This window comes from Uloborus diversus, chromosome 5 (genome assembly GCF_026930045.1).
Source record: "Uloborus diversus isolate 005 chromosome 5, Udiv.v.3.1, whole genome shotgun sequence".
NCBI classification, from domain to species: domain Eukaryota; kingdom Metazoa; phylum Arthropoda; class Arachnida; order Araneae; family Uloboridae; genus Uloborus; species Uloborus diversus.
Window position 1 is genome coordinate 101,098,292 of NC_072735.1, and position 120,000 is coordinate 101,218,291.

General features: G+C 32.9%; 1 protein-coding gene and 1 long non-coding RNA gene across 2 annotated transcripts; both read right to left on the reverse strand.

Annotated features, from left to right (window-relative positions):
* Positions 1-7,255: 7,255 nt before the first annotated feature.
* On the reverse strand, positions 7,256-19,132 carry LOC129222350 (uncharacterized). The gene is made up of 4 exons (XR_008580584.1): positions 19,006-19,132; positions 18,679-18,922; positions 15,809-15,880; positions 7,256-7,813 (listed from the first exon to the last, which is right to left on the reverse strand). It is a non-coding gene; the product is annotated as an uncharacterized LOC129222350 (long non-coding RNA).
* A 1,050-nt stretch (positions 19,133-20,182) lies between these two features.
* On the reverse strand, positions 20,183-106,987 carry LOC129223044 (transmembrane channel-like protein). Its single transcript, XM_054857608.1, is given in 26 exon segments — positions 20,183-20,457; positions 21,755-21,900; positions 29,692-29,779; positions 31,868-32,017; positions 32,225-32,264; positions 36,171-36,249; positions 37,194-37,319; positions 39,637-39,876; positions 44,727-44,794; positions 50,810-50,938; positions 51,949-52,358; positions 60,998-61,396; positions 61,967-61,994; positions 62,787-62,856; positions 63,586-63,695; positions 66,644-66,788; positions 68,223-68,266; positions 68,512-68,659; positions 74,127-74,266; positions 76,616-76,714; positions 80,693-80,710; positions 80,712-80,800; positions 87,357-87,438; positions 88,373-88,469; positions 92,414-92,545; positions 106,809-106,987. Coding segments are annotated over 26 exon segments (3,531 nt in total).
* Positions 106,988-120,000: the final 13,013 nt, after the last annotated feature.

Sequence of the window (120,000 nt, forward strand, 5' to 3'; positions counted from 1 at the left end):
CACCATTAGTTTGTTTGCCGTCGTAATTTTCATATTTCGCCCATATTTTTTTCGAATAGAGTTTGACTGAAAAAGAAGAGTAATGAATTTACGAAAACCCCCAATTTAGTGACTCTTTTGTTTTTTCTGGCTGCCGAGAATGTCCCGTGGATGAACGTTTTAGATTTCAAAGAGATTGTTGTTCCAATACTGTAAAAGCATTTATTTTAACGACTAGGGGGCTTTTTCCTCTGCTCGTTGACGCTTACCCCCCCCCCCCCAAGATTGCAACCTTATTTGATTCGCAAAGATTTAAATCGTCAATTAAGTAGAAACAAATTAAGAACGCATTATATGAGCTCCCTTTAGAACAAAAAGCACTTCTTCCCCGGGTTTCAAAATAACTTATACAAACTTGCAGAGCTGTAAATGCTAAGGGGCTCCTGAGCATTGCAAAACTGCAGTTTTGTACGTTTGAATAGTCGCTTTCAAATTCGTGGTCTCTAGGAATATATTTTGCTTTTTAGCTCGGAGCTTGAATTGAGTTGAGCCTAAGATTTTCCTTTAAAAATCGAAACCCTTAAAATTTGTGAATAAGAAAACAGAGACAAACGAATCTAAAAGACGTAACTATGGCAATGCCAAATAAACAATAATTTGAATCGAGTTGAGATTTTTCGAACTTGATTAAAACGGCTTGTAACTTTTTTTTTCCTTTGGAGATAGAAGCTTAGTTTTCCGACCATAGGTCGAGTTAGCTCTGTAGTAAAAAAAAGCCGCGCTTTCAAGTGGCGAGAAAAAGGAAACTCTGGGACAATTCCTTCAATTTTTGCTGATAGATTTAATGAAGAAATAGTGCCTAAATTTAAGCTAAGGCTAAAAAAAATCTAGCTAAAAATTCAAATAACTCCCGCCGTAATTAAGTTAGAGCATTGAAACAAATTGCGTACAAAGCGGAAAATTCCACCCTTTCCAACGATATTATTAATGTTGTATTAATAATGTTATAATGCATTATTTCCAACAATATATATTAATGCGTGCAAGTAATTCCCCCCACCCTTTAATAGGCAATTTGCGACGCGAAATTTGAGCTAAAAAAGTGAATGACAAAAAAACTAATTCAAAATTCAAAAAACAAAACCTCAGGCGCAAACCGCTGGGCCTCGAAGTAATTTTGTATAAAATTTCAAGGCTGTAGGTGTTGTGGGGTCTCCTAAACGCAGACCCACCACAAACTTCCTTTCACAATTTCTTTGACCTTACTTTTTTTAATATAAAAAGAAAATGAAGATATCGATGATTTCGCGAACTAAAAATTTTGTTAATTTTGTATGAACAGACCAAAATTTGAAAAACAAAAATATCTCTTGAGGCTATAATTTTCGTAATTACAACGGGTACGCGAAAATCAGTCTCTTGAAAATAAGTGCATTTACAGTATTTACCAAACATGGAAGCTACTTCAAATGTTGTTGGAAACTACGATATTGCACTGCTCTGACCGGCTTAAAATAAATACAAGCATTAACAGTGTTACATAAATAACAGACATTTTTGAAAAGAACTAATAGATAATTCTTAGCAATATTCCATGTTCAGATGAGCTAACTTATAAATCTAAACCTATTTCCGTTCAATCGCTCTTACGTTGTATGTGTGTATTAGGGTGTCCAAAATAATCGAAAGTTGATTTCTCAAGTCCCTGTTGCATTTTTTCCTTTTACGTCAAAACAATTGTAAAAAAAAGTTTCATATAATTTGAACAACGGCAACCATCTGGAAGTGCGAACCAGCACTTGCATTGCTAGGCCAAAAAAAAAAAAAAATTTAGAATCTCGAAATTTCTGTTGATAAAAATCGCGCCCCTATATCCCACATGCATTACAGAAAATATAAACAATAGAGTCGATAACAAGCGTTAAATAGGAATTTTTGCTGTTTTGCAATATTTAAGTCTCCCACACGGAACTCAAAATGTAGATTTTTTAAATCTTAAGTTATTGTTTTTTCATTTTAAATATATCATTTTTTTATTATTCACTTGCAAAGGCACAATGCTTCATTATTTATTTAAATTGATATGTAATTTAAAAAAAATCAGTTTTTTGAACAAAATTATAAAATTTAGGCGAAGTGCCTTTATTTTACTTGACCACAAATATCTAAATGTTTTTTAATCTGAATAAATGTTTTTGTGGTATATGTGGGGTATACGGGGGCAACGTTTTACCAACAGAAATTTCGAGTTTCTAAATTTTTTTTTTTTTTTTTTTAAATTTGGTTTAGCATACAAGTGCTGGTTTACACTTTCAGATCAATTCGGTACTGGATGCCGTTGTTCAAATTATGAAATGTTTTTGCACAATTGTTTTGACATAAAAGGAAAAATATAAGAGGGTATGCGGCTTGAAAAATCGACTTACGTTTTTTGTGGGGCACCCTAATGTGTATGTATGCTGTTTATTTACTTATTTTTTGAAAAGTAGCGAAGTAGCGACTACATTTCAAAAGTAGTTTGTAGTTGCTACATTTTGAACAAAGTAGTTGTAGTTGTAGTTAACTACATTTGTAACAAAGTAGTTGTAGTTGTAGTTCGCTACGAAAAAAATGTAGTTTTTCCAACCACTGGTGTTTTTCGTTTCTCAATACTCTTGTGGCCTACTCGACGAGCAGAAGATCATACAGTAGAAAAGTAAGTAAGTGCTCTTTAAAACAATTTTATCTTATTTTTTTTCAATTTTGATGGATTTTGAATTCGTTGATAATATGATATTCTGATTTGAGCTTTAGGAATTGGGGGAAAAAATGCTGAAATAAATGGCTGAGAGAAAACGTTGAAAAAAACTACGTAACTGTCTCTTTTATATTTTCATCAAAAGTTTTACTTGATTTTACACAAAGTAAGTGTAGACGGTAATAGATACTCTTTTCCTTTTTGTTTAGACCGTAGGTTTTTGCTTTTGTCCACACTATTTCGGCCTACTCGACGAGCAGGAGATCATACAGTAGAAAAGTAAGTAAGTACTCTTTGCAAAATAATTTTAATTTTTCTTTTGGTGACTTTGTATTTCAAATTTGTTCATTGTATTATATTCGGATCTGAGTTTTAGAAATTTGGAGAGAATGTGCTAAAGAAAATGGCTGAGAGAGAACATTTAAAAAAACAACGTAAGTTTCTCTCTTACATTTTTATCAAAAACTTTACCTGATTTTACACGAAGTAAATGCATACGAATATATTCTTTTCCTTCCGTTTAGACCTGCGTGCGTCTAAAGTGCGTAGTTGCTCTTTGCAAAATAATTTTAGTTTTTCTCTAAGTGGCTTTGAAAAAAATTCTCTCATTTTTTCAATTTTGATGTATTTAAATTTGTTGATTATTTTTTGATTTGTTGATTTGTAGATTTGTTCATTGCATGATATGGTGTTTTGAGTTTTAAAAATTTGAAGAGAAAGTGTTAAAGAAAATTGCCGAGATCGAACATTAAAAAAAAACAAAGTAATTGTCTCTCTTATATTTTCATCAAAAGTTTTACTTGATTTTGCACGAAATAATTGCATACGATTACATTCTTTTCCTTTTGTTTAGACCTTAGGTTTTGCTTTTCATAATATTCTTGCGGTCTTCTCGACGAGCGGGAAATCATACACTAGAAAGGTAAGTAGGTGCTCTTTGTAAAATAAATTTAGTTTTTCTTTGGGTGACTTTTTAAAAACTTAATCTTATTTTCAGTTTTGATGGATTTTGAACTTGTTTATTACATTATATTCTGGTTTGAGTTTTAGAAAGTTAGAGAGAAAGTGCTGAAGAAAATGGCCGAGAAAGAACGTTGAAAAAAAAAAAAAAAAACAACGTAAGTTTCTATCTTATATTTTCATCAAATGTTTTATTTGATTTTACACGAAGTAAATGCATTCGAATATTGATATTCCTTTCCCTTTTGTTTAGGCATTATGTTTTGTTTTTCTCAAATATCCATACGGCCAACTTAACGATTATTATATTATAATGTGGGAAAAGAATTCAATTTTTTTTATTTGTTTCTAATTATTATATTTTTTTCGAATGACGTTTTTAAAGTTGCAACTATGTTGTTCTGTTTTTAGTAATTAAAGCTTCGTTTACATGATTTTCTCTCTTGTTTCTGGAGAAAAGAGAATGGACAGCCTTACAGGAATTTATGTTGAAAAAAGCGACGTTAGAGGTTTTTTTTTATAATTTCAACTATATTGTGACTTGCTGTTTTGAGATTGAATAATATGGTGAGAAAAGGCTGAAGAAAATGGACGATAGAGAACGGTGAAAAAAGCAACGCAAGTATCTCTTACATTTTCATTCATAGTTTTGCTTGATTTTACACGACGTTACTGCAGACTAGTATAAATATTCTTTTCTTTTGTTTAGACCTTTCTCGTTTCTTTCGTGGCCAACTCGACGAGTAGGATATCATAATGTAGAAAAATAAGTAAGTACTATTTGTAAAACCATGTTAATTTTCTCAGAGTAAATATTTAAAAGTTGTAATTCATTTTTTTCACTTTCGATTTATTTTAAATTTGTTGATCACATGGTGTTTTGGTTTGAGTTTTAGGAACATGGTGAGAAGGGACTAAAAAAAATGGCTGATAGAGAACGTTGAAAAAAGTAACGTAAATTTCTTTTCGATACATATTTTTTCTTTGTAATTACACTATATAACACTTGTTTTTACACAAAGCATTTGGGAGAACTTTTTATCATTAATCCCTCTTCTTCAGGCTTTAGCTTTCGCCTTTTTCAATGTTCGAATCTGCAACTGTACGAGAAAGAGAGTTTTTTTTTTTTTTTTTAAGTGTAATTTCGTTTTGTAGGATCGCATCAATCTTTTTCTTAGTAACTTTTCAAAGAATTATAACTCATTTTTCCGATTTTGACGTATTTTAAATTTGTTGGTTACATGATTATTTGGTTTGAATTTCAGAAATTTAGATAGAAGAAAATGGCCAAAAGAGAATGCTGAAAAAAGCAACGTATTTATCTATTTTATATTTTCACCTATAGTTTTACTAGTTTTCACATGAGTTAAATGCAGTCGAGTGCGATGTTTGATCCCTTTTGTGTAAACCTTAGATTTTGTTTTTGTTTTTTCACTATTCTTGTTGCCATCTCGATGAGCAGGAGATCATAGTTTGGGGGGGGAAAAATAAGTTCTTTTTTTTTTTCGTTAGTGACTTTTAAAAATTGTTAGTTTCATCTCACAAATTCTATCATCTTTCTCTTTTTCTTTTTATTTTGCAATGGGTAAATTTTGAAGAAAGAAAATGTTTTTCTAAAAAGGAAGGAGAGAGTTTACTCGGCTTGAAATTTACATAGCACATATGTACTCATAATGTGACCCTCCAGCACACAAAAGACAACAATTTAAGTAGACTATTTACTCATCAGATGCATTTAAAATTTTCAACTAAAATTATCGTTTTGAATTGTTAGAATCAAATGTGTCCATTGTTGTTTTAGAATACATGTACAATTGTGTGCAAATTTTTAAAACTTAATAATTTAATGACGGGCATTATTTAAGTTATCTCAAATAATTTACAAATTTACGAAATGAAGCCAAGACAAGCACTTGAAGAAGAACTCAGTAAAACACATTTGGCTTTATATTTACTGCTATTTTTACTTGTTTTGAGTTAGGGCCTTGCAGCATCTATTTTTAAGGTCCTATCTGTTGTAAACGGAAATTTACAGTATATATTAAAGCAATTTTATTTGAAATATTCAGATATATCATCCAGACACTTCTCTGCATAGACAGCGTTCTAACTGAGAATTTGTCATTGCTGAAAATTTATTTGTTGTTGGCAACAATTTTCCCACCCCTCCTCATAGACGGAAGTCGCCAGGTGTGTGCTTGTCTTTGCCCAGTTTTTGTCTTCCAGGCCAGATTTTCATCTGATCAAATAGTGTGGGAATCGGAAGGACCCGACTTTGGACTGGGAAAGTTAGAACTCATGCATCATGACATCTGTAAGTGTTCACTCTAAAACTCACGATTTCAAAAATGACGGAATACTCAAATTTGAACATATCGCGAATCAAAATGACTCCGATTACGTGGTATTCAAACCTGAAACATTCAAATACTCATCAAATACTCAAATCAACATGTGTGCTCATTTTTTGAGGTATTTGTGCTCATTTTTGAATATGTAATAATTTCATATTTTCATCAAACTGAGTATTATGTACTTATTTTTTGAGTATGAAATGATTCAGCACACTATTTGAAAACATGGGTATTCATATTTGAAACAAAAGGTTTCAAGAAATTTTGAAAGCATGAATGTACTCATTTTTGAAAACTTCATTTTTCTCAATGCTCCTTCAAAGTTTCAACATCATATCCTCACATTTCTGTTAATCATGGAAGTTTTCCCGTACACGTAAGCACTTACTTTTAAATAAATTTCTGTTGAATTGCGCTTTTCAGCATATAAAAATTAAATGAGCGCATACAGTAAGAAATTCGCATTTTAAGTTGGATTTTAGAGTAAAAGATACTTTTACGTACTCACTGCTCGCTGAGATCTGACAACTGCCGTAATAGAATGGTATACTAGAGTCATTGAGGTACTTTGGACCTTTAGATTTTTACGATAGTTTTTATTTCACAACCGTTCAAATTAAGAAAAAAAAAAGCCTCGTAAAACGTCCCTAACTCACTTTAATGTTTTCTCTAACAAGAACATGTATCTGATCCGAAGAGTTTATTTTTGTCTTGAAACATCTTTCTAAATATTTATTCCGCTCACCTTTGCAAACTACTTTTGTAATTTTGTAAATTGATAGTTCCACTAGTTTTTCTTATTTATTTACACCAGTCTGTAAACGAATTTTCAGTCTAATCAATCGTACTAACTCAAAAAATGTCCTTCTCGAGTCAGTTTAAAAAAAAAATATTCTTGATTTCTAAAAAAGAAAGGAACTAATAAAAAAAATGGGCTACCCCTTTTTGTTTAGGAGACAGTATATATGATCTCAAAAAAACCATGCATGTCTACGAAATATCTAGTTCTATTTTTAGACATTTTTCCATATTATTCACTGTGTTGTTATTACTGATGAAAAACATGGAACTTTTATAACGTTAAGCATAAGTTTCTAAAAGTAAAAACAAAAAATCAGAAACACAGTTACTAACACATGGATTTAGAAATGAAATATTTTCATTTATTGAAAAATACAGTTCATGTATAGAGATATAAAGTACAAGAAAAAAGAAATGATTCATTATATGGTGTATGGTAAAAATACATCTAATAAATTGCAGCTTTTGTGCAAAACTTGAAGAGAGCGAGCAGAAAAGCTAAGCTGATAGTTGTTTTAGCCGAGAACTTTAGAATTCTCGTAAATAGTGCTTTGATTTCTTCTAGGTTCATTAAATTTCATCTTACAAGGAAAGAAAAAACAAACACGTGGCTATCCGAAAAATGTTTGTGGGATAAACTACGTTTCATGTGATGGGATGAATTTTGTCCTTTATTATTTATCCGTAAAACTTCAGCTGCATTAGATGAACATATTCTTGAATTTAATATTCAAAACATGCTTTAAATATTAAGATTTAACGACTTTTGTTCTTTGTTATGAACAGGAAAGTTGAAGATATAATTAGTATAAGAATAATGATTCACATATATCCATAAATTTTAAACTACATAATCTTCAACATATTTAAATGCTTTCTTTATCCTTCTCTCTTAAATTGCAACAGTTATGGAACTCTTATTTACTTGTAATGTGTAGCAGCTGAGTACTTTCTGGACTGAATCTTGATAAGTTAAAAAAACCTAAAAAATAGAAATAAAGAACGTAACTATTAGCACGCTAGTAAAATGTAATACATAAATAAATATAAACACTGAAGTGACAAAAGTTATGGAGCACCTCCTAATGTCGGGATAGAACCCTTATTGCTCAGAAAACCTCCACAAATCCACGTCGCAAGTACTCAACAAATGTTCGAAGTTCTCTGCAGAAATAGTGAGCCACATGACTATAATCGTCAAAAATTGTGATGGTGTCGCAGTTGCGGGATTTTTTGCTTTCGATTATATCCCGTTAATCATTGATGGAATTCATGTAGAAGGGTGATTTAGGGCATCATATCCTTTGTTCTAACTTTTCAGGATGCTTTTCTAGCCAATCGGGACTATATATGGTCCGGGGACAGTGTTCATTGCCTTTCCCTGGAAATTCCATCTTTCTTTGGGTAGTTGAAGTCCTATAAATAGATGCTAGTGGTCTTAAATTATCTAAGAAAAGCATTTTCAATCAGTTATAAATTCTGTATGACCCGAGGACCATGTCCACGCCATGTAAAAGCAGGCCACACCTTCTTGGCGTCAACACCAGGTTGTACAGTATCTTGTTGACAACATTTGTTCATGGCTTCGTAGGCTGTGCGACACACTCAAAAACTACCATCAACTCTTTTCAACTGTAATCGTGACTCTACTGGCTAAACTACGGTTTTTCAGTCTTCTAGTCTACATATGATATCTTTACGAGCCCAGGAGAAACGTTAGGGGAGATGTCGTGCTTGTCTTTGAAAGCACTCGAATCCAACTTCTGCTGCCACAGCCCGTTAAAGCCAAATATTGCTACCGTGTTCTCACGGACATCCGCGTTATATGTTTCATTGATTCCGGTGGTTATTTTATGCAGTGGAGCTTATCTGTCAACCCTGACAATTCTACGCACAAGTCTTTAATCTTGATCATTAAGTGCAGGTGGTCAGCCAGTGCCTGAGATCAGAAGCTTTTGGCACTATTTTAACGATCAAAAGCTCAAACTGTTGAATTCCTTAACGAGTTCCAAAACGGAATATCCTACGCTTCTAAATCCTACTACTAATCTTGGTTCGTATTCTGTTAATTCCTATCGAGCAGTTATAATCACATTAGAAAACTTTTCACATGAAATATTTCAGTACAAATGAAACCCTGCAATAAATTACCCACATAAACAGTTTAACGTGACGCTATTAAAAACTGTGTATTTTCATATTGCTATCGCATGACTTTCATCACCTCAGTGTCTATGTTACTGTGAAAGTCCAAAATATGTTTACTGTGAACATTAGCCGGTGAATATTAATATCCACATTCCAAAGACATAGGCGAAAGACCGAATATTAACGGTGAATTACCGATGAAAGTCGATACTTTCCAATTTTGATTGTTCACGGCAACATATAGATATACCCACACTAGTTGTTGGCATCAAGGGGAGCAGCTTAATAACTTTAATAACCTTTTGAACCAATGTCAGTAGTTCGTTGACTTTTACTATATACTTTATGTCAATGTCTGCTTACAGAAACATCTCTTGCTATTCCTACAAAAGAATAATGGTTACGATTAAATGCACGCAAAGCATAATGTTCGCTTCCGGCTTGATTTAGCCACTTCACATTACTCAAAACTGGCAAGAGATTGGTTTTCGAATAGAGTTAAATTGTTTGATATGAAATCTAACCCTCTTTTTATTCTTGATCTACGTATTAATGAACATTACTGAGCTCTTTTTAAACAGATGCATCTTAAAAATAAGAAAATGTGCTTAAAATTTCGCAACTTTGAAAGAATTATGGTTGTAAGAAAGCAAAAAAAGTAGAAAAACTAATTGGGCAAAAATTTATGCCCTGTGTTAAACAAACTGATAATTTTCCTCGAAAATCATTAATGAAATCGTGAGGCTTTACCGCTTATAAAATAGGTATGTAATCTTAAATATTCACACATAAGTTGCCTTATTTTCAACGAATATTTTGTGTTCAAAGTTACCCGAAGCAGTGGTTGGAAGTAGCGCGCTACAAGTAGCGACGCTACTGTAGTAGCTACATTTTTTAGTAGTTTGTAGTGTAGCGCACTACTTTTTAAAAAAAATAGTGTAGCGAGTAGTTCGATACAAAAAAAAGTAGTTTGTAGCGATTTATGGAAACTACTTTTAAATAAACGTTTAAAAAAAAAAGCAAGGTTCAAGAGAATTTTACACAAGTACAATGGATGCAAAGAGAAATAAGACTCATAAGAAACGAGCTCACCTCAAGCATATCATTTTGACGCCATACGTTCTATCTGTTGGCACCATTAGTTTGTTTGCCGTCGTAATTTTCATATTTCGCCCATATTTTTTTCGAATAGAGTTTGACTGAAAAAGAAGAGTAATGAATTTACGAAAACCCCCAATTTAGTGACTCTTTTGTTTTTTCTGGCTGCCGAGAATGTCCCGTGGATGAACGTTTTAGATTTCAAAGAGATTGTTGTTCCAATACTGTAAAAGCATTTATTTTAACGACTAGGGGGCTTTTTCCTCTGCTCGTTGACGCTTACCCCCCCCCCCCCCAAGATTGCAACCTTATTTGATTCGCAAAGATTTAAATCGTCAATTAAGTAGAAACAAATTAAGAACGCATTATATGAGCTCCCTTTAGAACAAAAAGCACTTCTTCCCCGGGTTTCAAAATAACTTATACAAACTTGCAGAGCTGTAAATGCTAAGGGGCTCCTGAGCATTGCAAAACTGCAGTTTTGTACGTTTGAATAGTCGCTTTCAAATTCGTGGTCTCTAGGAATATATTTTGCTTTTTAGCTCGGAGCTTGAATTGAGTTGAGCCTAAGATTTTCCTTTAAAAATCGAAACCCTTAAAATTTGTGAATAAGAAAACAGAGACAAACGAATCTAAAAGACGTAACTATGGCAATGCCAAATAAACAATAATTTGAATCGAGTTGAGATTTTTCGAACTTGATTAAAACGGCTTGTAACTTTTTTTTTCCTTTGGAGATAGAAGCTTAGTTTTCCGACCATAGGTCGAGTTAGCTCTGTAGTAAAAAAAAGCCGCGCTTTCAAGTGGCGAGAAAAAGGAAACTCTGGGACAATTCCTTCAATTTTTGCTGATAGATTTAATGAAGAAATAGTGCCTAAATTTAAGCTAAGGCTAAAAAAAATCTAGCTAAAAATTCAAATAACTCCCGCCGTAATTAAGTTAGAGCATTGAAACAAATTGCGTACAAAGCGGAAAATTCCACCCTTTCCAACGATATTATTAATGTTGTATTAATAATGTTATAATGCATTATTTCCAACAATATATATTAATGCGTGCAAGTAATTCCCCCCACCCTTTAATAGGCAATTTGCGACGCGAAATTTGAGCTAAAAAAGTGAATGACAAAAAAACTAATTCAAAATTCAAAAAACAAAACCTCAGGCGCAAACCGCTGGGCCTCGAAGTAATTTTGTATAAAATTTCAAGGCTGTAGGTGTTGTGGGGTCTCCTAAACGCAGACCCACCACAAACTTCCTTTCACAATTTCTTTGACCTTACTTTTTTTAATATAAAAAGAAAATGAAGATATCGATGATTTCGCGAACTAAAAATTTTGTTAATTTTGTATGAACAGACCAAAATTTGAAAAACAAAAATATCTCTTGAGGCTAAAATTTTCGTAATTACAACGGGTACGCGAAAATCAGTCTCTTGAAAATAAGTGCATTTACAGTATTTACCAAACATGGAAGCTACTTCAAATGTTGTTGGAAACTACGATATTGCACTGCTCTGACCGGCTTAAAATAAATACAAGCATTAACAGTGTTACATAAATAACAGACATTTTTGAAAAGAACTAATAGATAATTCTTAGCAATATTCCATGTTCAGATGAGCTAACTTATAAATCTAAACCTATTTCCGTTCAATCGCTCTTACGTTGTATGTGTGTATTAGGGTGTCCAAAATAATCGAAAGTTGATTTCTCAAGTCCCTGTTGCATTTTTTCCTTTTACGTCAAAACAATTGTAAAAAAAAGTTTCATATAATTTGAACAACGGCAACCATCTGGAAGTGCGAACCAGCACTTGCATTGCTAGGCCAAAAAAAAAAAAAATTTAGAATCTCGAAATTTCTGTTGATAAAAATCGCGCCCCTATATCCCACATGCATTACAGAAAATATAAACAATAGAGTCGATAACAAGCGTTAAATAGGAATTTTTGCTGTTTTGCAATATTTAAGTCTCCCACACGGAACTCAAAATGTAGATTTTTTAAATCTTAAGTTATTGTTTTTTCATTTTAAATATATCATTTTTTTATTATTCACTTGCAAAGGCACAATGCTTCATTATTTATTTAAATTGATATGTAATTTAAAAAAAACCAGTTTTTTGAACAAAATTATAAAATTTAGGCGAAGTGCCTTTATTTTACTTGACCACAAATATCTAAATGTTTTTTAATCTGAATAAATGTTTTTGTGGTATATGTGGGGTATACGGGGGCAACGTTTTACCAACAGAAATTTCGAGTTTCTAAATTTTTTTTTTTTTTTTTTTTAAATTTGGTTTAGCATACAAGTGCTGGTTTACACTTTCAGATCAATTCGGTACTGGATGCCGTTGTTCAAATTATGAAATGTTTTTGCACAATTGTTTTGACATAAAAGGAAAAATATAAGAGGGTATGCGGCTTGAAAAATCGACTTACGTTTTTTGTGGGGCACCCTAATGTGTATGTATGCTGTTTATTTACTTATTTTTTGAAAAGTAGCGAAGTAGCGACTACATTTCAAAAGTAGTTTGTAGTTGCTACATTTTGAACAAAGTAGTTGTAGTTGTAGTTAACTACATTTGTAACAAAGTAGTTGTAGTTGTAGTTCGCTACGAAAAAAATGTAGTTTTTCCAACCACTGACCCGAAGTGACTGCACCATTATGAAACTAAATTAGCGCAACACAAATGTTAGACAAAAGCCCCAATTGAACCACTCAACCAGCACAGATATTAGTATCATATTGCTTCAACTTTTATTTAAGCACTGTACTACTATTTGTATTCTGTCCAAATTAACTTGTGCTTACATTATTTCAACTAAATCTTTTACTGAGTTAATTTCAGTGGATACATTTTTTTAAATTTTAATGTAATTAATCAAACAGTTACCACTTATGGTTTCAATATTTGAATGAATCTACTATCTAAGTTATGTAATGTTTTTTTGTTTACTTCTATACTTTATACAACCCAAATTCAAAATAATAGAATATCAGAACTGTTCGAACAAAACTTGTCCCTGAGTCGGGAAAAATGAACGCATGCAAATTAAAAAGACTAAAACTCGTTAATCATGAATGGGTAAATCAATTTAAACAACTTTTCAGATATTATTTTAACAATTTATGGATCATTAACTCATTGGAAAAATAGATAGATTTTTTATATAGGTCAAAAAATTAGAATAATCTATTCATTCAGTAGCGAAAATAATTGCATACCTGTTACCCTATAGTTTGTCACAAGTATGGAGCTTGGCGCCCAGATAATTTTACGCTCTTTTAAAAGCTTTTTACTGCTCAAAATTTGTAGTCAAGGTAATAAATAGGAAAAAAATAAAGTTACATATTGTATCATTTCTTAAAGTTAGAAAAAAAAACTATCCAACTTAATTCAAATGAACGTTTTACAATCAATGGTATGCAAGATTTTAAAGGAATATAGAAGAAATGACCAACTAAAAAGGAACCGAAGTAAACGAGGTAGAAAAATTGTAACACCTGGCAGACATGAACCAAAATTAAAGTAAATTGTCCAAAATAATCGTTGAAAAATGCTTCTTAAGTTCATAAGTGTTGGACAGAGTGCATAGTTATCTTATCCACGCCAACTACACTTGGACGGTTGCATAAACTGCAGTTTTAATTGCGGATCTATGAAGTAAGATCAAAGATAAACATGAAGCAGAAACGGTACGACTCTCCTGGAGCAAAGAGAAGCTCAAACAGGGGCAACAAGGTTGGAAAAGTATTATATTCAGTGATGAATTTTTTTTTTTTTTTTTTGAAATATGTGAAATCCTTGAACAAAAAAAAGGTGTTCGGGTTTTGACGTTTCTAAAGTAAAGTGTATGAGAAATCTTGTGTAAGACGTTCTTTCCGATTTGACACATTCTTTTTGGTTTGCGGGTGCATGAGTGCTGCTGGAATTGGAAAATTATATGTATCTTAAAATAAAACAATGCGTGATTTCCGTTTTTTATCAATAACACTGCATGATACTTCATCTGAGGCACAGCAGTTACACATTTAGTGACAAATTTTATCTTTCAGCAAGATTCTATTCCGTGTCACATCTCTAAATCAACTCATAGATTTTAAACAGAAAGAGGAATTTCGTTATTAAACTGGTCAAGCAACTCTACCATACCAATCTCAATACGATCAAGAATTTGTGGTATCGTCAAATCTAAAGAAAGCTGTTCAAGACCTGGTGCCCTCCAACAAAATTGAGCTCGTTGCCTCATTCAAGAGGGTGTGGAAACAGTGTCAAAAACGTTTAATGTAAACAGGTGGTAGAATCCATGTGAGAAAGGATTAAAGCATTGAATCCAGCAAAAAATGACGCATTCTAGTATTGCTATTGTTTCTTTTGAAAGTGTTTTTCCCCCTTTAATTTGAATATTCTAATTTTTTGACTCAATGTAAATCTTCATCACTAAAAACTTATGGATTATTCTGTCTAAGATTATTTTTAATTGAGTATATTTGAAATGAAATGCACACTTTAAGGTCCAAGAAAGGTGGCACGTTTATTTTAACACCTAATTTGCACTTATATTTGTTAAGAATAAACTTTTTCCCAAAAAGTGGGAAGTATTCTTTTATTTTGAATTTGGGTTGTAGTACTTTGAATAACAAGTTTCCCTTAATGTTACATATCTTTGCACATATATCCAATTCCATGCAATACTCAGTAACTAGGAATCAACATTTAATAGGATTCTTTTATTTGAACTTCTGAAAAGGTTTACTCATAAGGGCACTAACATGGAGACGAAAACATTCCTGCACATTTTTACCAAATTATTTTCAAGGCGACACCTTGAAAAAATTCATCTACTACTCAGCCCTATATTAAATACCAATATAAATAATTATAAAATCACCCAATAAACTTAACTTTAGGAGGTAAACTGTTGAATAAGTTGATGTTCACAAAGTCATTATATGAAAAATATTTATTTTCTCGAGTTGTTTGTTAACTAAGGTCCTGTTTTTATGTGACCGTTTGACACATCAAGCTTATCACATCAACTGTTTATCAATAAATTAGTTCATTATGCATTTAAAACCAAAAGTAATGTTTTTTATCTTTCATGGTAATATTCTTTTTAATTTAAAATTAAGAAAAAACCTGTATTGTTTACCTGTTGTTAAAATGAAGAAATAGTGCTACGTTCCGCATTTTACTTTACGCAATTTGGTACTTACAATTTTTTCAACTTCGCTTGAAATTTATTTCTATTGCCTTGAGTGTTGTTTTACTGGCATTGATAAGTGTGGGCAATTTTCCGAGAAGTAGAATTTCTCATGTTTTTCTCTCTCCTTTTTTAAATTTATTATTTTATTTTAGCTAACATTTTATCTAATTCATTCTAATCATTCGTTTACTTCATATTATTTATAACTGTATACTTTTTTCAATTTCCTACGGAATTTTCTTCTTCAATTTTATAGCAATTTCTAGCAAATAATATAAAAAAAGCTATAAATGGTTAAACGAGTTCGTTTATTATTAGCATATTTTGATTTCATTTCATTTTCATATGTTGTTCATCTCATGATCGATTTAGGTTTTCAAAAATTAAGAATGTTTTTACTTCATGTAGTTTTGTCTGTCCCTCTCATTTCTATCTTTCCTAGAGCTTTAGAACGTATATTCCTGCACAAAATAAATAAATAATGAAGTACTGATTATGTAAGAATATTGTGTTATACTCACAGAAATAGGTTCCTCCTAGTGAGGTTGGTCCCTTACAAGGAATCAGTATCTAGTCTTTGTATCTTTGCTCTTCTAAAAGGAAGGAATTGAAATTCTCAATATATTTTTATTAAGCATGTAAAAATACAGGTATTATCCTATTTTATGCTCTAATTTACAAATATTTCATTTAATGAGATAGAAAATTTCAAATTTAAGATGTTTAATAATTGTATCAATGTTGATCTGTATTCCAGAGTTATGAACATCAATAAAGCAGTTCACTATCGAAAAATATATTTTCTCTGTCATTTTTCGCGCTCAGTTTTTGTGATGTCATCTTGTGAAAAAGATGGCTAAATGTATTTCTTTTCGAAAAAGTTTTCATCAAAATAATTTTTATCAAAAATAATTTCAAAGAAATGGTAAAAGACCGTGAGAATTCTAGTTGGTGCATCTAAAAATTGAGTAAAAGTTTTTTTTTTTTCGATGAGGCATGGAAAACGTTAAAAATTGGGTAAACTTAAAAGTAATGATATAGAACACTATAATGTTTAAAGTAGAAAACGTTTTACCTTCATTCAAAAATATAAGATCGCTGTTTCAGAGCAAATATCTCAAGACTGCCTTTTATTAGTGAACAATACACCAGTAGTATTATGGTGCCCACAAAAGATTGTTTACTATTGTGGACACTGATTCTGACACGTTTTGAACAAATTTCGATAATAAAATGAAGTAAATAGTTCAACCTTGGGGAAAAAATTAAATTTGAAAGCATTTTAAAGAATAGAACTGACTTACGTTCATGTAACTGTTGCCCGTTTCTAACCATTATGTCATACGAGATGGTACAGAAGGCGCTTATGATATTTTCAAAGTACAGTAAAACCTGTAAAGTTGACCACCTTTTTAAGTTGACCACCTGTCTATGTTGACCGCTTTTGTCAGGAACGGAATTAGTCCTATCTTGTAAAATGAAGGAGAACCTCTGTAACTTGACCACCTTTCCATCATGACCAAATGTCTATCTTGACCACTAATGTACCCCAAATTTGGTTTGGAGTATTGTAAAAAAAACCCTTTGTAAGTTGACCACTTGGTTTATTTTTTAAAACTAAATTTAGCAAATTATTTTATTATTTTTTTATAGCTTTCTAGGAATATCTTTGGTGCCAGACCAGCATTTTACCAACTAAATAAAACAGCAACATAACTAAACCTCCTTATAAGTTTAACCACATTGGAAAACTACTAAGAACCCTTGTATTCTCCAAAATTTTTTCTTTTGTTCTTCGATTTGAGATTACCTTTTGTACTCTCTGTTCGATGAAAACATGTGTCAGTAGAAAAGTACAAAGTATTTATTTCCAGTTGCAATATTTTGTGGCAACACTGGAATTGTGCTAGAGTAAAAGTTACTTGCATTGCAGTATTTCTGGTGCAAGGGATAAAGAAATGGTACATTTTCATTTTCAACTGCCATATTGAACTAGGAGAGTTCATCACCTTGTTGCTCTAAAATTAGCTGACACATATGGAATTTCCAAAACTAGTGTCTTAATAAGTGCGCCAAACTTCAATGAGGAGTTATTTTGTTGAAAAGTAGATCATCATTGTTATAAATGTATGAAATGTATATGAGAAAAAAAAAGCGAAAAATTTGTTGTTTTTGATTAGCTATGAAATTTTAGGAACTATTAATATCAAATAACTTTTTATAAACAATGATTTTTTTTTGATCAATTTACTGAAATTTTAAATTTACATGACACATTATACGTCATTCTGAGAAAATAACCTCTAAAAATATTTGAATAACATTTTAAATTATTGTTTCAAAGTAATGTTAAACAATGAAAGTGAGTTGAAGGGAAAGAGTAAGTGTCAATTAGTCAAAAAATGAATACATGGTGCAAGAAATGACAAAAAAAAAAAATCATTACCCCCTTTATAAGTTGACCACCTGTCTAAGTTGACCACCAAAGTACTGCACCGCAAGTGGTCAACTTACACAGGTTTCACTGTATAATGATTTAAAAGAGGCACAAATTAGAGCTCCTTGAAAAGGACAGGCTGACTTATCCGACATTTTGGTTCCAAGACACAATTGGATCCAATCTCGTTTCTAGTATTTATAAATACGTTCTATTATTCACTGGTGGCTAAGTCGTAAAATAATTGATGGTAAATTGAGTAAAATGTCCCTTAAGGTAAATTTATAAAGATAACTTCGTTCACAAATTCAGCAAAAATGTATCGGGAAATGTTTTCTAGAATAAACCTCATTTTCACACCTTATTGAGCAATCACGAATTGCTAATTGTTCTTACTTGACCGTTTTTCACGTCTTTTGATTTTATTTTCTCCCCGCCTTCCTCTAAAGCACCACCGTCGACCTTCCCCTCCCGATGCTGCTCCTCCAGCGAGCTGCTGGGTAATAGTATTCATGTCCCACACACATCGGCAAGCACACACGCACGCCTACATACACACACACACGTCTACACACACACACACACACATACGCGACGGGATTGTGAAAAGTATAATTTGAATTCAAGATGTAGAAATTCAATTCTTTTTTAAAATTTGTATTTATTAAACGTATTCATCTATAGAATAAAATAATCAAACATCAATCGGGCAACACACCTAAAGTTTGGACACCAGTTTTCTGCAACGAGGCTTTTGTACAAATACTTTTTTTCGCGCGAAAAATTTGGAACCAAAATGTCGGATAAGTCAGCTCCCCTTATATAGGAGCCTTAGTACAAATAAGATTGTAATACTAAAATTTTTAGAAAAAAAATGAGTTTGTTCTTGAAAGCTTCATGTGCATGAGAAGAAACTTTTTATGAACCAATAAAAATAAATAAACAAAGGCCTACTTTTCTGGCTCAGGTGAAGGAGGCCTAAGTGAATTGGAGTCTGTACTGCCAAGGCTATCGCTACCCTTCACAGCCTTTGATCTTTGTAGAGAAGATTGTCTGCTGGAACGGCCAGATGGAAAATCATGTTTACTCAGTTGAACAGTTTTTTCCAAGGGCAAGGTGGCTTTTTTGCAGTAATCATCATTATCGGGTTCTGTTGATGATGTATCTTCCATGTAGCGAAGTCGAAGAGGTGCGCAGCCTGAAAAAATTAACCAGTTCATTGCATAGAAACCCTATAGCCAGATAAATGGCAAATATTTTTAGGCACAAGCATTACGTTACCTGTCAATGATTTGTATTCTGCTCTATCTCTAGTTTCCTGTATTCTTTCTGCTGTCAAGTGAACTTCTTCCTGCAATCCGTTTTTCTCTTCTTCTTCTCCAGTAGGCCCCAATTCAACTTCATCACTAGGTAAAGCTGAAAAATACAATCCTTAACTTATTCTTAAACATATGGGAGCATGCAATTAGTTTATTAATTAAAAAAAACTGACACTTATTTAGGATCCGTGTTTTTACAATTCAATCTAGTGTCAACAGCAGTGGTGTTCAACCTAGGGCCTACGGACCACATCCGGTCCACAAAGCTGATCCGTGTGGCCCATTGTTTTGTTTAATGTTGCAAAACGAAAAGCACGATTAATGGCAATGTTACAAATTTGAGCTAAATATCCAGAAACTGGTTTCTGAAAAACGTGTTCAATTTAGTAAAAGAACCGTAGTAATGATAACTATACAATGATTGGTTTGTAATTTTCCTTACTTTCGCACCTTGCTTACAGAATTTTCAAATATTTTGAAACTTTATGTGTGCTCTGGCCCGCTAGGATCATTTTAATTTTAGGTGCGGCCCACGGGTAGAAAAGGGCTGGGCACTAGTGGTATAAAGCCCGAAAGGGGTCTACATCATTTACGAGTGAAACTGCCCCAGTTCATGTTTGCATCTTGAAATTGTGTATGACGGAGCGAAGGATTTGCATGATATCTCTTCTATTACTTCAGAACATTTAAATCCTTTAGATAATTTATTTTGAGGCAACTACTTACCAGTTACTAAAACAGCGAACTATGATATTAAGCATAAAAATATAAAAAACTACACAAAGCGCAGTTACTTTGCTAAAATTGAACAAAAATTTATATTTATGCAGTGCTTAAATGGAAAAGGCATTTTGAACCACGAAGAGCTTACATTTTATTCCGAATTAATTATTTCTAGTTTTAATTTGTTTTCTTCAGCGAGATAAGAACTAAAAATCATGTTTGGTCTTTAAGAACAGTGCCGATTAAGTTTGCCACTTTTAAAGTCACAATTAAAGTGAATTAAATAAAGAATTAGTGTGTCATCAGCTATAGTCATCACATATTTGAATTATTATATAATATTTGAAATCATTGGTCAGTTAATATGTTTTCGGTTGACTGCATTTTTACTTCCATTCTTAATAAAAACATTTGATTCAGTTTTTCAAATAATATTTACCATCGTGCCTTCCCGCTTGTTCCTCATTGACGATTTGTTGCTGTTGTTCTTCCGGGCCATTACCCTGAGAGGGCTCAAAATGAGTGTGGTCCCGTATTTCGATGGTCAAATCCTCGTCCTCCTCCACGTAATCGTCCTCCTCCTGTTCACTCACAGAAGGAATGAGGCCCGGCCTCCGACGAGACAGGGTACTGGATGGCGGGGTTGGCGCGTCCTCCGACGAATTCAGGCTTGATAGTTGCCCAGGGGAATCTGAGTAACAAGCAAAACATTTCCTATCTTACCCAACATTGAAAATTCTTGTACATTTATCACTCGAAAATTATGCTTAGTTTGGACAATAGGATTTCAAATACGTATGCTGGACTGATTTTGAAAATTCACAATCTACTTAAAATAACATATTAAGGCTAAGAATTGCAATGGAAATTTTACATGCAGTTATCATAAATGTTCTCTATAAATCCAAAATGCATGAGTGGAATTTTCGAAGCAAAAACTGCCCCATGAACAGATCTATCATTTAGAGGATCGGGAAAGGGAATTTTAGATTTTTTTTTTACAATTATGCACTTATGTATGTATTTTGCTGTTTTTAGCTTATAAAATGTATTGAGATATGCCTATTGAGATGTACCCTATGCCCCCTCCCTGCGTAACATTTTGAAATATCAGATCTGGCTGCAACATTTTTTTAATCAGCGATAAAACAATAATTTGGTTCAAGAAATGCAATTTGCATTTATTTTCTGCAGATCATCTCACATAACTATTCTAATGAACTAACGCAACAATGAAAAATATCATGTGACTGCTCTGCTGGCCCCAAAAGAGCATTAGGCGTATACGAAAATCTGTTGGAACTCTAAGTTCGGCTTTTTTGTGTGACCTGTATTTGAATCTCAAACTCCTAGTAGCAGGCACAAGTTCAATTCGCCAAAAACTGATTAATGTTGACTCATTAAGTATACGGAATAAACTCAACAAAGTTAAATAAAATTAAATCTCAAAAAAGGGAGGGGTTTATAATTTTGGTTTATCCCGAGTTTCGTTGACATTTCAAATTTCCTCCCCCTTTAATATATATCAAAAATTATGATTGAGACTGAAAAACGGGTGGAGCGGGAGTTCGTGTTGAAGAAGCTAGGGGGACATCATAAAAATTTGTTGTAGTTAATATCAAAAGTATTGAATTATGAACCTACTTTCAGTGAACACTTTACTTTCGCGCAATTCTCCCCGAGTTTTTCTAGAAAAATAATGAGAAATCAAACGAAATTTGCGCGAAAGGAAAATTTCTATTCATTAAATGCAGTTTGCTTGAAACAATAAATTCCAAGTAAATACCATGGCTTAATAATGAAACTTAATAATGATGCCTATGCAAAAAAGAAGAAAAAGAAAAATACGATTTTAAGTTTTTCTCTCAAGAACTTTTCGACTTTACAAGGAAATGGGAACAAATGGCATTTCAGTATTATTTATTATTTTTTATTAATTATTTTTTGTTATTTACAGACAAAGGACCTTAAAGATGCAAACACCTTACCTCGCCCTTCCGAAGCTTGGCTGATAGTGATGAGCGGTAGGTCTCCATTCCCCGTGATACCACCTCTTCGCATCCACCTTCTATCCTCTCCGTCCGAAGAAGAGCGATGCGATTCCGTGGAAAACGGAGATGGACGTCTACTGAACCTATGAGACATGACATTGAAAATGAGTTCGGTTCTTAGAGCAATGGAGATATACATGAAATACACCGCCAGCTCAGTCAATTCTAGCCGAGGACTGCAGTTTCGTGCTTATTAGCACTCATCAGCTCGGTGTAGGAGTGACTGAGCTGGAGGTGGGAAACCTCTTAAGGAGCCAAACAAACTGGTAGCTAATACAAGAATTAGCACTGACCAGACGAGTGACCGAAACAATGGTTCAGTTCAACTCGAGGATTGAAGGCAAAGCAGGTATATTCAGTAAGTTACCGCCCTATAGCCAGGGCTAAGGCAGAAATACATGAAAATCACTCCTATGCCGGGCTGGTGAGTGGTAATAAGCACGAAACTGCCGTCGTCGGCTGGAATTGACTGATCTGGCGGTGTATTTCATGTAATTCTGCCTTAGCCCTGGATATAGGGCGGTAACTTACTGAATGGAGATATAACTTGTAGTCGGTACTTCTGCCGCCCTATGCGATATTCACAAGTTCCGCCCCTCCCCCTTATTGAATAATTATAATTATTATATAAAATAGTAATATATCAATAAAATAAAAATAATAGTAAAGTGCTTAAAATTAAAATGACTTTTTAGTTAAATTCCAAACTGAGTTTTGCATATCTAAGCACTGGCACTTTGAACTCAAGTATTGCATCTTATGGCACTGAAACAGATATTAATATTTTCGAAAGACTATTAAACCACGCAATCGGACACCTCCAAAACTAAATCGAATTTCTAGTTAAATTCCGAACTTCGTTTTTCATATCTAAGCACTGGTACACACACTCTAATGCAGTAAATCTTATGCTGCTGAAACTGAGATTCATATTTTAAAAAAATGTCTCAATTTCGAAATTTGCCGCCCCTAAAATGTGTCGCCCTAGGCGGCCGTCTAGGTCTCCTACCCCAGGAGCCGGGCCTGCTTGTAGTTAATATTAAACAGATACTAATTGTTTCCATTTCATCGGGTGATTGTCTTTTTTTTTTTTCGGCTATGCTTTTCAAAATTCTAGAAGTTTTGAGTCCACATTTTAAACAACTTCATTTTTGGACAACCTTTTCTACTTTGTAGCAATTGTTTGAAATAAAATAGCTTAATAAGACCTAATAACCTATTAAAATAAACCAAATCGAACTAACCAATTAAATGCATATATTATTTCTCTGAAAATTTAATTCTTAAATCAACTTATGTCCTTCATGTTTATCAATTTTAACTTCTCGTAATTATACTTTTGATGAGTTTTGTTATGACGTCTATGTATGTATCCCGCATAGCTCTTATACGATTCAATGCAGAGGTTGAAATTTTGTAAGTACTCCATCTGAAGTATTTAGTTATACTCCTCTTTTGTGTTGCCGCTGTCAGTTTATAAATACATACTACTGTTATAGAGGCTTTTGTAAAATTATTCAACTTTCGCCATTACAATGAGAAATATTTGATTAATGGAGTATGTTGTCACGAATTCATAAGTACTACGATGGGACAGTCATTTTGAGAAGTTTTGATGTGTATTTGGTACGATTTTTAAGGGTTTCCAAAAGTGATAGTTATTGTTCCGGTTCATTCCCGTCATTTAGTAGGACTCGACCGATGCATCGGCCTGGCCGATGCATCGGCGCCGATGGTTCAACAATTTAGCCATCGGCATCGGCATCGGCGGCCGATGCTAACTTGCAGGAAACATCGGCCCATCGGCCTTAAAAACATCGAAAAGCCGATGGAATTGGCCGATGTTTTTGGGGAAAAAAAGGATCTTTGTTGTTTTACTTTTTAATACAAAGTAAAGTGAGTTATTGTTTTCACATAAAATTGTTTACTTAAATTTCAGTATGAATTTTTATTTCAATCACCCCTGAAAGAGTTTTTAATACTGCATTCAGGTACCAAACAAGTTAATTATTGCGTTGTTTCTTGCGGTTGGATGTATGTAAGTATCTCTCATAAGTCATAACTCAAAACTGGTAGACTGTAGAAGGCTAAATTTTCGCGTGTGGGGTGTGCGTATGTTCCAGTTGTGCAATTCCCTTTTTGTTTTCAATCGGGTGTTCTAAAAAGCCTATTTACTCATTTTTTTGTGGCTGTTAATTACTTATTTCAAGGTAAAAGTAATACAGCGTCTCAGACTGACGATCATTTGGTGATATATTGCCGAATTGGAGACTATGGAAACAAATATGAGATGGCGAAACCGGTTTTGTTTCATTTTGTTAGATTCTCGTTGAACCGAAGGTAATTTTTAATTTTTCAATATTTGTAATATGAATCACAGTAATGCAGTCTTTTTTGTATCGCTTCGGCGGAGCTACAAGTTTGGGGCCCGTCGAAATACATTTTGGAGCCCTATTTCTCAATCATAGAAAATGTAAAACATTTATCATAAGCATTTTCTAACTCGGGCCCCTACGGTTATGGGGCCTCTTGTGCAGTTGCAATATTTTAAATCCGCCACTGTGCGTTAAAAAAAACTCGGGTGCAAGTTTTAAAAGAGTTTTTCTGCTCAATGTTTATGATTACTTTGAACTCTTTTTTTACGACTATTTTTTGTATTTCCGAGAACACTTGCGTGCCCCTCCTCCCACTCCCTCAATTTCTGAAATTAAACTGTAGTTGTACTTTTGAGTTGTTTAAAAGTAACACCATTCATAAAATTGGAGTTTTTTTTTTTTTCAAGCTTTATTTTTTTGTTTAGGAAAAATTTAGAGAATTAATCTAACAAAATTGATTAAAGACGTTTTAAATAGTGACATAAATCGGAAATCAAAGGGACTTTTGAATTTTTTCTTAGTAAGTGCTGAAGTTGATTCAGAAACTCTTCCGAGGCGTTGGCGGTAGCGGTTCTGTACTAAAAAAATGAGGCCGAAGTTTAATGTTGTGAGTTACCCCAAAATCAAAGGGTGACCCTCCTAACCCACCCTCGTCGTGTCAAGCATTTCTTACATATTTAGAGATTATTTATTTTGGTCAAGAAATGTCATTTTGTGTATTTCTTATATTTGTTTCATCTATATTTCGTAATGCGCCATCTTTTTTGCATCATCAATAGCGATCGATTTTTTTTTCTGTTATTGAAAAAAGTTAGTAAGTTTAATAATAGTTACCGCATAAGTAACTATTTTTATGTATTTATATAAAATCAATGAATAAGTTATTTTCGTTTTCATCATATTTTTAATAATATGTTATAGAAAAGTTTAAAGGATTTTCTATTATATATTATTTTCTATAAGTTATTGTTAAATTGAAAAATTAAATTTGAACTTGTTCGTAGTGCTTCATAAAAGATTAAACAATCAAATTATTCAATATTACGTGTGCATCAGATCAAGTAGTATATGTATTCAGTTATTAACTTGGTGTAAATATTGAGTTTGTTTATTGTAGTTGCGTTTTAAGAACCTCGCTCTTTTCATGCTATTTCTTTTTTCAGAAAATTTATGTCACTCTTATAGTTTTTATGAAAAATGCAGACTTTTCTATTCATAAATTTTAAATAAGTATAAAAATATTCCTAATATGATTTAATATTGAAATTTATCTGTTACCTTTTTTGTTTAATTTGATGACTAAAAAATGTCTACGTGCAATTTTCCCACTTTAATTGCGTTATTTGTTAACGGTATCATAGTTTTATTCTTAATTTTAATGATAAAACATAATTTAATGTTTTTTAACTATGTTTAATGTATCTAAATCTATACATTATTACAATATTACTGAAATCTTAGTTATATGTTCAATTTAAAAAAATCAATTGGTTATTAAACAGTCTCTTTGTTTCTCTTCCTTTTTTTTCTTTCTTTCTTTATTTTATTTTATTCTTTTTTTTTTGGTTGTTCTTTGTCTTCCATCATACAGCAGTCAAAAAAGGAAAAACATAACTACACCCTATACAGATTGTACGTACTACGATCCAAAAATTCGGGGGACAAGCTGTATAAAACCTTACCCAAAATAGTTCACATAACCGAAGCACATCCACCTTCAAAAGGCCACCATGAGGGACTATGTCAGTGTTGCCAGATGGTCAAATCTAGATTTCCCCAATTCCCTTCCAACTTTTCCCCCAAAAAGCGATGTTTTCTATCAAAATTCCCCAAATTTAAAAATTATTTTTCCGCTAATATTTTCATAAAAAGAATCGACTTCCTCTGATATTTTTGTCTCTTGAAAAAATTCTCCCCCCCCCCAAATAGTCAGATTTTCTTACAAAATTCCCCAACTTTTTTTTCTTCCCATTTTTGCTTTTTTTTGTCTTTATCTTTTTTTATCTTTACTAATAATAAAGCTGAAAGTCTCTCTCTCCGGATCTCTCCCTCTCTCTCTGTCAGGATCTCTGTGACTCGCATAGCACCTAGACCGTTCGACTGATTTTCATGAAATTTGGCAAAGAATCAGTCAGAAACATTTTCCCGAGCAAAATTATCATAAGATGGAAGACTAAATTACCAAGTTATCATAATATGGAACCGTAACATGGGCAAGCCAATTGGCGAGAAATTCACCATGCATTATTTGTAAATATACAGGGGAACCAAAATACCTTTTAATTTTTCTACTATGGGCAAAGCCGTGCAGGTGCCACTAGTCATAAATACAAGCGCCTGACCGAAAGATAAGAAATAACCAAATATTTTTTTTTACTCTTAATTAATACTCTGCTTCTGTAAATTTTAACTATGATTTTTGTATATATTTATATCCAAGAATATTCTTCATCACACTTATTTTTGCCTGTTTCACGGATCAACTAGAAACCCACGCAGAACTATTAATGCGAATTCCGTACATAATATTCCACATAATACGAAATGCGAATTCCCTAAAGTTGAACAAAACTAAACCAACGCTGTATGATACAAACAATGTAACTACCAGATGTCAAAACGCAAATTTAATTACAAATTTTCCCGATGTTTTTTTCCCCCAAGTTTTCCCCAAGAAAAATTTTTCCCCACAAAGAATTCCCCTCAAAATCCATTTCCTCAAAATTTCCCCAGAGAGCACCAGATTTCCCCAAAATGGGAAAATTTCCCCCAATCTGGCAACACTGGACTATGTACTTCTTCCAGCGTTCATATAACTTTTGGAAACACTCTTGGAAATCATTTTTCGCTACCTTCTGTGATGAAGCTTTATCTTCTCCTGACGGAAGAAAGCGGCGTCCATGCAAATCTTTTTTGCTCGGAACAGGTAAAAGTCATACGGAGCTAAGTCCGACGAAATGTTATGTTACTTGTTTGTCATATTAGAGTATTGACAAACCAAACCGTGCATCCTCAACATGAAAGTCGCCTTCTTCCTCACGATGAAGTTAAAGCCTTACAGGAACTTGCTAAAATGGCTGCCAGTGCTTCTAAAAGCTATACGAACGTTGGCAGAAGTGCATAGTCGTTCAAGGTGACAATTTTGTAGATAGATGTGCTTCGGTAATGTGAACTATTCATGGTAAGGTTTTATACAGCTTGCCTCAAACTTTTAGATCATACTACGTACACTGTAAAAAAATTCCGAAACGTTACTGGTTATTTCCGTGGAACGTTTCGTGATTTCAGAGGTTTTCACCTATTTCCCCAAAAAATCAAGTATCTTCGCAAAAAAGTTTCCTGAATTCCTAAAACATGCACGAATGCAGACCTTGCACTGGTGTGAAAAATATTTTTTGCTATCAGTTTAAATATTGACGGAGCGTGTTTATCAAGTGTATCGGTTTTAGATTGTTTATCGCTCGCCCGGATTGACTAAGCTTCCAATGGGAGCAAATAAGTCACTGGATAGCTACAGCTTTGCGAGGCAGGAATTGCAGGCAAGGAATATGCTTGGTTCTTGCTTGCAATTTTCGCGTAGCTTGGCCGTGGTTGCTCTAATATTTCTGGAGCTTTCTTGGTAAATCAGGAAGGTTCTAATCAAATAAATTAAACATATTTAATTTTTCTAGATAGATCACGACTGGCTTTAATAGGGGAGATTTCTTAATATTTCAGAAAGGTTACTGACTTTTATCAGAAAACGTTCCTGGTTTTTGTAAGATATGTTACTGACTGAAATTGGGCACATCAACTGCCTATTATTTTCCAGGAACGTTTCTGAATCGTTTTTGCAGTGTACGTATGAGTTTCCAACTTACTATTTCATAACATTTTTGAGTGACGCAAGTTTACGCGGATGAAGACATCACAAGTGAGTTTGAGATAATTAACTAAGGAGGAGTTCAAAATGGAAATTTCGGTCATCTATATGTTCTTAGGTACATATGCATGTACAGATGTGCCGAAAAAACTTGTGAAGTTTAAACTGGGTGATCGTAAAATATAAATTTAGGTCGAAATCTTATAAATATATTTTGCGATTACAATTCCTTATTCGTCGAAAGAAAGTAAAGTGAAATGAATCAATGAGCCTTTAAACCTGACAATCTTATCAATTTATTTCTGTTCGATTTTTTTTTTTTGCCATCGGCCAACAACATCGGCCATCGGCCATCGGCAATCGGCCATTTGGAGGAAAACAATCGGCCATCTTTGAACAATCGGCCAACAATCGGCATCGGCCCATCGGCCAAAAAATGCCATCGGTCGAGCCCTATCATTTAGGGATTGAGAGGATTCAATGTCTCCACCTCTCCCCCCTTCCGCCATATTTCTAAAAAGATATATATCTACATATTTTGCTTTGCTTTTTTAATGTAAAATAAACACTTGGTACACGCCTTTTTTTGGAAATGGTTGAAATGACAGGAGTGCAGAAGTTTTCTAAATGGTTTTTTCAAAATTCATAGTCTATAACAATTAGTCTGGAACAAAATGCGCTTTTGTAACTTGTAGACTTTTTGATAATTTATAGAGATTTCAACTTGGCTGCGATAAATTTCTAATCATGGTGTATTAACGGAACACATGTTAATGAATTTATCGTATCTAGAACATAAACGCTGAAAACAGTTAGTGCCAGATTCCTTGTTTCTTTTTTGCTGCAGAAATCTTTGGTGCGGCGACAAACTGACTATTTGTTTTGATGAAAGTCCACTGTTTCAGCAGTTAATTCTAAGTGAATCATTTTTGAGTTTAAGAATTACTTAAAACTTATTAGGTTTCTTCTGTTTGATCTACGAGCTTTAAAACAAATGGTCATCGTGTGCAGCTTTTTAAGGGCTTTAATATACTTTAAGAATTGAAACATTATGGAAGCATTGCTTCGATGTTATTCGTAATTTTACTTAACATTGAAAAAATAAATAAATAATAATAAAAAATTTTAAAAGGAAAATTAATTTGAATTCTGAAATTTGGAATTCAAATTATGTGTTGCACAATCACGAGCTGCGACAGGACCCTACTCATTGGAGTTATTGTATCTGGAAACGGCTCCTGTCTCTCGTGGGTATAGTTGTGTGTGTGTATGTGTATGAGCGTGCATGTGTGTAGGACATGGACGCCACCGACTAGGAGAAGCGGATTCCGGGGACAGTGCTCAGGACCGGAAGAGTTGTGCCTGCAGAGGACGGTGGGGACGAAAAAGGAATCAAACATCAAGGACGGTCAAATGAAAACAATTAGCAATCGTGATTGCTCGAAAACGTATTGTAATTTTTGAATGGCAGTACGTGCGGTAGCTTTCTCGAGGAATGATTGAATTTTGTGCCGACTTTTCATTCCTATTTCCCCTACATCAAGTCGTGCGGCTGTGTATAAAGCGAGCAAACACACGTAGTTTCGCTCAAGCAAGTTGCTCCCTTTACTTATAGAAATAAATTTCATTAAACGTACTTATCTTTGTGACCATCTCTATGTGATTTCCTCTCCTCGTGGCCGTCATATTGATCCTCTGTCTGATCGCTACTTCCAGTATGTTTTCCTGCAGTAAAACAAAAGGAGACAGTCTTGCAAAATCATGCACATAATGTGTATTCGAAGTATACACTAATACGAAATTAATACACGTTAATGTATGTGCATAAAATTCTTTTAGGCGAAGTTATTGTAAGAATAGAACTTAAATACGAAATGAAAATTATTCAAATAGAATAACATAATAAATAAATGCATCGCATATGATTGATAATGCATTATTCTTTGTAATGTTTTTGTTTTTGTTTTGTAATAGAGCTGCATGTTTGTGTACATTCCCCAAGAGCATCTATTCTTTTATGTCGCACCTTTATCGAAGGATAACCATTATCACAGAGTTTTAACTCCCAGTTTTCCTCCAGATGGAGGCACCTGAGCTCTTTTCGATGAGATACTGCACTTGGACTTTAATTTTGACTCGCGTGTTCAAGACCAAACGAATACTCAAACGATGCTCATAATCTAATCACACGATATGAATGCTAAATATTTTTTACATCTTGAAAATCCATTTACTGGACCCGAATTTGAACCCGCGACTTCCCCGCAAAAATAAAAGAAACAAGGAAAAAAATTGTATTTGGAGTTTTCACATCTTGAATTCAAAATATGTTTTCCGCAATCACGAATTGCGATAGTACACTATTCGTTGGGTCTTGTGTGTGCGTGTGCAATGTAGGCATGTGTGTGAGTGTGTGTGTAGTGCATAGACGCCACCGCTCGAATACAGTTTAAATTTTAAATTTATAAAGTTGTATTAAGTGTATGTGTTCTGAAACTGTTGACTGAAACAGTGATTTGTAGTTGCTTTATACTTTTGTTGTAACCGAGAATACCCAGAAAAAATTGAATAAAATGTTTTGTTTCATTGAATTAGAACTTTTAAAGGTTCATGGAAATAGCATTTCCCCGAGGAAAGTGTTAACGCTAGTTGATAAATTGAAAAAAATTTAATACATCAATTAATGCTAAAATGAAATTTTTTTAAGCCCTTGTATCTGAATATAGATTGAGTTATGTCTATTGTATGAGAATACAGGTTTCATTGCGTTGTCTACCCAATGTAGAAAATTATCACATTGCCTATTTTTAGTTCTGAAGTAAACAATTGCTTAGAAATTGTATTACATGTATTATATTTTTTGTATTGTTTCATACACATTTTTGCTTGGGATGTTTTAATTTACAGTACGTATATTCTTTATTTGAAACTTATTACAATGTTTTCATCTATAATAAAAGAGATTTTTTAAATTTTTTTGAAGCAAAATTTTATTCAATGTCTTACGAACACTGTCTGTAGAGTAATAATGTGATTTCCAAGAGATTATAATCTTGAATCTGCAGATAGGTCTCTTAATAAATTCTGTAAAATAAATGTATACTATCCAAATTGAGCGACATTAAATCTGTGTTAAATATTTCGTAAATATTATAACATCTTGATACGTCGTTTTTTGCATAAAAGAAATGAAGATAATTATTCTAAGAAAATTTTAAAAAAAAATTCCAATAGTTTCATAAATACATTAAAACCCAAATTGCTATAGATAATATTTTAAATAGATTTCTAAACCAAACTCACAGGCTTTGTAACTATCAAGAAAATTAAAGGGACCAGTAACAGACGTTTACAGTACCTTACACCTAAGTACTGTGAATCCTGACTGATACATAAGGTGTAACTGAACATAAAAAAGTGGTGATGACCTGCATTAAAAAATTAGTAACTTTCCAATAAAGTACGGTGAAAACTTACACTTAAAGATGAGTAACTTTTCAAGAAAGTACGGTGAAACGTTACTCCTATTAAGGTGTAACATTACAAACATTTTTTTTCGTGTGTGTATAAGCTTACTGACAACTGCGGTGTAACCCACGGTGTACCTTCGACAAGCGTGTAAGTACATTACTCCAGAGCAGTGGAGACAGCTTGGCTGCCACCGAGTAAGGGTACACAAATTTTTTGAAAGTGTAGTGAATTATAATATCTTCCTACCATTCTTTACAGATTCAAATTCTTTTGATAAAGTATGTAATCGGAAACCATACTAATCAGTCATGAAAGTAAAATTAAATATGTGGCTTAAAGAACCTGATTTCTTTTTTGGTGTATCGTTGCTATCGTCCGACTCTTCGCCAAGAAGTTGGCTTGGTGTTCGAAATTTGTTCGGCAAAACTGGAAGGATCTTCTTGGCTGGAGACCATTTACTTAAATGTTCCGGCAATTCCACCGCCTCTAGTGCTGAAATTGAAACAAGTTCAAGTTGTCATTGAAGTAACGCGTAAAAGTTTGAATGAAACATTTCTAATAACAAAACCTTTGATTTCTTTTCAAATATATTTAGCTTAGTAAATAGAAACAGCAATTTCCATATAACTTATAACCATTTTAACAATAAAACAGTTTAATCGAGAAAATAGTGTTTAATTTTGTTAAAACTGTACTTACGCTTTGCTTCATCTTTAGGCTTTTCCCTCTCACTTTTTTCCTAAAACATATTTTTGTGTGAAAATTATTAACAGTACAAACAGACAAATGATAACCGACGAAGAAATAGCATTCTTTACGTACCATTTCCTGTCGGTACAAAAAAGAAAATCCAAAAAAAAAAAAAAAAACAGAAGAAGGAAAAGAAGAGACCAACCTTTTAATTGTTATGTATGTAAGGGGTAAATTAGTACCGGAAGGCAGTTTTGACACTGCTTTTTTTTTTTTTGAACAGTTTCTTCTTTTTATTATTATTTCTTTATTTAACTCGTCCAATAACTTTTATGGAATTGGCTAATAAATCATTATTTTACGAAAGAGATAATCAATTTTTTTCGACCTCTACAGTCGGCTCTCTCCATCCATTTTCTGTGTTTAGAACCTAATTTTGTTGCCTACAGAAGCTAAAACAATTATTTATATTGGCATGAGGTTTTTCATCCGAATGGAATTCGTCACTGTCGACTTCCTTAGCATATACATGTACTACTTCCTCATATTCCTTACATCTATGTATAGGGTGATTATAATTTGAGTTCAAATTTCAAAACTTTCTAATTAAAAAAAATACTGGACAGATTAACTTGATATTTCACCCGAACAGTCATGAGGTCATAGGAATTTGTTTGCCAGAAATACACTGTAAAAAAATTCCGAAACGTTACTGGTTATTTCCGTGGAACGTTTCGTGATTTCAGAGGTTTTCACCTATTTCCCCAAAAAATCAAGTATCTTCGCAAAAAAGTTTCCTGAGTTCCTAAAAGATGCACGAATGCAGACCTTGCACTGGTGTGAAAAATATTTTTTGCTATCAGTTTAAATATTGACGGAGCGTGTTTATCAAGTGTATCGGCTTTAGACTGTTTATGACTCTTCCGGATTGACTAAGATTCCAATGGGAGCAAATAAGTCACTGGATAGCTACAGTTTTGCGAGGCAGGAATTGCAGGCAAGAAATATGCTTGGTTCTTGCTTGCAATTTTCGCGTAGCTTGGCCGTGGTTGCTCTAATATTTCTGGAGCTCTCTTGGTAAATCAGGAAGGTTCTAATCAAATAAATTAAACCTATTTAATTTTTCTAGATAGTTCACGACTGGCTTTAATAGGGGAGATTTCTTAATATTTCAGAAAGGTTACTGACTTTTATCAGAAAACGTTCCTGGTTTTTGTAAGATATGTTACTGACTGAAATTGGGCACATCAGCTGCCTATTATTTTCCAGGAACGTTTCTGAATCGTTTTTACAGTGTAGCAATAATAATAATGAAAAGGTTCAAAATGTGCCAATGGATTGCCAGGGTAATTTAACGGAAAAGCCTGCTGAAGGGATTCGTTATATACAAAAATGTTGTTTGCCAAAAAAATATGATAGATTCCTAGCATTTTCGAACAAACTATTATTAGTATTTTCAGCAAAGACAGTAATATTGACGAGAGAAAACGATGAACTTAATCAAACAATTACATTATAGATCAGTAACTTGTTCCATATTCTCCTCGCCTTGCTACGCTACAACTAGTAACTGGCAACTCAAAGCGACATGTTAAATGCCAGATGAGGTGATCGGTTTGGACTGCATGAACGAGGTGGGCATGTCAGGTCTTTTAGTAACTAGCATTAACTAGCATACCTCCACAATAGCAATTTGATCCCTGACTGTGCCATCTATCAGTATATTTTGAAACATGTTTTTTCCTTCGCTAAAAAAATTCTCATGTCCTTACGAGCTCATTTGGTGAAATACCGGGTCATTTTGATTTGCATTTTTTTTTTAATTGGAGCGTTTTGAAATCAGAACTTTAATTATAATCACGCTGCTTGCATGATAAAGCACTTGGATTGGCTTTGTGGCTTGAAACTAAGGGTTTTGGGGAGTTTAACCCTCCAGCAGGATGTCATATCTTTGAATACCCACACTGTAAAAACGATTCAGAAACGTTCCTGGAAAATAATAGGCAGCTGATGTGCCCAATTTCAGTCAGTAACATATCTTACAAAAACCAGGAACGTTTTCTGATAAAAGTCAGTAACCTTTCTGAAATATTAAGAAATCTCCCCTATTAAAGCCAGTCGTGAACTATCTAGAAAAATTAAATAGGTTTAATTTATTTGATTAGAACCTTCCTGATTTACCAAGAAAGCTCCAGAAATATTAGAGCAACCACGGCCAAGCTACGCGAAAATTGCAAGCAAGAACCAAGCATATTTCTTGCCTGCAATTCCTGCCTCGCAAAACTGTAGCTATCCAGTGACTTATTTGCTCCCATTGGAATCTTAGTCAATCCGGAAGAGCCATAAACAGTCTAAAGCCGATACATTTAATAAACACGCTCCGTCAATATTTAGACTGGTAGCAAAAAATATTTTTCACACCAGTGCAAGGTCTGCATTCGTGCATCTTTTAGGAATTCAGGAAACTTTTTTGCGAAGATACTACTTGATTTTTTGGGGAAATAGGTGAAAACCTCTGAAATCACGAAACGTTCCACGGAAATAACCAGTAACGTTTCGGAATTTTTTTACAATGCAAGATTTATGCAATGGTATACAGATCTAATACAGACAGATTTAGCGTTTTGTGAAACTAAAAATTATTGACGGGAAGCTTGAATGCGTAAGCTTATCTGCTAATTGGCTGACGGATTTAACGTCTCATGAAGAAAAAAAGTATTGAATTTGAACACTCAACAAGCGTTATGTAAGAGTTGGCATACGGATTAAATGTCTAATTAATATAAAATTTGTATATTCTAGCTTTATTTACCTATATTTGACTACATTCAATTTGTTATCAAAACAAAACAAAACTAAGTTCAGTTTGTTATGAAAATAAAACTAATGTATAAACGCAAATAGAGTAAATGTCTATCTATGAGCACTCAACCACTAATGACCAGTTTTTTCTTTTATTGTAAATAACAAGTTTGTAATCAATATTTTAAGAACAGCATTTGTGGATTTTTTAAAAATAGCATCGTTTAAGAACACCCTCATCACATTTTTTTCAAACCTAAGTTTTATCCATGTTTGGAAAAAAAAAATCATAAGTTTTTTTTATTCATTTAAGTTTTTGAAGTTTTTTTTCTTAAGGCTTCATTGCTGTTTCTTATCAGATCTCAGTTTTATTGGTCCTAACTCATTCCTTTGTTTTTTTTCTATCATATAGGTATATTTTTGTCATTAATTAAGATATTTTAGTTCCTATCAAGCTGATATGCCCATAACTAATCAAGTAAAATTAGGTATCCCAGATACCGGCACTTTTGGCCATTATTAATTAGAATTCTTATTTAGCATTGATGTTAAAACAAAGGCCAAATTCAGCAGTAGATAAATTTAAAAAAAGGTAGCAGTATAATAGTTTTTATTTATTTTAATTCATTTATTTATTTTCGCTCTTGTTCAGACGAACCTTTCAAAAGCAATTTGTCAGTTATTCATTTTTTAGTTTTAATGTTTTTCAAATTGATAAGTTAAAATTTGATTACTTCGTAAGAAAAATAAATGTTTTAATATAGTTGAATGCTTCTTTTGTGTATTTTCTGAACATAATTCAATCCAGATATCCAGCTTGCATGATCATTTATTAGTTTTTAGTGTGACCATAACTGGTCAAACCAGCGTGGTCAAGTTTATGTCAAAAATAAATAAATAAATAAATAAATACATAAATTATAATTGAAAGTTAATGAAAATTTCACAGTTATAAAAGTGCAATTTCTGAGTTCTAACACTGTGAGAAATAGTTTTTTCTGTGAACTAGAACACAACTTTACAATTCAACAATTTCCAATTTTTAAAAAAAAAATATTTAACCATGCCCATAAATAGTCATTTACCCTTAGACGTTATTCTTATTTATGAAATATTTTTAATTCAGGGAAAAAAATAATTTTCCAATACTTACTCTTCGTAATTGAAGCTTCAAGTCATTGTTTGCTTCTCTTAACGATCCAGTCAAGGAAACAAGATAGTAAATGATCAACCTAAAACCAAAAAAGTTCTACTCTATATAACGAACGATGTTAATATTCTACAAGTTGATTATACTGTATTTAATGTTGTTTAATTTTCTTTTCAAAGATAAAGGCATTTTATGGCAAAAGCAAGCAATGTTTAAAGATCGCATAAATTTCATTTATTTAGAACGAACTTTCTTTAACAACGCTTTCAATACTGTAGAAAGTATTTCCTTTAATAATACAACTATCGGAAACCCTGCTTTGTGAAATTACTTTTTTTCAAGCACGTTTTCTCTAATAGTTTTATATTAAGGGATATGTGAGTAAATGGAGATTTTTTTCTGTCTTTATTTCATTCTAATACTTGCGTACAAAATATTAGAAAAAAAACGAGCTGATGTGTGCTTCACATGACTTCCTTTTACTCCAATTTAATGTCATTTTTCCATTATTGGTAATTTTAATGTGATTCAATAGTTTACTCTCTAAATATCACCAACGTTTGCCAAATTGAAACCAGATTTAAAAAAAAAAATTGCCAAATTTGTCGCCAAGTAGGCGACAAAACTTGGCGACCAAAAGACTGGTGATATATTGCCAAGTGTCCGCCAAATTGTAACACCACTTGAGTTTACATCGAAATTAACAATGATTTCCCCCCAAAAGGGGCAAAAGACCCCCCTTAGAAACACCCGAATGCAACCAAAAAGAAGAGTGCACAACTAGACCCCGCTAGGAGTCTACGTACCAAATTTCAACTTTCAAGGACATACTGTTCTTGAGTTATGCGACATACATACACACATACATACATACGCACATACATACTTACGTACATACAGACGTCACGAAAAAACTCGTTGTAACTATCAAGTTACGTGCTTTGTTTTCTCGATGTTGCCAATCTGCTAACACGTAAAACATAAATACATGACAATTATAAGTGAAAACTAAGTTTAGACACTTACACCAATAGCAAAAGTAAAGGAATGACAACTCCAGGTGAGGTTAAATATTGAACAACTTCAACCATAAAAGTAGGAAGAGCATTCAGTACGTAACTCGTCAGAACATTGTAAATCCTTCTCTGAGAACTAAACCAAAGAAAAATTACATAACATTAAATGAATGGCTTTCAATAAACTTCCACTACTTCATTCATAAACACCCCGGTTATGAAGGATACAAAATTTACATTATTACAATACATACGTATTACCTTTGAGAACTTTAATAAAGATTTTTTTTTTACATTTCATGATGAGGAAAAATAAAGCAAATGTCAATTTGCATCGTTTTGGAAGTGAGCTACTCTTACATACAAAGGCACAGGTTCAAACCTGACTCCAGTCAGTGGATTTTCAAGATGAAGAAAATCGACAGCGTTCATGTTGAATAACTATGCGGCATGTGAAAGATCCCTCAATTACTGGTTCCACTTGGAGTGTTCTTGGAAAAATTATATTCATGCTGTATTTTCGCATCAAAGAGTGCCAAGGTGTTTTTATCTAGTGGGAAAACTGGGCTTCAAGTTTATCATGGCGATAGCATCTGCTAATAGTGGCACTGCATGAAAGAATGGATGCTATATCGGGGGATCGTCCTAGAAGGTTGTGCCTCTAACGCAGTCCCATCAGAAAGGAAAATTCCAGGAATTCAAATTGGCTTTTAAACAAACCTGATTCCTTGCTAAATCCAATTCAGTGATGTTTCTTAACAATGACTATTTCAATTGTTCAAAATGTAAGCGTTGAAACTTTTAACGCTCATTGAAGTTCAACAACGGCCTGAAAATGTATTGCAAAATATCTATAAACATAACGCCCACACAATGTCACATTCATGGATGTTCAAATTAGATATTAAAGCTATATGACTCTCTGAGCCTTAGTTACGTGACCTCATATTCATGTGCCTCAAAATGTTAAACCAATTCACATAACTTTATCTTTGTTGATTCTTATTTATTTAATCCTTTTCACGGTCTATACGTTTCATATAGTGACCTCTTAGTTAATCATCATATTAAAAAGAAACCAGCTAATGTGTACATCACATGACTTCTTTTTACGCCAATTTAACGATAATAGCTCCTCGGAGTAAGCAAGGAAACACTAAATATTTTCACCCCTAGTTTCTTTCTTATGAACCGAAGCAAAAAAACGTATTACACAGATTTATTTCCCCATTATTGGCAAATTTAATGTGATTCAGCGGTTGACTCTTTAAATATCAACAACATTGGCCGAGTTAAAACCAGAGTCAAAAAGTAAAAAAAAAAAAAAAAAATCCGCCAAATTTTCGTCAAGTTGGTGACAAAACTTGGCGGCCAAAAGCTTGGCGATATATTGCCAAGTGTTTGACAAATTATAATACACCTTGAGTTATCATTGAAATTAACAATGGTTTCCCCCCAATAAAGTGTAAAAGACCCCGTTAGAAAGAAACATCCGAATGCAACCAAAGGAGAAGGTGCACAACTAGACTCCACTAGGAGTCTACGTACTAAATTTCACCTTTCTAGGACATACCGTTTTTGAGTTATGCGAGATACATACGTACATGCACACATACGCACATACATACGTACATACGGACGTCACGAGAAAACTCGTTGTAATTAACTCGAGGATCGTCAAAATTTATGTTTCGGGTGTCTGTATGTTCCTAGGCATATATCCACGTGTGGTCGGGTCGGAAAAAAAACTCAACATTCATTCGGGGGTGAGCAAAATGGAAATTAAGGCCGATTTTGGAGTGAAATTTTTTTCGCGAATACAATACTTCCTTCTTTTGTCAAAGGATGTAAAACAGCATAGTGTCAGCTTGTCAGAAAAACATGTCACACACTTAATAACATTTCCTTATCTCTTTGACTGGTACGTTGTTTAATTGTATTTCAAACGACCAATTATCTTGTGTACGTTTTTTTTTTTTTTTTTTTGCTGAACAAATTGAGTACAAAGCGTCAATGCGGTGTCTGGGTTGTTAAGAGTTAATGCATGTAGTTGCGTTAATAACACGTGTTGCAAAAAAAGCGCAGCAATCGATGAAAACTAATAAAAATGACTCTTTATTGCGACAGTGAGTGCTTTGTCAATTGCGACGCATGTATTACAACTGCAGCCACTCAAATTTCCTCAACTGCTTTAAACCTTTTTTAACTAAAATAATGTTTAAAATCGTCTCTGTGTAATCAATTTGCGACCTGTTTTGCATCCATCAATTTTTGGCTTTGTGTACAAGTCGCGCGTCAGAGTTGCGCTTGCGACCATATGTTTCTTACGATTCTTACTTCTCATCCTCAGCTCTAACACAACTTAAGTTTTGCCCAAGGGTTTCGGATCATCCTGTATGCTACAAAGAAGGGTTGTGGTTAAAACGATATTAATAAAGGTAAAAACAACTTACCTGAATGGTCCACAGTGCCAAGATGGTTGAAGCCAAACACACGCAAATCCAACTGGAAGAGTGCAAAGGAACAGCATGATCAATAGCAAAGCGTAATAAAAATTGTTTGACCCGGAAGCTCTGAACACAGTCTCGTGAGGAATGTTGGCCGTTAGAACGGCCCAACTACGAACGTATACCAGAATACATAACTTGACTGAATTGATGGCTGGCAATCCGGGTGAGAAAAACATTCCCATCCTAAGGAAACAAAAAAGAGATGTGATGATAATTGAGATTTTTATACTTATTCTTACCAGGAAGCATCACGATGAAGGAAATTCAAAAAAATTCCAAATTGGTGGCATTCGAAAGAGCATTGGAAAACATGTTTATGGCACTGAAACTACGTGCCCTCGTGACCACGTTATCGAAATATGAGGTCTTAAAAATTGCCGAAATTTTTAGTAAAGTCGCCGAATTTAGCGAGTTTTGTTCAGAAATGGAAGGTACGGCGCGAATTTAACATCTGCATCTGACAAGACATTTCACTTCCATATTTGGTCACCACCAAAGCGCTTGAGAAATATCGCATTAATTCTTTACTCGGGGTGACTACCATGGCGCGGGGTGTCGTGGTACAGTCTGCGGCATTGAAATTTTTAGGGGCTTGTGTTCCGGGATATTAACGTGCAACTGTATAGGGGAAAACGCCACCGCCCGAAATATTTGTTTTATTTTATTGTATAAACAATGGAAATATAATGTATATTGACTTCAAATCATATTTTCTTTTGGCGAATCCCCTAGACCCCAAGGGGAGTTCCTTCAAACATTTGTTTCCAACTACAGAAATGTGAGTGTGGGTGTGTCTTTTGTTGCTTTTCGAATAACTAAAAGTAATTTTCTCAAATAATTTAATTTGAACCTCCCCTCTGTAAAATGTTATGGAGAAGGTCAAGATAAAAATGTCTTTTAGCATTTTAGGTAGTAGTAGTAGATGTAAGTAGATTTTACTTCACTAGTTTGCAGATGTAATAGAGGTGGAGTGTTATAGTTGCCCCGCAAAATGGCAAGGAAATCCATTGGAAAATTTTAATAAACAAAAAATAAATAAAGTTTGGCATCAGTGCAAATTTTTTGAGTCAAAAAAGAAAGTTCTTTCCAGATGAAATGTTGGAAACTGTCAGTCTCTCAATAAATAATGTATCGAGAAGTGTGTTTTGCAGAAACAAAGTATCGTCGAGGCGCTAGCGATAAGCAACTAATAGGTTTGTCAACACATAGTGTCGGGTTATGTGCTGTATTGTACGTTATGTACACACATATTTGTAACTTTATTTGATCGATTGACATCCTGTTTTTTAAACGGTATTTTTTTTTTTGGTTATTTCCAAAAATTCAAACTACCAATGGTACCAATTAGTTCTGATTTTTGACACTTTACTGTAGTAATAAAGCAAATTAAAACATACAGTGAGAAGTTCCCCGAGCTTGAACTTTTTGGAAACCAAAAATTCTCAATTTACCGAAAGAAAATTCAAATTTTGCCGAGCGATAAAATATGAGTATGCGCAAATAATAATGTATGAAAAGTGACTTTCGGGAGTTAAAAAATTGTAATTATGTCCTCTAATTTGCCGAACTGTCAGACGAACTTTGTCGAATAAGGAAAATTTTTGGGAGGTCACAGTGGCCTCCCACCAGTGCGCTCCTAACTGCAGTCAACAAGAACGACCTCCTATTACTGCGACCGATCTGTCATAGGGTTCGAGCACAAAATCTCGTTTAAAATTCACAGATGTAATAATATTTTAGCATCCAATAGAACGTATTAACTGAATACATTTGAATATACCGTTCAAAGTTTAAACTTTTTTGTTATTCTTAAGACTGTCCGTTAAAAAACTGGTGTTTAAAACTTTTATGCTTCTGCAGGTGAAATATTTCCACTGAAAGAGTTTATTCGATGATAAAACTGTTTTGAAAAAAATATGATAACCGTAGAGAAACGGTAAACACACTTTAAAGTCTTTTTTTTTTAAAGTCGTAAATCTGAAGTCTTCAACAGTATCTAAATACGAAGAAAACGACATTTTTAAAGATTTCAAACCATGTTCTCAAATTAAAAAAAAAACGATTTCTGTCAGTTATTTCCAGTGTGTTTTTCGTTATGTGTATCGTTTTCAAGTTATGTGTAAGCCCTCTAACAAGTCAAATAAAAAAAATAACTGTATTAATTTTTATTTTGCTTCGTATTTGAATTCCCTTTTAACGTGAAACATAATTGGTAAAAGTGACTTCAGTATTTTTAAAAATGACTAAACATGCAATATGATGTGCATTTACGTTATAGCGACTTTCAGTTGCAGTGACAGACTTTTTCGAACTACAGGGGTTGTTGTAATGAAAGTCGACTATAAAATTTTTGATAAGAATCTGTTATGAAGTAATTTCCGACATCGTTAGTTTTGCTGTGCAAATTTTTGACATTTACTATCCGTTGTTTTCTTTTTTTTTAATTATTATTTTTTTATTATTTTAAATTAAAAACTAAACATTTTCGCTAGCAGTGGTCAAACAATAAAAACTTCATGAATGATAATAACTTTTGAAAAAATAAATAAGAGCTGGGATACTACAATCCATGATCATTTTCTTTCAACATCAAAAACTATCAATTTTATTTTCAATATGATATATGTTTTTTTTTTAATTATTCATATTAATTCTCGTACATAATTATTAATTACTTACAAGACATTTTATAACAAGAGTACAAACTTAAATTAGTTAAGTAAAACACACTTGAAATGCACTTAAATTCTGAAATGCATTATTATCACGATTACAAAGTTAAATCCTACGTTCAATTTCGTTATAAAGTTGTAGCTCCTCTGGATAAAGCTCTCTAGTTTCCATTTTTCAGGCTTCATAGTTACTTTTTAATTTTACACACACAAGTAAAGTGTTAATTCAAAACATCGTTTACGCGCTTTGCAAGATGACCAGAAATGGGAATGAGAGTCTTGCTAGACGCAGGCGATGAAATCACGTGGTATTTTCAATTTTTCGCCAAGTCTTTAAATTTGCCGAATTTTCGTAAGATTTCGACAGACTTTTACCCCCCATATCTCAAAAACAAAAGGACGAGGGCACACAATATTTGGGTCAAATTTTTTTCTAAAGATACTCTTCGAATGCGATCTTTTTTAACTTTTTTCATGATTACTGAACTCGTGATGTTTCCTGGTTAGAACCATATGCCCATTTCTTTCTACTTGTAAACCACAAACCGTGGTACATTAGGGTGGTTCAAAAATACATGTAAAAATTAAAAAAAAAAAAGCTTCTCCTAGATAACGGGACACCCTTCAATATTTTTAGACTTGTGGACAAAAATATACTGGAAGAATTTTAGTTTCCCAATTTAACTGAAAGAGGGTGCTCAAACCCCTCCTCCAAACTTCATTAGTATGGGGAGAGGGGTAAAAAAATACATTGAACTGAAAAAACAATGCTACATATTAAAATATGCACTAGTAATATACATATACATTGCAATAAAATAATTATTTACAAAAAAAATAGCTGGGTAAATTAAATGTTTCTAAACTTGTGGCATTTTCTATGCTACGGCTAATGTTAAATTAAAGGGTCATTGAGCACCCTCTTAAAATTTGAGCAAGAAGCTAAAACTTTTACAGCATAATATTATTAGTAAGTTTAAAAAAAGGGGGGGGGGATCCAGGACTCTAGCTGAAAAAAGGGGTTTTTTTGAACAATCTTATTGTATATATTTACCCTATGGGTTTTTTTCTCTCGTAAAATCGGTCTTAAAGCTATAATCTGATTCATAACTACATTTATTTTTGTATTTTCATGCTGAAGAGAATTGTGAAGAGCAAATTCAATTTTATCAAGGTTTAGTTTTTGAAAATACGATTTAACAGCTAAAATAGCTGAATACCTGGTTAAAAGTGCTCAGAACCCAGTTTAACCGCATATAGATATCTACCACGGTTTGTAGTTCCAGGGTTATGACACTTAAAAGGTGCTTGTAATATTAAAATACGAATTTAAATAATAATGATAGCAACAGTAACAATAATGATAAGGTTGCAAAATGTCTCACAAGTTTATAAAAAAGTAATTTGGTTCTAAAAATTTTAAAAAAGTACACAAGCACATATAATTTTTTCTATTTGATAATAACGGCAACAGAACACTAATATAATGATCACAACATTTCATCTGTTGCATGCGTTATGTAGAAAATAAAGATTGAGATTATAATATCGCTGTTAATCTTCGAAGCAGTACCACTAGTGCCCACATAATAACGAATTTTCAAGTTATAAATTTAATTATTCCTTGAGAAAATTCACTTGTCCTATTAGCCCCCTGTCTCCCCTACAAATCAGATGATATTTTTTTAAACTCTTATATTATATTTTGGGTTATTTTTTAATAATATTCCAGAAGTAGTTGAATAAAGGAAAATAAATGTGCAGTATTCTTGAAAATCCTGGAATTTTAAATGCTCAGTTCAGTACTCGCCTTACTATAATTAGTACCAAAACAAAACAAAAACTTAATAAAAAATCGCGACAGTGTATTGTGTTAATGATGGTTTGGAAACAGAGAGAGAGAGAGGAGCAAAAGGTGGGTGGCTCAAATGAACTCTCGGACCAGGGACCTACAAAGGCTTTATCAGAACCTGTTGGCAACTTCTTCTATAGTCGGGACAAACCTAACCTGGCAGCATTGTGAAGACTACGTAAATCCTAACCCTAACCAGGTTTGGTTTACCCCAACTACAGGTGAGCAGGTTTTTTTTTTAACAGTGTAGTTTTGTGTTTAATTTCTCTATGCGCTCTCATATAATTGTTCAGTTAACATAAAACTAGTCTAACTCACTAACAGTTTTGTATTTCAATCATATTTTTGTATATCTGTAAGAAAATTAGTTCCATTTTTAATTCGCAGCTCATCATGCTTGTCATTCAGCTGAACTATATGTGATTCTAAACTAGAAGAATATTTCCCATTAAGGAAAAATCAAAAATTTTCTTCAAAACAACATTAAAAGTCAAATTATAAATACTTACCATACCAAGCCTTGATTATTCACCAAATGCAAAATATTTTCAGCTATTTTAAAATCTCCATAGCCGGGCTGAAATTTTAAAAATATTTATTGTTTACTATTGTTTAAATAGAAATAAATACTCAAATTTTTGTGTGCTATACAGCACTACATTTTTGATTAAATTTCACTTAATAATAGGGTGTCAAAAAAATTCTTGATACATTTGAAAAATTCATAAAAATGCAACAAGTTGTAGTATCAGCATGCGGCCTTGTGCCATAATACTTCACAGGTTCAAAAAAATTTAATGAAATCGTAATAAAAGGAAAAAAAAACTTTTTAACAAAAAAATTGAACCGCCGAAAAAACTGAAAAGCAAAAAATAATAAACCATTTTAATTAAACCTTAATAACTGAGTTCTTAAACTGATGTAAGTATACCTAAGTATATATTTTTGTAATAATTTAGAGTTTTTAATGAACGTTAATAACTCAGTTCTTAATTTAATGTAAATATACCTAAGTAGTTTTGAGTCGGTGCCAAACAAGCAAATTAATTATTTTTGTAAAGCGTGAGGCGCAGCGGTGGCGTATGGCGACACGCCCCTTCGCCGGAAAATGCCGAGAGTTCACGAAGTTAAACCCGAACGTCGTCGAGTGGTCTCGAAGAAGCACGTGTCGAGTATTTGGCTGCTACTGAGCTTTTGCCTCATATACAACAGTCAAAATGTTTATATCATTGTTCATCATACTGAAGAAGGATTTCTCATCTTGTTAAAAGCTCAAATAAATGGTTTTGTGGGTCATAGTATTATTCAGCGTAAGTATGGCATAACAACTGTAGCCGTTAATTGCATACATGATCCTGAAGATTTTTCTCACTGGTTGTTTGCCTCTCTCGTGCGAGGTCCCAAAGGTTTCAAAGCTCCAACGAGAGGTACTTTTTGTTGTATACGATCTACTAGTATTCATGATTTAATGCTGGCGTGTGGAGGGAGCATTTTTTGAAACATTTATGTTTATCGCCGGACATTTCACATTACATTGCTAATTTTATTTGGTTATTTCTTTAAATTTAGGTAATTTTGGGATCTTTGTTTATTTATTGTTTGGCACCGACTCAAAACTACTTAGGTATACTTACATTAATTTAAGAACTGAGTTATTAAGGTTAATTAAAAACTCTAAATTATTACAAAAATATATACTTAGGTATACTTACATCAGTTTAAGAACTCAGTTATTAAGGTTTAATTAAAATGGTTTATTATTTTTTGCTTTTCAGTTTTTTCGGCGGTTCAATTTTTTTGTTAAAAAGTTTTTATTTTATAATTTTTTGTGGCTATAAGCTACTAATGTGGCTATAAACTGTATGCTTATATTTTTGATTACTTTTAAAATAGCTACCTACCTTACTTTAGCTATTAACACACACACACACATATATATATATATATATATATATATATATATATATATATATATATATATATATATATATATATATATATATATATATATAATCGTATTTTAACAATTATCTGTTGTGTTACATAAATAATTTTAAAAAAGCCGGCTTTATATTCTAACATGGGTAGGCCTACAAAAAACGCTGCTCGGATGAGGAAAAGATGTTTAGAACAATCTATTAATGAGAAAGAAAAAAGGTTGGAAGCAAACAGAAAGAGAATTACATTAACACGTTCACAGGAGAGTTTAGGTCAGCGCGAGGAAAGACTGTCGAGAATGAGAAGCTACAATCAAATTTACATGGGACCAAATTCTAGGTATACTCTTTCCAATAAAAAAACAACTATTGAAATCAGACTATTCTGTAAAAGTTATGCGTCGTCTTACACGAAAAAAAGTAAAAAACCTGTGAGTGAACAATAACTCACCCCTGTTTTCCATCCTTTAGGATAGGAAATTTTTTTCCAAATTTATATGGGAACAACTTCTGGGAAAATTCTTTCCAATGAAAAAAGAACTATCAAAATCGGACGAACCTGTGAAAAGTAATGCCTGGTCATACATGAAAAAAAGAACTTACACATACGGGTCGACTTGAGAACCTCCTCCGTTTTTCCGTCGGTTAAAAAACTAATCCTAATTACAAATACCAGAGATTGAGAGGTCTACACTGCCGTGGGCAGGTCAAAGGCAGTAACTGCATTTTTTTTTTCATTTCTTTTCTTTTTTTTTTTTTTTTTTTTTTTTGCATTTTGTCATCTATTGTACGTTAGCTTTGTTGTACAAACTAACTTATTTGGTTTCCGCTGAAAAAAATATATAACTCCAACATTTTCTTATTGTTAGTACTACTGAATCCAACACACATTTCTTCAAATATCTCGAAAACTCATTTCTGCAGATACTGCCGCTTACCTGCCCACGGCAGTACACACAAGAGACATACAGGTCTGAAGCTCATTCATTGTGAGCTTTTTTTTTTGTAATACCCAACTCAGAATCAAAAAATCTTGGAGTGAACAACTAATCACCCCCTCTGCCCCTCCCTTAGGGTAGGAATTTTTCCCTCAAATTTATAGGGGAATTACTTCAGGCTATACCCTTTCTAATAAAAAAAGAATATTCAAAATCGGACTATTCTGTAAAAAGTTATGTGTGGTCATACATTAAAAATATATATATATACGTGTCGACTTGAGAACCTCCTCCGTTTTTTCGTCGGTTAAAAATAGTATGTCACCATCACTAAACTTCGCCCTATTTTTTCATACAAATCCTGAATATAAAAAATGTTTGACGACTGGCACTGAAAACTAACCCTAATCACAAGTACCAGAGATTGAGAGGTCTACACTGCCGTGTGCAGGTAAAAGGCTATAACTGCAATTTTATCTTTTTTTTTTGCATTTTGTCATCATTGTTTGTACGTTAGCTTTGTTGTACAAACTAACTTATTTGGTTTCCGCTAAAACAAAATATAATTCCAACATTTCCCAGTTGATAGTACGGAATCCAGCGCACAATTCTTCAAATATCTCGAAAACTCATTTCTGCAGATACTGTCGTTTACCTGCTCAAGACAGTACACACGAGAGACATACAAGTCTGCATCTCATTCATCGTGAGGTTTTTTTTTTTTTTTTGTTATACCCAATTCAGCATCAAAAATCTTAGAGTGAACTACTAATCGCCCCCCTTTTCCCACCCTTAGGGTAGGATTTTTTCCCTCAAATTTATATAGGAACAACTTCAGGCTATACCCTTTCCAATAAAAAAAAGAATATTCTCAATCGGACTATTCTGTAAAAAGTTATGTGTGGTCATATATAAAAAAATCTGTGAGTGAACAACAAATCTCTCCCTTTTCCCACCCCTAGGGTAGGAATTTTTTCTCCAAATTTATATGAGACCAATTTCAGGGTATAACCTTTCCAATAAAAAAAGAATTATCAAAATCTGACTGTTTTGTAAAAAGTTATGTGTGGTCATACATTAAAAATCTGTGAGTGAACAACAAATCAACCCCCTTTTCCCACCCTTAGGGTAGGAATTTTTTTTCAAAATTTTTATGGGACCACCTTCGGGGGGGACCCTTTCCAATAAAAAAAGAATTATCAAAATCAGACTGTTCTGTAAAAAGTTATGCGTGGTCATACATTAAAAAAAAAATATACGTGTCGAATTGAGAACCTCCTCCGTTTTTTCGTCGGTTAAAAAACAAAAGAATGAATGCCGCATCGGTCATTCTGACAAGCCTTCACCAATCTCTGTGCTGTCGTTGCGACGTGTGTATAAATAAGAGCTACATGCCTCAATTCGAAACAAACAATTTAAACCTTACTAAAAATTTGAATAAAACCGTCTTAGTTTTTTTAATATGGCCTGCCTGTATCGCCAACCGACCGTTTATGGTTTTGTGTGCAAGTCAAAAAGTGCGTCAGCTTTCCGTTTGTGACCTTACCGTAAATGCGGGCTATTTTGGCCCACATTTTAGAGCTTTTCTCATCTTTTCTCAATAATTTTGTAACTATTCATATTTCCAAGCTGTGGAAACTTTTTATACACATTTAGAGCTCTCTTAATTTAATTTTTTAATACTGATCACTTTGTTTCAAAGTATTATAACTAGTTTTGATTGTTTTATATTTGGGCCAATGTTACCCTTACGTTTTTGTTACTTCGGCCTTAAGTGGTTTTCCCTATTTAAAATGATTGTAGAACTAACTAGAGCAAATAAAGATGTGTGTTTACAGAGAAAACATTTATTTTAAAGAAAACAACATTTTGCAAGATGTTTGAGTCACACACATTTGTTTTAAGGAAAATTAAAAATATTTATGCAATGTGTTTTCATACCTAGTAATTGTCTCAAAAATTACCGACAGTCTTCTTTTCATCAGTTTTGGAGATTGAATAATTTTACTAAGATAACGCAATTCTTAAAACAAAGGGTCCTAAGTTTTTGCTCACTTCCAAAAGTACGATGGATGATCCCCAAATCATCCATCCATCACGTACCAATCCCATGGTACGTTCCATGATCTCAACATTAGCTCCTTGTTCTTCCAGCTATCCTTGAAAACCTGACCTTACTCCATTCCACAATAACAAAATTTCGTAAACTTTCCAACAAATTAAAAAAAATTTGTAAGAAGTAGGTGCCCAGCTGGGTCAACGTTTTCTAAACCTCCCGCAACTTTTTCTCTTCATATCTCATAATAAAAGTCATGTAACTGAGCCCTGGTAATTAGAATCTGTAATCTATCTTTTAATTTGATGCTGGGAATTCCTCATTTTTTCTTATGTTTTCCCACTTTATAGTTTTGCTTTTAGCTTTTCTTTTCTTTTACAAATCTCTCTGACGGATATTTTGAAGTTTTTATGCTGTGCCAAAGTAGGTAGTAATTTTTAGGCTAGGAGATATATTTTTATTGTAAAATTTTTAAAGAAAAACCTGAAGAGAAATGAGAAGTACCACTATGCTGCTACATCGAGTATTAAATAGTGTTCATAAATAAGTTCTTGACAAACTCTTAGCTGATATAGAACTGCTTCTACATGTAAAAGTCTGAGAGGTTTTCAAGACACATGTTAGCACAAGGAACATAAGACCACTGGTGTTGCTTCTTGAGGAGAGCTATGAAACTGTTTGGTTTATATTACTAAGTGCTTGCCCTTTAATGGATTCTGTCAAAATATATTTAAAAATTGCTTTCTGAAGGTTTGCAGAGAACATTGTATCTTTTTCTCCCCTTAGGGCCAACGAAGGGCCCTAGGGCCAAAGTGTAACCCGCATTTACGGTATATTGCTACACACTCTAGCTTATTTGGACATTTTCTATCACCCAGTAAAGGTTTGACTATCTTTTTCATGCTCACTCTGTAAATGAGCTGTGTTCGGTATTGTCATATAATTTAGTAAACTAAAATCAAGAAGACTGATAATATAACTTAGCCAGCAGAGTATAGCTTTGGGCCATCTACAGTTTTTCTTTAAAAGAAATATTCTAAAAAATAGGATGCGCTCAAAAGTTATCCAAATGACCGTACGATTTATATCAAGCTTGCGGGTTTAATTAAACATACACAGCGTTACTGAAATCACATAACTGAAGAAAAGGTTCTTGAAAATAGTAATTAAAACATAAATATTGGGTGTTTATAAAATGCACTAATAAAAAAATCATTAAATAATTACTTCGAATTTAAACATAATTCTTCTTCTTTTTTTTTTTTTTTTTTTTCTATTTTGATTTGTGTCTCAAAAGTTTCCCATTTTCAGTTTTCAATGTTAGAGTCACCTTCATGCATTTAGCTAATATTTCACCAATGAGAAAAAAAATTGATGAGATTTAAAAAAATTATAAGAATTAAAACATAAAAGTTATATATGTATCTTAAATAGTTTTAAAAATAAATTGTCTTTATCAGTGCAAAAATTAATAAACACCTTATACAGTTCAAAAATATTTAAAGTTAAATTAAAAATGTTTACTTGGACTTGACACTAAACTTGCGATGACAGTTATATATATATATATTTTAATTAAACTTCACAGTTGTGCTGAAACAGTTCGGATTCACAAAGGTAAAATAAATTATACTTTACTATGAAAAAATATTTTTACTTACGAATCCTTTTTCAAGATCCCAGCACCAGCAGTTATTTGCATATCGTACAAACACGGCTCTTAAAAAGTCTGTTATTATTGTGGAGATGACTGTCATTACCAAATCCATGATAGTCAACTTCACCAACTCCTAGTAAAAATATAACAATAACTCAATAAACCTGACAAAAACCTATGTTGCATGTGCAGTACAGTCAGTAGCGTATCCAAGGAGAGTTGGAGATGTATTTTCCCCCTCCCTTCCCCCAAAACGAAGAATTTTTCCCTTTTTTGATCAAAGAAAAATTAATAAACGACCTATGTCCTCCCACAAAAATTTAACCATAATCTCTCTTTCTCCTTCTCTATGATTAAAAGCATCTCCAATCGTATTGTTGATTCTTGTCGTGAATCGTATTGTCACAACATATTATGTGAAGAAAAATTTACTCTGCATCTACATCGTGATGGTATAAAATACATACATTTCCACAATCGTTTGTTTGTACCCAGAGTGTAAATAATATATCATAGGTAATCTGATGAATATCACTTTGGCTCTGAAAAAATGCGTTCCGCATCTAAATACTGATAGTAGAAAATATATATATATTTTTTTTACTATTGCTATACATAATAATGAAACAATAAATCAGAGGCAGCCAGATGAATCAATCTCTCTTTCTCCTTCTATCTCATTGAAAATTCACTTTAATCTTATTGCTAATTATGTGACACAAAATTTGTTTTGAAACTAAATACTGATGGTTGAAATTATATACATTTTCCTGACTATAACGTTGTACCCAAAAGTGGAAAAAATAAATAAGAGATAACCTTAATGCATCTCTTTCCCTCTCTATCAATAGAAGTTAGGATACGATCCTGAAATTGTAGACGGAAATATTTTTTGAACTTTATATCGCATTTTATATTGTCTGCCATCGAAGAAACTTGCATCCTGAACTTAAAGTTCTGGGTCAGGCACCGACGACTGGTGTGGCCTGAACGAAAAGTTCAGTGTCAGTAACCGGTGATGGACATGAATGCTAACGTGTATAAAAAATATACCGTGTTCAAAGATCAAACATTACACTTCGTTGCAGCTGTTCAAATTGGAATCACAACTACGCAAATAGCTAATAAAATAAATGTTCTTACTTGCCCAAATGCTGTTTCCCAACACTTCTTCCGCAACAGCTCTTTAGTTGATTCGGGAATTTTGAGTAGATCTTCTTGTGTAGGCATCCTATACTTCTTCTCCGAACCCTGGCATCTGAGAGGACAAGGAGCATCATCATCTAGAATGTCTCTAGAACAAGTGGTGTCAAAGGACGTGGCATTCTCTCCAGCTTCGGTGCCATTACTCGTTAGATCAAAATCGTCCATCCTGTCCAAAGTTGTGCTTTCGAAACCCTCGGTTGTTGAAGGTAGCTCAGACCTTTCGGTGGTGTAACTAGGAACTGCAGAACATATTGGAATGACAACAGTACAGTTTAGCTCTGGTGGCCAGGGAGAACTTTTAGACTGTGCATCGTCATCGGGAGTTGTGTTGTCAAAGGTGGTACTATCTAACACAAGAAGGATAGTTAGAATAAGAGGTGACGTATTTGTTTTGTATATGCAATTTATAGACTGGCTTAAAATAGGAAAAATTTAAATATATGGTCAATTCCAGAAAAACGTACACGCATAACTATAAAAAAAAATGGATTACAAATTTTAGAAAATATTATTTTCTTGCCCAGGAAGCTAGGAAGTTTAATATGTCGCAAGTTTTCCCTTAAGGAATTGAAATTTAATAGCATGGTAGTAAAATATTCAAAAGTTTCTTTTCGACAAATTATCTGTCGTGTTTCAAATAGAGCGTAAAAGAAAAGGATCTTGGTTGCTTGACTTTGAACAGTGTGGGATATTCAGCAGTTAGAGCTCATCGCTTGTGTTTATAACTTTCTCCAAATTAATTTTAAATGAAGTTAATATGAGTACGGAGGAAATGATTTTTTTTACAGAGACGGACAAAAATTGGAAAATCTAATGAACCAGGATCATATTTTACGCGTCAGACAAATTACTTCTCAGAGGTCATAAGAAATTCCGTGTAGCATAATTTCTAAAACCTTCTTGTTCTGTTCGATCGAGTCTCCAAGGTATCTTTTTCAGTCTCCCTGGTGTCCTAATGTCCGGGATATATCAGACCCAGTTTATGGATGTCTATATAGAAGACTGTCATGGTATAAGACTAGCATTTTTCGGGGGCATGACTGAAATCCTTAGTGATGTAAAATGAAAATATACCATACAGAAACAAATGGTTCAAATTTCAAAAAGAAAGGACCAACTTCAAAATTATTAAGGTATGGGTTCAGTATTTAGACTTGTTTGGGTCCATTTGAGTAAATGCTGGTGTACTAAAATTCAGATTTTTCTACTAAGGTAGATAATAGAGTAAGTCGGGGTATCACTTCCCACCAAAGCAGAAACTTTTTTTTAAAAAAATATGCTCACGAGAAATGAAATATAATAACCCCTGCCTTTATTAATGTAGATTCAGATGCTGTGTAAAATCTATCATGACCAAAACTACAAATTACACTTTTTAATTGCAAAAAAAAAAAAAAAAAAAAATGGAGCGTATTACCTTGACAGTGAGGCAATTCGCCTCACTCTACCACGTTAAATGCCTTACTTGAAGTAGCATCACCAATGTGTGTAATAAGCAAAAAGTATCAACACAATTCAACAAATTAATACAAATCAATACAAATAATACGAGCAACGCAATAATTTCAAATCTACGCATCAATAATTTATTTATGCGTAAGAATGTTTGTAACATATTGTAATTGCAATAAGAATTGGAAAATTTTATCCTTTACTGTTTTTTCTGGTTGCGAGGGAACATCTGTTACATTTCAGAGAGGTAAATCAGCAGCAAGGAAATTGCTTTGAAAACCTTTAGACTTGCCTTTCTAGACGCTGTGCAAATATTTCACGTAATTTTTCTCATACACGAATAGCTGAAAATAGCATAAAATGCTTTCAAGTAATTTATGCTACTCCTTGCGAAGAAACTTCATTATAGAACTGTCGATGTCTTCACTTGACTAAACGGTAAGTCAAAGAAGCGATGGATCAACAAGATATCAACATTATCTCTGTTTGCTCTTGTAATGATTGTAGTCAAGAAAACTAGGATTTACTTAAAAGTATTATATTTAACTTAGCGTATGTACAGTAAATTAAATTAAAATAACATTATAAATAAAATTGAAACCGTTCTTGGTTTATGAAAGTACTGCAACATGCAGTGTAATGGACGAGTGTCCAATGTGGTTAAGATACATCAGGTAGGAATTTTTTTTTCTCATGGAGCTTAGCCGTTTTATGTCTACAGTCACCTGTGCTGCCCTCTGCGGACAGCGCATTTGCATATTGGCGCAGACATACTCCCACCCTATCAGGAATTGAGTCCTGATAGGGACTTGAGTCCTGATACATAGGAATAGGAGATAGTTTGCAGATCGGTCTCTGGAAGATCCCTTTAGCTGTCTTTACTGTTGCAACGCGGACCAGGTCGTCCGCTCCCGGGTGAACTTCAAGAACCCTAGCCAAGGGCCACAAACCAGGTGATGAGGCTTCTTTCACTAACACAATATCGTTGACTTGAATGTTGGCATGAGGGGTGGTCCACTTTTGACGACTCTGCAGAGATGAGAGGTACTCCTTTGACCACTGCTTCCAGAAGCCTTTGCGGAGATTCTGGATAAGTTCCCACTTTCCTTTGAAGCTATGCTCGTTCAGGTTTGCTGGATCCGGAATTGAACTTATCACATCACCTGTAAGGAAATGCGAAGGAGTCAAAGCATTTATAGAGTCGGTATCATTGACGTCAACACATGCGATTGGACGTGAATTCAGAAGTGCTTCAATTTGAGTAGTTAATGTAGTTAGCTCTTCGAAGGTTAGAGCTGTTTCTCCTATAACTCGTTTGAGGTGAAACTTTACAGATCGAATTCCTGCTTCCCAAATTCCTCCAAAATGAGGGGCAGAAGGAGGAATGAAATGCCATTCAATTGAGAACTGTGTCAAGTAATCAACGACAGGATCCGAGCTAAGAGCGTTGAGCCAGGATTGTTCTATCTCATTCAATTTTCGATGAGCTCCATGAAAATTAGTGGCGTTGTCGCTGTATATGTGGCGAGGGGTGCCACGGCGAGCACTAAAGCGTCGCAAAGCAGCGATGAAAGCTTCTGTTGTCAGATCGCTTACTACTTCGATGTGTACTGCCTTAGTGGACAGGCAAATGAAAAGTGCAATGTAACTTTTCGTAACTTTAGCACCTCGACCTTTACTAAATTTTATAGAAACAGGTCCGGCGTAATCTATTCCAGAATGAAAGAAAGCTCTTTCTAAAGTCACTCGTGGTTTAGGCAGATTGCCCATGAGTTGTGAACTGTTACTAGTTTTGAATCTATGACATTTTATGCATTGATTAACACATTTGTTGATCAATCTTTTTCCTCCTATTATCCAATATGATTGCCTTAATATATGAGATAATAAGGTAGGACCAGCATGCAAATAAGCTACGTGTTTTTCGCGAATTAACAGTTCACAAAATCTGTGTTGTGATGGGATAATGATAGGATGTTTCCTGTTCATGGGTAAGTCGGCGTTCTGTAACCGACCTCCCACCCGTAAGAGACCGTTTCCGTCTATGAATGGGAAAAGTGACCGCAAAGGACTGCGTCTTTTCAGTGGCTTTTGAAGCCGAATGCATTTTTTCTCTTCAGAAAAATGTGTGTCTTGAACCCAGTGAATGAGTTTTTCTTCTGCAGCCCTTGTTTCTGCAGAAGTGAGTGAACCGAGGGTATTGCAAGAAGCAATATTGAATCCGATTCTTTTTTTACAAAGATTAATAAATCTGTAGCAATATGCCAAGATGCGAATAATTTTCGATAATGATGAATATTTTTCGACTAGACGAACGAATAGGTCATTTGTTGAACTAGCATGAAAGTTAAACATTGGATTTGATTTTTCCTCAGCTTTAACTGCGCTAACAACGTCTGTAGAATGTAATTCAGCCGTAGGCCAATGCATTTGATTTGAATGTAGCCACTGCGGGCCATGCCACCACAGATCGCAATTTGGTAGACATTTAGGGTCGATACCACGTGAAGCGATGTCTGAAGGGTTCTCTCTGGAGGATACGAAATTCCAGTGAGCTGGGGGTAAAACTTCTATTGTTTCAGAAATTCTATTTGCGACAAAAGTCTTCCACTTACGTGGATGAGAAGATAGCCATGAAAGAACTACCTTTGAATCTGTCCATGCGAAAACGCGAAGATTGAAATTCTTCAACGAGTTGAGAACAGTGAGAAATAATTTTGATAACAAGTGCGCGGCACATAATTCCAGTCTAGGAATGGAGATTTGCTTGAGTGGAGCAACCTTAGTTTTAGCAACCAACAGTGAAACTGTTGTGGACCCGTCGACAGTTTGACGACAGTAAATCACAGCCGCGTATGCTAGTGATGACGCGTCTGCAAAACCATGTAATTCAATTTCGCATTCTGAATCAATGGTGACACTTCTAGGAATAGTGATATCATTTATTTCGTTGAATGATGCCTGAAACTTTAACCATTCGGTTTCCATTAACTTCGGAATGGGTGAATCCCAATCCCCCTTGATAAGCCACAACTTTTGATAGAATATTTTGATTGTAACTACACAAGGTGCAAGTAATCCCAAAGGATCGGAAATACGTGCAGACTCCGATAGAATCCGTCTTTTAGTGTAGGGTGGTGAAAGTGATAAATTAACCTTGAATGCAAATGTATCATTTGTTGAATTCCAAAATAAACCTAACACTTTAGAACTAACGTGTGCATCACGATTGATTTCAAAGCTTGTTTCCGAGGAACATTGCTCGGGAAATTCTTCAAGGAATTTGGAAGAATTTGAATTCCATTTTCTCAAGTTAAATCCGTAGGATTGTAAAATTGACGCAATATTTTTGCAAATTGAAATTGCGTCTGAAAATTTACTCGAACCTGACAAAAGATCATCCATATATACGTCTTCTTGTAAAATGCGTGATATTTTAGGATTAGGTGTATCAAGAGCAATTTGTTTGATACATCTCGTAGCTAGGAATGAGGCGGAAGCTAAACCGTACGTTACAGTTTTTAACCTGTACGTTTGTATTTTATCTTCGGCATTGTATCGCCAAACAGTTTGTTGATAAGGTTGATCTTCGTCCGATACCAAAATTTGACGGTACATTTTCTCAATGTCCGCAGTGAAAACTATTTTTGGAAATCTGAAGTTTAGCAATATTTCAAAAATATCTCGTTGTAATTTGGGACCCACTCCTAAAATTGAATTTAGCGAAGTTCCGTTTGAAGTTTTACAAGATGCGTCAAAAACTACGCGTAATTTTGTAGTGGTACTAGATGGCTTGAAAACAGCGTAATGAGGCAAAAAACACTGTTCATTTTTTAGAAGAATATCTGAATTCTTTGTTAAAGGCGACATGTGACCTAAACCTTCGTAGTTGAGCATAAATTCTTTATAATGTTTTTCGAATTCCGGATTGAATTTGAATTTTCGTTCCATGGCAAAAAGTCGTGAAATAGCCGCGGGTTTTGAATCACCTAACTCGGCTTTCGACTTCAAAAACGGTAACTTCACAACAAAACGTCCATCGAAATTTGTTGAATAATTTTTTTTAAAGTGTGTTTCTACGAATTCTTCTTCCGGTGAAAGAATTTTACTTTTCGCTACTGATACTTCTTCCATTTCCCAAAATTTTCTAAGCTCACTATCAACATTTAATTCGTAAATGTGTAAGCTAGTTGATGAATTTGAATTCGACTGATTTTCTGGCAGTCTTCCCGAAACTAAAAAACCAAAAATTGAGTTTTGAGCGATTAAATTACTTTCCGAACAATTTATCTGACCCGGAAGGAAAATAGAGAATAGGTAATCAGCACCAAGAATCATATCCACTTTACTTGGAAGGTAAAAGTTTTCATCGGCTAAATTAATGTTACTTAAATGTGCGAAATGTTCCTTTTGAATTGCTTCAGTTGGAAGTGGGGCCGTCAATTTATCTAGAATTAACGCATTTACGGGCAGTGTAATATCAGGGTTGAATCTGGAACTTAAATTGACTTCAACACAGCCTTTAGTTAAACCAATTTTAGAACCTGCAAGACCAGTGATAGGGAAACGTGCATTTTTTCTTTTTAATCCCAAAGAATTTAAACAGGAGTTGGATAGGAGCGTAGTCATACTTCCTGAGTCACACAAAATTCTTAAGGTTCTCGATTCCCCGCTAGCATCTTTGACAAAAACACAAGCTGTAGGTAATAACGCAAATGCAGCTCTAACGGCATTCACAGATACGCTTTTTTCGTTTCGTGTTGGGACATCAGTTTGTTGTACACTAGAGTTTATTTGCGGAAAGTTTTGACTTGAACCTTTCGAATGAAATGCATTCGAGAAAACATTCTTTTGCTCATAACTTTCATGCAGAAGTGAATGATGTTTGCGTTTGCAAAAATGACATGAATAAGAAGAATTGCATGATTGAATATCCGAATGCTTGTTAGATAAACAATTAAAGCACAATTTGAATTTATTCACGAATTGCTTGCGTTCTTTTACATTCATTTCTTTAAATTTCGGACATTTTGACAAATAATGAGAAGTGTCCTTACATTTTATACATCTATTAGATGCACTATTTTTATTACTTCTGGATGAATTTCTAATTTCATTGCATTCGGTTGAATTGCATAATTCTAAAGATACACATTTATTATTTAGAAACTCCAGAAACATTTCAAATGTAGGAAATTCTTCCTTAGTTGTATGTTTCGCCCATTCTTCCCGTGTCTTGCTATCCAATTTTTGTAATAAAATATAAATTAGCCAAATATCTCTAGAATCTGCTTTAGAATCTATAGATTTTAGACCTCTGATAACTTCGTCAGAAGTATCAGTGAGATTGCGCAAATTAGCACAGTTAGCGTTAACAATATCTGGTTGATCCATGAAGGTTTTAATTAAAGAAGAAATTATTTGTTTCTTATTATCATAGCGAGCTAACAGTTTATCCCAAGCTTCAGTATAACCAGTTTCCGATATAGGAATATGCTTGATTATACTTGCTGGTTCAAAACACAAAAGCCCTTTAAGATATTGAAATTTTTGAATGTTTGAAAGCCTATTATTTTTATGCACTAATGAAAGATACAAATCTTTGAATGAAGGCCAGTCTTGATATTGACCAGTAAAAGATTCAATGTTTAACTTGGGTAGCTTAAAATTATTACTTATTGAATTACCTATAGGCATACAATCATTATTTTGAATTTGCACTTGATTTAAATTCACAGACAAATTTTCAAGAGCTTTTAGTAGCTTGACTTTGGTTGCATAATATGTTTCTTCGAACTGTTCTATTTCCGAAAGTTCTTCCGGCAATTCAATATCAGCTTTGTTAAATTCAATAAATATAGTTTCTAATCTTTCTAGTTTGCTTCTTAAATCAAATTTATCAAATATTTGTCCTTCGATATTAATGAAGTTAGTTATTCTAGTTAGAGCCGCTTTGGCCCGTCCACGAAGCATTTTAACGGCTTTTTCATCAGTGCCGTGTTGCATTTGTGAAGTTTTATCTTCAGCACTATTGCCGGTCATTTTGAATGACGAATGGTAACCAAAGTCAAACTATTTGATTGAAAAGATATACTTATCTTTGAATTCTTTAAATGTTGAATCCTCGAGTAGAATCCATATGATCTCGCCTGGTGCCTCCAAATGTTTGCTCTTGTAATGATTGTAGTCAAGAAAACTAGGATTTACTTAAAAGTATTATATTTAACTTAGCGTATGTACAGTAAATTAAATTAAAATAACATTATAAATAAAATTGAAACCGTTCTTGGTTTATGAAAGTACTGCAACATGCAGTGTAATGGACGAGTGTCCAATGTGGTTAAGATACATCAGGTAGGAATTTTTTTTTCTCATGGAGCTTAGCCGTTTTATGTCTACAGTCACCTGTGCTGCCCTCTGCGGACAGCGCATTTGCATATTGGCGCAGACAATCTCTATGATTAGCAACAAATATATAAAAGGACTTATTTACATTAGAGCTGACGTGGATGATGATGGTTTATTTTCCTTTTGTAGTTTAAAATTTAAACACTACTAAAGTAATTTTGAATAAGCTGTGTAACGTGCTATTTTTGTAAATTCATTCTTTCATATTGCGAAATTTAAATATTATTCTTGTTTTCAATAACAGTTCATGTTTCAAATGAAATAAGCGTTTCCTAATCCGTTTAAAAAGTTATTATTTTTATCGAATGATTCTTAAAACTCTTAAGATTATTTGTTATACGAATTTTTGTCATAGTTTTATTCAATTCGGCGTGAACAAATAAACTTAAAAATGTACCCCACTTACCTATACTTCAGTTTAAAGTCTCCTTTCGCCTTCCCAAAAAGAAAAGGGAAGCATAGAGTTTAAAATTATCATCTAAAAACTCATAACAAACTTTTGTGAGAAGAAAAATTTAAACGATAAATTTTTTCAAGAAAAATTTTGAAGTTACAATAAAAAAATGTTTCTTAATGTTTTAAAATTGGTTTTTTTATGCAATATTTTAAATACTTGTAATACCGATTTGATTATGGTTTATTTGATTTGGAGCAACAAAATACACATTGAAACAATGCTGAACTTGCCTAGATATCTAGATTAAAATTCTCTATTTCTTCCAGAAAAAAGTGGAGAGCATACGGCGAAAGGCAGGGGACTTTTCAGATGTCGTTAAGAAAATAAAAATCCAAGGAAAATGCTAATTTTTCATTTCTAAAGTTTCAAGCCGAAGCTCTATAATTCTACGCTTGCATAGGTTCAGCGTTGGAGGAAAAACAATTAAAATTATTAAGTAGTCAAAGAATACGTAGAATATAAATAAAAACACTTAACTTCAAAAAAAAAAAAAAAGACATAAATTCCAACGCATGTCATTACACTTTCCCATTTTATCGAGGCAAAAATTGAGTCATTCATATCTTCATCGATTTTTAAGATAACGAGACAAAATAATAACATTTTATTACTGTTGAACTAGCAGGTATGAAGTAAATACAATACTTGAATGGTACAATCATCACTTACCATTCATCAAATATGAAGTTGATGACGATGGATCTAACGTACTAATGGAATCGTTTAAATCACCAAATAACGTCCAATTTTCCGGAAGTTCACTAACATAATCCAAAGGAATGTCCCACGTCATCTTCCCATCTTCAAGATCCATGGCTGATGACATATTAAAAAAAACGGGTGGTAATGATATGTGTGGTCCAGCAGGCTTGGATGAACTCACGTTCCAAGTGGCCATGCCGTAGGCAGTCAAATTGGCAATGTTACCCACCAGAGAACCATAGGCAAAATCATCTTCCATTGTAGAATTGTCCAGGAAGTAGTCTCCATCGACGAACGACACATTTGGTGTTCCGGTCGTGGTAGTGAGCAACAAATCAGTGAGGTTGACACCGGCGTACATGGCCGCTAAAGTGCAGTTATGAATGATGATGTAAGTGCAGTTGTATGGCGAAAAAAGAGTCGTGGCTGGATCGGCGTAATCCTCTTCTTGGGAGTTCAAGCTGAAGAGGTTTCTCGAGTGCCAGTTAAGAGATGAATTCTGAGCATCAATATATTCTGTTATGTTCTTTGCTAAACCATCTAACTCTTTATTCTGGTGAGCAGTCGGTATGGAGTCCCATGAAAAAGTAAAGAAAATAACAAAATTATATTGAAGTATTTAAATGCTGTATTAATATATTATTTACTTATAAAGTCCTTTCATTGTAAATCAACTACCCTTATTCATTTATGAAAAACATTTTAGGTCAGAATTGATTTCATATAAAAATTGTGCATGTCTTTTGTTTGTGGTTTATAAACTTAGATTCCATCGCTTGGCCATTGCCAAGACGAAATTTTACATTTATTTCTTCTTAGATTAGAATTTTGTACATTTACTAGCATTTGTTAACTGGGTATGCTCATAACGTCTAATTAGTTTATTTTTCTTGATTATATCTATATGTAATAGTTTTAAAATTATACAGTAAATACAGGGTGGCTCATCGTCAGTGAAAGAAACCTGCAAGAGTTGCTGGGGTCTTAAATATTTTACAATAAATTCACCGTATTTAAAGGCTACACTAGTATAAAATCTAGGATTCTTTCTATTGTTTGACAAATTGAAGTTAAGTGCTCCTTGCAAATAAAAATCTCAACGGTGTCCCCCAGTTTACGCCGACACGAAACTTCCTCCCCTCCCTCCCCCTGTTTTTCAGTTTCAACCTTACATTTTGATACATTTAAGGGGGGGGGGGGAGTTGAAGTTTTTAAATGTCGGCGAAAAGTGCGGTAAGCCATCCCAACAATTTCGTTAAAATTATTTTTCATTCGTTCATATTATTAAGCTGTTGTAGTTTCTAGTTATAGAACAGTTTCTAATTTGTAAACGTCATAGCATTTAATATTTTTCATAATAATAACTGACTTTAAATAGAAATAATCTACACTAATATTCAGATATTTTAATAACGTAATAAAACTTTTAAATCTATAAAGCCATTAGTTAACATTTTCAATATCAAAATACCGCGAAAGAATATCATATTTGCTCTCCCCCTCCCCCTTTTCTTTTCCAATTTAAAGTTTGAAGCACTAAAATACAGAGGATACGACTTTATATAACATGCATAGTTGAATCGCACTTATTGCAACTGATTAAATACATATAACTCTTTCACAACTTTAATTGTGCAAAGAAAGATAATGAATATTTTTTGTATTGGTAATTAAGTTTTCAGTTGCTGTTATTTTTGTTAATATTTTGTATATTAAAGGTTTTATTTTTTTCTTTTACTTATGAAAAATAACTTACCGTCTTGTACACTTTGGCAAATAAAGCAAAGATTAGAGTATATAAATTGAGGAGATATAAAAGAAGAATTCTGAAAGTAAAGAAAAATATGTTTGAATAAATAAAGGATAAGATTTTAATATGAATGCTATTTAATGTTCTATATACTACAAGACAATACTAATGATAAGAAAATGATCTGCGAACTATCGTATGTATGAAATTGAGAGCATAGGTACTCATAAAACTGATTTCATGCATCTGAAAAGGAGAATTTGATATTCAATTTAAATGTTTTAAGTTTCATACTTTTCACCTTTTTTGTTTTAACTTCATTCTTCTTTTTTTTTCATTTTTATTTATTTGTAGCTCTATATATTATTTAAAACTAATAAAAAGTCAATGCATTATCCGAAGAAAAAAAAACAATAGTTGCTAACATTATTTTTGTTCAAAACTTCTCTTATAATTCACCGAGGTTTAAAAAACTGACTTTATCAAGGCAGAGTTTCATTTTAAAATTATTTCTTTAAAACAAATAAAAGAAAATCACACGCTATCCATTTTTTCTCACAATACTTCACGGTATTGAATCCAGTATTCCAGGTGAAACTGACTCTCAAAAGAGTATTAGATTCAGTACTATCAGCGTTATTGGAAGAAATAATTCGTTGCTTGCAATTTTTATATCAGTTGTGGTAACATAAATGTAAAATTTTCAGCCGTTTTCAATTTTATTCGTGAAGAGTAATTTTTACAGTAAAGGATGAATGAATGTAACATAAGATAATTGCATAATTCATAGTAAAAATTATCTTACCTAGCTAGTTGCCATCTCAATTGAACACGAGGATGATATTTTTCAGCCATTCCGATCATATCAAAAAGATTAGGAAATAAGATGGATATAAAGGACACCACCAGAGTTACCTAAGTTAGTTTTTTAAGTAAATCATTATTCAAAAATCTAAATATAATTGATAATGAAAAAAAAGCAATAATTAAAAAAAAAGACATTTTTGCTTCTAATCTATTCTAGTACAGCTCGTGGAAGAAAATCGATTTCTGTGAATATTATAGAGCATAATTAGAGTTAATTAACAGACTTTTTACATTTTCAAATCATATTTTACTCAGCGTTGAACTTCACGTGCTTTTAATACTAATTTTACAACATTGAAATGCGTCACGCGTCGTTCACAAAACCACTCTTTTGCTATATACAACAAAAATTCAAAATAATAGAATATCTGAACTGTTTGAACAAAAATTGTTCCCGAGTCAGGAAAAATGAACGTATGAAAATGAAAAAATATTTATATAAAACCCGTTATTCATGAATGGGTAAATCAATTTTAACAACTTAGCAGGTATTATTTTAACAACTTATGGATCATTAACACATAAGAAAATTATATTAATTTCTTATATGGGTCAAAAAATTAGAATAATCTATTCATTCCATGTGAATTTTTAAAAGTAGCGAAAATATTTGCATACCTGTTAACCGATATGGCTTGCCATAAGCATGAAGCTTGGCGCCCGGATAATTTTATGCCCTTTTAAAAGCTTTTTATTGCTCAAAATGGATTGTCAAGGTGATAAATAGGGAAAAAACGAAGTTACGTATTTTATCATTGCTTAACGTTAGAAAAAAACAATGCAACTCAATTCAAATAAACGTTTTACATTCTACGGTATGTAAGATTTTAAAGGAATATATAAGAACTGACCAACTAAAATATAACCCAAGTAAACGAGGTAGAAAATTTGTAGCAAATGGCAGAGATGAACCCAAATTACAGTGAATCGTTCAAAATAATTGTTGAAAAAAAGCTTGTTACGTTCATAACTTTTGGAAAGAATCTATAGTTATCGTGTCCACGCCAACTACACATGGATGGTTGCATAAACGCAGTTGCAATAGCGGATCTACAAAGTAAGACCAAAGATAAACATGAAACAGAAACGTGCACGATACTCCAGGAGTAAAAAGAAGCTCATACAGAGGTAACAAGGTTGGAAAAGTATTATATTTAGTGATGATTTTTTTTTTTTTTTTTTTTGAAAAATGTGTGAACAAAACAGGTGTTCGGGTTTGGTGTTTAAAGAGTAAAACGTATGAGACATCTTGTGTAAGACGTTCTTTCAAATTTGAGGCATCTTTTATGGTACTACGTGGGGTGCATGAGGACTGCTGAGATCGGGCGATTGTATGCATCTTAAAATAAAACAATATGTGAATTCCGCTGTATATCAATAATACTGCATGATATTTCATCCGAGGCACCGCAGTGACACAATTCAGTGACACATTTTATTTTTCAGCAAGATTCTACTCCGTGTCACATCTCTAAATCAACTCGTAGATGTCAAACAGAAAGAAGAATTTAGGTATTAAACTGTTCAAGCCACTTTACCGATCTCAATATGATCAAGAATTTGTGGTACCGTCAAATCTAAAGAATGCGGTTCCAGACCGAGTGCCCTCCAACAAAATTGAGCTCGTTGCTGCATTGAAGAGGGTATGGAAACAATGTCAGAAGCGATGAATGTAAATAGGTGGTAGAATCCGTGTACGAAAGGATTAAAGCACTGAATCCAGCAAAAATGGCGTATTCAAGTATTAATATTGTGCTTTTGAAAATGTTTCCCCCCCCCCTTAATTTGAATATTCTAATTTTTTGACTCAATGTAAACTCTCATCACTATAAACTTTTGGATATCTGTATAACCTTATTTTTAATTAAGTATATTTGAAATTAACTGTACACTTTAAGGTGTAAGAAAGGTGGCACGTTCACTTAAATACCTAATTTGCACTTATGTTTGGTTAGAATAAACTTTTTTCCAAAAAATGAAAAGTATTCTATTATTTTGAATTTGAGTTGTATTTGCGCTTAGTTTGATTTCATAGATTTAGAAGTAGATTATAATATCACTAAAATAATATTGCTTAACGGAAAAAATTTCAGCATTTCATGTCACTCTCTGTGTATTTTTTCTGTCGAAAAACATGTTTTAATATTTCGTTTTTTTATACGATTTTTTTGAAAGTTTTTTTTTTATATACAATTTTCTCATGTGCCTCTTCAAAAAACGAGAGAAAATTACTTTCTTTTAAAATGTTTAAGCTATATATAGTGGCAAGATATTAGAGAAAATTAAAATATAAAAACTGAATGAGGTTTAACTCCAAAATAGTTATTTAAAAGAAATATTACAATGAAGAGTAATAACAAAAGGCAAAGACAGTGAGATTCAACTTTTTTCTAGATTAAATAAAGTCATTAATAGTAATATTTCGGTTTAAATGAAGTTCAATATTGTTTCACTAAAATAATTATGAAACATTTAGCGTACCAGCAAAGAATAATGAAATGCAACAAAAAAAAAGCACTCCCCTAGCTCCCCCAGTGAATGAACAACTAGTATTTCGTGTTTGAAAATAAGGCTGGAAAAGTTTTGTTTTCGAATAATTGGCAAACTTTCTTCTATACATCTAAAACAATCGGAAAATGTGTTTGTCCCATTGGTTAATTGTTTAATTTACTGGGTTCTTGAATTTTTTTTATTTAAATACTCCAAAAATCTGATACAGAAAAAAACCATGAAATTTCTCCCATTATTGAAAAATAAATAAATATAACAATCGAAATGATTTTACTGTCATGGTGCTAAATGGTGCAGTTTCTAAAAATATTATTGATTTTTAAAAATCAAATTGCTCCTTAATGTTCATTCACTGATCGGTCTACACAGCGAAAAATATCGTTTAGAAAAAAGTCAAACAGTTGGACATTGAGACTATGTCAGGCTGAAAGTTTTGGTTTGTGAAACATTCATGAGACGAAGAATTCTTAAAAAGGAATGATTACCTCGTTCTGCCTGTACCAAGTACCATCTTCTTGAGCTTCAGGTTCCTGAGATCGGGTGACAACAAGAACGACTGCATAGGCACTGGAGGCCAGAAGAAGGAAAACGGCGAAGTTGGCCGCCACCCGAATAGTGATTAGTTTCCAGCTTAAGAAAAAATGAAATTATTCAAGTTATTCGCGAACATATGAGGCAGTGAGAAGCAAAGGGATGTAAGTGGCAAATTTAAAAAATTGAAGATCCAGTACACATGGTAGGTGAACCTTTCCTCTGTCTTGGGGCAAGAGCTGGTACTAGTAGCCCTGGTAGTTGCTGCTATACAGCATGACTTAGAAAAAAATTTCAAAGAAAGCCTACCTAAGATGTTATCTTTTACGCATTTTACTCAAAACTTGAAAGTGTCCACTTAAATCCCTTAGCTTCTCACTGCCTCATATCTAGACTGTGTCAACATGAACGCACTGGTAAAAAATGTTCTGCTACATTGCTAAACTTCTTATAAGTACACGCAGACACATTTTCAATGACTTAACAAACGTATTTCGTGCCTTAAAATTCGGAAATGTTCTCCGAAATGTTAGCCAAGCGTATTTTTGCGCTTTGTAATTAGAAACAAAAAACCTTATCATTTTGATAAGGGATGGCGGAGAACAGTTACAGTTTTGAAAACATTAAAATTAAATGTTTTGTAAAAAGTGAATCATTCTGAATGTTAGTAAACAAAATAAAACATTCTTTTTTCTATCATCTTTTAGTTCATCCATAGAAAATTAGTTTAAAAAAAACTAATTAGTCCTTACTATGGTCTTCATTGTTTCCTTATATTTAACTTCTCCAACAAGCGTGAAGGTGTATTTACACGCCTTGAAAAAAATGTCCCACTATATCTCTGAGAATACATTTCAGCTGTTTAAAAACAGGTCTGTTGTTTCAAAGTTTTCCGGGGAGTGGGGCAGAGAATGTCCGATGCATTTACTGATACACCACAAAATACATAATCACAAGCACAAATACACTCTTTCTAAAAGCCCGGGAGGGGGGAGGATTTTTAACCTCCTGGCTCTCCTAAACGACAGGTCAGTTTGTAGGTACACGGAATTTCGTTAGCTATTATTCTGACACCATAGCGAAATGGCATTTTTGATACAGCACTAAAGCGATTAACACTACTTTTTCTCATACACATGTCTTACCATCGCAATTTCAATGACAATTGATTTGGATTTACGTATTTCCGTATTACTTTAATTTATGATAAAAATTAGGCATGATTATGCTCATAGTCATCCGGAGTAAATATTTTGGAATGTAATTTTAGTTAGGAACGTTATTTCACAGCTACCCTATCTCGAATCAGAAGAAGAGAAACTGCTTGCTATTAGAATAATTAATATAATAGTTAACATTATTCAATTATCCAACTTTTTGACCAATAACATGTCTTAAAATATAAGTGACATCATCGTAATATCATTTTATTGACGTAGAGTAACAATTATAGTCGATAAAAAATAATATAAAGTGAAAAATAAAAAAAATATTCAAAAAAAAAAAAAATATATAATGAAAAGTGAAGAAAACCTTTTGACTTCTTTTTTCTTCTCTTTCTCTTCTAAGATAGCTTCCTGTGAAGAGGATAAAATAGTTCAGTATGTGCTGATAAAATATAATTTTAATCCTAAAACATGCTGCTAAATTACACGTAAACATGTTCGAAATTCTAAATAAAAACGTAACTACTCTAAGTACTTAGTATTTTAAAAGCAAGAGTATAAACATTCGAGAACTGTAAAGGCGGAACTTATTTAAAGTATGCCCATTTTTTGAGCTTCATGTATTTTTATATCAAAATCAAAGTTCTACGTTTCACCTTAAATCCCATGACGAGGGAAGCAACTTTGTTGTATGCAGTTTCAGGATTTCCTATCATGTAATCCCAACCCGTGAACAACTTCCAGGCAAAAGTGCACTCGTCATCTTTTTCAGAGAGTTTGCTCATTCGTGAATTTTCAGCCATTCTGGGAAGAAGAGAAGAAAGTAAAAATCAATTAAAAGCAATAATGAAAGCACGATTATTAATTAAATGGTCTTATGGTATGTAACACTTTTTACAAACCTCATTTGCCTTATCTCGCGCAATGCTGATTTTCTAAATTTCCAAATTGAAAGATTTTCGAATTTTGGAATTCTAAATAAATATGGCAGGTAAAAAAATGACTTGTAAAGAATAGAAAATGGCTAATAATCAAAAGGTAGAGCTTCTCTTGAAATGCATCAAATTATCTTCTAGTGAAAATACTGTAATGCTAGAAATAGGCTTTCCAATTGCATAATATAGCTTCTTTTTAGTTTGAATGAAAAATGTATTGTGTAGTTTGAAACATAATAAATGCATATTGAGATTATAGCTTTAAATGCAATTTATTATAATAAGGTATCTTAAGTAATTTAAGTATGATGGATCCGTTTGAGAGTATATACAAATACAAATTTTGATGTAGGATACTGCCAACGTGAATTGATTAATCAAATTATTGTAGATGCGGCACACTATACCATGCTAAGTAATATCTGAGAAATATCAATGGTAAAATGAAATCTCGTAAATGTCTTATGAAAGTAAAGCATGCTATGGGTCTGAATGGGGGATCTTGAAGATACAAATTACTTCCACTAATTCAGTTTCATTAACTACTACAGTCGGTTAGTTTTTATCACTAGTTATGAGGTGATATAAAATAGTTATACAGTTTACCACTGCATCAGTAATATTATTATCATAAAAGCCATAAATCTGTAAAATATATTTCGCTATTTTTCATAACTGATCAAAAGCTAAAATTATAGTTCCAGAAAACTAGTTTTAGATGATGTGAATTTTGTTTAAACATCAATAATACAATATGTTTTCATTTCATTTTAAGGTTTCTTTAAGAGCCGACATATAGTGACTTATAAATGCTATCTGTACAGGGTACAAATGATTTATTCGTTTTCGAAACGCTTATACGAGTGCAAAATTTATGCGCGTACAACGTTGAGGGATATATGAAAATAATCACAGACTCGTTAATCTTTGTAATTATGTTAACAAGGTGGTAATACGAGTACGGTATTTCTAAAATGGTGACAAAAAAAAGTTTTTTTTTGTGTGTGTGTGTGTGTTAAAGTATGCATGATTTCATCTGTTCTTGCAGTTCTTTGGGTTCACATTAATGACCTTGTGTATGAACCCCTAATACCGAAAGTGTTACAACTAGTGATGTTCCGGATATCCGTATCCGTATCCGCGGATATCCGAGGAAAAATAAAGATCTGTGTCCGTATCCGTATTCGTTACTTTTTTTACGGATCTAAACGGATCTTTTCTATTCTAAATTTTTTTAAATATTTGAATAAAAGTCTCTTAAATTCCGTTTAAATTAGGTTTTATTCCCTATTTAAATTATAAGATATCATTTCAGAAGCCAACGGCCCTCTGAGACATGTTTTTTTTTTAATTTGTAGTTTAATATTAGTTTTTATTATTTATATAGGGTTTCTGTTTTTCTTCATTTTAGTTTTTCCCGGCATCCTTCAAAAAAAAAAAAAAAAGAGAGAGAGACAAAAGTCTCTATTAACTGTTTGTAAAGGTGTTCCCGGCTCTGTTATTCCATCGGTCGGAGTAATTGGGTGGAATGGGTCAGCGCTGCATTTATGCTGAAATAAAATGCGAAAAATTATTTCTTGCCTGTCCAGTAGCAGCTTTACATTCTTGCTCTTGTATCCTAGATCTATTGAGCAAGCTAGAAATACTTTTTCACATTCTATTTAAGCATTAATGCTGCGCTGACCCGTTCCTTCCAACTCTCCATCAATTTTAACGGAGATTTCCTCTAAGAGTAAATCAAACTCTTTATTATATTTTCGCCGTAGATGACATTTTTTGAAGAAACAGTGTTATTATAGTGACGGGAATACTTTCCGTAATAAATTTTAAACTTGGATAGTTGAATTGTGCAAAAACATTTTTAGATCCGTATCCGTATCCGCGGATATTGACACTATTGTTCCGGATCCGGATCTACTTTTTTAACGATCCGGCACATCACTAGTTACAACAGCTCAAGGATAGCATACATGCGGCAATGATGACTATCATCATGAGACGCTTTAAGCTACAGGACGGAACACACATGGTCAAAAAAAAAAAAAAAAAAAACATCTTTTCTTGATTTTTCGCCATTTTAAAAATACTGCACTAGTATTACCACCTGGTTAACACAAGTACAAATCTTGGTGAGTTAGTGGTTATTTTCATATATTATTCATAGTTGTATGTGCAATACTATAAAAGCGTCTTCGACGTGTAACAAAAACAGTCATGCATATTTCACTGCTTTGTTGCAACTTTTGGATGATACAATATTTTTTTATATTAACTCTCTCATAATGCACGAGAAATTAATAAGTTCTGAAGGAAATGCAATTTAAAGATTAGTGAATGTTTTATGTCGATGTTACGGCCAAATCCCGAAGTTCGGCCAGTTCGCGAAATCGCTGGCCATTTTGCGAATTGACCAAGAGGTTTGGCCAAAGCCCGAAATTCTTGCAATTAATATTGTATTTTCTACTTTGGCTGGCCATTTCGCGAAGTGGCCGGGAATCCTTGGCCAAAGCCCGAAATGACTATATTAGATTTAAGATTGACACATAACAACATACTGTCGCTTCCAATGTGACGTCGCGGCGTGCAGTTGGTAGAAACTAGAAAGGGAGTGCCCCAGGTCCGCCGAGAGCCAAATTGTGCCCCTTGTCAGTTTCGTCACCAAGCCCGCCTCCCCCAATAAAAGCAGAAAATTTATACTATACTTTGATTCCGAGTCGAGCCCCTGGTTTTCGACTAGTGTGACATGTTGGCATCTCGTCGGGCTTGGAGGGTGCTACCACGTCCCTGCGAACGTCCTGCCAATAGTTATTCAAAGCTTCGACGTCGTTTTTCTAGACTTTAGTTCTTCAACTGAGCTATTAGTATGAATTTCTCGTATTTTCTCTTCTTTATTTTTAGTTGAAATTATATGCGATAGCTAATAAAGGGTCATTCAAGTATTGTGTGAGTATTCTTTGGTCATTTTGTACCCCCCCCCCATCTTGTGAGAAAAAGTAAGCATACATTATACCCCTTTCCCCTTTTGCTTACATAAGATTTTATGACATTTTGTACGTACAGGATGCTCTTTCCCCACGTTTTTTGTTGTTCACTGCAACTGCTTCGTTATTTAATGCTTACCTAAGAATTTCTTTGACCGCTCTCCTCTTGTCAGAGAAAATAAGCAGTCCTTTGGTCTCCCCTTTCATGTTGCATAATACTTGACTAGTCACAGCTGAGGTTAAACCTAAAGCCGTGTTTTTCAATTTTTCAGTGTTTGTGACACAAATTTTAAATATAATTTTCATTCCGAAACCAAAACTAATGACAAGTAAGGAATTTAATGCGTGCTTCCCTCCCCAGAATTCTATTTAAAACCTCTCTATCACCCAAATTTCCACAAAACCACATCTCAGAGAAAATCTCCAAGTCAAAATCAATCATGACTAAAAAATTAGCTGAAAAGTAGATATACAAATCCAAATACAGCAACTTAATCTTTGGCAACGCAAGTTTTGGAAGTGACATATTGCACGAATAATATAGACTTGTTTCTATTTAGAAATTAATTATATAGTCATGTCTGATTTTTTCCCTTGAAATATATTTTGTCGGAAGCAGAAGGTTTGATATTTGAGAAGCTACAAATGTTTCTTTTTTTTTCTACTTTCAGCTGTGAAAAATTGCCAATTTAAAAACGAGATAGCGAAGAGGGGAAATTTAGCATGTTTTGCGCCGAGTCCGTGTGATTAGTCTGTACCCACAAGCTATTCACACCGTTGCTTTGGTGCGATAGCCATTTCGATAATTTTTAGAGTATTTTTATTAATTACGAACTATACCCGCATGACAATGCTCGTTCTAAGAATTTGAAGGAAGTTACTTGAATAAATGAAAATTCTCCCCTTTCCCATCTCTGATACAAAATAATAATTTTCTTATACTAAAATGTGTATTTTCTTTAACCCCCCCCCCCCAAAATGATAATAATAAATAAAAAATCTGCAATTTAAAATATTTTGATAAATGAAAAATACATGAAATTACATAAACAGTTGCTTTAAAATGTAAAATAATGGAAAAAATTATGTAGTTTTTTCATTCAAACTCGTCAAGTATTCACCCTTACCGTAACCCAATCAATTTGAGAACGAAGCGAACTCCGATCGGTTAGTGATACAACCTTTCTGACGAAAGCGGTTTAAACGATAATCACGCTCTCTCGCCTTCCTCGCAGGAAAAAAAAAAGATAGTAATTAAAAACACATTGTATCTAGAATAATAGGAAAATATCGCTCCTCCATCTCCTGTAGAAAAAAAAAGAGTTTGGCTGAAATAAGCTACGCAATTTATATAAATTATCATTCCGCATCCTCAAGAAGAAAAAGTTTTGAATTAAAGCTCGCATTGCAAATACAGCGAGACGAAAAGAAAATCAATTAAAATGCATACAATGAATTTAACCTAAAATAAATGCAGTAAAACATGCGTCAAAACGTTTAAGGAAAAAAAGAAAGAATTAAAACAAATACCGTGGCAATAAGAACAACCTTTCCTAAATGTTAAAAAAAGTAAATAAAATATGCTAAATTTTCTGGTTTCCTTTCTCTTTCAAAATATTGATTCATAAATATTCGAACTAAGGAAAAAACAATGTTAAAAATAAATTAAAATAAATATAATGACATTCATGTATAAAATATTAGTAAGGACATGTTGCGCGGGATTTTCGACAAAAAGCGGCATTAAAGAAATGTCTCTTTAAATAATATTAACAACGAAACTATTTTTTCTTAATATTTTTCTTAATGAACCCTTAATATTGAGGATTTGCAAAATAATAAAATCATTTTTGAAGCGATATTTCTTGGTACAATGTGATCTAGGATCTTTAAAATTAGGTCTATGGAGCAGAAAAAGACTGGCGATCGTCCTTAATTCAATTTGCCTTTGCATTCGCACACTTTACACAACGCATTTATTGAAGATAATTCGCTCATTTGAAGAGCGCAAATGTAATCTTCCTCACGCGCAAATGTAATCTTGATTTTCCTCTTCGTACTTTGGCCGATCGTCCATAGCCACTTCGCGAATTGGCCGGCCAAAGCCCGAAATGCAGAAAATTTCGGGCTTTGGCCGGTAAGCCTTCAGCAGTGTTGGCCAGTTCGCGAATTGACTGGCCAAATCGCGAACTGGCCGATTTCGGGCTTTGGCCGTAACATCTATATTAAATCGAATTCCTTATTCTAAAAGAAAGCATCGGTATGTGTAAAAATGACCTTCAGGCTTTTTAGGAAATCACAAATCAGTTTTAAAATGGAAATAAAAATAAACCTAAATAGTTATAAATAGATTACCTTCTAAGAATGGCAAAAAAGCTAAAACAGTACACAGAAATTGAAGTAAGAAAATAGGCAAGAGGGACTCTGTAACCTTCTTCTGTCTTCTCTCGGTTGCTATAGTATCCGTAAAAAATAGGTGAGTATTTCAAATACCCCTGCAAAAAAAAAAAAAAAAAAATGAATAAATAAATAAATAAATAAAAGCTCCGATGCAAAACATTTTAATACGTCTTAAAGATGTGTGCGTGTGTATTGTATAATTCAAAAATTACATCCAGCGTCAAAATCTTTGGAAACACTTTGTTTTAAAAAAATTTCAATCAAATTTGGAAAAATTAAATCCTTTTCATAAAATATTTCGTAAAAGATTGTTCAAAAGCTGAATATTTTGAAAGATTTCCAAAGAAATAGAGTAATGGTTGTGCTTGAAACACGCCGCCAGCTCAGTCAATTCCAGCCGAGGACTGCAGTTTCGTGCTTATTAGCACTCATCAGCCCGGCATAGGAGTGACTGAGCTGGAGGCGGAAAACCTCTTAAGGAATTCAAGAGTGCGAAACAAACTGGTAGCTAATACAGAATCAGCGCTGACCAGACGAGCGACCGAAGCAATGGTTCGGTTTAACTCGAATATTGAAGGCAAGGCAGGTAGGTATATTCAGTAAGTTACCGCCCTATATGTCTTAGCATTGGCTATAGGGAGGTAACTTACTAAATATACTGAATAATGGTTGTACTCCCTGCGGGTGGGGAAGGGGGGCTGTAAACCCTAAAAGGCACATGTCCAGGTGGCGGATCCGGGAATGCCTGAATTTGTTTATCAAATGGGTGGTAGGAGGGAAATGCAATATCTCCCTCTGAGCAATGGGCAATCTCATTCAGGGCTTTGGCAATCACTCTCCAACAAATAGGGCATAGCATAAACACTTCGGATGTCAGTCCATCATCCAGACATAATTTCGAGTGCTCAGCCGCATATTTTGAAATTTGGAATGATGACACTTCCAAACCATCGAAGAACTAAGAAATAAATAGATACCTTTATGCCGAATAATAACAGGAAACATCCAACGTTGTTTAGCACAAGTAAACAGATTACAGAATGCACGTGTTTCGGGTTTTCCAGGAACCCTTTTTTCAATTCAAAGGTGTGAGCTTTTGGATGTAAAGACACCAAGAAAAAGAAAACTGCTTTTACTAATTTTAAAAATAAGAAGATTAAATAAACTGTACGCAACATGCTTCTTATGGCAATTGTGTAATTTCAGTGACAGTAAATAATCATGTTAGAAATCGCCACGGTCAAGCTATTTGGCTTCCATGAAGGTGTTAGTAATTGATTGGTAAATGTTTTTCACGATGTTTTAATATAAAAACACATCACTAAATTACTAAATTACATATTTCTTAAAGGATATCAAATATATTTTAGTTGTATAAAATTCTATTAAGTTTATTATCTAAATATTACCAACAACTAAATTGAGGACACATTTTAACGCAAAGGTTATATTATCAATCGAATATATTACTTTATGGTGCGCACTTCTGAGCAGTGCTGTGGAGTCGGAGTCGAAGGGCCGGAGTCGGACTGATTTTGAGGTAAAGGAGTCAGAGTCGTTAGAAAACATGCCGACTCAGACTCGAATATATGATTTTCTGGTTACAACACTCAATAATTGCAGTTAAGCTTGAAATCTTCATATTAAAGTTAATTAAAAATCAGCCAATAAATTTAAAATTAAGAACTGAGCCAAGTAATATTAGCATAGTAAAAGCTATTCGTACAAAACTTAATACCGCCGCATTTTATTCAGATGTACATGTACCCGGCCTCTTCCCGCAATATATACTCGTAGTGCACTATTTTCGTTGAAATTTTTGAGATGAGATATAGTTTAAGATTTATAGGAGAAATTTTTCAGAATTAAAGTATTTATATTTTTTATAAACTCTGAAATTAGCTTGGGGTGTCACTCACCAGACGGCTGTCCCCCGGAGGTAACCGCCTCTTTTCACGACAGGTTTTTTTGACTTAGCAAAAAAGTTTTTTTCCTCTCAAGTTACAGCTTTCAAAAATTGATGCATACGATTTGATTAACATCTATTTGTTAAATATTAAAGCGGAGCAAAGTAATACTTTTCAATTTTTTTAAAAACGTAATTTTTAAGTAATCTCACTTTTAAAATCGCAACTCTTGGAAAATTTGATTTTCAACTTGAACTCCTAACGTTGTACGTATCTTAGGTTTGCAATAAAATACAACGAGAATATTTCATAAGAAGAAATTAATATTTCAAACCATTTAGGGATTTCTCCCTCTTATCATGAGAGGGGGGATTGAAAAACATAAAATAAAATTAAAAAAAAGTCTGAGTTGAAGTCGGCCATTTTTCTTCCGACTCCGCAGCCCTGCTTCTGAGTCCTGGATGACAACAAGATTTAGAGTCACATTTAAGTAAAAGTGTTTCCCTCTTTAGTATAATACCATTTTATACTACGTACTTCAAAATCCCAAATATTCTTAAGATTCAGTGCACTTTCGGCTTCGTCACTTTCAATTTCTTTTCTCATGCCAGTGGGATCTTCAGCTCCTCGAAGAACCTAAACGTACAAACAAATATTACAATAGTTAAAAAAAGGTAATCTCGCGGTGTAACTCTAAAAGTAATAACTTTGACAAAATACAGATGATCTAAGGTTGTGATATTTTTTAGAAAATAACGGTGACACTCGGTACATTTTCGATGAACTACCCGGTTTTTATCATTTGACAAATTTAGAAACTGAGGTCAAATCATTAGTATTATTCGGAAAATTAAATTTAAATTAAGTGTAATGAATGTACACTAATATACTCGTATGTGTCGGTCTTTCTAATTTTGTCTGCAGATTTCTATTGTAAGTTCTTTTTCTTGTATTAAAAACTGCATAGAGAAGCAATAAAAGGTTCAACGATAGGTAAACAGTTACTATCAGTGCTTAATCATCTTCATTCTAATTTTTGGCACTAATACCTGTGCGAGGAATGTTTTTTCCTTTGCATGCGTAAAGTAAGAATAGGGAAATATTTACTTGCCCCCCATAGGGTTACCATAAAACAATACGGTTACCAAAATAAAATTACGCAGCGCAAATGTTTAACCACAGTGTCCTTTTCTAATTATTGAATGATCCCCGCAAACGCAAAATTAAAGAGCGAAAATTGAAAATTTCAAAAGCCTTGCATACTTTAATTACAGACATTTTATTTGTTAACAAATAGAAGATGACAACAGATTAAAAAAATTAAGTCATTGATATTTGTCTGATCATTTGACGACAATTGAACCACTGCATAACAGACGATTTTTAATGTTACTTATCGTTCATATTGTTCCATTAATTAAGCTATTTTTATTCGCACAAAAAGGGGCAAAAATCTGATCTGCGTCAAAACTGTATCAGCACCTGTTCCCGTGTAGTTTCACATTCACACCGAATTTCAGTTGAAACGTAACATTACTTCTTGAACATAGCCCTCGCAATGAACAAGAAAGACGTCCGATTGCACCTCCTCCTTTTCAGCTTTTGGTACCAAAACTGTATCAGCACCCGTACTTTCTAGGGTCAATAAATGGACCAATGGCAGCCCCATAGCTCGTCTCCTGGATCCATCGCTGCATTCAAGAGTTGACGCTACTCTAAAATGATGTAACTTTTCTCCAAGTATTTTAATTTTTAAATTATGCAATGATTCCTTTTTTAATGTAGGGACAACGTCGCGACTCCTTAAGAAATGCTTCGTAACTCCCTTGGGTGTCACGACCCACAGTTTGGGAATCCCTGGCTTAGGGAAAAAATGCTATCGGCTGTCGATACTTGAATTATGTGTGGTGAGCAATGAGCATATTGTAGATAGGACAGGGTGTTTTTCCTGTATTAACACTGCGCTAGTAGGAAAACAACTTTTACAGAGTTCTCATTTGATGATTTGCATGCCCGAGTTTGAGTTTTATCCAGCGATCTTAGATTTCTCATAGAGATCTCGGACTCTTTGGATTTTGTTTGAACTTCTTGGGGTTCGGGTTTTATTGCTTAGCAAGACACATTTATAAAATACTATTTTAAAGATTAAACATGATATTTTGCCTAAAATATTTTTTTAGTTAAGCTATCTCGGACGGAGGTTTCTTTTAATGCACTGTCGAGGACAATAATAATAATAATAATAATAATAATAATAATAATAATAATAATAACAATAATAATAATAATAAGTAGGGAGGAAACAAGGAAAAAAATCTTCTCCGTACTAGCCCTAGAGTAAAATCTCTCTTTGTGTTGTAAATTATTCCTGCATATATATCTTGTTCTGTCTGTATAATTGTATCACGATATCAATAAAAACCTTTTTCTCTTTCTTTTCTCTTATTTTCTTTTAGTTATTTATTTATTATGTATTTATTTATTTATTTATGTATTTATTTATTTATTTAGGTATTTATTTATTTATTTATGTATTTATTTATTTATTTATGTATTTATTTATTTTTTTATTTGCAACAGACGATTTTGTCCTAATTTTTTAAGAAAGTTTTCAAAAAAATAAAAATTAGTAAAAGATCAGTTTCAGTATTTACTATCATATGTTTTTTTACTTCATCATTTTTAGTATTAATAATCCACCAACAATGAAAGTAGCAAATACGAAAAGGTTACTAAATTATACGAAAAGGTTACTAAATTATTTACTAACTTTTTAGTCGTTAAATTTAGTAATTAAATAGTTAGTAAAGTAAATCATTAGTCAAATATATGATTATGGGCTTTCTTGCCTAGAGCTTAGGAATTTTATGAGCTCTGTCTTGGGTTTTGCGAAAAACCCCATTCTCTTCTCTTCGAGCAAGTCTTGCTATAAAATTGATCACCTGTCGTGTTGATGAAATTTGGGACAGATTGAGCGACAGATCTTAATATTCCTAAAAACAACAATGGAGTAAACATTTCAGACGTCTATCGCGCTTATTATTTTTACAAAGGTAATTGTCTTAAAATTAACTGCAGTTTCGTCTACATTAGAAAGTATTTCCACATCTTTTTCATTAACTCCCTTCTAAAACTTCTTAATTGGTTCTTGTAACGTTCAGAATTAGGTAGGGTAACGACCCCAGTAATTGGCACTTTAAGGATTCGTCCTTAAACTTACCTCTGTTTTCATTACTTAGAAAAATAAAATTCACTTGCAAATACTTTTGTATCAAAGAATGCACATCTGTGCATCAATTTAGTTCACTGAAAGAAACAATATTTAAATAGTTATTTTTATAAAAAATATATGTATAAAAAGTTACCAAAAGTCACAGTAATTGGCACTTGCTACCCCAGTGTATGACACCTTGTGTTCCAGTAGTTGGCACATGTTAATAGAACTGGGAAATCACTTCATTTTTCACTTTTAGATTACATACAAAGTTCATCATCATAAGAAACATAATTAATGTTAATTTAAAGGAGGTAATTTCACATAAATTAATATTAAATTACACATCTTGACATTAAAAACGAATTTCAGAGAAATAAAAATTTGGAGTGTTACATGGAAAAAATTTCGAGATTATTGCTGTTTCATCAGTCGGCATGCAGTTTTGGTTATACGAATTATAGCTGTTTTCACATAAAAAGGAAAATTAATCCGATGATTCAAAGGGACCATAAAAAATTGAACAGTACTCTACAGTCGCATATATCTGACTGTGATGGTCAAACATACTTGTTTTTTATTGTTTCTTTTAAAAAATTTAACAATAGATTCTGAAGGATTCGAATCAATAGTAGAACCCATATAATATCGTTGCTGCAAAAGTATCAGCAGCCACACTAGTGACACGTGGCACAACACATTAGGGACTATATAAGCATATGTGCCAATTACTGGGGACTAGCAAAACTGAAGCTCCACTAAACGGCATCCATCATTTCTTCAAAAACCCAAAAAGAGACAAAAATTTACTTCTACCCACTCAAAGTAACCATCTTTCAACTAAACAAAACTTTTGTCAACCAAAATTTAAAAGATATTTTAAGTCAGATTTTAATGGATTTATGTGCATGCTTCCTTTAAGCCAGATAAGAAGCTTTTGCAACAAAAATGGCTGATTTGACCCAAGCCACAACTCTTTCTTTTTCCTATGCACTGCTACAATTTAGTAACATGAATTGAAGTTATAATCTTTAAAGTAAATGTACATTCAGTTGGTATACAGCCTTCCTACTTTTAAAAGATTGGGTACAAATCTTATTTTATGTCATTTTTGTCAGAAGTGTCAATCACCGGTGACTTGCCAATTACTGAAGGTGTTTACCCTATTCTTTTTTTTTTTTCTTTGTGAGTGTGTGTTTTTAGAATTTTTATCGTCCGAAGTATACGTTCAATTTTATGATACATCAATTGAGAAAATATGTATCATAAATACTTTATAGTTGAATATAAAAGTTATCTTTGTGAAAATTTATAAAATCGTAAAATTCAAAAACAATTTATATAAAAAAAAGCGGTTAGCATTAATTATTAAACGCCAAAATTATTTCTATTATACTCACTTCAGGTACCATTAGAAAAGCAACAAACAAATGCAGATATGAAACAGTTGATCCAGAATACCCAACGGAGGAACGTAAAATAGGAAGCAACTACAGACCCAAAATGACCTGGAAAAATTACAATTACATAGGCTTTAACCTTGGGAGAAACGTGGACCAGCTTTTTTTCTTAATGTAGTGCTTTCATGCATGGAAGTGTACTTTTTTTTAATAATTAACAAATACTTTTTTCTATGCTGAAAAATTGCCAAGTTTTGAATCGTAATGAATAGAAAGGAACTGTAATCAATAGAAATTTAAGCCTGCAGACAGAAAAAAATAGTCCTTATGTTCGTAGCACTGATAACGTTTTCCATACAAAAATCAAGAAAATTTTTAAGAAACTAAAATTCTAATGGGCATGTTAGGAAAGGAAATAGACGAAATTTTTAGTCAATATTACAGTCACCTTACTCGCTTACACAAAATGAAGATGCACATACTTTTGGATGTGATCTCGGTATTTTTAAATTCCAAGAATTTGGAAAGGGATTTTTTTCTGCAGTAGACAATGTTTTCTCCCTTTTTTTGTTCGTTTTTCTTTTAAATATTTTAATTTTTCTCTGTTTGATGTCACCTTTTTAATTAATTTACTTTTTATCTTAGCAGCCTGTCATGCATTTGGGTTTGTTTTATTAATCTTAACGATAATCCTTTATAGTGTTCTTACCAATGCCTGACTAAAAATTCTAATGGGCATGTAAGGAAAGGAAATAGACGAAATTTTTAGTCAATATTACAGTCACCTTACTCGCTTACACAAAATGAAGATGCACATACTTTTAGATGTGATCTCGGTATTTTTAAATTCCAAGAATTTGGAAAGGGATTTTTTTCTGCAGTAGACATTGTTCTCTCCCTTTTTTTGTTCGTTTTTCTTTTAAATATTTTAATTTTTCTCTGTTTGATGCCACCTTTTTAATTAATTTACTTTTTATCTTAGCAGCCTGTCATGCATTTGGGTTTGTTTTATTAATCTTAACGATAATCCTTTATAGTGTTCTTATCAATGCCTGACGCTTTCCTCTCGCACATTAAACGAGTTGACTGTTTCAAAATTAATACATAGACCGGGGCACTGGCAACGAGATCTGATAAGCAAAAGTTAACGATTCAAAGGCCCGTTTTTTATAATTTAATGAATTATTAATTCATTATAAGATGTTTAGAAAAATAACTTTTGAACTACAAAAGCTGAAACTAGAAAAAAATGTCTAGTACAGAAGTGGACGTATCGCAGACTGGTCTGGAAGTTTGCGTAGCCCTTACCTTTTGGGTTTGACGGTAGAGGTATTTTTTAAATATTGTACATATTGGCAGCATTGCTTGCTATGTTCCACTCATTTCCTATTTGCCATGTTCATTTAATTACCAGCAGCTATGAAACATGCTTTCACTCTTCATGACTCCAGAGGCATTTCCACAAAAATATCTCCGTGAACATGGCACAGATGCCTTACGATATGGATGGAGTTCGTACCGATCTTTATGACTCTTTGGGAGTCCGGGACGCATTTTGAAAAAAATTTAATAAAACAGCTTAGAGTTTTGAAATTTTTTGCACTGATTCACCATCTATTTAATAAGCAAAATTATAACAAAAATATTTTTTAAAAATTTATGAAAATTTAATTTTTTTTTTAAAAAATGGGGTTGCTTTAAATCGCTAAAACTCAAATTATTCTTGGTCAAATTCAAACTTTTTTTTCAAAAAATTATGCACAAATATCTAAGCTTTAATTTTCATTCGGCGATTTAAAAAATATTAATTCAATAAAAAATAGAAAATATTTGAAGAAAAATTTCGAAAATTCAAAGATACTTTTCTTTAATTTTTTTAAGTACTTTTTTTTCAAATTTGCCGCATAAAAATTAAAGTAAACTGTTAGAAAAAGATATGTTCCAAATTTCATTGCTTTATCTTTATCAGTTCTTGACTTATAAGAGTTTGAATCCAAAAAAATGGGAAAAATTGCATCATGAAGAAAAACACGTTTAAAGTTTTAAAGTCAAATACAATGTTAGTTAAATGCTTGCGACAAAAATAATAATATCTTTCGTGCTAATTAAGATAGAAACAAGATTCAAACGTCCTTTTAAGCAGAAAAAACGGATTTTTTTTAAAAATGGTTTTTGAAAATGGTTTTTACTCCCCGATGGTATCCTAAGCTTGAAGCGCTGGGGGAGCTTGCGTGCTCTGACCACCCTGGGAGCTATGCCGGCGGTAGTTTTTCTACCGGTAGGGTCTCCCAAGCCGGACAGGTCCTCGTAGGGTAGGAGCCAGACTAAAAAGGATACCGCTTTTCTGGGCTGAGTCAGACTTCTTCCTTCGGGGCCCAAGACTTTTTAGTCCTTAGAAGCTGCTCCTTTTCTCTTTACTATGAATCCGTCTTTATCTGATGTTAATACTGCATCGCCCGTCGCGCAGGTTATCAAGGGGCGCGACAGAGGTTTAGGCAGAGGGCCTAGGTCGAAAAGTAAATTACAGTCTCCAAAAGGAATCTTGAAGATACTACAGTGTAACATAAATGGACTTTCTACCCCGGCAACGAAGACAAAGTTGGATCAATTGATTGACATTGCAGATAGGAATGGTGTACAGATTATTGCATTACAGGAAACGAAATTAGGCAAGCACACTAATTTAAAACTTAAAATTTTAATATTTACCGAGCGGACAGACCCTATGGCAGGGGAGGAGGACTGGCATTTCTCGTTAGAGACGTTAACTATGAAGGAATCACTTTACCCATTGGTGACTCAGATTTGGAGATGCAGGGAATCTCTGTTTCATGGAAAAGAAGAGTGATTAACATATTTAATCTTTATCATCCCCCTAACCAAGGACATCTTCCGGCAGAAATTTTTAACTGCACTGATAAAAACACCATATTTCTTGGAGATTTGAATGCTAAACATCAGAGCTGGGGATGTTCTACCAGCAATGATCGGGGAAATGAACTGTTAGACGCTGCAGATAATGGAGCACTTATTTTTCTGACTCTGGGTCGCCAACTCATACATCCTTCAGCTACGGCACGACCGAGGCCTTGGACATTTCACTAGTTAGTCCCGAACTCCATCCACATTGTGATTGGGACATACTTGAAAGCATTGGCAGTGATCACCTTCCTATTCTAATTAAAGTACATATTAATAGAAAGACAGTGACTACTCATAAGAAATTTTGGAATTTTAAAAGGGCAAATTGGGATTGCTTTCAGCAGATCTCAGAAGTTTCCTTCAATAGAAGAACTACCATGGACAATCTGGAACAGGAGTGGCACAATTTTAAGCATGTCATTATTCATGCTTCAAAGCAATCCATCCCTAGGGGCAACTTTAAACATCTAAAATCCTACTTCCAACATAAGGATCCTGAGCTAAGAACACTTATTCTTAAGAGGAATGCTTTACATAAGAAACTCACCCTGACAGGGGAAATGGAGGTAAAGATTGAGCTCAGTAGGCTCAATGCTAGCATTAAGCAGCTATATATTAAACTCAAGAGGGAAGCTTGGACTAACATGTGCAGTGGCATCGATGCCAAAACCCCAAACACAAAACTTTGGAAACTTGCTCAATCACTCAGCTATAATCAGCCACAAAATATGCCGTGCAACACTGTGCTGACTTCAGAGGGCAAGACTGCTCCTGATGATAAAACTGCTGCTAACATTTTGGGAGAGTTCTATAAAAGAGTGGGCAATTTGGAGTTTAATCAAAATGATATTGGTATCAAGGCCAGTTCAAAAAGAATGATCCATAATTGCCGGACCTCTAGCACTGGTGACCCTATTTTTATCAACGAGTTTTCCTTGAAAGAACTTAATTTAGCCCTGGGGGCAATGGATCTTCGTAAATCTCCAGGCCCTGATGGCATTCATGGATTCATGATCGGCAATCTGGGACCTCATGGCATGCAGAAACTCCTAGATATCTTTAATTTTTCATGGAAAATTGGTCGTCTTCCACGAGAATGGAAGAGAGCTATTGTTATCCCCATTCTAAAATCAGGAAAAGACACTGGTATCTCTGGGAGCTACAGACCTATCGCGCTAACTTCCTTTGTCTGTAAGCTTATGGAGAGGCTCATTCTTGCCAGACTAAACATTCACTTATACAACAATAACCTGATTCCGAGAGAGCAGTATGGGTACAGAAAAGGCCATGGAGTAATAGATCAGATTTTGTATGTCACCCAGAGAATACGGGACGCGCAGAACAAGAAACCTACTAACCACACTGTTGCCGCACTGTTGGATATGTCTAGTGCATTTGACAGGGTTTGGCGCCAGCTCTTGATCACCAAACTCCACAATCTTTTTAATATTAGAGGAAAAGCCCTTCCCTGGATCTCTGATTTCCTCTGGAACAGATCCATTAGAGTTAAATACAACAATCACCTGTCCGAACCTTTGGGCCTCTGGCAGGGTGTACCTCAGGGATCAGTGTTGAGTCCCGTCCTGTTTTCTCTGTACATTACTGGCATTGAAAAAGAATTAGCTAAACACTGTGAAACCGGAATTTTTGCTGATGATATCATTGTCTGGAGCTCCGGCTCGGATGTCGGAGAGAGTGAGCTCAGAATCAACCGTGCCATGGAAAAAGCCCATGCCTTTGCTGAAAGGCACAAATTAATCTTTAATGCTACAAAATCTTTGACAACTTTTTTCACTACTAATAGACATCTATATGGGTACCAACCTAAGATCTCCATAAACGGAACCCAGTTGAGTTACGTTAAAAATGCTAAGTATCTTGGATACACATTAGATCAAGAGATTACAAGTAATAAACATATTGAAGGCCAAGCAATTAAGGCAAGGAAGAGGCTCAATATTCTCAAATTTATTTCTGGACGAAACTGGGGTGCGGAGGCCAGTACCCTCCGTACTACCTATATTTCTATCATTAGACCAGTACTGGAGTTCGGCTTCCCAGTTTACTCCTGTGCTTCAGAGACCAATCTCAATAAACTTGAAAGAGTACAGCTTAGCGCAGCTAGAATTATTGCCGGACTTAGACATAGTTGTCGAAATGATATAGTGCTCTTTGAGAGCAACTTGCCTGCCCTTGCAAAAAGAAGACAGTGTGGCCTTACAAGGTATTTTAGCAAATTATATAGTTATAGAGAACAACACCGGACTTCAGCCTACCTTCTTGCATGGAATGATAATACTCGTTTGAAGAAACATAGCCCCTTCTCCTATGCAAGGTCATTGAACTTACCTCCCTCCGATGTGGAAACACATTTCCTGGGTTACGCAGGAGCTGGTTTGGAGCTTGAGGGAATTTATTTCCATGACGAGCTCTTGACTAGTGTGATCAAGAGTTCAGATCCACCGGACCTAGTTAAACAAATGGCCCTGGAAACTATACAAAATATACCACATCTCTCCTTGAAAATCTATACAGATGGAAGCAGGGGAGAAGATGGCGTTTCGGGCAGTGGAGTATTCATTCCTACTCCCTCTGGGGCCTTGGAATTTAAAATCAGAAACCCGAATTTCTGTTCAGTATTTAGATCAGAACTGATTGCTATCAGGAAGGGTCTGCAGTGTGCAGTTCAGCGGGAGGAGTGTTTCCGGGAAATCTGGATTTTGACTGACAGTCGTGCCTCAATTCAGCACCTCGCTAATTGGAGTAATGTGGGCGACAAGACCAGCCTGGACATTCTGAGTCTACTACATACTCTTTCATCAGGACATACAATTCACTTTCAATGGATCCCTTCCCACGTTGGAGTTGAGGGTAACGAAAGGGCTGACTTTTTGGCTAGATCTGCTGCTGCGGAGGGTGTGAGCCCTTGTGGAGATCTTACTTTCAGTGAGATCTCCACAATTTCAAAAATGGAGCTCAATCGCCAATTTAAAACACCTCCCAGACACGCCTGGTATTTTGCAAAATGTCCTGGTGAGTCCTTTAGACTCAAGGGTAGACTCCTCCAGACAACATATTCGAGATTCCTGAGTGGCCACACAAAAGCTCTTAGATTCTCTGGGAATATCAAGACTTTTCCGGAGTGTCGTTGGTGCTCTGCTGGAGAGGTTTCACCTGAGCACATTCTATCTTGTTTGGGTTTTACGAAGGATGAAGTCCTTAGTGACCCGTTGCTGTTCTTGGATTTTTTGCAGATATTTGGATTCATGGGGGTTGTTTAGCATTGCTAAACATGCCCGAGATAAGTCAAAAAAAAAAAAAAAAAAATGACAAAATTCGACGGTTTTAGTGTCCCGGACCCCTTTAAGACTTCAAGATAACTCTGTATAACAAGCATAAAACGATGACTAACATAATGGTGAAAATCGAGGGGGGTTACGCCCATTTTCGAATCAATCTGTACCACTACAAATAAATTTAAGGTTAAAAATATCAAATGTTATGAAATTTTTTTTCTTTTAAATTTATGTTCAGGAAATCAACAGGGTCTACTCTGATTGCAACTAAAGATGATTAATTTCAATTGTAAATTCAAAAGAGAAATTGATTTAGTCTTATTAGGTATGAAAGTTTAGTTTTAAAAATGACAACTATTTTAGTTTCCACTACCAGGGAATCAAAACAAGTTCCTTGAGAAACATTCGTATAGAATTATAAACACTTAAATAATAATTTAACTTACTTTCTATTCGTTTTATGCGCATTTCCCATGGAGTCAACATTACCATAAAATTTGCAACTTCTCTCTTGAAACGATTTAAGCCCTAAAGAGAAAACCAATTATTAAAAGCAAAAGATGAACCTAAAAGAGAGTGTAACTGCTGAAAATAAAGAGAAAATAACGATCAAAGTTTTAAAAATAGGTTCATGAAAAATAAAAAGCAATTATCACATATTTTAAAGATTAGAGAGGGGAACAATTTTTAACAAAGTTTCTGGTGAATTAGATTTTATGTTCTGCTTTAGAGTAAAATAGGCATGCTGATTTTAGAACTGTAGTTAGTTATTTTACACCATGACAGGTTTTTCTCTCTCTCTTTATATGCATGTGAACAGTTTCCGCTGGTTTGTGCGCATCGCAGAAAGTCCTATTGCTCTCCTATTGGTTGATACAAATATTTTTATACTGAAATTAAGTTTCTCTCCCAAAATATGATTATTAATATTTGTAATAAATTCTAATTTACTTTATTGTCATGGCAAAGAAAAAAAATCCGTAAAAAATGAAAAATAATTCCATGTTTATCAGAAATGCAAAAATATAATTTTTTATGCAGTATTACTGATAATTTTTTATGCAGTAATTATTGCCTACATAAAAGAACATCTTTTAAAAAATTATTATATCTTTCTTAAATGTCTTGCACTTTGCTATTGGGTTAATTTAAGCCCTATGTAGCGTAAGAGCATGGCATAGTGAACAAAAACTGAGATTACTTTTGGCTGCAAGGACCAAAAGGCAGGTAAAAACAAGGGACAGATCTAAATCAACCAAGTCAGTTTCCCGGTGTTCTCAAAAAATATTTTAAAATCATGACACATAAATAACTGTGAGATAATAATAATAATAATAATAATAATAATAATAATAATAATAATAATAATAATAATAATAATAATAATAATAATAATAATAATAATAATAATAATAATAATAATAATAATAATTTGAAAGCTAATAGATGATTTAATGCTTACTCTACTCCATAGAAGTGTATACTTTGCGAAAACATCTTTTGATCGTTTACTTTGAGCCAATTCTCCTTCATGCTTTCGAACATAGGCTTTGGCTTTTCTGAGTAAAAAAAAAAGGAATGGCATGGGAACATGAGTGTACGCTAAAATACATTTTAAAGCATGTTTAATTGATAGCGTAAGCATAAAATAGAAACTTGTCGCACAAATAATAATGGCCGTAGCCAAAACGTTGATTTGCTAAATAGTAACTGGTAACATCTCTGTTAATATGGTGAGATTGTAACATTTCTGTTAATATGGAGAGATGGTAACATTTCTGGTAATATGGAAAGATTGCTTCTTGACGTCATCATTGGTTGTTACAAATTATCAATAATTGTGCAATCAGAGCAATGATTATTGTTTCGACTTTTTCAGATACAGCTAATAGATAAATCTAATGTTTTCTTTTTCTCTCCTTATACTTTCTTTTATAGACTATCCAGGGACTCACTGAGCTTGAGTTTTTGGCAGGGCTGTAGAGTCGGAAGGAAAATGGTGGTCTCCGAATTCGACTCCTGGGTTTTGAAACGCCTGACTCCGACTCCGACTCCGGATTTTTTTATTTTTATTTTATTGTATTTTTTCAATCCCCCCCTCCTTCAGGGGAAAGGGGAAAAACCTCTAAACAGAGATTGAAATATTAATTCCTTTTATGAAAACTTCGCAATTTGTATTTTATTGTAAACCTAAGATGCATACAACGTTAGAAATTCAATTTAAAAATCAAATTTTCCAATAGTTACGAGTTTAAAAGTAAGATTACTTAAAAATACCATTTTTTTTTTCAAAAATTTAAAAGGATTAATTGTAATTTGCCCCTTTAACGTTTAACAAATAAACATTGATCAAATCGTGTGCTTTCAATTTTTGAAAGTTGCTAAGAAAAAAGCTTTTTTTCTAAGTCTAAGTTCTTGAGAGGGGGTAGTTTGCCCCGGGTGACACTCATCTGGTAGGTGACACCCCAATTTAATTTCAGGGTTTATAAAAAAATATAAATACTTTAATTCTGAAAATTTCCCCGAATATATTTTAAATTATATTTCATCAATAAAATTTCAACGAAAGTTACATTGCGAGGAGATTATGGGTACATATACGTCAGGAGCAAATTTTACACAAAATGCGGTGGTATACAACTTCGTACGAATAGCTTTTACTATACCTATATTTCTTCTTCGCTAAATTTTTAATTTAAATTTTATTGGCTGCTTTAAAATTAACCTTAATATGAAGATTTTAAGACTAACTGCAATTAATAAGTGTTGTAACCAATAAATCATTTACACTTATTTAATTTTGTTCCATGCTTTTTAGTGGGAACCAAGCTTATAGAAATATTTAATTAAAAAAAAAGCATTACATATATTTCACCGGATCTTTTGGATTCGTACTTCCGCGCCAGAACTTATTTGAATGTGTCGAACACTCTCAGAAGTTTTCCCCTGAGCTATGGGCCTTGACTTACTATATTGTTACATTTCTTTTAATACTTTATAGCTGAGATCGAACAAAATACCGTAAACTGGGGCTATTCGGACCCGAAATTTCATATTTTTCGCGAGTTTTACACTGATTTTTAGTTAAACCCGTAACGTGCAGTGATAACCTTGATTTTACCACTTTTCAGACGTTCTGCTACCACCTTAAGCCTTTTTTAAACAACAATTTTAACTCTTTTATATTTTTTTTCTATTTTTAAAAAAATGGGTTCAAGTAGCCCCGCGCTAGGGCTACTTGGTGCCACTCAGCGAAAAGCTGTAAAACAGGTGGTGGTATCAAGGACTGATAACCTTGATTTTACCACTTTTCAGACGTTCTGCTACCACCTTAAGCCGTTTTTAACAACAATTTTAACTCTTTATATATTTTTTTCTACTTTTAAAAAAAATGGGTTCAAGTAGCCCCGCGCTGGGGCTAATTGGTTCCACTCAGCGAAAAGCTGTAAAACAGGTGGTGATATCAAGAAGGACCAATGATTTTGAAGGAAAACTCATAACATACATTCTAGTGAGCAAACTATTTATATAAAATACAAATTATTTACATAAATTAATGTAAAATCAACGTGTATTCATAAAAACATATTTTTAGGCAAACATAATTTCTCAAATAGGAATATCATCTAACTACAGCTAAAGCCAATTGAAATGCTCATTATTTAAACATTAGAAAGAATGAAAACTCCTCTCTTTAATTGCTTGGTTGGATTTATTTTCTCTGATATTATTTAGTGCCTGCTCTTCCTTGTTACAAATACTACAGTATGCCCAGGCTTGTTTTGTGAACGATTTTTTAATTTCCTTTTTGAGTTGATATATTTAAGTCAAAATGAGCTGATGTCATTCTCTAAAACATTTCTCCGGAATTAATTATATCTGGCCACAATTGTAATTTTTCCTCTTAATAATCCGCATATTTCCTACTTTAAAGCGTTCTCTTTTACTTTTGGACCATTTTTATCCCCAGATCTGCATGTTATCGGGTATAAATAGCAGTTAACCTCTTTATGCCAAAAGATTACAAACCTTACTCAACATAATTTAGTGATGAAAAGTAGTTTGGGGCTGTTTAAACGCTGGATTCAAGTATCCCCATTTTAAGGCAACCAATGCACTTTTACTAACTTATATTAGTTACATTGTTTATTATGTAGCTATAAACTTAAAACACTGTTATTTTATTAAGAAATAGAATGCAAACACAAAACTATCTTTACCTTGATGATTATGAACTTACATGTGAAAGTTTGCAGGCGCTAAAAACATTTGTTTAGACTACTTGCAATCGTAACCTCAATCAGAAAAAGGCGGGAGTAGCAGAAACTTTGTTTTATGCTCCAGCCTCTGCCTAGTACTGCTACCTGTCATGGAAAAGGTCTTTTAAATCTATGTTATTGGACCAGGGTGGATTTTAAACACTTTTTTCTCATGGGTTCAAGTAGCCCCAGTTTACGGTACTATATTTCTATTTTTATTTAAAAGTGATTACTTGAAAATATTAGACAACAAAATCATTTGCTGACAGTTGCTATTAGTTAAGTTAAAAAGCTAGCAAACTAGGGGACGGCTACAGAAAGTTCGGTAAACTTTCAAGCCAGCTGATTGCTATAATGGCAGTTATTTTCTCATTAGTAACTTTTTATACATGTAATCGAAACAATTGGTAGTCAGTTTTAAAAAAATGCAAGGACAGTCAGTGAAAATGAAAGAAATAAAGAAATCCGGAGTCGGAGTTGGCATGTTTTCCAACGACTCCACCTCCGATTCCTTTACCCCAAAATCAGCCCGACTCCGACTCTTCAACTCCGACTCCGACTCCACAGTCCTGGTTTTTGTAAGCGAGGAATTTTCAATTAACCGAATAAAACTACAAATTTTTCCAGATGATAAAATACCGTCATGCACAATAATCCGAATTTACTTACATTTAATAAAAACAACAATAAGCATTATTTAAAAAAATTTTAAAAACTCAAAAAAATTTCCGGGAAGTCACAGTAACCTCCCATTGAGGCTACTGAAACTACCTATTGTTTTTTTTTTTTTTTTTTTAAGGCAAATATATGTATCTCACCAAATGATTAAAGCACGTCCATGTAATAGTTGACACCTTTTTGCTCTTTTTAACGCCTTAACATGAAAAGTGAAAATAAACATGTATTGCCCAAACATTAAAATCTTATTGAAAATTGTATTCAAGATTGCTGTTAATTGCAGAGAAGCACACTTGCTATAAGTGTATACTTACTAAAAGCTTGAGTTCAAGGATTATTTTCAACGCATTGAATTATTAGTTTAAAGATCATTCATGAAAACCGTTACTTTTATTTTAAAAAGTTGAATAATATTTGCTTTACTCATTTATTTTATCTCAAAATTTTGTATACAAAAGAAGAAAAAAAAACCAAGAGAGAAGCTAACCTGTAAAGATAAACATAATAAAATACCTATAGCAATAACAACAATAATTATAGTAGTAATAGTTATATCTTCAAATTACCTGAGAATTTTATACTTTTTCTTCATTCGCCATGGCTGCAGTTTAATTGTTTCTATGATTTGTTTATTTAGTCGCATATTTTCTTTTACTTCTTCCGGTGTTTCTTCTTCTTCTATAGAAATGGCAGTGTCACTAAAGTCACAAAATAAAATATGACGGATTAGTAATCACACTTCCACTGCTAAATATACTGATAAGACAAATTTCGGGTGGACGCAAATTATTTATTGTCTTCCTTTCTCCCTCTCTTCTCGAGCAACTAAGAATTGCTTACTGTTTTTACTATACCGTAACTGATGATCACTTCTTTTTTTAAAATCATCCTTTAAAATAGCGAACGTATGTTTGCATACTACCTCTTGAACACCGACGAAGAGATAAAGTTCAAGTCGGGTACAAAAAAGTTCAGAATTTTTCAATGAACTCATTTAGCTCCGTTTCATCATTGTAGAAGTAAAATTAAGAGATATATTAATTAACAGGTGGTTAACATTATTTCGGAAAACTTTCGGGAGAAAACATATTAGCACATTTAAAGTATTCATTACAGTTGAAAGAGCAAATTATTACACTTTTAAGGGAGTTTGCACGATGCTGCTAAAGTAATAAGAACTGGAAATAAAGCTTTGTAGGACAGCACTTGAGACATGCTACTAGAGAAAATTATATTTCTTCACGCTCATTAGCTATTATTTCGTTTCACAGACAGTTAATGCTCAATGGTTTTAATTTCATAGCAGACATTCTATCTAAGTATTAGTAAATAACCCACGAATAATTGTTTTAGTTCACATTCTTAAATTATGCCTTTTTCCGGGATAACAGAACAGATAGATCTCACCAAAGATAGAACTCATTAAGAACGTGTGATCCATTTTTAGTTTATCTACATAAAAATAAATTATTTTTTTAATATTTCAAATTTTTAACAGTATGTTTTATTTATTATTACAACTGAGAGCATTTCTTACTTCATAGATAAATTTTTTTCGATTATTGTTTCATTCAATGCTTTTAAAACATTGCGATTCACTAGTGTTTTATCTTCTTCTTCTTTTTATGATATTTAGTATGGGCAAATAATCTGAAGAGATTGATTGAAATGTATGCAAAATCATAGCTTTTAGAAGCACAGAGTAATTAACTATAAAACATAGAACTTTGAAAAAACTTGCAAAATAATTTTAAGACAACGTTCGAGAACCTGACTGCAACTCTTGATTGCCAAAACATTAATCTGTCAGAAATAACTTTGATGTTTTTTATGTTATTTTATTTAACTTTATTTCATTCATTTATTTAATTTTATTTTATTAATTAATTTATTTATTTTTGACAATGGAAAAATTGAACTAAAAAGCAGAAAAAGAAAAAACACAAATCAATTTTTCTACAAACTCTCTAGAGTCTTTTATATCCATAAGTTACATTTAAATGTACAAAAGCAAAAAAAAAAAAAAAACCTTTATTACTCCTTAAAAACCGGCAGAACCTACCCTAAACTTTTTAAACAGTACTTGAAAATATAAAACCAGATGCTTACGAAGCAGCTAAATCTACGAAAACCAAGGACTAACTACATGACATTTAATTTAGCAAAAGTCTTTCACAATGTACTGCTAATTGTTTTACTTCTAATTCATCACTTAATACCCTTTTATGAATCCACGCCTTTCTCAAATAAAATTAATAACTTGTTTATCTCCGAGACATCAAGATGAATGATGCACGCCCCGGAAAACACTGTTGCCAACTGCGATCTAAAAATATCGTACTGGAGTCGGTTATATAGAATGTTTATTCTTTATGATAGAGCGTCCATCTCTTGAAAAGCCCAAATTATTGTCTAGTTTATTGTTGGGCGTGTATCTTAATATCGCTGCTTATCTGATATCAATGTTCCGAGAGCTGCATTTTTATCGCATTTTTATGCTATGTTTGCTCTACTAGATTGCTATACTTACCTTATTATTGAAACGGAAATTTTGATGTTGTTGGAATTAATGACTCCATGAACGATGACATGTAGTCTATCTTTTTAATATTCACCTAACTAGCGTGAAATAAGTTCTAATAATATAAAATCATATGCATATTTTATGTTAATTGCTTCTTAAAGACTAATTTAGTAAGGTTGTGGCATTATTTTGTCATCCCTTGGTATAGGCAGTAAGACAACAATCTCCCGAGTGAAGTAGGGGAGAGTGTTTTACCTTGGGACACTTTTCATATTTTAATTTTTAACGTGAATTATTTGAATCAAATTTAAAATCTAAAAGTCACATTAAAATACCTCAACATATTTCTATGCAATATAATTTTTAAAATTCAGACAGTTTGAAAATAAAAGATTGCCAGCGATATAAAGTAAGAGTTCCCAGCTGTCCCAAGGTACGACATCCTATTGTACCTTAGAACACAACCTGTTGCACTATGGGAAAGTCTTCATGATTCAGGAAACAGCCATATACTTAAATTAATATTACACTAAAAAACGAAATATATATATATATATATATATATATATATATATGTTGCTTATTATAAATAATGAATTATGAATTACTATCTAAGATGAAATGTGTTTAAAAGATTACATATGATTAGAACATTGTTCCTTGTTCTTAAACATATCTTAATTATTAACAACCATGCACATGTTGTACTTTGGAACGTGTCCTAAGGTGCAATATGTTTGGCTGTCCCAAAGTACAATCATCTCGTGGTTTACAAAAAACCAAAGTGATGGTCAATCTAGATGCATTATCATTATTTTCTCATAATTTATTTAAAGTACTTCTCTTTTATAAAAAAAAATATAATTACGTTCATTAGTTTTACAAATACAAAGACAAAATGAAATAAAAATGAAGAAAATGTTAACTTTTGGAGTCACATGAAATTTTCTTTCTCTCACAAAATCGTCAATTTTACTCATTTGATGCTGACATTTACTATTTCACTATTTAGTGATTTAGGTTACCGTTAGAGATTACAAAAACACGGATGCTACAAATAGATTCTTACAATTTACCAGTGTCCCAAGGTACAACACTCTTCCCTATGGCACTATTTTTAGACGAAGATTCAAAGTAAATCAATTTTAAAGATTTTTTCTTCTTGCACTGGGATACGTTAATGTTTCTCTCTCAATTCAACATGAGTAATGTTAAAAATTGCTCTGAGTATTTCACACTGTTTTAGAAAAACTAAAAAATTACTATTTCTTCTAAAAAGTGAGTATAAAGATATTCTAGTCATAGACTGGTTCTAAAGTTTTATACAAAACACATTTTCACATAAACTAAAAGCACTTTTTCTCACATGCTATTTTTCTTTCATTAAATTTGCATAATGTTGTAGATGTTTTTGTCTTGTCTATGGTAGTGCAAGAAAGTCTAAAGATTAGAGGCAATTATATAAATAACTAATTGGATAGTTAACGCCTTAAAATGATCTTTCATCCAAGATCAACTTTCCTAAATGTAAACACATAAAACTTCCTTTAATATACCGGTAAAAAGATTTACAATGTAACTAATACAAAATGGCTTGGGTGATGGCGATTAACCCCTAGTCCCGTTGACTACTGAATTTTAATATGTAGTGGTGTGAAGTAGTTTTCAATGGTCTGGTACCAACGTACGAGCAATAATTTCGAACGATGATTTAGCATAATTTATGTTTGTTATTTTCCTTTAAATAAAAATTTTGCTGTTACAAAACAAGTAAAGTCAATTACATGGAAACTTAATTTCAGTGTTTCAAATTTCAATCCTTCCTTTCTATTTGGATGAATAGAGAAATAAAGTTCAGTCAGTACATTGTGTCCTATTCACTTTCTGGGGGTAACTTTGCATGAAAAATTTAACTTTATGAAGGTTTGTTAGCGAATTAAAACTTGTTTGCATCTATCCCAGCGAGTTTTCAGTTATCTCAGAGTATAGGGGGGTATAGGGGTGATTAGAAACTGATATATTTCCCATGAGATTGTTGTAGGTAGATAATTTTAATAAACATGATCATTTTAGAAACTTAAGAAATTTTCCATCAGCTTTATTCAATCGGCGGCCAATCAGTCACATGCGATCCAAATGCAATCTGACATTATTTAAAAAAAAAAAAAAAAATCATGTAAAATTAATTTATGCAAAATATGTATACGCAAGAGTGTATTTGACATCAAAATTTAATCTTCCAAAAAATAGGAAGAATAAGAAACTTAGTTGTTTTCATTTATCTCAGAGTACATCACGTGTGGGGTAAAGCCAAACATCTGAATTGCTCAACAAAAATAGCAGGGAAAGCAAAACTTATGAATAAATATTTTTAGTAATCTTTCATATGACAAACAGAACTAGTTGAAACCAGTTACTTCACGCTCGTAGACCAACTAGTGAGGAAAATATAAGGCCACTAAATTTTAAAGAACAGCTTTTTTCAGTGTTACCTTCAAACAGTGATGGCGTCTAAACAACTGTTTGGAAACACTTGGAACACTTAGCATAGCTTTTTTATGTTTCCTATTATTTGCCTGCCATTAGTTTACTTTCAAAAATCACCATAAGTTTGACAATAGAGTTTTTTTGCATTTACGTCCCGTTTGTGTATCTTCCAACTAATCCTAATTCCGCTCGAAAAAATAAATAAATAAACTACATGTATTGTGAACCTCCCTTGGCGGAAACAAAATTGAACCCAGCTAAATTGAAAAAAACATTAGTAAACAATGAAATTCATAAAACTGTGATATTTATTTTAGTCAGGGTTTCTTTTTTTTTTTTTTTTTTTTTTGAACAGTTCAAAAGTAAGTTTGAAACTATTCTGCTATAAAGAGGTTCTCGTGTAAAATGATCAACGTTTTAGATTCACCATATTTTTTTTTCTTTTGGTATACAAAAGAAGAGAAAGAAAACTGTTTCACCCATTGAATTTACATCGAATAAAATTGGCTGTCAGCATTTAAGAAAGTGATAATCATAAGACCGATGTAAAATAAATTAATTCTACAGCACTTTCACATTAACTAATTCCTTGCGCCATTTACTTTCTGGTAAAAGCGTTCATAAACTACAACAAAGTACATGAGTAGAATTGTTTTCATGAATTGCAGCTAGAGAAGAAACAATTTCTAAAAATCTGACAACAATCGTATTCCTGAAAACTGAAGCTAGATTCGAAGAAAGGAAATTTCTAGCCATCAAAAATAAAGAATGCATGATATGCCATGAAAGATAGAGTTTTCTATAACCAGTATCATTACTAGGGTTTGAAAAGTCAAATATTTTGCATCATTCAGCGCTTAGGTATCACTTATTCCCTCCTTTAGCGTTTTGATCGTTGTTGATGGAATAAATAAACGCTACAAAAAACGACATTCAATCCAGCTAAGTGTTTTCAGAAAGCCACACCTTTCTGGAAGTTGACAGGACGCAGAATACGCCCACAAGGAAAGTCATCAACTTTGAAAGCTTTGTATTCAATAAGACAGTTTTTTAGGCGGCGACGTATGCTCCGCTTCAGCCAGTTGACATGTGACTTTCTTTTCATTTATGTAAACTATCTTTAACGTGGAACATTTTTTCCACTTTCTTTACCTTAAGGGGGGGGGGGTTGCAGTTTCAAAAAAGTGAATTTTTATTTTATTTTATTTTTCGTCTTATAGTTAAACATTTCAAAGATATATTCCTGAAATTTCAAGTCGTTTCGAGCAAAATTCTCAAAGTCATCAAGTATCTCTATGTAGTACTCTCTGGAGCTATAATTGATGCTTTTTAGCTTCTAAAATTTTAAACGCGTTTTTCTCAAAACCACGTTTTTAAAGTCTGTGTTCAAAAGCTTTAAAGGCAAGCAAAAACAGATCTGAGAACGTAGGAGGGGGGGGGGGGAGTATTAATTAGTACTTTGACAAAATTAAAATGGAATTTGGTTTCAGATAAATATCTGCTGAGATACAGTGAACCCCGCAAATCAACTTTCTCCAAAGGTGCTCTGTCACCGGCTTGTCTGGATATTTTTGATAAAACATTTTTCTAAAGACAATTCGTTAAAAAAAAAAGGAATTTTTTGACGCTGACCCTTCCTCCCTAAGTTTGAGAAAATTATTTTATAATTATTTTTAATTTTCCTCTATTTATGTATTCCTTTTTTATTTTTTTGCCTTATGCTGGTTAGGTTAGTAGTAAAAATCTGATCGATAAATAATTTATGAAGAACTGAACTTGAATGGCCACCGCTTAGCAGACTCAATAATTTACGAAATTAAATTAGCTACTTTTACCAAAAAGTCGCCTATTTACTATCATTAAATTACTAGTTGTAGAATAGTAAAAATTTTGTTCGACGATTCTAATTGAAGATGTGAAAAGAAACTCTTTTGCCAGATATTGGATCGCCATGTTGAAAGAAGCAACTATAAAAAAGAATTGTTTCTTTAACCGCAAAAACGAATTATATCAAGACACTTAAAGACGTGTTTGAAAGAAATCAAAATTGTTTGTTTTACAGCATTTTGAAAAAAAAAAAATACTATGCAGCTACTGTTTTAAGGTAAAAAGTTTATCAGTTATTAACTAAGCATTAAAGTAGTTAAATTTTAAAGCGCCAAAAAAATTCTTTTCCGCAATATTTGTAAAAATTCTCGGCAATCCTCTCTATTATGTTTCCTAATTGAAAAATACCACATTTATTATAAACTTTTAATCATTAAGTAATAAAACTTTCGAAAAAAAAATGCAATGAACGCAATCATGTACACTCAAACCCTTTTTACTTTCTTCTATATCTAATATATAGAAGAAAGTATTGGATTCGTGCAAATTTTCGAATTTCGAATTTTGACGGATTCGAACGTTTTGAGGTGTGCTGAGTCCATTTCGACTATTTTTGGAAAATGTCTGTCTGTCTGTGTGTGTGTATGTATGTGTGTGTGTATGTATGTGTGTATGTGTGTGTGTCACGTCTGTGTGTGACCAGTTTTTTGTGGCCGCTCTACAGCAAAAACTACCGCATGAAATGGAACGAAATTTGGTACACATATGTGCCCCTATGTGAACTTGTGCCCATTGGTTTTTGGCGCGAATTCCTCCAAGGGGGGTGGAGCAATGGGACATTTTTTGAGTTACGCGTGCTTGCTATTTCTCAAGAAGTAATTGGCGGAATCAAACAAAATTTGGTCCATATGTTGCCATTAACAGGAACAGGTGCTGATTCAATTTTGGTGTCAATAACTCAAACGGGGGTTGAGCTATAGAACGTTTTTTGTCGTCAATTGTGACTGCTGTATCTCAAGAAATAATGAACAGAATGAAAGAAAAATTTATCGGCAAGTAGTCCTTAGTGGGTATAAGAGCTGATTTTATTTTGGTGTCAACAGCTAAAAAGGGGGTAGCGCAATCGCCCGTTCTTTTTTTCCATTGTGAGTGCTCTATCTCAAGAAGTAATGCTACGTTCTGGTTGAAATTTGGAATATATGTGAATCCATATGTAAACAGGCTTTGGTTCAATTTTGACGCCAATCGCTCCAAAAGGTGTTGATTTTTTTTTTTTTTTTTTTTTTTTTTTCGCGAATAAAAATAGTTTTATTAATGCAACAATAAGAAAGATAAATCGTAATAGATTGTCGTCTGCGTATTTCTCGTGATTTTAATTGTATGGAAATGATCGGAAATATTATCTCAATGATTTAAAATTTTTAACTGTTGCCATCTTATGTTTGTTAATAAATAAAATATTTGTAATTAATTGAAGTAAGGCTTTTAAAGTAACTTTCAATTTTCGCTCTTTGTTTTGTTTTTATAATAATTCAGACATTGGGATGGTTGTCAAGTTTTTGCATGTGTAATTTTGTTTTTTTTTTCAGGAATATTGCTTCCTCGTCAAGCATGAGGAGGGATCAGAAAAAGGAAAAATATGGAAGAAAGTTTCGTGATGGCCACAACATACTAGTTTTTTTTGCGGTCTTTTTTTTTGTGCGATTTTTTTTGTGCGATATATGAAAATTTCAATCAGATTGGGACTCAATTGACGAAATTATTTATAAAACGAGTGCGAGGTAGTATCTTCAAGTGACGGCAGGGGCAACCCGATGGGAGGTCACTGTGACCTCCCAAAAATTTCCTATTCGGGAAAATTTTGTTCGACTACTCAGCAAAATTATCATCATTTGGTTCATTTTGATTTCGTTTAAAGAAGCCATTCCTAGTTATTTCGTAAGTTTTTGGGGCTTTTTTTACGTGAGACTTTTTTTTATGCGGTCCTTATCTACCGCATGAAAAATATTTTTAACTGTGTTGCAAAAACAACTTTTTGTAGCTACTTGTTTAGTTTCGAACAATTTTTTGGTGTGGTTTTTTATGCGGTCCATATCCGTCGCATAAAAACAGGTTTGGGTGCAAACTCATGTGCTAATTGAAAATAGCTTTGTACATTAGCGTTTCCTAAAAATAAATTTCTGGAGAAAGAAATGTGTTATAAGCATTCACAAAGCTCGATAAAAAAAACTAAACTCTTATCTAAGAGTTTCGCAAAAAATAATTACCATGTATTTCTCACAAAAAGAAACTTTTTCTCCAGTTTTTGTTCTGGATTTTGCTTTATTATTTTAAATAATAAATATATAAACTGAATATTTGTCTCCCAAGGGAAAAAATCTGATTGGCTTCAAAATTCTTTATTAGACGATAACAGTTTTAAAATTATAATGACAACGACTCGGAATATTACCGTTTTTCTTTTTTTCTCACTCGTTGAAGTCTTCAACTATGTTGACATTGCTGATACAATTTCGTTAAATATTTGTGTGGCACATTACCATTTTGTTTTCACTCGTTGAAGTCTTCAACTGTGTTGACATTGCTGATACAATTTCGTTAACTATTTTTTTGGCATATTACAGGGTTTTTTTTTTCACTCGTTGAAATCTTCGACTGTGTTGACATTGCCGATACAATTTCGTAAACTATTTGTTTGGAATATTACTGTTTTTTCCCCACACGTGGAAGCTTTTAACTGTGTTGATATTGCTGGTACATTTTCGTTAACTCTTTGTTTGTTATAATTTACACCCGATTTTTGTTACAATATCTACAAAAAAATCTTACATAAAATGTTAGGGTAAGATCTTCGCAACTATAGTAAAATATTGTACTTAACTTATGAAAAGAACGCACAGTAAAATAAGCCTTCACTTTAAAGTTCTTAATTTTTATCATTCATACAATCTTGCTTGACTGACAAAATATTTATTAAACTAAAATACCTTATAAATTTATCATTGAAATTTATTCATGCATAGTTAATTCATTTTCTGGGGTTCAAAAATTTTTTGTATTGCAGTCTGTCAATTTGAGTTAAATACAGCATTTACCAGCTAAAACTCTGACTGTAGTTTGTTTTTTCTTAACACATCCTTCAAGCGGATTTTCACAGCAGAATCATTTGCATGAAACAAACGCACTCTCATTACAACCATAACAATTCATTAATCGACCTCAAACAATTCATTAAGTCCCCAGTGTTTGTTCCTTTCGATAACACTTCCTTTAATTAGTGGTTCGTGTTGTTGAGTGGTTTTTCCCTCTACTAATAAAATGAAAGACTCTCATTTCGATCTGAAGATATTTTGAATTCAGTGCGCACAGAAAACGACCTAAAGATGTAGTATTCTGTTTATTATGGCTATAATTTTTTTAACTATTTTCCTTCCAAAAATCATCTGTTTTATTTTGCTTGTGAAAAAGATCAGTAGAATGTACAGTGAAGAAATATCTGTAGTATTTGTCTGCAAATTTTGTTATTGGTAAATCCTGTTGTTTATAACTAGCGGTACCCGCACGGCATTGTCTGTTTTAGAAAATTAAACGAGCTGATGTGTGCATCACATGACTTCCTTTTACTCCAATTTAACGTCATTTCCCCATTATTGGCAATTTTAATGTGATTCAATAGTTTACTCTGTAAATATGATCAACAGTGGCCAATTAAAACCAAATTTAAAAAAAAAAATTGCCAAATTTGTCGCCAAGTTAGCGAGAAAACTTGGCTACCAAAAGACTGGCGATATATCGCCAAGTGTCTGATAGCACCACTTGAGTTTACATCGAAATTAACAATGATTTCCCCCCAAAAAGGGGCAAAAGACCCCTTTAGAAACACCCGAATGCAACCAAAGGGAGAAGTTTACAACTAGACACCACTAGGAGTCTACGTACCAAATTTCAACTTTCTTAGATATACCGTTCTTGAGTTATGCGACATAAATGCGCACATCAGCACATACGCACATACATACATACGTACATACAGACGTAACGAAAAAACTCGTTGTAATTAACTCGGGAATCGTCAAAATGGATATTTCGCGTGTCTATACGTATTTAAGCACTTATCCACGTGTGGTCGAGTCGAAAAAAAACTCAATATTCATTCTTGGGGTGAGTAAAATGGAAATTAAGGTCGATTTCTGAGTGAAAATTTTTTCGCGAATACAATACTTCTTTTTTGTAAAAGGAAGTAAAATCCTTTGGTGCAGTTGTATATTTACAGGTACCTTCTGTTATGTGTTCAGTAACATTATTTTTTAAGATCTCTACATATATTCGGCAGATTTGAAGATTTGCCACTTATGACTACCAGTTGATTAGCCTCAATTTCGTCAACAACTCTATTTTTGCGAGAAAAATGCAAAAGAAAACAAAATCATGATTTCATATAATCCTATACGTTTGTCATTGAGTTTTCGGCATCATTTTCAGCTTCAAATATTTCGAGACATCTTTAAGTTGTCGTTAAATGCTCACCACTTATGATGTCACTTCCGCGATTTTACTACCAATTAAAGTAGAAATTTTACCTTCATCGGGTCAAAATTAGCAAAACTATTAGTTTTGTGATTTTCAAAATTGCTTGTTTTGCGTATTGAAACTAAATTTATTACAACAGCTCGGTTATAAGGAAACATAATATTTAATCTTAATTAATAATAAATCAAGCACCAAACCGTAAACTATATAAACTTTAAACGAAAGAAAAGGTGGACACTACCACTACATTTGTACAAGGAAATAATTTAAAGGTGTACAAAATTTAATTAAATGTAGAGACTATTTGAAAAAATATAACTTAAACGTTTATCTTTAATCTCTTCACGGGTACGACATTTCAGTTATTTTCAATAATTTTTTGATGAAATGGAAATGAAGATCTAAAGTTTGGAGAAAAAAATAATGTTCACATAATTTACCGCTCTCTAAAAAGTTTGCTAAAGAATTTCAACAATCTGATAGCGAAAAAATGTTTAGAAGAGCGATAAATACTACTATGTTTGTTTTGCCTGCTTCAGTATAAAGTTGTAGGTGAAAGCCTATTTACAGAATTTGCTTTTTACGCGGTATCCGAGGAAAAGCGAGTAATAGTGTAAAAAGCATTGCATCAATTGTGAAATAAAACACTATTTCAAGTCATTGTTTCTAATTTAAGCTGAAATGTGTGTTACATAAGGTATGAGCGTAGTATCCTTGCAATGTGACGTATATTATTTAGTAAAATAAATTTCTGAGTATTAAATTTGACTTTGAAGTGAAATATTCAGTTTATAATGTTCTTTACATTTTTTTAATTTTTAGAAAGTTATTTCAACTATCCAGGTGTGTTTTCTTATCACGCCTAGACCATGAAATTCCTTTGTGTCACCTTTTATAATACTCGTTTAAAGTCACTAATACTTAACCTACCACGCTGTTTAAATAAGCAAGTAAATTCTTGCTAATTTGATAAAAATGCAAATACTCACTGATTTGTACGTTACCGACCTCTATAGAAACCTGCAAATTAATATATTGTGCCAACTGCTCCAGCTTTTTGATAACGTAGCAGTTACTGCCCATTCTATTGTTCATATTGTTCAACTTTTCATATTTACATGGTTTTCAGTTTACATTGTTAATATGTTCATTTTCTTTTGTGTTTCTTGTTGTTGTTTAGTACACTTGCCATTGTGCTACCTATGAGTGAGATTATATATGTATATATATATATATATATATATATATATATATATATATATATATATATATAGTCTTCCTAGTTTAAGCGTCGTTTGTGAACGAAAGACAACTGGTGCTTCATTTCATTTCACCCAAAAGTTTTACCCTTTCTCTAAAAATGTATTTCAAATCAATGACTGAAATCAACTTGGTTCTTCGATTGCATAAATTACATTGCTTTAACATTCCCAGTTTTATGGAAATACAGTTAAACCCTGTTACAAACGGATCGCAAAATTTGTTTGTTATAACGGGAATTTCGTTGTAATGGAAACCAAGCAATGTAATAGCAATTAAAACGGGACTGGATTTATTTCACGGAAACGAATATTTCGTTGTTCATGATATTCGCTGTAATGAGATTTTACTGCATTAAAAATATTGATTTCCAATGGGGCTGTTTCCTTCACTCAAAAGTACTACTTTTAGCCATTGAAATTGATAGAATAAGTAAAAAAAATACATTGAACTAAAAAAAAATTTATTTCCCCAACAGTTATTTTTCATTTAATTTTTTTAAATGTCCAATTTTGGAAATAACGCATGATCTTTATGACGTCACAAGTGATGTACTTTGGCGCGCTGCCCGATTGCTGTGCTAAATGTTTACGCTTTGCTGTCAACTGCGTTGCCAGGATATGATAATTTGCGCTGTTTGTTAATGTCATCAGTGAATGGCATTTCATCACTTGTGATGTTGTGCGCAGAAGCATAAAAAATGAATTTCAATCTGCGCATCGATTAACTGTTTAAAAATATTAAACTTTGTCAAATTATTTAAAAAATGGTTAACTCCTATATTTTTAAGCATGCTCTTTCAGAAAAAAGTATTTTTAAAATTTCGGAAACAACCTCATTGAAAAATTTGTATCAGCAATCAAGAAATTTCATCCAAAAAAATGACAGCCTTGAGTCGCCACAAAAATATACTGCGGCCAGCTTCCATGATGCAGGAGGAGCAAATACTAAAAGAGATGAAAATTTTCGTTTGGTTGGAGCGCTCTTCAAGGGTGTGGTCCTCTTCGGAATGAGGGTGTGTCGTCAGCTCCCGCCAAACCACGAAAACGACTGACCCCATCAACAATAATTCATAGCGCGAGGCCTTGAGATCTTGCCCACTTTTTGAAAGGATATCACACTTTTTTTTAACTCGCCTTATCTCGTTTTTGAGAATAATGTGAAATTTCGATACACCAATTAGGATTAGAAATTTCGCACTGCGTTTCTGTGAGGAGGAATTTTTAATGATAATCCAGCTGAAATATTTTTCTTAAACTAGTACACTTATCGATGATTTTTGGTGCATTAAATAAATATGTTATTTGACTTCATTAATTTGAAAAGTTTAAAGAAAACTTCACTACTTATGGAGATCTTACTTATCTTATGGAGATGGTACACTTAGATTTTGTGCAGAACAATACAATAAAATTACGAACAAGAAGCCGCTAAAACTGCGCAAATTATAATAAAAATTATTGACACGTATTTCCGGGTTCGCTTTATCAATACGAAAAATAATGTTGGTGGCGAAAGGACAAGCAAAAGTAAACACTTTAAATAATAAAAAATGGGGAATTTATCAAACAACTGAATAAAAAATAGAAACCTAAATTTGACACAGGCTAGGTTACGAACATAGAGTTATTTATTTTTACTATTTAAACTATTTGCAGTTCTGTTTCAATGCTTTTGTCAGATGTCTTTTAACTAACAAGTTCACTTTCTGCCGTAATGAAAAGGGTTTTTTAGCATCGAAACACGAGATTGCAATTTCAATTTCTATTTATGCAATTTTAACGTTATTATTTGTAACTGTCAAATATTTTGAGTTAAATTTATTTTTGTTTGTTTTTTTTGATCACTCTGACAAAAAAAAAAAAAAACCCTGAAAATGCAGGGTAAAAACTACTGGGAACCATGTTGGAAGTATTTTTCACAGTTAAAGTCTATTTTCGTGTAAAATTGGAGGTTGCAGCAGCCATCTTTCGCCGCCATTATTTACTTTTCCTGTATAATTTGCTGTTAAATTGTCTCCGTACTGTGTTAGCATTGTATTTTACAGTAATACTTAATCTTAAAATTTTTCTGAATTTGTAAGTGAAACGAAGTTTTCATATTGTGGTACTCATTCTCCAGAAGAGGTGGTGAAGCAAGATTCAGATTATGATACTCACTTTTTAAAAGATGTGAAGAAGGAAGATTCGATACTCACTCTCCAAAAGATGTGGAGAAGGAAAACTCGGATTGGGATACTCACTCTCCAAAACATGTGGAGAATGAAGATTCAGACTGATACTCATTCTCCAAACGATGTGGAGAAGCAAGATTCGGATTGTTCGGATACTCACTCTCCGGAAGATGTGGTCATAGAAGAAAGCCTTCTTCCGTGTTTTCCAGCCATGGCTTCTGTTAGAAAAGGTGACGATCCCCGCCGCAAAGATTGTCGTCCCCATCGGCTTCGGCGTCGATCGCTCAGACTACTCCTTAGGTACGATTCCAGTTCGTCGTCGTCTGGTTCGTCCGCCATTTTATCTAGTAAAAATAATTTTCATAATTAAATATTTTTTTTTATAAAAAATTTACATCCTTATTCTAGACCCAATCGGTACATATAAGAGCCTTTAGAATTAATCCAGGACAACCTGTTTCAAAATACAGTCAAACCTGTGTAAGTTGACCACTCGCGGTGCAGTACTTTGGCGGTCAACTTATAAAGGGCGGTAATAATTTTTTTTAATTTTTTTGTCATTTCTTGCACCATGTATTCATTTTTTGAGGAATTCACCCTTACTCTTTCTGTTCAACTCACTTTCATTGTTTAACATTATTGAAAGTGAAACAATAATTATAAATACTATTCAAATATTTTTGTTAGTTTTTCCTTGTTTTTAACTATATTAGACACTTAAGTTTTAGAAATTCCATATATGCCAGCTAATATTCTCTGTTTTTTTCCAGTTAATTTTAATCTATCATACTTTTTATTAAAGTCAAGTTCAGCTAACTTTCTTTTTGAAGCCTTTTTATTCAAAACTTATAGCACAAAGAGCAACAAGCTCGACTCTCCCAGTTCATAAAGGCAAAATCAAAATGTCCTATCTCTTAATCCCTTGCACCAGAAACATGTAACTTTACTCATTAGCAAGCCCAGATCTGCGTACCCGCAGTGCGAGAGGCCTGCGTCCTTAAAGGGGCTAACGGCCCTATAAATTGAAGAAAAAATAGAAAAAACAACTAGCACTAAGACTTATTCACTTTACTAATAGACACTGCTGGCCACTAGGGAGGGGCCCTACATATTTTGTTGCAGGGGAATCAAAATGCATAGATCCTGGCCTGCTCGTTTTTGCACAATTCCTGTGTTGTCACAATATATTGCAACTGAAATGAAAGACTTTGAACTTTTATACTGACACCTATTTTCATTGAACAGAGTACAAAAAGCTATCTCAAATAGAACAACAAATGAAAAACAAGTTTGGAGAATAAAGAGCAGCATTAAGCTTTATGCTGCTGTTTAGTTAGTAAAATGCTGTTCTGTCATCAAAGTATTAAAACCATTCTTGGAAAGCTATGAAATAATAATAATAATAATAATAATAATAATAAATAAATAAATAATAAAATGAAACAATTTGCTGAAGAAAGTTATAAAAAAAAAAAAACCAAGTGGTCAACTTACAAAGGGTTTTTTACAATACTCCAAACCAAATTTGGCGAACACTAGTGGTCAAGATAGACAGGTGGTCAAGATAGAGAGGTGGTCAAGTTACAGAGGTTTTCCTTCATTATATGAGATAGGACTAATTCCGTTCCTGACAAAAGCGGTCAACATAGACAGGTGGTGAACTTACAAGGGTGGTCAACTTTACAGGTTTTACTGTACTCGTATCTTAGATTCAATAAACTTTTATTAATCAATTGGTTTGCGTTTTAAATGCTATCAAACCAAACATGATAGCTAAAAATAATAGATTTTGTTTTATTCCGCTTTCATTTTTTTTTTCTCCTTGTAAGTATCTTCCATAATGATTTCATAGTTTTTTTCTACATGAGAAAATGTAATGAAATATTTCTTGGGGGAGGGGGGATGCCTCCCTTTTTTGGTCCATGTTTGAAAGATTCAAAAAGAAATAATTGTCTTCAATAAAACATCGACATACTGACATTTGCAGTAGCACAAAATTTAAGTTAACTTTGAGCCACACTCTTATTGACGAACCCAAGAAAACAAAAAGGATAGTAAGTAAATTCACTTTTACGTACTTGCGTCTAGTACACCTCATAGATGTTGACAAGACATTCAATACATATTTTTGCTACGCATTTTTTAAAATATTTTTTACAAGTTCCTCTGAACTATGCAACTATGCTTTTTTGTCTGAGAGGATTTTAAAAAATGTTCGAAATCAAGACTGATAGACTTGGTTCAATCTGGATTGTAAACTGTGGTCAACTGCATAGTTGCATATTCATTGTACTCCTGTCACTAGGGTTGGAGAGTCAAATAAAAAACATTTCTTGTAAAATGTGATTAAATTTCATACTCGTACAGTTGAAATAACGATTTTTACTCTGATTCTCTTCATTAAATGCGTTACTTTACACTCATATATCTATTATCATCGGTGTTCAATTTTCTTAAGCTTCTAGATCCATTTTTCTTAAACCTTCGCATTTCAATTGCGGTATAAGGATCTAATGGTAAAAAAGGATAAGTTGTCCAAAAGCAAAGTAACACGTCATTTTTCGTCTTTTTCAATTCCTCAGGCTTTTGCATAAACTGGTCTCAACCGCCGAGGTTAGAAATGAAAGAATACTAACATCCATGCAAAATGAAGGGTAGAAGTTTGTAACGAAACTTATTGTTTAACACTAACTTTGGTTGGTTTACTTTGTTTATGACTTTTTTATGTACAAATTTTAGAAAAAAGCATTGTATTCGGGCATTCTATTTCCGTACTTTGACAAATTTACACACCTTAATGTATTCAAAACCTTTTCTGATAGTTTTTAGGAAAAGGATGTGTCTCTATGTATGCAATTTTTTTTTTGTCACTTTTGTTCAAAGGTAATGCATGGAATCCGACGAAACGTGATATTATACATGTATGCCCCCACATGTATTGTGAATTGGTGCATAATATTTTTTTTTTTTTGGCTCCAGTCAGTTAATGAGGGGATTGCAATTGAAAGTTTTTCACGGTTAGAGGAACTGAATTAATGGAAGGAGTCAAACGAAATTTTGTATTCCGATGCTGACTTTATTTTTCTGTACGAATTAATGTACAGAGATACCGTAGTTGCACGTTTTCTCTCGTTAAACGTGGCACTTATATCTCAAAAACACTAAAAAACACTGTGTAACCTTACTGCGTAAAAGCGGTGGCAGCTTAGCTGCCTCCATAGCAATGGAGTAACATAACTGATAAAACTGGTGTAACGCTCATACGTTACACCAGTTTTATCAGTTAAGTTGCTCCATTGCTATGGAGGAAGCTAGCTGCCGGAATAAGGTTACACAAAGTGAAAAATGCTACCACCGTATTTATGGAGTAAGATTACACATTTCTTTTTACAGTGAATTAGGGTCTCCACGAACTTAAACTAGGAGAGGAGAAGAACTTTGAATTATCCCAATAAATTCACGAGTTTTACCGAATGATTAAAAAATATTCATGCATTCACATTTAATAAAAAAAAGCAGTAGGTATCATTAAAAAAGATGCAAAATAATTGCATTACAATGCTGTCGTGAAATTTTACAAATTGGCAATCAAAACTGATGAATAAGAACATTTTTGGGAACTCACGATGATTTCCCGTGAGAATCTCCCATCGGGGCATCCCTGTCAATAAGAATATGTACTGATTCGTTTGCTCCAAAGCAGTGGCACAATCGAAAGTTTTTCTCTTTAAGCATAACTGAGATACTGTCTAACCACGGATTGTATGAAAAGGTAAACATCCGATTTACACGCTGAAATGGAATCATCTATTAGTTTTCAGGGATGTCAGATTTTGCAGATGTATGTTAGCCTCTCAATTAAGCAGAGTCTCATTCAAATGAGCGGAATACGCGCATAAAATTTTTATTTTTCCCCTCATTCAGATGGAGTCGCCTTAACTGGATGTTTGCCAATTCCATACAATCCGTGGTCAAACAGTATGGATGCCTCAGTTGCCAAATCGATTAATTCCACTTTCAAAGAAAATCCTCATTTCTGCTTTAATAGTGCTTAATCAATGCTCAGAATGTTAATTTATGTTAAACTTTTCGTTCAGTACATTTCTGATCCAGCGATGGCGGAAAATGTAACACGAGGGCCCATTCACTCCTATGGATAACACTATCTTCTTCATCACATTTCTAGGCTTTTTGTTTTATGGAGGCAAGTGAAGCATCCAACGTAACTTACAAAATTTCGTAATCTAGATATTTTGGTAAAGTTTTGGCGATAGTTTCCATTCTGCAAACATCGCTGCATTTATTTTGTTGAAGAGTTGGTCGCTCTAAACTTTGAAACAAAGTGTTTGAATAACTTTAATTTAGTCTCTTTAATAGATATGTATCTTTCATCTATACTTACAATTAAAAAAATTAAGAATAACTTAAAACATTCGTGATTGCTTACTCAAAGGAAAATTTTAGCAGCTAAATTTTTATGCACCGATTTCGTAAAATGATAAACTTAAATTATTTTTATTTCTGTTTTAACAATTTGATAAGTTTTTTTGAGAGGACTTTAATTCATACTTCGCTTATTCAATTTAATTTAATTAGTAGATAAAAAATAACTTTCAGTCATTGGGATATTTTTTCAAAAGAGTTCATAGTGCTAATTACTGATTTTAAGAAGAAACAAAATTATTTAATTTATCATTTTCTGAAGGGCTATGTAATACTATACAATAGTACCTCAGAGAGTATATCTTAACATTAAACATTAAACTAATCGAAATTTAGCTTCAGGAACCTGATCTAAACCCATGCTTATATAATTCCATATAGCGATTTGTTACAAAAATGCATTACTAAGTAATGAATTCATTTCAAAGTCAATATGGTGTAACCTTCTTTTTATTTCTACAATCAATAAATTTTCCAAGCTGCGGCACATAAGAGTCAAAACGTCCAGAATCTCTATCTTTCTTATCACGCGATTGGCCAATTACGAGATGTAGAGGTTAGGAGTGAAAAATGATTGGTGTTTCGAATGGTATGAACATGTAGAACCACTTGTTGAGTAATTTTCTCTCACTTTTACTGATTGTGAACTGATAATTGTGTGCTAACAGATAGTATTTTTCTTTGGGGCATTTGAATTTCCACTAAACTTACTTTAAAGTAATACACGTGCACTTAAAATATTTGAATAAGTGTAGAAATGCCATTAGAGAGAGTATTTACATGGCTTTACAAAAGTTGTCTTTTGAAATAGCTTATAGTTTTCATTTAGCATTTTACTCAAGAGGAATCCATTAAAATAAGTATTTTCATAATCAAAAGATATTCTGAACTACTTTGAAGAACTAATTAACCTAATACAAGTGAAAAACTAAGGCAGCAAAATCGATATTGGTATAGTACTTAGTTCTGGATAAACTTCATTACTATTGCTTATGAGGAAAGGCAAGAATTGAACTTCAAAGTCACCAGGTTTTTTATTCTAAGACCAACTTTTCCGTTCGTGTTCTCAGAAATATTTTAGACACGCAGCTACGTAGAAAAATATTACAAAAATAATTCAGTTGCGGGAAGCTAAATTATTGCAAGATTTGCACACAAAAAAGCTATCGTTAGAAATTTTTCTTAATTGTTAAATGGCTATTATACGCTGGGGTGAGAGACGCACATGTAAAGAATTTTTTTAGATTTTTTTTTTTCAAAAAATATCATCTATTTTTCACAACAAAATTAATTATTTGTTCAAACAGTCTTTTCTCATAGTCTTGTGGAGTGTTTTGGGATTTTGAGTAAAATATTTATTTATTTTGTGGGATATTAGCAACTTCAACCGTTCACTTATGTCTTCATCGGAGTAGGGACTTATTGATTTTCTTTTTAATTTTAAAATCGCTTGGCGATTTTGGCCATAAACAATGTAATTGAGGATTATTTGTTTATTTCGCAAAATATTTTAGATTTCAAAGGATTGCATTTAGGTTTTCAAAGCGTGTTCACGCATTTTAGTTTAAAAATATGATTACTGATTATTTGACATCAAACGGGGGGGGGGGGGTTCAATGCTAGAGTTTTTTTTTTCCTTTTCTCAGACGATAACTTTTCTATAGTTAAATTTTTCATAGGGGATGCGGGATTTCCTTTTTGTCCTAGATGTACAGAGTTTTTTTTAATTGTGTTGTTTTTCTGCTGGGGAGTTGAATCCTTTTTCGTACGAGATACGGGATTTCCTTTTTCTCCTAGACGTACCGTGATTTTTAATCGCAATTACTTACCGCCCTAGGCGTCAACTTGACATAAAAGCAGGGGGGAGTGGATTTTTTTATTCAACGGACTTGATACTACATATTACGATACAAAATGGCTCCATATAATTGAATAAATCAGTTAAAAGACAAGGTTTAAAATTCCGAGAAGAAAGTGCAAATATATGCGTAAAAATGTCACCGGTTCAAACGGATTGAGCATTATATATAACCTATGTACACTGTTAAACAAAATTAGAGAAAGTTTTAAATTGTGTTTTAATCATAAGTTAACTCAATTTAGTTTCACTTCTCAAAATGAAAAAAATTGCTTCAAAAAATGTCCTAAGTTCAATACTGCCATTGGAAGGTAGAGTGTTGCATCTGCAGAAATGATTTTTTGAGATATTTGGAGAAACGCGTTTTGGATTTCATATCGACAATAGGGAAGTGCAGGTATGGGATTGTTTCCATCAGTCAAAAGTACTACTTTTAGTCAAGAAGTTGAAAGAATGAGCAAAAAAAAAAAAAAAAAAAAAAACATGGAACGAGAAAAAAAAACATATTTTTAAAACGTTTAATTTTTAAATTAATTTTTTAAAATGTTCAATTTTTCAAACAAAGCGTGGTCTTTATGACGTCACAAGTGATGAACTTTGCCATGAAACTCCACTGGCGCACTGAATGCTCACGCTTGCTGTCCACCGCGTTTCCAGATTGTGATAATTAAGAAGCGAATCAAATATTGCGTTCTGTGCTAATGGCATCAGTGTCTGGCATTTCCTCGCTTGTGATGTCATGTACAGAAGCTTAAAGTATGAAAATAAATCTGTGAACCGATTAAAATAATTGTTAAAAAAATTAAACTTTGTCAAATTGTTTTTAAAATGGTCAAATCCTATGTTTTTAAGCATGCTCTTTCAGAAAAAAATACTTTTGAAACTTCGGAAGCGACCCCATTCGACAGTTTTTTTTTTTTTTTTTTCGTGTTTTATTTTCAGCGGAAACCAAATTTGTAAGTTAGTACAACAAAGCGACTATTTCAGAACTTTTCTTTTAAAACAAAACAATTGAAATATGAAACGAAAGCGAACAAAAATATTTTTATAGCTAATACTTCTCTAGTAGCAAGTTAGTTATTAATTGAATCATTCAGAGCTGGTGGTCATTTCCCATTTTCAAGCATTGTTACTTCATAGATCACTTTGCATAACCATGAAATTCAGTTGCAGACGTTATGCGTAGAAGTCTTACCTTCGCAAATTTTATGAGACCACCACTTCAGCTTTAAATAGACGAACTGTCAAAAATGGTAAGTTTTGATAGTTTTCAATTGTATACAATATATTGTACCTTTTTTCTCTTCTTCTTCTTCTTCTTTTTTTTTTTTTTTTTGAAGAATATGTTTGTGAGTTGTAGTATGTATAAAAAAATACAGAATTATGTCTTCTCTTTCTGGCAATTAGTTGCAAGAACTTGTATATTTTGAAAAATATTTTACCTCGTTTAAATAAGTTCATAGATTTTTATTTTATACAAGTACTTTGAAAATTTTGCTCATTTCAATTAGTTAAAAATAGATGGTTTTTAGGAGACCATGGAATTTTTTAAAAGTAGACAAAGTATCAATGTTTAATTCCTCATAAATGAAGAAATAAACTTTTTAGCATATGGCATTTAACTACCTTATGACTTGTGTTGATATTGCATAATACATGAAAAAATACAAAATGCAGTAGCAACTAAATTTTTTTTATTTTGTTAAAAATTTTAAGAATGACTTGAAAGAAAAAATTCAAAATTGTTTTTAAAATATATTTTTATCACCATAATAAACTAATCTTACAAAGCAGCATGCATTAAGAATGAACTAAACTAAATAAAATTTTATCGGATCAAAAAACGATTTGTGCAATATGATTAAGATGCAAAAGGTTGTAAAAAAAAAGTTTATCTTTGTAAGATAAGCCTAAAAGAATTTTTATATTGGTTATAGTACGCCAATTAAACAAAACATCAGCAGCTATTTGGTGCAGCTTTCAGCAGTTTATTCAGTGCTATGGATAGTCAGATGTGAATGGTTCCACTTGTGTCCCTCACTTGCATTAAGATTACTTTCCACACATTATTTTAACTTTAAAAAATTCGTATACATTTAAAATTTATCATTATTTATTTTTTATAATAATCACTTTCAAAATTAGTAACTAATATTTTTTAAAGATTTTTTTTACTAAATAGTTTGTCAACATTTTCGTGTTATATAATGGTTACAAGAAGTAAGAAGACATAAAATTCTTTATTTTATTTATAAAGTTAAGTTCAAAATGATTTTTAAATACATCATTGAGCTTCATAGAAAACTAATTTTACAGAAGCAGAAATTAAAAGCATAATCTTAACGTAATACAATTTGCTCGGTTCAAAAAAGTAGAATCGAAGAAAGCGTATGGAACATTTATCTGAAAACAAAGCCAATGAGATCACATATTTTTTTTTTTTCTCAAAAGAAAGATACAGCCACAAGAGATGATATAATAAAAGTGCACCAATCGTCTACATTTGAGGATATATCATGAGCATTCAAAGACTTCGCAGTCCTTTTTCTATTGAATAGATTAATACTATTTGCATTGCAATTCTTACTGAAATACATTTTTGTGGATTGCAAATCGGAATATGGTTTTAAATTTAACTTTGAGCATGACACATAGGAAATGTATATTTTCGGTGAATTTTTTTTTATTGATTGACAATAGTGTGCAATTTAATCTCATGCAGTAAACTACAGCCGTTCAATACAATGTGTAATGAACGGTTCAAGCTTCTTTCTATTTAATTAGATGATTATTTTGCATTTTTGGCGATGATTTTGTTAATTTTTATTCCATGCATGTTCACGTGTGAACGATTGAAGAGTTTTAAAGATTTCATAATGTAAAGAAATATTCAACTTAAAAATTTGAAAAAACTCCATAATGGACATTCTTGTGAGAAATCGATGATTTTTTTTTAAAGTAAAGAATTAAAAACGAAATCACATGTTCCCTTACACTACTTGCAATTGCGCTGATTACTTTTCGCCGGTTGCTTTCACTAACATAACCAAGATTGTTTGGAAAACAATTGTTCTGAAAACTATGCAGGGGAGAGCGGGGCTAGAAGTTCCGTTTTTCAAGCAAGCTTAAAATTTGTTATGAAAACGTAGTTCTAGAATTATTATTCTGAGATTAAAATATAGTAATATATGCTCCTACGATGTAACGACTGTTTTTTATGCAGTATTTCGCAAGATTTTTTTATAATTAATTTATCGTACCAAAAGCCGAGGAGGAACAACTTGCCCCTTCTTGAGGCTAGTTGTTCCGCGGGTGGGGGAAGTTGTCCCGATATTAACACGAAGATGTTTAACGATGATTTCGAGATGAACATCGTTTCGAGACAAGTAATTTGTTAAAGGTATAATTTGTGATAAAAAAAATTAATTCTGAATAAAAAGAAGTGTTTATTTAAAAGCTAATAAGCAATATTGTCCGAAGAATCAGATGTTTTGTTTTTTTTTAACTTAAAACAAACTAAATTTATTTTACATTTTTGCATTGATAATTTGTATTTAAAGGTTCAACGATTGCCTTTTAAGTACAAATACATATATTAAGGCACAGTTAATAAGTATTGTAACATTACAATATATTTACATAGTAGAATATAGTAAGAATTTAAAAAATAAAAAAAAACAACAGTTTTTGTAGCTAATAAGCTATGATAATTAATTAACTAGTTCAGTCTGCAATCATAACAGAACACCATTTTTGACTATAAATGATACGATACTTTACAGACGATCCATAAACGAGGTTAGTGCAAATGATAACAATTAACTCCCAAGTACTCGCAGATGGATATTGTTATTGCGGATGTGTTTATTTATTTTTTATTTATTTATTTTTATGTTTATAAATTACTGAATATAGAAAATACTCATTTTAACTTAAGATGTGCAAGATCTATCTTTATATATTCCGATTTCTTTCTTCCCCCTTTTTTCCCAATTACATCAAACTCTCCTCGGTCACCGAAACCTGACTAATTGAAACCCGATTTTTTCATCTACACTCCATATGCCTGTAAATGAGTGACCGAGCCAGTTCTGTTAGAAAAAATTCTTCTGCTTTACATTTACTTGTGTTTTTAATTTACACTTCCGATAATGAGAGTCCTTCACAAATTTGATTAGGCTAAACTCACAAAGGAGCAGCTACAGTCTCTGGCTATCTTGACGGCCAAATAGGTAAAGCCTAGACATATCTACTTGCGTAAGATATGATCTGTTTAATAAGGCATCTGCCTTGTCTGAGCAACTTTGAACTGTTTTATCTCTTTGGCTACTTACTTCAATCACCACAAGGTGGCGTAATCAAGCTCTAAAACAACAAATTTCGCAAATTTCATATTTTCATATGAAAGTATGAAAGATATTTTGATTATATTTTGGTCTTCAAAAATTTCATATTCTTCTATTTGTCTATAAGAGAACGACCAAATATTTTCAATAAATCACCGGTGAGAGTCGACATTCTCCAATTTCTATATTTCACGGTAACGAATACATACATATAATATTTATTCATATGCGTTTTTGTTTACTTCAAGCTGCTATAGATAAATAAGAGCGAAGAGTTCCTTGGGGTAGTTGTTCCTCAGAACAACTTGCCCCACAAAGAAGGAACAACTAGCCCCACAAGCATTAGTCCTTGAAAAATTAAATTATAGGTTAGATAACGAAACTTAAATCGTTTCAGCGCAGTATTTTAGAATGCACAATAGATATTTGCATGAAAACACCAAATAACTAAACTCTATCATTTGAATTTTGTGAAAAAGACCAAAAAATTTAAAAACGATAATATTTACGAAAGTGGATTAGTGATGCACATGCTCAGATTTTAATATACCGGACACCACTGACCTGGCTAATATGGCTGCCATCGGTGCGCTGCAACATTCCATTTTACCAGGTATTTACGAAATAGATTTATCTTTTTTCTTCATTGAGTTATTTCAAAGGGAACAACTTACCCGCGGAACTTTTAGCCCCGTTCTCCCTACATGTGCTTTGAAATTTACAAGGTTTACTCCAGTGCGCAGAAAAAAATATTTTTCTCATAGCTCTCCTTTCTTGTTAGCAACTCCAAAAAACATACGTATGCAATTTTCATTGAATATAAACTCGAAGTAAATGAAGCTGAATTTACCAATGTGTGTGTAGAAAATTAGCAAATTTGCTTGATGTCTTCTAAGCAATCTATTAAGTTTAAAAATCCCTTAAAGAATGAATAATTAAAGTTTTATATAATTTTTGCATATAATTTTGGATTCAATAATTTTAATAAAATTTTTAACTGAATTTTTTTAACTTAGTTTTTAAATAGAATTATTTTAATATAATACCTTTTAATAAAATAGTTACAGTTTTTAATAACTTAAATATTAAACAAGTAACAAGAAGTAAACTTTGTAAATCTAAAATCTTGGTTTTTAGACTTTTATGTCACTGAGTGCATTGATAATTTTCACAGAAAAAATGTATAAATTGTACACCTTTTGTGAGTGGAAATATAACTCAAGGTATAAGTACTATTTAAAATAACGATATTCGTCCTTTTTAAAAAGCACTTTCATAACAAGTGTATCAAAATTTGAAGCAAATGCTTAAAGCATAAATTGAAAGACAAGTGAGTTTTAAATCTTACCTGTAACTCTACTTTAAGAGAAAGATAATGTAATTAATTTTTTATACGTCTGATTCAATTGCCTTATACCAGAAGAAATAATTTCAACATTATGATTGTCCGAAGCAATATGATGGCAACTTTGGAAAATTTTCATATCGTTACGTAAATGACTCTAATAACAAACTCCACATGAAATTCATCTTGATACCCTCTTCTTCATCGACTCACTCATTTCTCTCTAAGTGAAGGCTAAGAAGGGTTACAGGCTATTTCAACTGAGAGAAGAGGGAGAAATTGCCCGTAAGTCGCCAAGACGGTAAAACATAGAAATCATGCCAAGCGCGCAAATGAGAAATCTGTGAGAATGAGCATTAAAATAAAGTGATGAATTTCAATAGTTTAAAAAATACATCCGAATTTAATTTATGAGCCCTGTAGTAATTTAATATCGCTATAAGGAAAAATAAATTCAACAAATAAAATGGTGAAAAGAAAAAATATTATTTGTTCAAATCTTTAATTTTGTTTAATCGCATTAAAACTTAGAGATTTGAACAAATAATATTTTTCTTCCCTCCATTTTGTTTGATGAATTTATTTCTCCTTCGATAGATTTCTTGCGGATGTAACATTATGAATAATCTTTTATGCAATCCAAGCTCAAGATGTTTTTGGAAAATAACAAAATACGGACAAGGTAAGGATCTTTCATTTAGTAGGCTTCTCATTAGTTTCAGTGTTTACTTTAATGTATAAATTGGCAAACTTTTTATGAGTGAGATACACTGATAACTAGTATGTTGTGGCCATCACGAAACTTTCTTCTATATTTTTCTTTTTTTTCCTGATCCCTCCCCATGCTTGACGAGGAAGCAATATTCCCAACAAAAACAAAATTACACATGCAAAAACTTGACGACCATCCCGATGTCTGAATTATTGCAAAAGCAAAGCAAAGAGCGAAAATTGAAAGTTAGTTTAAAAGCCTTGCTTGAATTAATTACAAATATTTTATTTATTAAAAAACATAAGATGGCAACAGTTAAAAATTTTAATTCATTGAGATAATATTTCCGATCATTTCCATACAATTAAAATCACGAGAAATACGCAGACGACAATCTATTACGATTTATCTTTCTTATTGTTGCATTAATAAAACTATTTTTATTCGCAAAAAAAAAAAAAAAATCAACACCTCTTGGAGCGATTGGAGTCAAAATTGAACCAAAGCCTGTTTACGTATGGATTCACATATATTCCAAATTTCAAACAGAACGTAGCATTACTTCATGAGATAGGGCACTCACAATGGAAAACTAGTATGTTGTGGCCATCACGAAACTTTCTTCTATATTTTTCTTCTTTTTTTTTT